Source organism: Tachyglossus aculeatus, chromosome 19, assembly GCF_015852505.1.
Source record: "Tachyglossus aculeatus isolate mTacAcu1 chromosome 19, mTacAcu1.pri, whole genome shotgun sequence".
Lineage (NCBI taxonomy): Eukaryota > Metazoa > Chordata > Mammalia > Monotremata > Tachyglossidae > Tachyglossus > Tachyglossus aculeatus.
Genome location: NC_052084.1, coordinates 35,740,495 through 35,884,673, shown reverse-complemented (window position 1 = coordinate 35,884,673; position 144,179 = coordinate 35,740,495). Strand labels below are relative to the sequence as shown.

Below are 144,179 nucleotides of genomic sequence, written 5' to 3'. Positions count from 1 at the left end.
AAAATAACAAGAGGAAAAATCAGGAGTAACCTCATAAACAAGTGCTTTTCTTCTTCTGAATGACTGGATCCTCAGTTTATCTCCCCCTTAAGGGCTGGAGCACAGAGCCCAAGATATTGCTCCGCTCGCAGTGGAAATTTAATAAATATGAATGAACGAATTAATTAATTAAATAATTAGCCCTTGGAGGAGAAACAGGGAGCAAAATAAAAGCAGCGTGGCCTAGTAGAAAAAGCACAAGCCTGGAAGTCGGAGGACCTGGGTCCTAATCCCAGCTCTGCCGTGTGTCTGCTGTGTGACCTTGGGCATGTCACTTAACTTCTCTATGCCTCAGTTATCTCATCTGTAAAATGGGGATTCAGTCCTACTCCCTCCTACTTAGACCGTGAGGTCCATGTGGGACAGGGACTGTGTCCAACCTGATTAACTTGTATCTACTGCAGGGGTTAGAATAGCGCTTTGCCCATAGTAATAGCTTGACAAGTACCATAATTATACATACCATAATTAAAGAAGGCAGGTGGGTCAGGAGATGCCTGCAAGTCTCCCTCCTCCCTCCAGTGTTTTCATGTCTCCTGCTTCAAAATGGCCACCGTGTCATTTTCTCCTAACAAAAATTATTCATTTATTCAATCATATTTATCGAGTGCTTACTGTGTGCAGAGCACTGTACTAAGTGCCAATAATCGTTGTCCCAGCCGAACAATGGGACATTCCCTATTCCCCCCAGTATTAGGGAGCTCTAGCCTTCTTTATTTCTTTTTTCAAGGTGTTGAGTTGCCTTCTGTTGCAGGCAGCTAGTTTACTAGCAGTAAATCACAGGGAGCACAGAGGGGCTTTCATTAATCTCTGAGCTTCCAAGCATCCATCTGCACATCCTTCCATCCATTGCACCCTTTGGCAATACCGTTTCCCGAAGCAGACTGCTCTCTCTCTGTACTGCAGCACAAATTTAACCTGAGCATCCGAGAAGGTTTCCTGATGAGTCTGCTGATTTTCAGGATATTTCATTCTGAACAAGGACATACACATTGGGAACCAGCAATAAGCTCCCTTAAGATTCCCTCTAGAAGTCTAGCCATTTGAGGAAACATCCCTCGAGCTGGCCTGGTACCCCCGTACTCACACAGAGATGAAGGAGGGTTAATTAGCAGCTTTGGAGGATTGAATGTATCTTTCCTAGAGAAGCAGCTGGAATCCAGTTTATCTATGACCTCCCTTGGAGCTGAAAAGACAAAAACAGAACACATCATCGAAGGGAGGGACTGTGGGGTGTTACTAGGTAAATTTAAGAGATGTCATCAATTAGATCTTAGGACAGAAGAGCATCAAACTCACAGCACATCAAAATTCTGCTCTCACACTGCAGTGGCTGTCCTTGGTCTCCCGTACTTGAAGCCACAATGTTTTAACACTCCCTCCACGGACCTACCTGCCCTTAGGAGAGAGAGAATCTGATTTGAAGAATCAACCGATCATATTTATTGAACACTTAACTGTTTGCAGAACACTGTATTGAGCACTTGGGAGAGTACAAGATAACAGAGTTGATAGATATGTTCCCTGATCACAATGAACTTACAGTCTAAAAGCATAGACAGACATCAATATAAATAAATTACAGATATTTACATAAGTGCTGCAGGGCTGAGGGAGGGGTGAATGAAGAGTGATGCTGAAGGGAATGGGAGAAGAGGAAATGAGGGTTTACAGTTTGGGAAAGCCTCTTGGAGATGTGCTTTTAAGATGGGTAGAGTGATTTTGTGTCTGGTAAGAAGAGGAAAGGTATTACAGGCCAGGGATCAGATGTGGATAAGTGGTTTGGCAGCAAGAGAGATGAGATTGAGTAGGTTTTCATTACAGGAGGGAAGGGTACATGCTCGGTAGTAGTGGAAAATCAGGGAGGTGAATTTGGAGGGGGCAAGGTGATTGAGTGCTTTAAAGCCTTTGGTAAGGAGTTTGTGAAGAAGGTCTGGAACCTTCAGTTCCCAGGCTTTAGATTTCCAAGATTCTGTTCTTCAGTGTCCTTGAGGCATAGCTAAAGGGGTCAAAATGAGACAGAGACATAAACTAAGCTCTCCTCCCCAATTCTACACACACCTCTATCTTCCTTCCCAAAGCCCTACCCTCCCTATTAAGATGGGGTTGTAAATCAATTGGAAGGAATGATTCCTTCCAGCTCCGTTTCTTGAAATGGTGGAATAAGGTAGCGAAAGAAGAGGTTGATGAATTAGAATTACTCTAGTTAGCCTGGAAAATGAGTTCTAGTCCTCACATCAGGGTCCAAAAAAATTAGGAAAGCCTAAGAGGAAATCAGTCGGAGGATGTATTGGAAATGAGGCAGCAGACCTAGAAGAAATGTCCTTTTTCTATTTAGAGAAGTCGCATTGCCTACTAGTTAGAGCGTGGGCCTGGACCTGGGTTTTAATCCTGGCTCTGCCAATTGTCTGCTGCGTGACCTTGGTCAAGTCACTTAACTTCTCTGTGACTCAGTTACCTCATCTGTAAAGTGGGGATTAAGATTGTGAGCCCCACGGGGGACATAGATTGTGTCTGACCTGATTAACTTCTTGTTACCCCAGCGCTTAGTGCATTGCCTGGCACATAGTAGGTGCTTGACAAATACCATACAAAATTATATTGCATCTGAATGGGAGGGAAATCTGAGTGACTGCAGAAGAAAGATCGCTCAGTGGTATTTATTGAGCACTTACTGTGTGCAGAGCAATGTACTAAGTGCTTGGGAGAGCACAATGCAACACAGTTGGTAGACATGTTCCTCTCTGTGGGCAGGGAATGTGTCTGTTTATTGTTCATTCATTCATTCAATCGTATTAATTGAGCGCTTGTGTGCAGAGCACTGCACTAAGCGCTTGGGACGTACAAATTGGCAACATACAAAGACGGTCCCTACCCATACTGTACTCTTCCAATCAGTTCAGGGCTCTGCACACAGTAAGCGCTCAGTAAATATGACTGACTGACTGACATGTTCCCTGTCCACGAGGAGCTTATAGTCTAGAGTACGCCTGCATTTTTCCTAGCTCAGCAGCATGGAGATTGGGAAAAGGAGGAAGGGCATCAGGTAGAATCTCACCGGTCAATGTGAGTCTAGCCAGACTGAGGTGTGTGGGCTGAATAGTATTTTGAAAATAAGGTGCTCAGCTTCTTAGGCTCCTTACCATCAGTTTAAAAGCACTGTCACCTTGCCCCTTCTACCTCGTCTTGCTACTCTCCTACTAGAATCCAGTCCGCACACTTGGCTCCTCTAATGCCAGCATACTCACTGTACCTTACTCTCATCTATCTTACTGCCAACCTCTTTTCCACATCCTGCCTCTGGCCTGGTATGCCCTCCCTCTTCATATCTGACAGACAATTTCTCTCCCCACCTTCAGAGCCTTGTTCAATCAATCTATTAATCGTGTTTATTGAGCACTTACTATGTACAGAGCACTGTACTAAGTGCTTGGGAGAGTACAATATAGCAGTATAACACATTCCCTGACCATAGTAAGCTTACAGTCCAGAGGGGTATATCTCCTGCAAGAGGCCTCCCCGTTCTAGACTGTGAGCCCACTGTTGGGTAGGGACCGTCTCTATATGTTGCCAACTTGTACTTCCCAAGCGCTTAGTACAGTGCTCTGCACACAGTAAGCGCTCAATAAATACGATTGATTGATTGATTCCCGGGCTAAACTCTCATTTCCTCTTTTCTCACTCCCTTCTGCATCGCCCTGACTTGCTCCCTTTATTCACTACTCACACCCCAATCCCCACAGAACTTTTGTGCGTATTTATAATTTATTTATTTGATGTCTGTCTCCCCCTCTGCAGCGTAAGCTCATTGTGGTCAGGGAATGTATCTGTTATAGTATTATATCGAACTCTCCTAAGTGCTTAGTACAGTGGCCTGCACACAAGCACTCGATAAACATGCTTAATTGATTGGTTGATTAGACTCTGGTAGCAGTCACTTTAAAAAATGTTTGCTCTTTTCCTTATGCTTTTCATACTGTTTTGGGGGGTTCAACACTCATATGGTTTCTAAATTATGGTCAACTGAAAGACCCCGAAGAATTATTTTGCCCCCTAAATCTTTGGCTGATGGTAGATATAAAGATGCATCCCCAATGATGGAATTTTGCTATCCACCTCCTCCAGGCTGCCTTCCTTGAGTTAGGAGACCTGGGTTCTAATCTACTGTGTGACCTAGGGTAAGTTGATTGACCTCTCTGTGCCTCAATTTCCATATTTGTATGAGGGCTAAATCTCTGTTCTCCCCCCACCTAGACTGTAAGACCCATGTAGGACAGAATCTGTGTCTGAAATGATTTTCTTGTATCGACTCCAGTGTTAAGCTCTGTGCTTGGCACATAGTGAGGGTTCAATCAGTATCAATGATGGTTTAAGTGCATAACAAGTATTACAATGATTATTTCCCAACACCCTGAGGCATATCAACCCTATGGTCACCTCTAGGACTTCATGTATTAATTCATACCCATCCTCAATTTTAATATAATATTAAATATAATATTTAATATAATACATTTAATACATTCGATAATAATTTAATTTAATACATTCAGTATTAACTCTCTAGGGAAGCATAACAGAGAAGCAGCATAGCCTAGTGGAAAGAGCCTGGGCCTAGGAGACAGAGGACCTGGGTTCTAATTCTGGCTCTGCCACTGCCTGCTGTATGACCCTGGGCAGTACAAATAACTTCTCTCTGCCTCAGTTTCCTCATCTGTGAAATGGAGTTTCAGTACCTGTTTCCCCTCCTTCTTAAATTGTGAGCCCCATGTGGGACAGGGATGGTGTCTGACCCAATTATCTTGTATCTACTCCAGCACTTACTACAGTGTTTGGCACATAGTAAGTTCTTTAACAAATACCAGAGTTATTTCTATTGCTAAAAGAGGGAGATTTAGAAATGTTTTAAAATATCCAACTGGTCACCTCCTGCCTGCCTGTCCTTGCTGATCTTCATATTGGGGATAGAGGGAGGAGAGATCCCCTGGGATTGATGGGGACTTCAATGAAATGCCAATAGAGTGCCTGGAGAACTTTGGGGAAAGAGAACACTAAAAAAGTAAAGTTGAATTTCATCACCAGTGTATACTGGGCTGTGGGGATGCAGTCATGCTTTCTGTTTTTAGCAGGTGATGTTTATTTGCAAGAGGACTATTCACTTCCTAAACTCAGGAAAGGAGAACACCTGGGTAAGCCTGAGGAGCCAGGAGGTTTACCTAAGTAAGAAAAGCCTCATTTTCAACACAGTTAGCCTAATTACACTCCCAATTTTCCTGGAGGTGATGGGTTTGCCTGTGGAAATCATATAAAATCATTCTGAGATATTGTCCTCTCTTTACTGCACAGCTAAGTGTGCAGGGATAGACCTGAATTTGAAATCATTTTGATAGCAGGGTTAAAAAAAAAATTCCTGGTACATGGAGAACTCAAATGGACACACACAAGGACTTATGTGTGTATACAGAATTTAATATCTGTCTCTCCCTCTAGACTGTAAACTCCTTGTGGGCAGGAAATGTGTCCACCAACTCTGCTGTAGTGTACTTTCCCAAGTGCTTAGTATAGTGCTCTGCATATCATCACCAGTGGTATTTATTGAGTGCTTACTATGTACAGAACACTGTACATAGTAAGGTTCAATAAATACCATTGATTGAAGGAAGGAGGGCAGAATAAAGATTTAAAAAATGTAAGGAAACACAATCATTGAATCTCGGCGTGGCACATATTTCACACAGCACATATAATGTCATTGTCATCTAGTGATAAAGCATGGGGCTGGGAATCAGAAGATTCTGGTTCTAATAAATAATCATCATCATGATAACAATAATTATAATAGTATTTGTTCAGTGCATGCTTTGTTCCAAACACTGTACTAAGCACTGGGGCAGATATAAGATAATCAGGTTGGACCCAGTCCCTTTTCTATACGGGGCTCACAGTCTAAAGTAGGAGGGCGGAGGATTTAATCCCTTTTTCACAGATGAGGAAACTGGGGCATAGAGAAGTGAAATGACTTGCCCAAGGTCACACACCGGGCAAATGGCAGAACCGGGATTAGAACCCAGGTCCCCTGACGTTCTGGCCTGTGCTCTTTTCACTAGGCCATGCTGTACTCTCAACTCAACTCTAATCCACCTCTGCCACTGGCTTGCTGTGTGACCTTGGGCAATCAATTAATCGTATTTAATGAATGCTTACTCTGTGCAGAGCACTGAATGAAGTGCTTGAGAGAGTAAAATATAGCAGAATTGGGAGGCATGTTCCTACCCACACTTAATCTCTCTGGGCCTCAGTCTCCACATCTGTAAAATGGGGATAAAACACATCCTTCTTAGTTTGTGAGGCAGGGACGGTGCCTGATCAGATTATCTTGTTTCTACCCCAGCATTTCGCACAGGTTTGGGGACATAATAAGCATTTAATCAATACCATTATTGTTATGAGAAGGATGCGAAGGGGTAAAATGGGCGAGTGAGTGATAAAGGAGAGGATTTGACTATCGTTGACTTGCGGCTTCAGGTCAGAATTTTTTCCTGGGTACATGTTCCGGCAGTTCTCCAGGCTGATAATGCCTGCCTTGCCTGAGAGGCCTTAGGATCTGGGGTCAAGTCTGAGGATAGACTTCGCTCTGCACCTGTGATTCTGGCATGGGACTCAAACAAGCTGCATTGTCTCTTTTGATTCTGCAGAACAATAGGCTAACCGAGGGCCAAATGGAGGATTTTGTTTCTTCACTTGGCCTTTCAACACTCAACCTTCACGTTGCCCTTCACATCCCCAGGAGACAAATGTGAATCTAGCCAATTGCCACAAGCCATTGCTGTCTAGTTTATTTTTTGGTTGTAGTCCCTGAGGTGTGGGGCAATAGAAGCCCATCGGGTATTGGGAAATAGGTCAATAAGCATTTTCCTACCTTTGTCCTTGGAAAACAAAGCCTGTTCTCTGCAAAGATTTTCTTGGAAATGCTATAATCCTCACTTCCTCCAAGCCAATTGAAGAACAAACCCCAAGGCAGAAGGAGCTTTACAGATGGATGTATGAATATGTGAATCACACTCGAGCATTTCAATACATTAGCATGATGAATCCTTCATGGACAGGTTTACCCTTTGAGGCGAAATGTCGGGGTGAAAAACCCGAAATGAAAATGAAATGGAAATAAAGGAATGAAATAAGAAAATTAAGAAAGGCACAGAAAATGTTTACCCAAGTCTGACCTTCTCTCTGGCCCGTCTAAAAGAGCCATGAAGCACCCTCCTTATGCCATTCATTCCCCTCCTTCCCAGCCATTAACTTTGTATGACTCCTTGCCAATTTCACACTGGGAAGCCGTGCATGACAAATGGTACAGTCTGGGCGACTCAACCACAAAAATGCTGAAAATGGCTTCTAAATCGAGCTTTGTCGACATCCCCGGAGGCATCGAGAAACTGTCTCTGAATTTGGAAGCAACCAGAAGTCCCAGGTCACATGGTCTCCCTTCCTTATCAATTCCCCTCATCCTTGGATGTTTGGATTCCTTTTCAGATGGCACAGATAGTTTCTCCTATTTTCACCTTAAGATCCCACCAGCCTTGTGTTTTAGTAGGGGGAATCGTAACAGTATTTACTGAGCACCCCCGTGGGAAAGTGCACTGTGTGAAGCATTCGGGAAGTACAAAACAGAGAAGAGTGATGTGACTTGTCCACAAAGAACTTCCACTGTAATGGAGGAGACTGACCTAAAAATATGAACCAACAGAGTAAACAAAGAAGGTCAATGAATGCACAGTTTGAATAACCTATGTGCTCAGCTGCTCAGGATGGGTGTCATTAAGTGCACGAGGGCTGGAAGTTTCTGGTCGGTTTATTCTGCTTGAGGTAAGGGATATCAGCGGGAAATTCCAGCTAGGCCCAGTGTGTTGCATTCTTCTTGAATTTGTAAGTGGAGAAGGAAGTGGGTGAGGTGGAATTCAGCATCTGTGAAATAAGAATCTTATACTTTCCCTGCCATGGGAAAGCTGCAGAACAACAATGGACATTTCTGCGAGACTAAAGGAAACACCTATCCACTTTGAACTGACAATGCCAGTCATTCCAGAACCACAACCTGCAGGTTCAGACCGTGGTCGGTAATTGTCCTACATCTTTATTCCTGATATAAGCTCTTTGGGGCCTGTCTGTGCAGTGGAGTCTCACTTCTCCCAACTCCTTTCTCAGCCAAGGGTAGGGCTGGTCCCTGTGCTGATTCCTCAGATGGTGACTGGCTGCCCTTTGACAATCCCTCTGAGGGTCAGCCTTTAACTGGTCATCTCCCAATGGTTACTCTGGCCATCATCAATAAACCAATCAATGGTATTCAGGGAGTGCTCACTTCCCCACAGCACCTGTATATATGTATGTATGTTTGTACATATTTTTTTTTACTCTATTTATTTATTTATTTATTTTATTTGTACATATCTATTCTATTTATTTCGTTTTGTTGGTATGTTTGGTTTTGTTCTCTGTCTCCCCCTTTTAGACTGTGAGCCCACTGTTGGGTAGGGACTGTCTCTCTGTGTTGCCGATTTGTACTTCCCAAGCGCTTAGTACAGTGCTCTGCACATAGTAAGCGCTCAATAAATACGATTGATGATGATGATGATGTGCAGAACTCTGTACCAAGCTCTTGGGAAAGAACCATATAAGAGAGGTTTCATCATCCTTATGGTCACCTCAGTGGTCACCCTGATTATCCCTCTGATGATCCACTTGATGATCCACTCAGTCATCCTGAAAGTCTCTCTGATGGCCATTCTAATGGAGCCACTGAAGAGACCCCAGATGGGCAACCCCCCAGTCTCCGGGCCGAGCTCTGCTGAAAGGACAACTGGAGAGAGCATTGCATCCCAGAAGAGATCTCTTCCTGCTTTAGCAACCACTAGCAACACTCTGATGCCTGGTAGCCTCTCAGAAAAGCACCTGAAGCATTACAGCAGGGGAATTGCCAGGAGGAGCCACCCGGGGGAGAGATCGGAGAGCGGGAAGAGAGAGGATTGAGCGAAAGCTGGAGAAAACTCTGATAGAGTCAGTTGGCCTTGGCCGAATCACCTCAGAAGTGGCTCTTTTCTTTTCCCATATCACTGCCAGGATTCCTTTGTGTGTCCCCTTCCTTCTATCCTCCCCTCCCCTCCTCATTGTTCTTCCCCTCACCTCCCATAGAGTCTTATTGAGAAGGCCCCAGCGGGCCGCCATTGCAGCTTCTCATGCGGGACATTGCTTCTGCATTTTGAGCAGTCCCTGGGGCCAGCTTGGCTTCCAAGTGGTCCCACCCAAGGTTGTTGGGGAAAATCAAAACTGAGGGACTGGGGGATCCTCCACCCCACTGCCCCCAGAATTCAGCCTCCCCGAGACCCGTCCATGAAAGGCACGGCTTCATCGAACCTCTCTTTTCCGAAAGACTCTTTCTTCTAATCAGTCAATGGTATCTATTGAGTGCTTACTGTGTGCAGAGGCCTATACTACGTTCTTGGGAGAGTACAAGACAACAGAGGTGGTAGGCAAGTTCTCTACCCATGACGAGCTTACAATCTAGATAATAATAGTAACAACAATATTAACAATTGCATTTATTAAGTGCTTATTGTGTGCTAAGCCCTAGGGAATGTATGAGATAGATACAAGGTTAAGAGACGGGACACGTTCCTGACCCACTCGGGGTTCACGGACTCTCTTATCCCCATTTTATAGATCATCATCATCAATCGTATTTATTGAGCGCTTACTGTGTGCAGAGCACTGTACTAAGCGCTTGGGAAGTACAAGTTGGCAACATATAGAGACCCAGCAGTGGGCTCACAGTCTAAAAGGGGGAGACAGAGAACAAAACCAAACATACTAACAAAATAAAATAGAATAGATATGTACAAGTAAAATAAATAAATAAATACATAGAGTAATAAATATGTACAAACATGTATACAGGCTATATACATAAGTGCTGTGGGGATGGGGTGAGAAGCAGCGTGGCGCAGTGGAGAGAGCTCGGGCTTTGGAGTCAGAGGTCGTGGGTTCAAATCCCGGCTCCACCAATTGTCAGCTGTGTGACCCTGGGCAAGTCACCGCATCTGTATAGATGAGGAAACTGAGGCCCAGGGAGATTAAAGCAACTCACCCGGGGTCATACAGCAGGCCAGTGGCAAAGACGGGACTAGAACCTCATTCTTTTGACTCCCAGTCCAGCGCACTTTCCACAAGGCCAAACTGCCTGCTTTTCTGATCCAGCAAATGATATAAAATACAAATCAAATCTCCCCTTTCCTTCCTTAATGGTATTAAAACAGCCCTTGGAGGATATAAGGTATATCCATCCTTGAATGACCGTTTGGTGAGGGGGGAATACTAATATAACTCTTTTGTCTAGGGGTTTTCCTCCTCCTCATCTATCTAGAAGATTAAAATCCTCCTTCTGGCCGCTTACTCTAAGAAGGGTATTCTGAGAGCAGTCCAGTAGGGGAGGGGTGGAGGGAAGTGAATTGGCCAGCGTGAAATTTAAGCATAAATTAAAATCACCTCCCATCTGATCTGGCTCCGTGTACTCGCTGAAGCCGAAAGGGGAATTTAATTCAAAAAGCGGAGAAGTCTGGAAGAGGAATGTACTCATCGATACTTGTCAGCTGCTCACTGTCAGGATTCATTGTCCACACGTTGTCTCTTTCTTTGTAGATAAAGTCGGGATTGGTGGGCTGAGCCGGAGGGGGTGTTGGGAGGGGGCGATTTGGGGTCGTCAGCTCCACAAATGATTTATCTTTTCATCCAACTTCCCTTCTTGGCTTTTCCTTCCAGCACGAACCATCCTAGGCAACAGGACTGTTTCAGTCCTGCCTGTGTGAGCAGGAGGTGGGGCAATAATAAGCACTTACTCTGTGCCAAGCCCTGTACCAAGTGCTGGAAGAGAGATATAGTTACAAGCAGGCCAGGCACAGTCCCTGTCCCGCAAGGGGCTCGTGATCTAACATGGAGAATGGGTATCTTAAATCCATTTTTCAGGGGAGGTAACTGAGGCACAAAAAGGTTAAGTGACTTGCCCAAGGTCACATAGCAGACAAGTTTTGGAGCCAGGATTAGAATAATGATTAATAATAAGGGTTGTGGTATTTGTTGAGCACTTACTGTGTTCCAAACACTGTACTCCGCTCTCTGGACCCCACCCATCTTTCGGAGCGCCTCACACCCCACCTCGCCGCCCTCTCCTCTCTACCCAGTCTTGATGATCAGATTACTGCTCTCAACTCTACCCTTTCTACTCAGCTAGACTCGCTCGCTCCCCTTTCCCTTCGCCGCTCTCGCACCACTAACCCACAGCCCTGGATCACTGCCACTGTCCGCCTCCTTCGCTCTTATGCTCGAGCTGCTGAACGCTGCTGGCGAAAGTCTAAACACCATGCCAACCTCGTTCACTTCAAGTTTATCCTTTCCTGCCTTAACTCAGCCCTCTCTTCTGCCAGACAAAACTATTTCTCCTCCCTTATTGACACCCATGCCCATCACCCCCGCCAGCTCTTCCGTACATTCAACTCCCTTCTCAGGCCCCCGGTTCCTCCCCCTCCTCCCTCCCTCACCCCCAACGATCTGGCCTCCTACTTCATTAACAAAATTAAATCCATCAGGTCCGACCTCCCCAAAGTCTCTTCCCCCCTTTCTCCAACCCCCCGGCTCTCAACACTCTCTGCTACTCTCCCATCCTTCCCAGCGGTATCCTCAGAGGAACTCTCCTCCCTCCTCTCAAGTGCTACTCCAGCCACCTGTGCTTCTGACCCCATTCCCTCTCATCTTATGAAATCTCTCGCTCCATCCCTTCTCCCCTCCTTAACTTCCATCTTCAACCGCTCACTCTCCACTGGTTCCTTCCCCTCTGCCTTCAAACATGCCCATGTCTCTCCCATCCTAAAAAAACCCTCTCTTGACCCCACCTCACCTTCTAGTTATCGTCCCATATCCCTCCTACCATTCCTTTCCAAACTCCTTGAACGAGTTGTCTACACGCGCTGCCTAGAATTCCTCAACAACAACTCTCTCCTCGACCCCCTCCAGTCTGGCTTCCGTCCCCTTCATTCCACGGAAACTGCGCTCTCAAAGGTCACCAATGACCTCCTGCTTGCCAAATCCAACGGCTCATACTCTGTCCTAATCCTCCTCGACCTCTCAGCTGCCTTTGACACTGTGGACCACCCCCTTCTCCTCAACACGTTATCTGACCTTGGCTTCACAGACTCCGTCCTCTCCTGGTTCTCCTCTTATCTCTCCGGTCGTTCTTTCTCAGTCTCTTTTGCAGGCTCCTCCTCCCCCTCCCATCCTCTTACTGTGGGGGTTCCCCAAGGTTCAGTGCTTGGTCCCCTTCTGTTCTCAATATACACTCACTCCCTTGGTGACCTCGTTCGCTCCCACGGCTTCAACTATCATCTCTACGCTGATGACACCCAGATCTACATCTCTGCCCCTGCTCTCTCCCCCTCCCTCCAGGCTCGCATCTCCTCCTGCCTTCAGGACATCTCCATCTGGATGTCCGCCCGCCACCTAAAGCTCAACATGTCGAAGACTGAGCTCCTTGTCTTCCCTCCCAAACCTTGTCCTCTCCCTGACTTTCCCATCTCTGTTGACGGCACTACCATCCTTCCCGTCTCACAAGCCCGCAACCTTGGTGTCATCCTCGACTCCGCTCTCTCATTCACCCCTCACATCCAAGCCGTCACCAAAACCTGCCGGTCTCAGCTCCGCAACATTGCCAAGATCCGCCCTTTCCTCTCCATCCAAACCGCTACCCTGCTAATTCAAGCTCTCATCCTATCCCGTCTGGACTACTGCACTAGCCTTCTCTCTGATCTCCCATCCTCGTGTCTCTCTCCACTTCAATCCATACTTCATGCTGCTGCCCGGATTATCTTTGTCCAGAAACGCTCTGGACATATTACTCCCCTCCTCAAAAACCTCCAATGGCTACCGATCAATCTGCGCATCAAGCAGAAACTCCTCACCCTGGGCTTCAAGGCTCTCCATCACCTCGCCCCCTCCTACCTCACCTCCCTTCTCTCCTTCTACTGCCCAGCCCGCACCCTCCGCTCCTCCACCACTAATCTCCTCACTGTACCTCGCTCTCGCCTGTCCCGCCATCGACCCCCGGCCCACGTCATCCCCCGGGCCTGGAATGCCCTCCCTCTGCCCATCCGCCAAGCTAGCTCTCTTCCTCCCTTCAAGGCCCTGCTGAGAGCTCACCTCCTCCAGGAGGCCTTCCCAGACTGAGCCCCTTCTTTCCTCTCCCCCTCGTCCCCCTCTCCATCCTCCCGTCTTACCTCCTTCCCTTCCCCACAGCACCTGTATATATGTATATATGGTTGTACATATTTATTACTCTATTTATCTATTTATTTATTTATTTTACTTGTACATTTCTATCCTACTTATTTTATTTTGTTGGTATGTTTGGTTCTGCTCTCTGTCTCCCCCTTTTAGACTGTGAGCCCACTGTTGGGTAGGGACTGTCTCTATGTGATGCCAATTTGTACTTCCCAAGCGCTTAGTACAGTGCTCTGCACATAGTAAGCGCTCAATAAATACGATTGATTGATTGATTGATTGATACTAGAGAAACAGCATGGCTCAGTGGAAGGAGACCGGGCTTAGGAGTCGGAGGTCATGGGTTCAAATACCGGCTCCACCACTTGTCAGCTGTGTGACTTTGGGCAAGTTACTTAACTTCTCTGGGCCTCAATTCCCTCATCTGTAAAATGGGGATGAAGACTGTGAGCCCCCCGTGGGACAACCTCATCACCTTGTAACCTCTCCAGTGCTTAGAACAGTGCTTTTGCACATAGTAAATGCTTAATAAATGCTATTATTATTACTACTAAGAGCTAAGTTAGATACAAGATAGGTTGAGCACAATCTATGTCCCACATGGGGCTCACAGTCTAAATAGGAGGGAGAACAGACATTGACTTCCTATTTTACAGGAGAGGAAACTGAGGTCCAGAGAAGTTAAGCGACTTGCTCAAAGTCGCAAAGCAGACAAGTGGGAGAGCTGGAATTAGAACCAGGTCTTCTCGCTCTCAGGCCTGAACTCTTTCCACTAGGCCATGCTACTTCTCAAGATTAAGGTAAGTAGTCTTAAGGAAGATGATTTCCCAGCCAACTAGGGCAGTTGTTTCCAAAAGCCCTACCTTCCTGTCCTGGGACCAATATTCTTTAGTCTCTTTTTGGATCAATGGCTGACAAGTGGGATTCCTTCCATGCAGCAAGGAAAATTTCCAACCTATCATTAAGTTTGAACCTCCCAGGCCTACCAGGCCATTAATAATATGCATTTACTCTAGGCCAAACTCTGTTTTCAGTACTGATGTAGGTACCACTTCTATATTTTTTACCAAGAAAACTCTATGGATATACTACCAGCATGATTGCAGATGGAGAGTTTGGTGTTCTGGGAGAGATGTGTCCATGGAGTCACTATGGGTCGGAAACGACTTGACAGCATAAGACAAGTAGATACCAAATAATCAGGTTGGACAAAGTCCCTATCCCACATGGGGCTCACAGTTTAAGATGGAGTGGACAGCTGAGATTTTGTACCCATTTTACATATGAGGACACTCAGGCCTGAAGCAGTGATGTGATTTGCCCAGTCACACAGCAAACCAGTGGTGGAGTTGGGACTGGTATTTATTAAGTGCTTACTATGTGTTAAGTGAAGGCTTTAGGTTCTAGTAGAATAGTAAGCCGCTTAATAAATACCATCATTATTCTCTGGGCCTCAGTCCTCTCATCTGTAGAATGGGGATTAAGCCTGTGAGCCCCGCATGGGACAATCTGATTACCTTGTATCCTCCCCAGCGCTTAGAGCAGTACTTTCTCCCCCTTCTAGACTGTGAGCCGACTGTTGGGTAGGGACCGTCTCTATATGTTGCCAACTTGTACTTCCCAAGCGCTTAGTACAGTGCTCTGCACACAGTAAGCGCTCAATAAATACGATTGAATGAATGAATGAATGAATAAATAGGGACAACTTTGGCTAGAATTTTGCTTCTAAATCCACATCCTTCTCTTTAGAATTTTATTCTCTATAAGTTGAGAAGTAACGTGGTCTAGTGGAAAGGAGAAGCAGCGTGGCTCAGTGGAAAGAGCTCGGGCTTGGGAGTCAGGGGTCATGGGTTCGAATCGCGGCTCTGCCACTTGTCAGCTGTGTGACTTTGGGCAAGTCACTTAACTTCTCTGTGCCTAAATTCCCTCATTTGTAAGATGGGGATGAAGACTGTGAGCCCCACGTGGGACAACCTGATCTCCTTGTAACCTCCCCAGCGCTTAGAACAGTGCTTTGCACATAGTAAGTGCTTAGTAAATGCCATAAAAAAAAAAACACAGGCCTGGGAGTAGATTGACCTGGGTTCTAACCCCAGCTCTGCTCCCCCAACTTTTTTTTAAATGGAAAAGCAGCGTGGCTCAGTGGAAAGAGCCCGGGCTTTGGAATCAGAGGTCAGGGGTTCAAATCTCGGCTCTGCCAATTGTCAGCTGCATGACTTTGGGTAAGTCACTTCACTTCTCTGGGCCTCAGTTCCCTTATCTGTAAAATGGGGATTAAGACTATGAGCCCCACATGGGGCAACCTGATCACCTTGTATCCCCCCAGGGCTTAGAACAGTGCTTTGCACGTAGTAAGCGCTTATCAAATACCATCATTATTATTATTACTAAGCACTTATTATGTGTCAACCGCTGTTCTAAGCGCTGGGATAGATACAGGTTGGAAACAGTCCTTGTCCCATGTAGGGCTCATCATCTAAGTAGGAGGGTGAACAGGAGAACTGAGGCATGGAGAAGTGAAGTGACTTGCCCAAGATCACATAGCAAGTATTTGGCAGAGTCAGGATTAGAACCCAGGTCCTCTGACCCTCAGGCCCATGCTTATTCCGCTAGTCAGCACTGCTTCTCCCCTTGTCTGCTATGTGACCTTGAGCAAGTCACTTCTCCACGCCTCAGTTACCTCATCTGTAAAATGGGCATTAAGACTGTGAGCCCCAAGTGGAACATGGACTGGGTCCCTGAAATCTCGTAATTATCTGAGTGTCCCTGGCGCATAGTAAATGTTCAACAGATACCCTTTACAAAAGTGAAGTATAAAAATAAAAAAGTTCCCAGCCCAGGGATTGTCCTTTCAGAAGACAAAGGCATCACTGAGGCGAAAATCATTTAACGTTTTAAAGTTAGTGTTTGAAGCTCCTAGCAGGGGTCCTCTGGGTTGTTGATTTGTTTGTTTTCTGATGCTAAAAACATAATTAGCTGAGCACCGTACCAGAAAAAAAGCCAACTTCTCATAAATAGAAGGTTCTCATTTCCAGTGGCTGACACGCTTGGGTCAATTAGAGTGATTTGTTTTTCTCCAGACTTTCCGCTGCCTGAATCATCTTCATAGAGCGCTCTAATATCACCTTGTATGTGTATAATCGTTTCTTTGTCCAAAGCGCTTTCACCTCGATTAACGAAGCAGCATAGCCTAGTGGAAATTATTATTATTATTATTATGATTGTATTTGTTAAGCACTTACTATGTGCAAAGCACTGTTCTAAGTGCTGGGGGGATACAAGGTGATCAGGGTGTCCTACATGGGGCTCACAGTTTTAATCCCCATTTTACAGATGAGGTACCTGAGGCCCAGAGAAGTGAAGTGACTTGCCCGAAGTCACACAGTTGACAAGCGGCGGAGCCGGGATTAGAACCCACAACCTCTGATTCCAAAGCCCATGCTCTTTCCACTGAGCGACACTTGGAAAGAGCATGGAACCAGAAGTTGAGTGCTGACTTCTCGTCCCAGCTCTTCCATCAGCCTGCTGTGTGACCTTGGGTAAGTCACTTAACCTCCCTGAGACTTAGTTTCCTCAGCTGAAAACTGGGGGTGAGGTGCCTGCTTAGCCTCCCTCTTAGATTGTGAGTCCTATGTAGGGCTGAGGCTGTGCCTGGTATGATTATCTTGTATGAACCCCAGTGCTTAGCATGTAGTCAGTGCTAAATAAATGATAAATATAATAATTATGGTCTCCTAACATCCCCGAGGGATCAGGAAGCCACAAACTGTTATCCCTATTTTACAGATGAGGAAACTGAGGCCCAGTGACTTAGGCACAGTGACACAGAAGTCAGGGCAGAACTGGGACTAGAATCCGGTTTCTCTGAGTCCCAGAGCCTTACTTGTTCTGTGATGCCGTATTTCTGTCCGTGGGGAGTTTTGGAAATGGATCAAAGCAGTAACCCCCTTTCTTTAGTGTCACATCTGTCTCAGGCACAACTCTTCACCAGGCTCATATAAATAATAAAATTCCCAATTTTGCATTTCAGGAAGGGCACTGGAATCTGGAGTTATTGGAGGCATTCTGGGCAGTGATCCGCAGGAGATGGTTCAGGAGCAAAGAACTGTACTAAGCTCTGGGGTAGGTACAAACTAATCAGGTTCGACATGGTCCCTAACCCACATAGGGCTTACGATCTGAATCCCCATTTTACAGATGAGGTGATTGAGGCACAGAGAAGTTAAGCGACTTGCCCAAGGTCACACAGCAAACAAGTGGCAGCACCGGAATTGGAACTCAGGTCCTTCTGACTCCCAGGACTATGCTCTATTTACTTAGGCCACACTGATCTGAGGCTTCTTGAGGAAGCAAGAAGAGAGAGAAGGTTGAGGGTGATTTTGATGAGCTTTCATAAAGGTGAATTCTATCATCTTCCCTTGATACCTCAAGTTGGAAAATGATCTTGAACGGAACAACAGAGGTTTCTCATTATGCTAGCTCTGGCCCTGGAAAATGATGCAATTTAGGGTCAGGAGGAGGCTGTGGTGACTGACCCAAGAACCATTTATTTTACATCCTGGCCCTGGAGGTATGGGAAAAGGTGCACACTAAAATTTCTGAGCTGCTGCTGTTCTTAGGGAAGGATGCCCCTGTTAGCGAAAGCCCTTGTTAGCCAAATCTGGTGGAGGTGTTGGATGAGGGTTTCCAGTGGCTTTCAGAGGGTGGTGGGATGTTGGATGGTTCATTTGGGGTTCAGGATACCATCTAGAAACTTTATTCTTGTTCTATAGACTAAGCTCCTTATGTTGTATTGAACTTTCCCAAGTGCTTAGTACAGGCCTCTGCACTCAGTTAGCACTCAATAAATACCATTGACTGATTGATTGGGGAAGTTTACCTAAATTTTCTACCTGCTCTGGACAACTATCTCTTCACCTCCTCTTCCTCTTTCTCCATCTCCACTTTTTCTTCCTCCTTTTTCCTCCTCCTCCTCCTCTCTTCCTCTTCTTTCTCTTCCTCCTCCTTCTGTTCCTCTTTGTTATCATTCTTCTCCTCCTACTCCTACAGTCACCATTCACCCTTTATCATACGATTTTGAATTTACCTATAATAATAATAATAATGATGGCATTTATTAAGCACTTACTATGTGCAAAGCACTGTTCTAAGCACTGGGGAGGTTACAAGGTGATCAGTTTGTCCCAAGGGGGGCTCACAGTTTTAATCTCCATTTTTACAGATGAGTTAACTGAGGCACAGAGAAGTGAAGTGACTTGCCCAAAGTCACACACCTGACAAGTGGCGGAGCTGGGATTTGAACCCATGACCTCTGACTCCAAAGCCCGGGCTCTTTCCACTGAGCCACGCTGCTTCGAATTCAGAATTTAGAACGTGTTTCAGCAAATGCAGTAAAGGGGCACAAAGAGGCAGATTTGAGGTTAAGCTCTCAATTACTGAAGTTTCATTTAATTAGTGTATTCTAAAATGTAGATAGAAAATGAATTCTTCCTGATCCCATTATCAATAGAAGCAGGTAGGGATCTACACCTGGACAGTTTTCTCTTTGAGAAGCCAATCCCAGAATCCTGAATTAATGGTGCACAGATTCACATCCAGGAGGAATCCTAGACAGGGATGCGATTTGCTTAAAATCTTTGGTGGGGGCTTTAAGGAGGGCTATGATATGCTGCTGATTTTGTTAGATTGCAGAATCCTTGAGGGTGGTAATGATGTCTACCAACTCTACTGTTCTCTCCCAAGCACGCTGTACAATGTTCCGCATACAGTAGGGGCTTAAAAAATATTACTGATTACTGGTTACTGATTATTCGTTCTGAGGGAGCTGGATTGTGTTAACACTGTTGGTTTTTTGGACTTTGCATGATTGGTGGGGAGAAGGCGCCTGGCATTGGAAAGGAATGTGCCCATGGAAATTTCACAGCATTTTTTTATGGTGTTTGTTAAGCACTTACCATGTGCCAAGCACTGTTTTAAGCCCCAGGGTAGATACAGAGTAATCAGGTTGTCCCACATGGGGTTTATAGTCTTAATCCCCTTTACAAATGTGGTAATTGAGGCACAGAGAAGTTAAGTGACTTGCCCAAAGTCACCCAGTTGACAAGTGGTGGAGCCGGGATTAGAACCCATGACCTCTGACTCCCAAGCTCGGGCTCTTTTCACTAAGCCACACTGCTTCTCTGGCCCAAGAAAGTCACACAGCTGACAAGTAGCAGAGCTGGGATTAGAACCCAGGTCCTTCTGGGGAAATGATCTTGAACGGAACAACAGAGGTTTCCCATTGTGTTAGCCCTGACCCCGGAAAATGATACAATTTAGGGTCAGGAGGAGGCTGTGGTGACTGACCCAAGAACCATTTATTTGTGCCAGGCTCTATCCATTAGGCCATGCTGTGTCTCATTGAGGAGATGGGGAATTAGAGAACGGTCCTCCAGCCACATGTCTGACTGGACCAAAGGTGATGTGATTCTGGAGGAAATGGCTGTGCTCATGTCCATGGCATCGATCAAAGCAAGAGTTCTCCTTATTGTAGGGGAAGTACAATAAAATTAGCAAACACAGTCTCTGCCCTTGAGGAGCAGGGAAACTGGAGAGGGTCTGGAGAACACTCTTAGAATGCTTAAGAATCCAAAATTGATTATGGATATCCAATCATGCAAACTCTTTGTGAGCAAAAATTCCCTGGCAAACAATTTAAAGGGAAAAGAATAATCTAGTGTCACTTGCTCTTTTAATTGGGAACAAGTGATCTCTCATCTTTGGCAATTTTTTTTCCCAGTGCTGGCCTTGAAGCTAAGAAATGGAGTGAATATTTTTAGCTCGTATTCATTCAGAAACACGTTTCAATTTTCCTGGAGGTGCTCCATAAATCAATGATATAATTAGACATTCTTAATGATTTAGGTATTTTTAGGGCACTTTAGAATTTCAATCATCGTTAAAATGAATTTCCCATCCTGTTAGCTCAAAAAGAAGTAACCAGTTACTGCTGCTGCTACTACTACTACTGTATTTATAAGTGCTTGCTATGTGCCAAACACTGTGCTTGAGCAGATTCAAGGTAATCAGATTGGACACAGTCTATACCCCACTTGGAGTTCATGGTTTAAGAGAGAGGGAGAACAGGTAGAACATGGACTGTTCTAACTCTGTTGTATGCTCCCAAACGCTTAGTACCATGCTCTGCACATAGTAAGTGTTCACTAAATACCATTGATTAATTGAGAAGTTGATCAATGGAGTCCAACAAGGAGCCATACAGATGTAGCACACACTGAAAATATACCAGATATATTATTTTTCCACAAAAAGCTGCAATACTTAAGAAAGAGAGATCTGAAGAAAATTGCTATCTACTCTATTTTAGCTTTGACTGTGTTAATTTGAATTTACTTTACAAGCCTCAGGGGGCAGATGAATAATTGGGAATGTAAAAATGCTAAACAATCAACAGAAACTAGTGTACATTTGAAATGCTTCCTTTTATTTTAAGTATATCTATTACAGTAATCTGTTAGGCATGTATAAAGCATCATTATTTACATAGACATCGTTTGCGCTTTGGGGGAATCATTCATTCCAGTGTTAGATAAATCAGCAAGGGGCTTGCATTATTGCAGGAAACAAGATTTCAAGTAGGAAAGAGATCGATCTCCCACAAAGATGTCAAAACAATGAAATCCTGGAGGTGACTGCATTTTCCCTTCACAAAAGAACTCAGTCCTCGTTGAACATTGGACATTGTATCACTAAAGGAAACTAATAGCAGCCATATCATATTTCAGCAGCTAGAGAGATTTTTCCCTAAAATAACGATAATAATCACTGTGGTAGTTTAGCACTTTCTGTGTGTCAAAAACCTTGTTTTGCACTGGGATACATCAGATACAGCCCCTGCCCCAGAGAGGGCTAACAGTCTAAGGGAAAGGGAGAACAGTTATTTAACCCCATTTGACAGATGAGTGAGTTGAGGCTTTCTCTCCTATGAACTGACAATTTATTATGGCAGGAGAGTTTACGTATGCAGATGATGCTTAGAGCTATGCCACGTAGGGAAAATAATGGAAATGTCACATAATGTAAAGGTCACAGCCAAAGCATCAAAGTCGATTCACCTGTTCCAGGGAACCAGCTGCAAGGGAAAGAGTCAAAGGCCGATGATCAAGTGGTCAAAATGTTGATCAAAGACAGAGGCAGAGACTCAAGTTTTTACTGCATGAAGGCAATGGTAAACCACTTCCATATTTTTACCAAGAAAACTCTATGGATACAAAAACCAGAACGACTTTCTGACAGAAGATGGGACATTCTGAAGAGGGGGTGTCTATGGAGTCGCTATAGGCTGGAAACAACAAGGGGCTTGCATTATTGCAGGAAACAAGATTTCAAGTAGGAAAGAGATCGATCTCCCACAAAGATGTCAAAACAATGAAATCCTGGAGGTGACTGCATTTTCCCTTCACAAAAGAACTCAGTCCTCATTGAACATTGGACATTATATCACTAAAGGAAACTAATAGCAGCCATATCATATTTCAGCAGCTAGAGAGATTTTTCCCTAAAATAATGATAATAATCACTGTGGTAGTTTAGCACTTTCTATGTGTCAAAAACCTTGTTTTGCACTGGGGTAGATACAGGATAATCACATCAGATACAGCCCCTGCCCCAGAGAGGGCTAACAGTCTAAGGGAAAGGGAGAACAGTTATTTAACCCCATTTTACAGATGAGTGAGTTGAGGCTTTCTCTCCTGTAAACTGACAATTTATTATGGCAGGAGAGTTTACGTATGCAGATGATGCTTACAGCTATGCCATGTAGGGAAAATAATGGAAATGCCACATAATGGAAAGGTCACAGCCGAAGCATCAAAGTCGATTCACCTGTTCCAGGGAGCCAGCTGCAAGGGAAAGAGTCAAAGGCGGATGATCGAGTGGTCAAAATGTTGATCAAAGACAGAGGCAGAGACTCAAGTTTTTACTGCATGAAGGCAATGGTAAACCACTTCCATATTTTTACCAAGAGAACTCTATGGATACAAAAACCAGAACGACTTTCTGACAGAAGATGGGACATTCCGGAGAGGGGGTGTCTGTGGAGTCGCTATAGGCTGGAAACAACTTGAGAGCAGTTGAAGAAGAGAAATTGTCACTTGTCTTCATCCACACAACAGGCAAGTGGCAGAGCTGGGATTAGAACCCAAGTCTCTTGACTCCAGTCCTGTGCTTTTCCCTAACGATTGGAAATTGACCCTAAGGAGAAAGGTAATCCCAACAAGATCCCATTCAGATTGAATTTAACTACAACAACTGCCTACCAATTCTGTAATAGTGTACTCTCCCAAGTTCTCAGTACAGTGCTGTGCACACAGTTTGCATTTAATAAATATGACTGATTAACTGATTGATTATTTAGAGTGGCTTTTTTCCCTAGATATCAGTGAATAGGGAATGGGTCCATATGTTTTATGATTCTTTACTTTTCACAGCATGTTCTTTTTGCTGGGCAGGCAACAGAACAGGTTTTATAAAATTTCATTTTTTTGCATGCAGATACCAGGGTGACAGTTGTCTCAGACTTCAATGCAAGAGGTAGATTGATGTCAGCTTGCTGTCTTTGCCTTCCAAGAGCCCAGTAGAACCAGGTTTCTTCATTGTTAATGGAACAACCAATTCTTCTTCACCCTGTGGGATGTTCTTCCGATTCATATATTTCAGAATCTCAACACTTTGGAGAAGCAGAATGGCCTAGTGGATAGGACATGGGCTTTAGAGTCAGAAGGGCCTGGGTTCTAATTCCGGCTCTGCCACTTGTCTGCTGTGACCTTAGGTACATCACTTCACTTCTCTGCACCTCAGTTGCCTCATCTGTAAAATGGGGATTAAAACCGTGAGCCCTATACTGTGTCCAGCCTAATAAACTTCTAACTACTCCAGTGCTTAGCACAGTCCCTGATACAAAGTAAGCACTTAATAAATACCATTAAAAACAATAAAAAACCCAACTCCCCCAATAATGATAACAATAATTGTGGTATTTGTTAAGCGCTTACTATGTGCCGGGAACTGTACTAATCGCTGGACACCTGGTACTCCAAACTTATGCATTCTCCCTATGTGCAATTCCCAACCTATATTACTACTACTATTATTACTAATTATGGTATTTGTTAAGTGCTTACTATGTGTCAAGTGCAGCTCTTAGCACTTATGTAGATAGAGCATAGTCAGGTTGGACGTAGTCCCTTCCCACAATGGGCCCACAGTCTAAGTAGGAGGAATTTTTTCGTTCATTATGGATGTTTCCCCAAGCGCAGGGGCATTTAATAGATAAACAGGTTTTGTGGATTTTGGAACACAAGTCTCCTTCCCTGTGTATTATGGCATTGATGACCTTCTGGGTTAGAAGAAGCTGTGACATTTGTGTGCACTTGTGCAGGTGTATAAAGTGGACGTATGTGCATGTTCATAAAATTCCTATTCGATACTATATGTAATGTAGAAAACCACTCAGTTCACTCATATTATGGGGACTGTGTTCTTGCAAAACCCTGTGCTCAGGAGAGCTTGCATTGTAGCACTCGTTGTGTCCTCTGATACTGGTATGTATCCAACCATTTCTTGCAAAATGTTATTATGGTTGACCCAATCAGGCTTGTGCTGTCGGTCGAATGTTCTGTAATTCTCAAAGGAGATCCAAGACAAAACATGAGTGATAAACCATGTTCTGGAAGAGTGGAATGTCTATGCTACCACCGATATATTCAGTGTAGCCACACGGCAATACTGTTTAGATTTATATGGCACGAAGGGATTTGGATTTCAGTACTTCCCTGAGATCAAACTGGCTTCATTTCATGTGGATTCCTTTTATGTGGCGTTCTCCCAAAATGCCTCACTCCCATCTCTCTCGTGGCTGACTCTTGCTCACATCTTCTCTTCTGCATGGAATCCCCTCCCGCCTTCTATCTGGCAGACCACTGTTCCTCTCATCTTCAAATTTTCTGAAAGCCCATCTCCTCCAGGAATCATCCATCTTCTCTCAATTCTCTACCCTGTTTCTTCCCTACCACCACTTTAGCACGTTCCACTCCTGTAGTATTTATGACTATATCTCTATACGGTACTTCTTTCTCGCAGCTGTAATTATTTTAGTGTCTGCCTCCCTCCTAGAGTGCAAGCTCCTTGAAGGTAGGGACCATGTCTCCCATTCAGTTGTATTTATTTGGCACTTACTGTGTGCAGAGCTTACTGTGTCTCCTCTTGTACTCTCCCACATGGTATAGTGCTCTGAACAAAGTAAATACTCAAATTATTTTGATGGATTCACAATCCAAGGAAAAGCAGGTTGTTTGCTTGAATAACGGAGATGGCTTGACTGCACTTAGATTGTGAACCCACTGAAGGACAGGGATGATGTCCAATTCCCACTTCTATATTCTCTCTCAGAGCTTAGTACAGTGATCTGCACACAGTAAGGGTTCAAGAAATATTGCTGCCTCTGCTACTACTACCACTACTATTCTACTTCAGTTCATGGGGGCGATGATTGTTTGATACTCCTCTTTGGTTTGCGTTATGGAGACCAGGCCTAGATTTATTTGCCAGTGACAGCAACAAAGCACCTGCTGATTTGAGCAAGATAGAAAGTGGCTCACTTTTTTCACTCTGGAAGAATTTGTGTTTTCCAGTGGGCTTAGTTGACATAGTCGTTACTAAGTGTTTTCTCGTGAAAACCTGCAGGAAAGGGTAACATTGGCCTGCCTAGCCTAATGGAACTCTAATGGAAACACTGAGCACAGGTTTCTACCAAAACAGCAGTACCCGTCTGCCAGCACTGTAAGTAATGGACTTCACTGTAGCAAAGCCTCAAAGTGTGCTTATGAAAGTGCTTGAACAAAGCCTGTTAATTCAAAGAGGAGACGCTGAGTCCGATTGGAATTGTGCACCGTGGCACTGCAGATATTGCTGAAATCTGGTGTATTTTCCCTCCTAAAGGAGACACATCCACACACCGTCACTGCATGCTTCAGTCCCCAATACAGCCACTTTATAATATGAATCCGCTTCTACCATAGGTACCCGAAAGGAAAAGTGACAGCTACGTAAAACAGTCATATGGTGGAAAAATACTTTGCATGAAAAGAAGTAGAAAAGTGATTTCTGATTAATGAATATGGATTTTATCTATAAAAACCAAGATATCTTAACAAGGTGCTTGAAATGTCCCTGAAAGTGCTATGACCTGGTATTACATTACAATCACAGTTTACACCATTATACAACTAACATCACAATGTCATGACACATTAAATCAGAAAAAATATTAATTTCCAAACTGTACATTTGGCATGTCAATATTGGAGATTTTTTTTTAACCCCAGAGAGTGCAAAATTATAGTGCATGAATACATCTTCCTGCAGATGTCAACAGAAATGCTTTTTGGATTGGCAGTCACCTTTCTCACCCACAGACTGGAAAGTAAGCAGCATACTGGTTGTGCAGATGGGGTGGCCTTGACCCGTGGGCTGAATGTGAGCTTTAAACCATCAAGTGTCCTCAGTTCCTTGTGGGAAATAATTCCCCAGAAAATTCCAACTCCTTCAGCTGGGACAGCCAACCTTTTTCTTCTCTAGAGCTTCCAACAGGACACCAGCAAGAATAGAAATGGGCAGATTTGGGTTGTATCTTTCCCTTCCCCATTCACCCTCTGGGGATGGGGAAAAACCACAGTGAATTTGCCCATTAGTGGGAGCGTGGGAGGCGGGGGAAGGTGATGTGAAAAGTCCTGGATAAATCCAAGCAAACAAGCGAGTACAGTTGTTGTTTCTTTCCAATCTTAATGTCACAGGGAAGGAGGTAATCTTCAGCCTTTCTATTTCTCATCAGAATACAGGAATTTCCAAAGCATCAGAACAGAACAGCAAACAATCCAAAGAGGTGGACTCATTCATCAATACTGGATGGTTCATTTAATTTTCTAGGTCACTCTGACATTGGCGATAACGACGGAGTCCCATCGATTTTGCCAGCTCTCATGTGCCCGATGCAGTGGGCTAGAACTCAGAAGCAGATTTTGCAAAGTGAAATCTGTCACTGAGATCTGACAGGGAACGCTGAAGCCTTCAGATTTCCAACTTCCTTTGCCTGGATGGAAAACATAGTCAGGTACAACCCAGTTTAGCCTGCCTTTCTCCCCCAAAGATGGCTTTTGATTTTGATAGGATGCCCAACTTGTCATGGAAAACTTAGAGTAAACTTCCCATTAGATAGATGCTAAATTCCTCCTTAGATTGTAAACTCCTTAAGGGCAGGATGGGTGTGTCATGCTTCCACTGATCTCTTTCTAGCATTTAGTACAGTGATTGGCATTCAGTAAGTGCCATTGAAAGAATAAGTAAATAAAAGAGGGCTCCCATCTGGACCCAACTCCTATTTCAATCCATGTAGGTGACTTTAGAAGGGCTTTTCGTAATGTTTCCACACCTCAGAAATTAATACAAACACACTGGCCCAATACTTATTCAGCTTCTTTTATAAAATTTTATGTCTGCCTTCCCCATTAGAATGTAAACTCTCTGTGGTTAGGGAGTGTGTTTTCTCATTCAGTTGTATCTTTTCCAAGATCTTAGGGCAGGACATTGTACTCAGTAGGTACTTAGTAAATACCATTATTAGGACTGGAATATCGCTCCACCCTTTCCTTAAGCAGCTACTTCTTAATACCTCTTACCGAGACACTTTTCACTTGACCCTTGAAAAACCTTTCATTATCCATAGATTTGATCTGACATTAGACTTAAGCAATGACTCAGTTCAGTGAATTAGTGTATTTGGAGGGTCTACCATGTAAGAATCAATCAATCAATCAATAGTATTTGCTGAACTCTCACCACATATGGCACAGTGAACTAAGCCTATGATGTGTAGTGTCACTGTGCAGAGTGATTAAAAACTGATAGTGTTTCCTGCTTACTTCGACACGATTGATCAGAAATCATTTTTCAGATTTTTTTATTTCAGTAAACTTTTAGTTGCTGAATTTCAAAATCGGAGTGCATTTTGTGCTTAGGAAGGCACTGGATTGATGGCTCTGCAAAATGAGGCCCTCATTTGGCCTAAAGGGGAAATCATCACCATCTTCTAAAGGTCGATCCTCAATCCCTCTTACATATTATTACCTATCATTTGGTATCCTCTCCCAATTACATGATAGTAAATTTGGACATGCCCTCTTAATTGAAGACCTGCCCCTCCGATTGTCGTATCTACGGGATTCAAGATGACTAATGAGGTCAAACCCCACATCAGCAATGTGCGGTGTCACAGTGTAGGGCCCTATTTGCCTTAATGAGCAGTTCTGGTTTGTAAATTTGTCCGGCCTTTATTCTCATTGCCTTAATGGACTATTGATCCTCATTAGCCAAAGTGGAATACAATGTTATTAGCAGACATTCTTGGGAAACCTTTCCTGTCTGTGAAAGATTAGGTCTCCTCCTCATTCTCCTTCACATCATCCATACACTTTTTACTTCGGCCGTCCTGTTTAGGAGCAATCCTAGTTCAGAAATTTTAACAGTGCCTCGGCTTCGGTCTGCTGGTCAACCCCAGGTAATGACTCTTCAATTGTATTATATCAGCAAAAACAACACAGTCCCGTCCTGTGGAGAAACCAGGGGTGCTTGGCACTCAGAAGCCCTCCAGCAAACCTTGCTGAATCTGGTGTGGGAACTGGAGAATCTTTTTGCAGTGGCAGTCTTCAAGTCTGACTACCGAGATCGTTTGTTTCTGTGATGCCGGTTGGAAGACTGTCTTGTAAGCAATAGGTCAGTCTATAGGAAAGCTGAAGAGACTGTAAGCTCCTAGAAGGCAACTAACTTTTACCTCTATTATTTTATCCGAGACCTTTAGTAGAAAAGAGAGAAGCAGGATGATTTACTGGAAAAAAATCATGAGTCTGGGAGTCAGAGGACCTTGGTGTAATCCCAGCTCTGCAACTAGTCCTGCTGTGTTTCCTTGGGTGAGTCACTTAGCTTTTCTGAGTCTGTTTCCTCATCTGTAAAATGGGGATTAAATGCCTGTCCTCCCTCCTACTTAGATTCTGGGAGCCTCATGTGGGACTGTGTCTAACCTCATTATTTTGTATCTACACCAGTGGTCGTCACATAGTTAGCGATTAACAAATATCAGAATTATTATGATATGCTGATGGTCAGTCCTTTTTCATTTTCACTTTGAGGTCCGTTATAACTTCTAGTTTCCTATTTCTATCCTACTAGGGCCCAATCAGTCGCCTTTCCATCTTGGGTTTTAAGAACTATACTAGACTGTAAGTTCAGTTAGTCTTATCTATTGCACTTACTATATGCACAGCACTGTACTAAGTGCTTGGGAGGGTACAGTATAACAATATAACATATACATAATATAACACATACATTCCCCGTAAGCTCGTTATGGGCAGGGAACATGTCTGCTAATTCTGTTGGTCTCTCTCAAGTGCTTAGTACAGTGCTCTGCACATAGGAAGAACTCATTAATTACCATTGATTAAGGAGGATGGAACATTGAGTCCTAGTGGGAGCGAGTGAGCAGTTGCCCTTAATGGCTCCTCCCAGTATCTCACACCTCTGACAATAGGTCAGTGGTATTTATTGAGCGTTTACTGTGTGCAGAACACTGTTAGTGTGGAAGCACCCACTAATATCCACCTCCAGTTAGATTCTAGGCTGCAAAGATGATTGTGATCTGACAACTTTGTATCCACCCCAGCACTTAGCACAGAGTTTGACACATAATAAATACCATAATAATTATTATTTCTAAAGGACCCCAAAATAATCTAATAGCAATCACATCAATTTCCATGGCAGGGAGCTGATTTGAATTCACTAAATCCCATGATTCCAGACTGCCATCTTTTAATTCACCTGCAACAGAATGCGAACTGACTCTAAAAAGACTGTGTACAGTTTTCTATTTTATGGTTACGGGGTATGTGACCGTGCAAAATGTTTGTTCCTTCAACTCAATTTCCCTGGATCAGCTATGAGCATGTAGGTAATCCATTCTACAGTTTTTCTGACACCGCATTACTTTGTTGAACACTGGATATTTTTATACTTAACAGCAGGTCAAAGTTAGAATAGCTACTTGTCTCCTCTTGCTGAGATATTTTCGTTTAAAGGGTGTCCCTTACAACATGATATATACAATGCCTCTCAACCATTATCATCTGAGAAAGACTCCTGAGGGAGAACAGACATGATTTTTGTTGGAAAAACAATTATTTAAAATTGTTCCTCCTATTAGGATAAACCATAGGGCTTCCCATGCATCTTTTTGGAGCATCTTCCAATTCCTCAAAATGGAGGAGAAGACAGGAGACAAGATGGAATGTACTTCCTAGCAGAAATCTTGAAACTTTCCATTCACTTATTTACCCTTTGAAATACGGTTGTATTTTTTTCAGTTTCTCTTGAGTACCTTCATGAAAGGTAATAAAACATTCCTGGCTTAGCTTTATTTTTTATTCTAAATACAGGATTTTTTTGACTTTATCATTCTTCCATTTAGCCTTTCTTAGGGGAAGATTTGCCTTCAGTCTGTCAAGTTTATACTCATCATATTGGCTAGCTTTCTCTGGCAGAGTTTAGTGTGGGTGGATTTGGAAGTTTCAGGGAATAATCTCCATGGTTTAAGGCCTTAGAATAGATATGAAATGAACAAGCAGTAGATCACATAAGCTACAAGTTTCATACTTCAGTACATTGAGACCATAAGTCTATATTTCTCATTTCATCCTTATATCTGAATCCATATGCTGCCTTTAACATGGTTTTCAGACTGGTAAGCAAGATAATGCCCCCAAATCAACACATTTTTTACCTGGAGAAATAGCATCAGAGGAATGTCATTGCATGTTATGTATTACTAAAATTACTGTAATCTGAACCTGAATTTAAAAAGTTTAAAAATCATATCCTTTATTATGCATTGGTGGCATTTTTTTATGTTAGAGCAAAGCTTCTAACACTGTTAACCAGAAAAACTACTAATATGGCCAGGGTTTTCTGAAGAGCTCAAATAATTTTCACATAGTTTATCTTGTGTGTCCTCACAACTGAGTCCCAAAGTCATGCAGCATATCATGGCAAAACCACTAACATTAACATTCAGTTTAGATGCATTTGAGGAATATTGAACTCCAATTGCTTTCTTTTATATAAAGAATAAAATCTTTAAAAAGTGGTCAAGGCCCCTTTCAGGGATTGCGTGAATCCTTTCATCTCCAATCTAAATATTTCCTCCTAGAAGATTTTAAAAAGGAAGAATCCAAGAGCGATCCCTGGATCACAACAAGTTTCAGATCAGAAGTAAATGACTGGGTTGATCTTTCCACATCATCTCATGATGGCAGGGTGTTGGAGTTAAAAAGAGAAAGACAGTACAAAATTTCCAACTAGAAAATTCAACTGTCGTGTTTTGTAAGAGGGATACATTAGTCACCTCGCATGAGAAAATCTGCTGTCTTGCCTGTTAGGAACTAGTTATCTAAGTCCTCATAATAAGCACATAAATCTATGAGTAGATAGTGTTCATACAATTTAATCCATTCGCATGTGAGCACCCTCGTCTACGTATCTCTCTCTCTCCCTCGCTCCCTTCCACACACTATGATACATGTCACTTGACAAACACAGACATCTCTCTTCTGGTAAACATCTTACTTCCCCACTTGGCCAAAATCCTGAGATGTTCATTCTGGTTTGGAAAAGTACTTAAGAGCTACAAATACAATATGAATGGTTCCTGGAAGGGAATTTACTTCAGATGGCTAGGTCCATCCTGAAATCTATAAATCGGGCACCTATTTTCATGCACATATTCAAAATCATAATGACAATTGGATATTTGCAACCATAGAAAATAGTGCTTTGAATGTATTCCTAGTCAATTCATTATAGTTCAAGTAGCATCCAGAATTAGGACAGATGCTGCTTTTTCTTTACTACTTCCTTTTGTAAGAACAATGCTTTAGAAAAAATAACTTTTCAGGGTGAATTCTGGCTTATATCTGGTTCAAATGTCATATGTATAACAATTCAGATTACAAAAAAAATTGTGGGTGAAACAGATGTTGCCCAATACTTTTATTTGATCTGAAAATGAGGAGAATCATGTTATACGCTTCCCGGTTGTTCGGTGTCAGAGCCCTAGCCAATAGGGTGGATATCAGGTAGGGCAATCTATTATATTGTTCTTCCAAGCATTTGTTGTGCCTCTGTTGAAGACTTGACTAGTTGGACCACTGTTCTGATCCAGCAGTGGCATTGTTAATGATCTTATACGTTATCTTAATGGAAACAAATGGAAAGACTAATAGCTTTTTCCACAGAACCCTACCCCTCTGTTTTGCTCCATTGTCTTCCTGTTCTCTACATTTAATAATTCTGTTTTCACAGTCATTTAAAATAGGTAAAATAAGAACAATTCTCGACAAGTCTGCACTCTATTCAGCTTGAGCGTCGAGAGGCTAGAATTCAGCCGTGGCATTTTCTTCTTCATCGCTTCAATGCCAATTATGAATAGAAGAGGAAAGAACCCAATTAAAACCCTTCATTATATTTTAAGCTCTGGGTCTTCATCTTTACAGCCGACCAAACAGCCAGTCAGTGAAGAAACACAACCATCACATCACCAGTTTAGGATTCAGAGACAGACAGGCTATTCCAAAACATGAAAAAATGGTTGCCTAAAAATGAGAGTAAACAATAAATTATTTTTTTTCAGTGCACATAGCTATCTACAGCATAATTTAAACTGAGTGCCGATGATCGCTGCTGTTGAACACTTAACATCTCGGACAAAATATAAATAAGGTCTCCCCGAGAGGATGAGTTGGATGAACTGTGGCATAAAACACAGAAGATTGCTTCCCTCTCTTATCCCAGCTTGGGACATTGATTCTGTCAAAACCTTCTGTAAATTGTGCAAGAGGCAGGGCCGTTTAGTTCCAAAACCATTTCTCTAGGTTGCCCACGGACTTGTATTCTTGGTGTCTTTTCACATGGTCACACGCGAAGCAGGCGTGGGACTCCCAGAATCGTGGGAGGTTGACTGTGAAGTCCTTCCGCCAGTTAAAGTAACTAAGATACAGTTTATCATTTTTGTCAAGCTCCTTGAGATACTTGGCCAGTTCTCCGGGAGAGTTGTAATCTTCCACGTGGATGAAAGAATCTGCCGGGATATAATTCTCATAGTTTTCTCTGGAAGGACCCAGCACCACGGGCACTGACCCAGCCAGGAAAGCATTGTAGAGCTTTTCGGTGATGTAGTCTTTATGGATCGAGTTCTCGAAGGAAAGGTAGAATTTGCAAGTCGATATGGTGGGAATCAAGCTTTTGTCATTCACGTACTCTCCAAAAGCTTGCCCGTAGGTGTGGATCTCAATGTTTTTGCTTAGCTCGTTGTAATATTTGACTCTAGCATGCTCTGGGTTCCAATTACTCACCACCCAGCACACGAGCTTCTCTTTGCTCGGAACTTCGAAGACAAAGGGGCTGGTGCCAACTGTCATGAAGCCATAAGGCACTTGAATGTCGGAGTCTCGTCGGTAGGTCAGCGTCAGGTTGAAGAGGCGTTCGATCCCACTCTTCTGGGGCGTGTGAGTTGGAGATTCCAAGTTCATCCAGATCCACTTCTGGAATGGCGGCCTGGCCTGCTGAGGTAAGTTGGCCAGGTCCCAGCTGATGTCACGGTGGTGGATCAGGACGGCGTGGGATTTATTGTACAGCGAACGGTCCGTGGTCAGGTGGCAGCCCTGGATGTTGAACATGGCCTGGCAGGACGTCAGATCGAAAGTCTGGCCGAATGGCCACACCCAGATCAGTATGGTCGTTTCGTTGAGGCAGTCCACCTTGGAGAAGAAGTTCTTCATTTTCAAGACAGAGCTGGCCGATTCCATGGGGCCGAAGATCCAGCTGCTGGTCGGTTTGATGTAGATGAGCAGAAATGCCATGAAACAGCCCAGGACAATGCAGGTGATTAAAAATGGGCGGAGAATCCCCTTGGACGGCGAGGTCATAATTTTTTCTGCAAAACAGAGAGCAACGGAAAGATGCATTGAGGAGGCCAGGTTTCGAAATGGTTCTCAACAGGCTTGGTCGATCTTTAAAAGAAGCAGCCCCTCAAGCCTACATTCCCCACCCTGGCGGGGACCAGTTTTATCACCGAGGCAAGCACATAATTTATTCCTCGTTAACAATATGTTAATTAGTATCTCTGTGTTAACAACTTGTTAAAACCTCTGTGTTGACAGAGCATCACTGGGTAGAGTGTGTGTGTATGCACACAGAGAAGTCCAGACTAAGTGTCTCACATTGGCTTTTTTCACACATACGCGTGCACACACATGCACGCACACCCACCCACCCACCCACCCACCCATGCAACTCTCACAATTAGTGGTGTCTTTCAGAATAATGGAAATAAAAGACAAGGTCCCTGCCCTTGAGGAACACCTAAGGGTCCATTCTGTTCCACCATATGCAGTAGGGTTAATAATGATAATTAAAAATTGTAGTATTTGTTAAGTGCTTACTATCTGCCAGGCACTGTATAAGCGTTGGGGTGGATACAAGCAAATCAGGCTGGACACAGTCCCTGTCCCACATGAGGCTCATAGTTTTAATCTCCATTTTACAGAGGAAGTAACTGAGGCACAGAGAAGTGAAGCAACTTCCCCAAGGTCACACAGCAGACAGGTGATGAAGAGGGGATTAGAACCCAGGTCTTTTGATTCCCAGGCCCATGCTGCTCTCCTTAGAGGACTTTTAGTGCATTGTTCTGCATATTATTGTTTTATGGATTGATTAGAACATTCCAGTTCTGCCACTTGCCTGTTGTGAGACCTTGGACAAGTCACTTAACTTCTTTGTGCCTTAGTTTCCTTAACTGCCAAATCAGGATTCAATACCTCTCATACATTCATTCAATCGTATTTATTGAGCACTTACTATGTGCAGAGCACTGTACTAAGTGCTTGGGAAGTACAATACCTGTTCATCTTTCTTCTTAGACTGTGAGCTCCATGCAGGACAGGAACTGAATCTGGCCTGATTAACTTGGGCCTACTCCAGTGGCTAGAACAGTGCTTGACATATAGTAAGTGCTGAGCAAATACCACTAAAAAATTCATAACATTAAAGCCAGGCCAAGAGCAGTAGAGACTAAACGTGCAGACTTTGGGAATGAAATTCCAGCCGGTTCAGTGCCAGGAAATCTGCAAAATCTGCTACTGTCTGTCTAAGGCACAGAAATGTGTCCAAAGGATTGGAGCCCCTAATCAGAGCTTTGATTAATACTTCTCCATCCTCTGGGTCACAAAGCACCTAATTGAGTTATTTGAGACAATGCCTGCTGTCCCTCTTGTCGAATAATTCTCTACCAGAGAGATGTTAATAGTAATTGTCCTTTCCCAGCTCCAAGACTCAGGTGTATTGATATTTTACATCCACTAAAAGCTTAGAAGGTGATCCTATCACATCACGGCTTGCTGAAGGTCTGAGAAGAGAGAAGTGTGAGGAATGAAGGTTCTACTTACGTGTTACAGGATTGACTCCATGAACATCACGCAAGGGCATCGTGGGAAACATTCAGGCAGGTCGACCCATTGCAGCAGGTAAGAGATAGCGGTCAGGCCATGATCCTGTTTTTCAAAATATAAAGTGGAGATTAAATCACTGTCTCGTTTGTCACAGCTCAGCAATTTAGAGGACGAAGAGCGCAAAATCTATCCATCAATCAGCATTTATTGAGAGCTGCAGTTCACAGAATACAATGCTAGATATTCGATGAGTTAGTAGACATTATCTGTTAGTCGACAAAGAGTTTGCAGTTTAGGAGGGGAGACAGACACTGAACTAATTTACAGATAGAGCAAAACAACCTCAAAGTCAACCTGAAAGTGGAGACTTCGTACTCTCACAAATTTATCACTTTAAAGCCAACAATAACCCAAACATTCTTATACAGCAAAGGCTGATCCCTGAGTTTAGTACAAAATAGATAAGAACCTATATACTACCTTTCTTTTAAACCTCCAAAGTGTGCTCTTCACCAGTGGTATTACAGGATTAATTTCTGTGAAGGGAAATGTGCTTAACTCAATTCCTCAATACGTAATCATTGTTGAAAATAATAATAATAATAATGATGGTATTCATTAAGCATTTACTAAATGCCAAGAACTGTTCTAAGTGAGGTTATCAGGTTGTCCCACATGGGGGTCACAATCTTAATCCCCATTTTACAGATGAGGTAACTCAGGCACAGAGAAGTTAAGTGACTTGCCCAAAGTTACACAGCTGACAAGTGGCGGAGCTGGGATTCAAACCCACGACCACACAATCACAACTTACTCTTTCTAAAATGGTAAAGGGGCACATTTTCACCATTTTGCACAATTGCTACAGCCCAAATCTCTGGGGAGAGAGTGCGAGAGAGAGAGAGAGAAGGAGGCAGAGAGAAGTAGGGAGAGATGAGGCAGGCAGAAGCAGAGACAGAGACAGACAAATACAGACACACACACACATAACTAGTGTCTAGTACATGAGAATGAGGTGTTTTCTTAATGGTGTCCTTCACAACTTCATTTTGTAAGGCCCAATTTACCTGGAAGAAATTCCTTTTGTTATAATTTCCTCTCAGATCATGATGTAACAATTTATCTTCTGTTTGGCATTTCTGTAAAACTTCATTAAGCCCAGATACGTTGATTCGAATAAAAAGAAAATTCAAATTTGGTTCCCCAGTTGAAAAGCTCCCCTAATCTATGCTTAATAAAATAATCAGAGAATCTGAACTCTGCTACTTCAGGCTGCTTTTTTTTTTCTATTCCTTTGTATTTTGAATAATGAGGTTTTACTGAAATAACTTTAGAAGTGAACTGAAAGTACTGAAAGAGAAACTAGTTTTGAAAGATTTTTTTAGATAAGATAGTGCCATCAGCATCAGTATTAACTGAGTACTTACTGTGTGCTGAGTAACATAAAGAAAAAACACAGATACATTGCCTGCTTCCGAGAGCTTATAGTACAATGGGGAGGACCAGGTTGACTACATTAATAAGCAAAAAGGATGCTTATTCAATAAACATTTTTATGTTAATCACCCATTTTAGAAATTAAGTGCCTTATGGACAGGGAATGTGTCAATTTAATTGTGTACTTCCCTAGTACCTATTATTATTATTGCATTTGTTAAGTGCTTTTTATGTGGCAGGCACTGTACTAAGCTCTGGGGTGGATACAAGCAAATCGGGTTGGACACAGTCCCTGTTCCATGTGGGACTCACAGTTTCAATTCCCATTTTACAGATGAGATAACAGAGACACATCATCATCATCATCATCAATCGTATTTATTGAGCGCTTACTATGTGCAGAGCACTGTACTAAGCGCTTGGGAAGTACAAATTGGCAACATATAGAGATAGTCCCTACCCAACAGTGGGCTCACAGTCTAAAAGGGGGAGACAGAGAACAAAACCAAACATACTAACAAAATTAAATAAATAGAATAGATATGTACAAATAAAATAAATAAATAAATAGAGTAAAAAATATGTACAAACATATATACATATATACAGGTGGTGTGGGGAAGGGAAGGAGACACAGAGAAGTGAAGAGACTTGCCCAAGGCCACACAGCAGACAAGCGGCAGAGTTGGGTTCACTCCACCAAGTGGGCACTCAATAAATGCTACTACCACTACTGCTACAGTATTACTATTACTACTTGTATTATTCCTACTATACAAGAGAAGCAGCATGGCTCAGTAGAAAGAGCCCGGGCTTTGGAGTCAGAGGTCATGGGTTCAAATCCCAACTCCGCCAGTTGTCAGCTGTGTGACTTTGGGCAAGTGACTTCACTTCTCTGGGCCTCAGTGACCTCATCTGTAAAATGGGGATGAAGACTGTGAGTCCCCCGTGGGACAACCTGATCACCTTGTAACCTCTCCAGCACTTAGAACAGTGCTTTGCACGTAGTAAGCGTTTTTTGTTTTTTTTAGAGAAGCAGCATGGCTCAGTGGAAAGAGCCCGGGCTTTGGAGTCAGAGGTCATGGGTTCAAATCCCGGCTCTGCCAATTGTCAGCTGTGTGACTTTGGGCAAGTCACTTCACTTCTCTGTGCCTCAGTTCCCTCATCTGTAATATGGGGATTATGACTGTGAGCCCCCCGTGGGACAATCTGATCATCTTGTAACCTCCCCAGCGCTTAGAACAGTGCTTTGCACACAGTAAGAGCTTAATAAATGCCATTATTATTATTATTACTACTACTACTACCATACCTACTAGTATTAGTAATACCTCCCCTGCCTCCTCCGCTGGCCACACTTCTCTGGACTCTTTTTGCCATTCCCCAGCTCACACAGTAATAATAATAGTGGCATTTGTTAAGCGCTTGTTATGTGCCACGCACTGTACTAAGCACGGGGGAGGATACTAGCAAATCAGGTTGAACCTGTGTAGGGCTCACAGTCTTAATTCCCCTTTTACGGATGAGGTAACTGAGGCACAGAGAAGTGAAGTGATTTGCCCAAGGCCATGCAGCATACAAGTGGCAGAGCAGGGATTAGAACCCATGACTTTCTGACTCCAAGGCCTGTGCTCTATTCATTGTGCCAAGCTGCTTCCCTATCCACAGTAGTAGCTACAATTATGTGTGTCTCTCTTCCTCTCACTTCTCTATCTTCCCCCCTCTAGACTGTAAGGTCATTGTGGGCAGGGAATGTGCCTGTCATATAGTTATACTGTACTCTCTCAAGTGCTTAGTACAGTGCTCTGCACCTAGCAAGTGGTCAATAAATACTGTTGACTGATTGATTCCCCTCTCTGGACTGTGCCCAGGGATAGATTGTAGATCAGTGAAGGATCTTCCAGGAAGGGTCAGTTCACCCTCCTCCTCTAACCAGAACTCTGCTTTATGAGACTGAATCTCTTGTCAACCCCTGATTGTATTTTATTTCTTGCCCCAATTAGGTTCCTGCTAATTCACGCTATTTTTTTTTGTCGCTTCCATTATACAAAGTAATTTTCCTGAATTTCCTTTCTGATTGAGTCCACACCCCAGTCCCGGACTCTCTTATTAAAAGGGGAAAAAAAATGAATGCCTACAAGCCCCTTTACTCTCTTTATTACCATGGAAAAGGGGTTTTAATTGATCCAGATTAATCAGTTTTAGATCTGGTGATTCTCGGATTTTAGCTAGGATGCCCCAGGTCCAATTCTCTGGTATTGCCTGACCCTTGTTCCAGAGGAGGTGAGGGTTTCATTAATGGCAGGGATACTTAATTAGGTTAATCTGAGATAACCTCACCTGGGTTAGGGGCCAGTGCATCATGGGGTTTTGGCTGATTCATTCACTCAGTCACATTTATTAAGTGCTTACTGTGTGCACAGCACTTGAACTGAGCTCTTGGGAGATTTCAGTACAACAATAAACAGATACATTCCCTGTCCACAACGACCTTACAGTCTAGCTATGCCATTCCACAATTCCCTTGGTGCCAGAGTAGACTTATATTGGGATGCCAGGCTCACTTTATTGGGGAAAGGTTCAAGATTAAGGGTCTCTGTGTATAGTCATTCAATGACACTCACTCCCATGGAGGAAGTCCATTCAGCTGCACCATACAGAGGACTCAGATATAGCTGTTGGCTGGCACATTTGTAATCCTTGTCTTTCGATGGCATTCTTCTAAGGATGTCAGCCTTGCCCTACTCTGGCCTTAACTTACCTATGAAGAGATCTCCCCTGCCCCCCTACATCCCATCATCCCAAGTGTCTACAACAGTAATTGTCAAGTGGACAAATAGATTATAAATTCCTTGTGGACAGGGAGCATGTCTACCCACTCTGTATTGTATTGTACTCTTCCAAACACTGGGCACAGTTCTCTGCCCACAGTAACCATTCAACTTGTACTTGTACTTCCCAAGCGCTTAGTACAGTGCTCTGCACACAGTAAGCTCTCAATAAATACGATTGAATGAATGAATGAATGAATTCAAAAATTTGATCGATTGTTGGACTGACCAGGTCCCATGGAGTCACTGATGAGAATGACACTCCTGACCATCAGTTTTAAGGCATCAATCAGCTTTCTCCCACCCTACTTTTTCTTATCTCCCACTATTACCCCAGCTCACAGGTTTTGCTCCTCTTAGGCCAACTTATTCACTGTGCCTTGTTCTCATCTCTTTCACCACTGACCTCTTGGTTCTACCCTCCCTCCTGCCTGGAACTATCTCCCCCGCCACATCTGGCAAACCACTATTTTCCACATATTCATTGCTTTTTTGAAATCACATTTTCTCCAGGAGGAAATTACATCTTCCTGATGAATCTCTCATCTTCCTACCCTCTTCCCCACCTATTGCCACTTCAGCACTTCCACAAAACTTAAGCATTTGGTTACTCACCCCTCCTCCCCTGCCCCTGTGTACCTATCTTTCTACTCTGTTATTTTCCCCTACCTGCAACTTACTTTAAGGTTGGTCTCCCCCTCTAGATTGTAAGCTCTTGAGGTGGGGGGATCACATCCACTATCTCTACTGCACTCTCCCAAGCACTTAATGCATTGGTCTGAACAAAATGAGCACTCAGTACAAGTATTGATTGAATGATGAAGTTCTTGGGTCCCTTTGTGGCTTGCTCACCTTTACCCAACACTATCAATTTATTTAGCACTTTTTTGTCCTGTGAAATGAAACATTTCGTAAGTCTGGGGTTGTGGACATGTAAGATGAAGGTTTGATTGGCCCAAACTCCCCTAATTTGGAAAACTCATTCCTCTGGATTTTTATGAGAAGTCTAGCTTTTTAGGAGATGCCTCCCTCAGCCCCACAGTGCTTCTGTACATAGCAATCAATTATTTATATTAATGCCTATCTTCCCTTTTAGACTGTAAGCTCATTTTGGGCAGGGAACATATCTACTATCTCTGTTATTTTGTAATCTCCCAAGTGCTTAGAGTGCCCTGCACACAGCAAGCTCTCGATAAATATGATTGATTGATTTAATAGTGAAGTTTGGAGTCAAAGTGAAAACAACTAGGCACACTAACAATCTTTACCACTTGATGGAGAGCCCCTTCCTTCCTCTCCCCCTCGTCCCCCCTCCATCCCCTCCATCTTACCTCCTTCCCTTCCCCACAGCACATGTATATATGTATATATGTTTGTACGTATTTATTACTCTATTTATTTTACTTGTACATATCTATTCTATTTATTTTATTTTGTTAGTATGTTTGGTTTTGTTCTCTGTCTCCCCCTTTTAGACTGTAAGCCCACTGTTGGGTAGGGACTGTCTCTATATGTTGCCAATTTGTACTTCCCAAGCGCTTAGTACAGTGCTCTGCACATAGTAAGCGCTCAATAAATACGATTGATGATGATGATGGAGTTAGTTTTTTTCTCCCAATTCCTCAAGTCTGGTTTGGGTTCCTGGAGTTTTTCCCAGGGCTTCCATGTTCCTTTGCTGGCTCTGCTCTTGGGAAGAAAAAGTCCCTAGTAAACCCAAGTCCTTCACAATCATCTTGGCTCTCTAACTGATGCCCCTTTTCCATCAGAGCAATCTTTGTTCAGTCTCTCCTTTGTTGCTTCCTCTGAAGCTAATTTTCTCTCTAGGCCCCTTTATCTCTGTTCAGTTATTCTTTACCTTACCGGCTAATCTCTGATGTGGAACCGTGTCAAATGTTTTTCTAAAATATTAAATATATTCCTTCCCAGAACTTCCTTTATCTAGCCAGGCTGTCATAACTTCAAAGAACACCTGCCGATTAGTTATGCAAGCCTGAATTCACGGTGGCCAGCCATTACCTAACTGCTTCAACACACTGGAAAAAGGTGATGACTTGACCCAAACCTTTGGAGTTCACCTTCGTTCAAGTACTCCTTGCAGAGCAGGGAAAAATAGGGAGAGTGGAGAAATCCAGCTTTTAGTGACTCCTGCAAGCAGGCTTTTGGAGGCAGGCCTGTTTGGAGAGCCAGATGTTTTATTTTTCCTCAGATCCTCTTAAGGTGCATTTAGGGAAGCAGCATGATCTAGTGGAAAGAACATGGGCCAGGGAATTATAGGATCTGGGTTCTAATCCCAGCTCTGTCACTTACCTACTGTGCGACCTTGGGTAAGTCAGTTCACTTCTTCATACCTCAGTTCCCTCATGTGCAAAATGGGGATTCAATACCTCTTCTTCTTCCTATTTAGACTGCGAGCCCCATGTGTGGCCTGATCATCTTGGTGCAGTGCTTGGCATTTAGTAAGTGATTAACAAATATTGCAGTAGTTATTATTTAGGGTAGGAGCCCCACCTTGTATGAGATGACAAATCTCACTCTCCTTTTCTCATTCTTCAGCTGAAGTGTCAAAATGAGGGCACCATGGAAAGAGCATGGGGCTGGGAGTCAGGACAGCTGTTTTTCTCTGGGCAAGTTATGTAAATTTTCTGAGCCTGGGTTTCTACTGTAAGCTCTTAGAGTCTACCAACTCTATTGTACTCTCTCAAGTGCTTGATAATGGGTTCTGTGCCTAGCAGCACTCAATAAATACCATCAATTGATCTGTAAAATAGGGCTTGTAATCACCTCCTCGTCCTACTTCCCAGGGATGTTGGGAGTCTGAAATGAGAACATTGCTGTGAAAGCATTCTGGAAATTGAAAGCATTACAGGAAAAACAAGATATTATTATCATTGTTTTTACTGACAATTAAAGGTAATTAGCCCACATTAGTGGACAGGACCTCTTGCTTAGTTCCACAGGGAAAAGAATGCAAGCAAGTGAGGAAGTTGGTGGGGGAAGAGTGGCTTCTCCTGTGGGGTTAGAGTTGGGGAGAGAGCCTGTCCTTTTTTCCACCCCGCTACTTCCTTTTCTTGCTTCTCTTTCCATTTTCTGCAAAGAGCCATTTCCGTGAACGCTCTCCTGATTTTTTTTTTATGAAACGAGAAGCCCCCTTGATGAAATCACAGTTGTCCACAGAGAGAGAATTTTTGGCTCCAAATTCAGTAGTGAACAAGCAGGCTTGTCCATTAGTGGTAATAAAGCCAGGCCAGTGTTGGTCTCAAGAGCATTCCCACTGGCCGCTGAATACTGCCGTTTAAACTCATTTAAATTCCAATTTTTTTCACTATTTAGTCATTCGAGTCCTGCAGCATTTGGCTCAGCCCAGGCAGAAGGAGATGAAGGTGCTGGTATAGAGTCCAGGAATTTCTGGCTCTCAGGATCGACTCCTTCCTTCAAAGAAGGGTACATTTCTCCTTTAGTTAAAATACAGCCTGATGAGACAAGCAGAAAGCCACGGACCATATAGAAAGGGGAAGAGATGATAATTTTATTTAACAATCTAGGGTAAACAGAATCTCTTGAAGGGGGAGGGTTGGAACTGGAATGGATTATTCCTCTGACTCATCTTTCTGCAGTATTTCCAGATTTCCCATCCCCTGTGCTCACATTTAAGAATCTCAGAGACACATCCCAGAGGCAGGCCTATTCCCTTGGGTCACCTTGGAATTAGTCTGCTCTGTTAAGGATCCTTCAGGCTGCAAGAACCAGGGGTCCTGATCCCCCACCACCCACTTCCAAATAAATACATCAGGCCCGGATAGAGTATCAGATGCTCTTATGCAGGGAATGTGTCGCTTTGATTTGTATTTCCCATGCACTTAATAGAGGACATTTGCACCAAGTGGGGTCTCAATAAATGCTGCTCCCACAAAAGAGTTAGTAGTAAACACAACCTTGTCCTCAAGAAGCTTATAATCTTAGAGAAGGAGGTACATAAAAGAGGAAAAGGAAAAGTGGCTATGCTAAAGAATGAGGGCTTCAGGAAGAGGGTAATGCAAGACATTATTTTAAAGTGGATAACCATCCAAATTACTCTCAGCCTCTCTTTATCAAAATTAAATTTCCAGGTGAGAAAGGGACAGGAGTGAGGGAATAGCTTCCTTCCCACTTCTTTCTGATTTCATTCCCTAGAAACGAGGCTGTTTCAATCCTATCAGTGCAAAGTCAAATAGTAAAGCTGACACAGGACACTTTGGTTGCCTATTTCAAAGGTTGAGGACAGATGCTATTTTTAGAAACTTTTGGAAAATGGCGAAATATTCTATTCTGACACTAAAGTGTTTCTAAAGCCAAGTGCTACCTTCTTAAGATGCAAATATACACAACCATTCAATTCTCTCAGTGTCTTCCTTTTTTTTAAGCAGGAGATCGGATTTGTCAGATGGGGTATCATAGGTAAGGTGCCACTACCAGCTTCCTATCTTCCACTCAAGGGATTTTCTTGAAATAAATCCTGTTTCTTCGGGAGTGCCTAATCCTAGCTAAAACTAGAGCAAGGGTTTCAGCTCACACAGGAGCCAAAGGTTGAGATGATACTAAATGAAAGCGATAGGTCTGAAAGACTCTTAATCCACTTGGCCCTTATCTTTCTCCAAGCTCAAAGATTTATGGGCCATGTTTAGAGTTTCTGTCAAGAAGGTGGACAAACTCCCTTGATATATTCCAAGAGGAAAAAAAATAACGTATCGAAATTCTCACAGTCCTCAACAAACCTTCAAGCCAGCACTTTGACAGAGGACTTAAAGTCTTGGTGGATGGCTTCTTACCAGTTGACAATCAATCAATGATATGGATTAACACCTAGTAGAGCGCATTCCACCCATCAGGTGCTCAATAAACACTGTTATCGCTACCATTTGTTGAGCATCAGCTGAAAGTAAAGCACTGCAGTAAGCTTTTGGAAGAGTAATACAGAAGAATGATTCCTGCCCTCAAGCAGCTTAGAATCTAATGGGGAGACAAACAGTGAGAACAGGAGAAAAAACAAGGATCTAACAGCCAGTAGTACAAATACAATAGGACAAAATATGTAGAATGGACATGGAAATGCCTACCATCTCTTCGGGCAGAAAAATAGATGAGCTAACATTCTTTAGGAGCCCCGTGGTACTCTGTTGAAAGGTACTGCAATGTAAGTAGAATTTGAACTGAATCTCTCTGGCAGAAGGAATTCCCGACATTATCAGGGGAAGAACGAGGATTCCTCTACCCTGAGAATGATGATAAAAATATACAGTCAGTTGTACTGAGTAATTCCATTTATGAAATAATGGATATTAGATCTTAAATATTAAATTAATTTGATCCTTTCCCACTCAGTCTCTTCCCTCTTGCAGCTAAAATAACCAAGATCTATCATGTTTTTTAATCAAATTAGGAAGCAGATTTCCTCCTTTATTACTCTTCTATAAAAATCTATTTAGCATAAAATAAGGACGCGAAGCATTTTCAGGCAAAATTTGATTATATTCAGACTTAACTACTTCAAATTTCAACCAATTATTGAAGGATGCAGCTAATTGTTTCTCTGCTTCTAATTCAGCAATCTGTTTTTCCAGTTGTTTCAATCTGGCATCTCATTCCCTTTTCCTATCAGCAGAAAAAGGAATAATAGCCGTCCACAAAACCGGTTGTTCTTTATGGATAACACTGGGTGCCTTGAACAAATCCCATTATTTGTGTGACTAATTAGAGAAGATTCACTACCCAAAAAGAGAGGTTTGAGGAAGCATCTTCCTGTAATGTTCGTTTCTGAAAAGTCAGAGCCTAATCAATCAGTAGTATTTATTGAGCACCTAATATGTGCACTGCCCTATACTAAGTAAACCATTGGGAGAATGCTATAGAGTTTGTAGGCACTATCCCTGCCCTCAGGGAGCTTACCAATTCACGGGAGAGGCAAGTCTCTAAAATAAATGACCAACAGAGGAGAAAATAAGAGTATAAAGATATATTCATGTGTCCTATTGCCTATCAATCAATCAGTCAATCGATGGAATTTATTGAGCACCTACTGTGTGTAGAGCACTGGATTAAGTGCTGGGGAGAGCACAATAGCATAAATAGTCATGATTCCTACCCTACAGATTGTGGGCTGGAAAGTCAATATTTTTAACATACTTCTTCTGAAACTGAGTTCTAACAAAGGCATTAGACAAAAGCATCCTGGAAACGAAGGTTTTCGATCTTAGTCATTGCTTTCTTTACCGGTTGTTATCAGCGTGCTGTTCTTTAGAGCACTACTGGTGATCTTCCAACTGACCAAATCAATTACTCAATCGATATACTATTTATTGAGTGATTACTCTGAGCAGAGCACTATGCTAAGCACTTGGGCTCAGGACAACTCTCATCTCTGGGGCTATCTATTTTCAAGCTAAATTCAGACTTTCACGAAAGAACCCCTACTCCCCTGAAAGGAGAAATGACTGGGACTATGACTTTCCAGGACTAGGAAAAGACTTTCTTTGGTGATTAATTAGTAGGATACATTTATGGACACTTAAAATAGAAAAAGTTTATTTTTGTGGCAATAAATGATACTGTATACTCGGATGTTGACGGGCAGACTGAAAAGCAGTAGCCTTCTCCGAACTGAAAGTTCGGTGCTGATTGTTGCAGCCGCTATTCTGAATTATTGTCAGACTACACATTGGGGTAATTTCAGCCTATTAATTGTGCATTCAACCTTACTGCTAGCCATCTGTATTAACACTTCTGACTCTCTCTCTTCATTATGATGTGTCATTGTGAATTGCACTTTTCCTGTAAAAATGAAGTGTGAAAAGGAAGAAGCCCATTGCTTCTCAGGCTTCATTACTCAAGTATATTTCTGGCACATTTATTTCTTGGGTTGTCACCGAATTTTGTTGTCAGCATTCACGATAAAGAAAAAAAAACAGAGCGGCATGTAAAAGATCACATTTCCCTCTTCTGTGGCCATTAGAATGTCCTCCCTCTAGTCTTTCAAAGACCTCTTCAAATGCCTGCTTCTTTCCACAATTCCTGGTGCAAGAGTCTTGAAGAAGCTGCTCTGTAAATATTTTATCCCAACCCATTTATTCATTATTTATCTGTTTACGAGTCTGTTTCTTGCTGCTTGCCTTTTCTGGATTTGTTGTGCCGTGTGGGCTGTCATCCCCACCTTTCGCCATTTGTTCTTCACTGCAGTGGGCTGACTTAGTCTAAGAGATCTGAGGAACTTGGAGTGTGTTAATCTTATCTCTAGACGTCATGCCCTCCTTGTGGGCTCTGGACACTTTGGAAGTTGTTCTAACCTGGCCAGGAGTAAACTGAGGCAGTAAACTGAAGGGCAGAACTTGGAATGTTTAATTTCAGGTGCAGTGGTTTTCGTGGGAAGATCTGGGGGTCAGATTCTGATGGAGACCCCCATCAGGATTGCCAGCCCTACAATTCTCTCCCAGGCTAGAAAGAACATCCACCTCGAAATCTCATTGACTAAATTGGTTTTTCTCTTGTCCAGAAACCTGGTGATAATTTTCATACTGTCAGTGTGTAGACTGCAAATACTAGGTGATAAACTCGGTGTGGGCAGGAAGAGTACAATACAGCAGAATTAGCCGTCATGTTCCCTGGCCATAACAAGCTTACAGTCTATCGGAAATTGCTCAGATGTGTCAGGATCCAAACACTTGTTAATTGTTTTCAATCATTTCAGCTTAATCAATCATAGTAGTCACTGAGTACTTTCTGTGTGCTGGGCACTGTATTACGGACTTGGTTGACTACAACAGAGTTAAAACGTGAGTCTGGCCCCCTTAGGCATTTACAATCTAGAGGGCAGAAAGATGCAAAACTAATTTACAGGTGGGAGGAAAAAGGAAGAATGGATCTGTAGATTAGTAAGTGTTTTTGAAGTACCAATCAATCAATCAATCGTATTTATTGAGCGCTTACTGTGTGCAGAGCACTGTACTAAGTGCTTGGGAACTACAAGTTGGCAACATATAGAGACAGTCCCTACCCAACAGTGGGCTCACAGTCTAAAAGGGGGAGACAGAGAACAAAACCAAACATACTAACAAAATAAAATAAATAGGATATGTACAAGTAAAATAAATAAATAAATAGAGTAATAAATATGTACAAACATATATACATATACATACATATATATACATACATATATACAGAGGGCGTTGGATGATATACAAAGGAGTGTTTTATATGACAAGTAAATAAGTGTGTAGTTGGCATAGAAGTGTTGTGGTAGTGATTAGAGGATATAACTTGAGGAAAAGAGAGATTAACCGGGAAAGGCCTTGTACATCGATATGATACTGTAGCTACGAGGCCAAGAATAATCAAAGTATTTTACCTGCCCAAGATACTAAACTTAATTTGATGAGCCACATGTATCCGTCGAAGACTGGAAAGGATCCCTCTTAGTTGTCACCCTGTTGTCTTGGTGCAGGATACAAACGATGAATGAGAAATGGAAGAGTGGACAGAAGATGATGTTTTGCCATTGGTCCTGATGGATCATTTTGACTATAACACAGAAAAGACCGAGTGAAAATTGGAACCAGATAGGCTTCCGTTAATTGGCAAATTAGTACTGCTTGGCTGCAATCCACTGCTTTTTAAATAATCTCCATTCCTGTCCAATTTTGCTTTTCCAGACCAGGCATTGAACCTGCCATCCTGGGTTGTGAGGTGGATGTGCTGCCACTGGAGTTTTTTGAGGTGGGGGTGACATGTCCTGAACGTTTTAGAAGAAAAATGATCTGGGCAGCAGAGTGAAGTATGGACTGGAGTGGGGAGAGACAGGAGGCTGGGAGATCAGCAAGGAGGCTGATGCAGTAATCCAGGCGGGATAAAATGAGAGATTGTACCAAGGTAGTGGTTTGGATAGAGAGGAAAGGGCAGATTTTAGCGATGTTGTGAAGGTGTGATTGACAGGATTTGGTGACAGACTGAATATGTGGGTTCAATGACAGAGAGGAGTCTGTCCCACATGGGGCTCACACTCGTAATCCCCATTTTACAGATGAGGTAACTGAGGCCCAGAGAAGTTAAGTGACTTGCTCAAGGTCACACAACAGACATGTGGTGGATCTGGGATTAGAACCCAGGTCCTTCTGATTTCCAGGCCCATGCTCTATCCACTAAACCATGCTGCTTCTTGTAAATCATGCTGCTTCTACAGATACCATTAATAGATATTATTACTATTATTATTATTATAAGTAGCCACTGAAAGCAAGCAGAGATATGATCTGGAAATGGAGGGGAAATCTGTGCAGAAACAGAGAGGAAGAGCGATAATATTACTGTTCAGTAGCAGTGAGTATGCTGAGATTAGGTTGGGCTCAGATTCACACTGTATGGAAGAGAAGATTACTCCCCTATTCGTCCATTCTGATCTTCCCTCATCAACTCAATTTAAAAGTCCTCCTGGCTTTTAGTACAGTGCTCTGACCATATTAAGTGTTCAATAAATACTATTGATTGACTGATTGATTAAATACGGCTGCATGATCAAATGGAAGAATCAAACCTGTCCCAGTAATGAAAGACTTTTAACTGATTTTTTTACAAATGCGGTATCAACTTTCCCTAAGCCCTCACTTCCCCTATCTTTCCTCCCATCTGTGTCACCCGTGCATTCAGATCTGTAGTCAGTCAATCGTATTTATTGAGCACTTACTGTGTGCAGAACACTGTACTAAGCAATAGGAAGAGTGCAACATAACATTAAACAGACACATTCCCTACCCACAATGAACTTACAGTCTAGAGGAGGAGACAGACATTAATATAAATAAATAAATTACAGATATCTGTACTGCTGAAGCACTTGATATTCACCTCACCTCCAGCCTCACAGCAGTTTTGTACATATCCTTTACACTCTGCCGTTTCCCCTACCGGCAATGTCTGTTTCCCCATCTAGACCGTAAGCTCCTTGTGGGCAGGGAACTTTTCTACCAATTCTATTGCAGTGTACTCTCCCTAGCTCTTAATATAATGGTCTGCACAAAATTAGTGCTCAATAAATGCTGTTGATTGATTGATTAAACCTGTTTTGATTGGGCTGCATATCGCCGAAGAGTAATCCCACAGTTTCTTTGCATTCTTTAATCAAGAATGCATGTAACACTGTGAGCCATCAAGGGAAAAAAAATAACTAGTTAATTGTGCCCAAGCCTCCTTGTTTTTCACAATACCGATGCGTCCTTTCCCTGGATTCTTCTTGCTTTTCATTTATTTAATCCCAACGCTACCCCAGACACAAACATGCTAATTCCTTTCTGGATTTTTGCTACGCTGAAAGAAAAAGCATCAGTCAGACTTCAGAGAAAACCACATTTTAAATATGCAGTTGGTTTGCCATGCACAAAATTATTTTAAGTTCAGGGACACCAGAATTTAGGCTGCTAATTGCCTTTGTAAGAACTGCCAATTTTCTGTCGAGGTGTTGCTGATGAAAAGCGCCTGAATTGTTCCCCATTTAACTCCTCTGTTCACAAAATGATTATGTTTTAGATCAAAGCTAAACTTTGGCATCACAATAAAAAGCTGTGTGCCTCGACAGTATCAACAAAATGAATGGCTCCACAGGCCAAGCTTCGGGGAGAATCATTATTAGGCGATAGGCGGATTGCGTCGACAATTATTTTTCGGCCATGGATCATTTATAACACTTTTCTGAAAACACTATTTATTTAGAGCCCCGCGTTTCCTATGCTACCCTTTGAAAACTAGTTTCCAGCAAGAGGAAAAGCAAGAAGAATTGCCAGACCTCACTAACATCCAAATCAAATGTGAATCTCACATGTGAAATGAAAATTAAAGATATTGAAGTCACAAACTTCCTAGGTCAAAGGTGTGACTCAGATTTGAAAGCCATTTTCTGCTTTTTGGCTTTTATAATTACTGTGAATAGTCACCTCTTTCTTTCACCATCGATTACTATTTTCAAAGTGTCCATTGATATTACTATGCTCGAATAGACAATCAATTGATAGATCACTCTGGGTTTATTTTTTAAAAGGCGGAGAAATATTTCTTCCTATTTCTCCAGGTTGAATATCTCTCCTCGCTAAAAGCCTCCTAAAAGTCCACCTCCCCCATGAAATATTCCCTGATTGATCCTCACATCACCATGATCATACCATGTCCCCAGCCACCTCTGCATCCATATATGCTCATCTGTTCTTGATCGATCAATCAGTGGTATTTATTGAGCGCTTACTGTGTGCAGAGCACTGTACTAAGCACTTGGGAGAGTCTAACAGATGATAGGCACGTTCCTTGCACACAAGGAGTTTACAATCTAGAGGGGGAGAAAGACATTAAAATGAATTACGGATATTGATATAAGTGCTGTGGGACTGGGGGTGGGGTGAATATCAAGTGTTTTAAGGTGCTTTAAGATCCAAGTGAATAATAATGATAATAATAATGTTGGTATTTGTTAAGTGCTTACTATGTGCCAAGCACTGTTCTAAGTGCTGGGGTAGATACAAGGTAATCAGGTTGTCCCACGTAGTGCTGACAGTCTCAATCCCCATTTTACAGATGAGGGAATTGAGGCCCAGAGAAGTTAAGTGACTTGCCTAAGGTCACACAGCTGACAAGCGGTGGAGTCGGGATTAGAACCCACGACCTCTGACTCCTAAAACCAGGCTCTTGCCACTAAGCCACGCTGCTTCTCTGTGCATGAGATCATAGGTTCATCAGATCATAGATGGTACATTTTCCACATGGGGCTCACAATCTAAAAGGAAATAATAACAGGTATTTCCCCGCCCCCTCCCCCCACCATTTTACAGATGAGGAAACTGAGGTACAGAAAACATAAGTGAATTGCACAAGTTCACAAAGGAAGCCGGAGGGGAGCAGGTTGGAACCCGGATCTGTCCTTCACTAGGTAATGCTGCCTTGAGAAAAGTTGCAAAATGAGATTTTTAGAAACCTCACAAATAAATAAAGTTACACATACAGTAACTCATCCACCCATTTGGAGTGACTAATGCTTTGTGCTGTGGGGGAAACACTGATTTCATTTGTCTACTACTTTTTTCTAACCGAGAACGGTGTGGATTTATTAAAAATAATGTGTGGGTTATTGCACATAGAGCTTAACAAATACCATCATTATTATTATTATTATTTGGTTGAATTATTATGCGGTAGATAACAACCTGCTAATCTGCATCTTTTCTGAGACCTGAACAAGTGGAAGTCATCTTAAATGACAGCAAGAGGGATTTTGGTGAATGAGGAGGAGGAAGGTTTGAACAAACAGTTCTAGTCTGTGAGCCCACTGTTGGGTAGGTACCGTCTCTATGTACTGCCAACTTGTACTTCCCAAGCGCTTAGTACAGTGCTCTGCACACAGTAAGCGCTCAGTAAATACGATTGATTGATTGACTGAACAAAGAATAAGGCGGTTCTTTATATGTGGGGTCTTGAGCCTTGAGAAATGCCCTAAGTGTTAGAGTCCTTCACACCGCAAGGAAGGCAGGTTACTGGAGGCAGAGTGGATAGACTTGAATTCTGAACTTTCGGGACCATCTACTTTAGTATCTATTTTATTCTTGATCACTCAGGCTCTTGGTCCCCAAATCTCCAAATCTCAAAAACTGGACCAAAACACATCTGCCATTTATGCCATGAGACTTCATTTCTCTAGACCCTGACCTATTCTCTGTCAAATCCCAGGAGACCTATCTGTCCTTTAATGTCTGTCTCGTCCATTGAAGTGTAAAGTGTAAGCTCCTTGTGGGCAGGGAACTTATCTCGTGCTCCTGGGACTTTTCCCAAGGGCTTAATATAGTACATTGCACCCTCTAGACTGTAAGCTTGTTGTTCATTCATTCATTCAATCGTATTTATTGAGCGCTTACTGTGTGCAGAGCACTGTACTAAGCGCTTGGGAAGTCCAAGTTGGCAGCATATAGAGACGGTCCCTACCCAACAGCGGGCTCACAGTCTAGACTCCTGAATGTACTGGGAAGCAGTGTTGCCTAGGGGATAGAGCACGGACAAGGGAGCCTGAGGACCTGGGTTCTAATCTCACTTGTCTGCTATGTACGTATCCGTAATTTATTTCTTTGTATTAATGTCCGTTTCCCCTCTAGGCTGTAAGCTCGTTGTGGGCAGGTAACCTGTCTATCAACTCTGTTGTACTGTACTCTCTCAAGTGAGAAGCAGCGTGGCTCAGTGGAAAGAGCCCGGGCTTTGGAGTCAGAGGTCACGGGTTCAAATCCTGACTCCGCCAGTTGTCAGCTGTGTGCTTTGGGCAAGTCACTTAACTTCTCTGTGCCTCAGTTACCTCATCTGTAAAATGGGGATTAAGACTGTGAGCCCCCCGTGTTGTTGGCAGGGAATGTCTCTGCCAACCATTATATAGTATTCGCCCAATCAATCAATCAATCAATCATCATATTTATTGAGCACTTACCGTGTGCAGAGCACTGTACTAAGCGCTTGGGAAGTACAAGTTGGTAACATATAGAGACAGTCCCTACCCAACAGTGGGCTCACAGTCTAGAAGGGGGAGACAGAGAACAAAACCAAGCATATTAACAAAATAAAATAAATAGAAGAGATATATACAAGTAAGATAAATACATAAATAGAGTAATAAGTATGTACAAACATATATACATATATACAGGTGCTGTGGGGAAGGAAAGGAGGTAAGACGGGGGTGTTAATTGCCCAAGCAATTAACACATTGCTCTGCCCAGAATAAGAATTCAATAAATACGATTGATTGATTGACTGATTGGTACACAACAAATACCATTATCATTGTAAAGTTTTATCTTAGTGGGCACACTTCACCTGCATCAAATAATTTTTATAATATCCTAATAACACGGTTGATAAAAAGGAGTTTCCTTTAAAGCTGGGTCTGTGATCATAAAGATATGAAGTTCAGATTTTAATAAGTGAGGCTGAGTTGTAAATTTTCTCGATATTAAAAATGTCTCAGCATTATGAGATCATTCTCCTGTACAGCGATTGTGTGACAGTTCTGATTAAGGATGCAGATATTAAAGTAGAGGATCACAAATGTCAAAATATTCATCCCTAACACAAATGAACCAATAACTTTGTCTTACCGTCCAACTTACCTAGGTGGCATTCTGTCATTTAACCAGAGAAATACATTTGGATAGAAAGTGGTTTGTCTCTTAAATTAGATTAGCAAATTTTGAACAGACACCAATGACGATTTGAATTTAAATGAAAAAATGGGTAAGAGCAGTTGTGTTAAAATAATATAAGACACAGACATCCAAAACTTGGTCTGACTGAGAGCAAAACAACTTTTTGTGAGGCCGCATGGCCTGGTGGAAAGAGCATGGGATTGGGAGCCAGGAGACCTACGTTCTAATCCCAGTTCTGCCATGGGTCTGTTGTGTAGCCTTGGACAAGTTGCTTCACCTCCCTTGGCCTCAGTTTCTTCATCTGTAAAATGGGGATAAAACAAATTGTGAACTCTATGCATCGCAGGGACTATGTCCCATCTGAGACCCTTGTATCTATTCCAGCTCTGGGCACACAGTAAGTGTTTAATACATATTATTATTATTATTGTGCATACAGTGGTGGGAGATTGTTTTCTGCCACTTGCTTGATGTTACCTTGGGTGTGCCACTTAACTTCTCGGTGCCTCAGTTCCTTTATCAGCAAAATGGGTTTGTTCTCCCTCCTATTTAAACTGGGAGCTCCACGTGAGATCTGATGATCTTGTATCTACCCCAGCTCCAAGTACAGTATTTGGCTCATAGTAAGCTCTTAACAAATACCACATTTATTATTACTGTTATTATTATTATCGTAAAGCTTAGAAGTGGCCTGCCATCCAGGTTAGGACAGATTATCCTTCTAATTATCCAGAGCAAGATCTCTAGGAGACAGTTGCGTGGGATAATAATAATAAAACTGAGTTTTTTTTAGCACTTACTATGTGCCAAGAACTGTACTCAGAGCAAGGGTAAATACAATCAGATCAGACACAGTACCTGACCCACATGGGGCTCACACTCTAAAAGGGAGAAGGTAACAGGTATTTAATCCCCATTTTACAGATGAGGAAACGAAGGCCCCGAATTTAAGTGATTTGCCAAAGGACACACAGAAGGCACCTGGCAGAGCCGGGATTAGAACTCCTGGCCCTTGTTTCTCAGTCCTGGGCTCTTTCCACTAGGCAACACTGCACAGGGAGGAGATTGTCAGGAACAGACACAATGGTGTGTTGATTTTCAAAAGGCCACTCCTGAGGTAGGTCATCTGGACACTCCACATAGGACACTGAAATCTAATCAAGCCGCTGGATTGGGAAGTGAGTAAGGCAATGGGTCTCTGGAGAAGGAATTTCTCCTGGGCCAGGGAAATTCTTCTGGGAAATGAGAAAAAGGAGAAAAGACAAAAGGAGAAATGTCATGAAAAAGACAAGCCAGGGAAATAGGGAACAGATGTTTAGGAATAGGAAAGAGAATGAAGAGAGGCATAAAAGAAATAAAGAAACAGAGGGAGGCTGAAGAGAAAAGGAAGTTTGAACACGGTAAAAGAGAGTGCCCCTTTGTAATGTAGTTTTCACTTTCAGTGCAGGCTCTCACAAGCTGCCTCTGCTTCCATGCACACAGGACTTGAATACCAACTAGAGAACTGAATTTTCCTTTCTGAGGCACTGAAAACCTAGACAAGGTCTGGTGGAGGGTAATTCAGTGACTGCCCAGTGGTCCTGCACGATAAATCTCCAATTAAATGTCCATAGCCAAAAGTGAGGTCCCTTGTCATCAAATCAGACTTTTCAAACTTCAATTGGGGATGTTCCCTGTCCTCCTGAATATTTCTTGCCAGCAATCTGATGCCCTCTGGAAAAGGCACTGGGCTTGAGATTCTGCAAGGAAGCTGATCTCAGAGCTCCCAAGAAGGCCAGCAGTGCCCTTGGCCGATCTGCTTTTATTTGTTGACTGGATCTCTCCAGGCCCAAAATTTCTTCTGGCTGCCTTATATTAATAATGATAATGGCATTTGTTAAGCGCTTAATATGTGCAAAGCACTGTTCTAAGTGCTGGGGGGGATACAGGGTGATCAGGTTGGCCCACGTGGGGCTCACAGTATTAATCCCCATTTTACAGATGAGGTAACTGTGGCTCAGAGAGGTTAAGTGACTTGCCCAATGTCACACAGCAGACATGTGGCAGAGCCAGAATTCGAACCCATGACCTCTGGCTCCAAAGCCCGTGCTCTTTCCACTGAGCCACGCTGCTTCTCTGGAAGGTTGTGTGGGTGGAACATATGTAAGAGACATTTTCACTTCACAACAGCATTAGAATGGAAGCTCCTTGTGGGCAGGGATTGTGTCTCAGGCTTCTGTTCTACTTTCTTTTGCACGCAGTAGCAGCTCAGTAAGTTCTTTACTGGTATTCCTCCTCTTCCTCCTTCTCCTCTTATTGCTATTCCTACTAAGAGCCAACTATGCTTAATCCAATATGAATTGTAAATAGTCTCGGAGAAAAAAATAATAATTAATAATGATAATAACAATGGTGATTTTTGTTAAATGCTTACTATGTGCCAATCACTGTACTAGGTGCTGGGATAGATACAGGAGAAACAGGCTCAGTCCCTGTCACATATGGGACTCACAAAGTAGAAGGAAGTGCAGGAATTTCTTCCCCATTTTACAGATAAGGAAACTGAGGCACAGAGAAATTAAGTGAAGTAAGAGAAACAATGGAACCTAGTGGAAAGAGCATGGACTTGGGAGTCAAAGGATCTGGGTTCTAATCACTGTTCCACCACTTAGCTGTTGTGTGACCTTGAGCCAGTCACTGACCCCCTCTGTCATGGCTTCTGGTGCCAAGTTCCACAGCTCATATGTAGCCCCAGAGTTCACCCGGGCCTAGGAGGGGAACACAAAGGCTCTGGAGAAAGTTCTGGGTTCAAATTCTGCCCAGAGAAACACTCTGTGACATCAGTATACTGCTGCAAAATTGTGCACGCTTCTCTGCACGCAGAAGGTGCTCAATAAATGCTATCAATTGATGATTGGATGACTCATTGGTGGCCAACTTAAACCCAATAGATAATGCCATCAAACTTCATGCTTGGACTAACTATTGGCACTAAGTTTTCTGAACAATTGCCCATATCTAATCCTATTCACGTTGACAGCCATCACTGGCCATTTACCATGAAACGGTCCTTCAGGAGAGATTGTCAGTGGATTTTTCCCTCTCTGAAATGGTCTAAGTGCCCACTAAAATCTTGGTTGGACAAAAATATTTCCCAGTCTCCCCAGTCGAGCTCACTCATCACACTATGATCATGAACATTTTCAATTTAGGGAGTTTGGGGCAGTGATTATTGTCAGTGGGAAAGAACATGAGAACATATGGTAGTCTGTTTAGATTTTTAATTGGTTTATCCAAATACCCTTGGGTTTGCATATTCTAAATCCACGATTGTGAGGGGTTTGGAGAGGGGCACTGCAGTAGAAACAGAAGTGAGAGATGAAGAGAGAGAGAGAAAGAGAGAGAGAGAGAAAATCAGAGAAGCCCATTAATGAAACATGCTGAAGGGTAGCCAACTGCAAAAGAAAGTGCCATCCTGCAAAATTAAATCTTTTTGGGTTTATGTTCTTTCCGATAGTTTTGTCGTTCAATTATGTGCAATGCAACCCAAAGCATTTCTTACTACGGATAAACTACTTAACTTTCCACAGTACCTTACCTTATATTTATAGAACTCTTCTACTTTATTTAGAAGACAAAAAAACCCTAGTTTTTAGTGCTGAATTTTTAAAAAAATCATTGCCCATCCCCGTAATACTCTCAGTGAAGTAAATAATTTAACTTCAGGCATCCTTATAGAACATAAAAAATGTGAGTATATGCTTGGTCTTGCTATCAATAACAAGAGATGAAAATCTTGTAAATGGATAAGGAGTAGGAAGTAGTTTTTGATAACAAACACAACAATAACAATAATAATATTTGAATGCCACTTTGATTTTTCCAATGCATTTTTACTTTACTCATCTCACACTGTCCATACAGCATTCTGGTGAGGTCTGGGGAGAAAATTAAATTTTATTAATTCAAATTTTCTAGTGGGGAAGCTGAGTCGAAAGTGGTGAAGTGACTTGCAAAGATTTCTTTGTAGGTCAGGAGTATGAGGATATCACCTGCTACTTCAGACCTTTTGATTTTAGTTTGTTTGGGGGGGGGGCTTCGTGGCCTATTGAAAAGAACATGGGTTTAGGAGTCAGGAAATTCCAGTTCTAATCCTGTTTCTTTTGCTCACCTGCTATGTGACCTTAGGCAAGTCACTTAACTTCTCTGAGTTCTCAGTTTCATCATCTGTAGACTGGTGATAAAATTCTTGTTTACTGTTCCTCTGTGGTACATGGACTGTGACTGTGTCTGATCTTATTATCTAGTGCCTACCCCTGTACTTGGTATAGTGTTTGGTACATATAAACACTTAAAATCCCTGATTATATCCAAATTAATATGAGTGCATTAAATATTTCTTACAAAAAATCTGTGACACTAATGAAATTCTAGGAGTGCCATGTACTCCTTTAAACTTAACTTTCTGAAAATGGTTTTTTAAGAAAAATAGCATGGCCCAGTGGAATAAGCAACAGAGCTGGGAATCAGAGGACCTGGGTTCTAGTCCCAGCCCCACCATTTGTCTTTGTGACCTTGGGCAACTTAGTTAATGTCTCTGTGCCTCAGTTACCTTATCTGTAAAATGAGAATTAAATCCTACTCCTCCCTATTCTTAGATTGTGAGCTGTATGTGGGACAGGGACTGTGTCCAACCTGATTAACTTGTATCAACCCCAGTGCTTAGAACAATGCTTGGCTCATAGTAAACACTTAATGAGTACCATGGTTATTATTATTTTTCTCTTGGAGTTTTTTTCCAGACTGCTCTCTCACTGTAGTCACACAGCTGACATCTGTATATATGTATATATGTTTGTACATATTTATTACTCTATTTTACTTGTACATGTTTATTCTATTTATTTTATTTTGTTAATATGTTTTGTTTTGTTGTCTGTCTCCCCCTTCTAGACAGTGAGCCCGCTGTTGGGTAGGGACCGTCTCTATCTGTTGCCAACTTATACTTCCCAAGCGCTTAGTACAGTGCTCTGCACACAGTAAGTGCTCAATAAATACAACTGAATGAATGAATGAATGAATGTAAGATTAAATGAGAAACATAAAGATTGGAATCTTTGGAATCCCAGGCAATGCCTTGGGAGTAGTTTTTAACATAGTAATAATTATGGTATTTGTTAAGCGCTTACTATGTGTCAAGCGCTGTTCTAAGCGCTGGGGTAGATACAAGGTAAACAGGTTGTCCCAGGTGGGGCTCACAGTCTCAATCCCCATTTTACAGATGAGGTAACTGAGGTACAGAGGAGTTAAGTGAGTTGTCCAAGGTCACACAGCAGACAAGTCATGGAGCTGGGATTAGAACCCACGACCTCTGGCTCCCAAGCCTGTGCTCTTGCCACTAGGCCATGCTGCTTCTCTAGTAATTTGGTTCCTAGTGAATCTGGAAGAGCAGTCAGGTCAAATTTACAAGGGTGATTCTGTTATCATTTACAACACCACCCAGTGAATTGAGACCCAAATTCATGGTATTAGGGCCAACTTTACAGTTTCTGGTCTCATGATAAAAATCTTTGGCTTCCTAATACATCGGTGGCACCATGACCTAGGCAAAAATGCACAGGAATTAGGGGACCTGGGTTTGAATCTTATACTGCCACTGGTCTATTGTTGGACCCCTCCGTCCCTCCCATCCCCATCTCTAGCCTGTTTGAGAAGATGCCAGATGTAGATCAGTAGGGTTTTTTTTGTTATTGGCTTTTTATGGTACTTGTTAAGTATTTACTTGGTTCCAGGCACTGTACTAAGTGCAGGGGTAGATACAAGTTAATCAGGTTGGGCACAGTCCCTGTCCCACACAAGATTCAAAGTCTTAACCCCCATGAGGTAACTGAGACACAGAGAAGGTAAGTGACTTGCCCAAGGTCACACAGCAGACAAGTGATGGAGCTGGGATTTAAACCTAGGTCCTTCTAACTCCTAGGCCCGGGCTCTATCCATCTGTCTGGCTAATGAAAGTGTTACAGTCTCCTGAATCTAAGCGTGATGCCCAAACAAGGCTGCTAAGTTCAGGGCCTCTCACCACCCAGGCAGTGACATTTCTTTTGAAGCCAGTTAATTCAAGATACTCAGAAAATGCAAGAGGCCTCAAAGATCAGGGAAACCGCAAGGGAGACAGAATCCCAGGCGCTTTAGAAAACTCGACTTGGATATCCGTCCAGGGAGCAGCATGCATATAAGGATGCTTCAGCGGCAGCAGAGGGAAAAATCATCCAAAAATACACCGCTGAGCTTAGAACCTTCTGTAGTGTGTGCTATCCGATTTGGCCAGCTCACTTGAATAAAAGGAGAGAGAAAATTCAAACTGTTTCACGGCAGCAAAGATGATTATGACATCGCATGAAGGGGCATGTAGGAAGCACAGCTCATAGAGCAACGGTAAAATTGAGTATCAATTAGTTTGTAAAGTTGAAAAATGAAGAGTTTGGTTTAGAGTTTAGTTTCTCCCTGCTCCTCTTCCTGATTTCAGAAAGAGGACTCTTACCAAAATCACCTGATGCACTTTAAGGCTGCTGACTGAAGAACAAATGATGGAAAACTGCTTTATATAGTTATTGTAAAAGAGAGTGGTATTTTCAGCTGGGGGAGTTTACCTAGAGAATATTCTCTCCATTGTTAGCACCTAGATTGGGGGTCCCACGTGGGACAATGACTGTCACATCTTTTCTGTTTGCCTCCCTCTCAGAGCTTAGCTTAATAAATGCCATAATTCACTAACTCATTTTAGACAGGGATTGCATCTTTTAACTCTGCTGTACTCTCTCAAGAACTTAGCACATGCTCTGTACACAGTAGGTGATCAATGCATACTATTGAATGATTGGGCACACATTTTGAATAGACTTGAGATATCAGAGGTGTGAATACTGGCAGTTAAATATGTCAGTACTGGAAAAGGGGATATATTTTAGGGGTCTTAATTTCCCAGAGAAAAGTTTTCCTTTTGACCGGGATCCTGTTCTTAGTCCAATTTCTCCTGAAAATGCGTAGATTTAATTGACTTTCGACAGCCCATTCTTCATTGGGGGCAAGAGCAGGGAGCAGGAGACATATATAAGATTACCGATTTATATGGTCCACCCTAAAGGCTTTCTAAACATTGAATGAAAGGTGCTCGGTAAGGATAAATGGGTATTAAAAGCTGCCAGCCTCCAAAATATGACTTTATTGCTTGTTTCAGCTGCCAAATTGATAAGTTGCCAAATTCTACGGGCAGTTTTCCAGTTCTGAACCTGTGTTCTTAGGAAGTAAATATTCATGAAAGCTAAACCTAAGTTTCTGCGTGCTTTCTTTGATCAACAAAGAAGAAATACCAATGCTGACAAAGGAGTTAATTGAACATTTTATTCAAAGGCATCTGAATTTAAGTTGAATGCATTACCCAGCATACTAAATTGGGCTTGCACCGAAAGATTTTAAAAATCAGATTTACTTATTATTCTCGGCTTCTCAACAAAACAAAACGTGTTAAAAAATATAATTCATCTCCATTTTTGCCTACCGCTATTGTATAAAACATTCCCAGAGACAGAATGATGAGTTATCTGGGTGCAAGAGTTTAAATAAATGGGATTCAGCTCAGAATCAGAACAATTTAGCAGACTCCAAAATATGTTTTAAATAAGTCCCCAAACTATTCAGTTAATGGAAATGGGAGGTACTTAAAGAGATGCTGAATCATTCCGGTTCTTCCTCCCTACATTTTTCTCTCCACCTGAATGGTCTGGGATTGTGTCTGATAACTCTATTGCATTCACTCATTCATTCATATTTATCGAGCATTTACTGTGTGCAAAGCACTGTACTAAGCGCTTGGGAGAATACAATATAACAATAAAAAGGCACATTCCCTGCCCACAACGAGCTTATAGTCTTCTGTACTAAGCCTCAAGGGCTTAGTAGAGTACCCTGCACAGAGTAAATGCTCAATAAGGATCATGGGTTGACTGATCTGTCCCAGTTAGACTACTGTATCAGCCTCCTCTGGTCCTCCTGCCTCCAGTCCCTCCCTTCTCCAGCTTATACTTCACTCTGATGCCCAGATCATTGACCCAAGACAACATTCCTCTTAAGTCTGTGTCCTCTTGAAAAACCACCAGCAAACTGAGTGGGATTTGCAAGGAGAATGAGCAACAGCAGGATATTAAAGTAGTGGGGAGACCTCAAACAAGTAAGACAGAAGACATGATCTAAAAAACCAATGAAGCAGAATCTTGAAGATTACAGCATAGCTGGAAATTTCTCGGAAGGAGAAACAGCAGGCAGAACAGTATAACAAAAAAGGAAGTCATCTAACCAGTGAATTGTAAACTGCCCTGCTCCTCCTGCCCTGTGGAAAAAGGGACTCGGAGCATACGGTAATAACCGGTAGAGAAGCAGCGTGGTTCAGTGGAAAGAGCACGGGCTTTGGAGTTAGAGGTCATGGGTTCAAATCCCAGCTCCTCCAATTGTCAGCTGTGTGACTTTGGGCAAGTCACTTCTTTGTGCCTCAGTTACCTCATCTGTAAAATGGGGATTAAGACTGTGAGCCCCCCGTGGGGCAACCTAATCACCTTGTAAGCCCCCCAGCGCTTAGAGCAGTGCTTTGCACATAGTAAGCGTTTAATAAATGCCATCATTATTATTATTATTAGACTTGAATAGTGTGGACACACGATTCTCTTTGTCCAGGTGAGAGATTCAGACTAGAAACACTCATAGCTGATGCAGATAATAAACGAGGCAAGTGGACGGACGATTTTTCTATAATTCACACCCAGAAATGGATTTGCTAATGCCATTCCAATGGCCATGACAGGAATCAACTAGGTAGCACTAGTTTTAAGAATAACTTTTCAGATGATAACTCCACTTATGCCCATTCTAATCTCCCATAATTCTGTGTGAGGAAACACTTCCTGGAATATTATTAATCGCTTCTCTTTTCTCTAGCCGAAAAAAGAAAAAAATTCCCTAAAAGTTTCAGAACAGTAGTAGTAGTAATAGTAGTAGTATTATTATTAATAAAAGCAGCATAAGCAGTAGTAGATGGTAGTAGTAGATGGTATTTGTTAAGAGTTTACTATGTGCGAAGCACTGTTCTAAGCACTTGGGGGGATACAAGGTGATCCCCACGTGGGGCTCACAGTCTTAATCCCCATTTTACAGATGAGGTCACTGAGGCACAGAGAAGTTAAGTGGCTTGCCCAAGGTCACACAACTGACAGCTGACAAGTGGCAGAGCTGGGATTCAACCCCATGACTTCTGGCTCCCAAGCCCGTGCTCTTTTCACTAAGCCACACTGCTTCTCTAGTAGTAATATTAGCAGTAGCAGCATAATGAGGATGGAGCATTAATTAAACCATCAGGAAGATAATCACTATTGGAGGAATGTAGTTTGTAACAGGAATGTCAGTGATGTCATGATTAATTCAAAAGATCTTTTCTGACTGCTTTTAATCATTTTCTCATGCGTTCTTTTACGTTCCTTATATATTTGTGGTCGGCATGGGTAAAGAGGAAGGCTATTCTTGGTCTTGACTTATTAAAGGAGTTGAATTAATTTTCACCCAACTGTGCTGTGTGCCAAAGTCAAGTAAAGAATAAGAGAGGATTTACTAGCATTTCACTGACCTTTCTTCTGTGAGGTTGCATGGAAGGCTCAAAGACTATTTTAGAGTTCAATTAATGAAGGCAGACTCCTTCCACTGAGCTTCTCAGCCCAAACTAGGGATTAATCAATCTTTCTACTTATTCATCAACAAATATTTCAGGTTTGGGGGAAAGAGAACTGGCCTATGGATTGGAACGATCAATCTCCAATCAGCAGTTAAAATTAATTCATAGGAAAAAGCAATTTGGTCATCACAGCTGCAAATTGGAGGGCCATTCAAGGGGCAAAAGAAAAGATGGTTATTCATTCAATCAGTCAATTGATTAATGATATTTATTGAGCACTTCATTTATTTGTTTGTAATAGTATTTGTTGAGCACTTGCTATGTACCAGGCATTGTACTAATCACGGGGATAGGTACAGAGTAATCAGGTTGTACACAAGTCCCTGTCCCACATGGGGTTCACAGTCTTAATCCTCATTTTACAGATGAGGGAACTGAGCCTAGAGGAAGTGATGTGACTTGCTCAAGGTCACACAGCAGACAGGTGGTGGAGCTGGGATTAGAACCCGAGTCCTTCTGATTCCCAGACCAAGCTCTATCCACTAGACCATTCTGCTTTATCTGTGCAGAGCACTGCACTAATCTCTTAGGAGAGTACACCAAAGTTGGTCAGACTTCTCTTAGGAGGTGGGTTTTCAGAAGATCTTGAAGAAGGGGAGAGCTGCAGTCTGGCGGATTAATCTCCAAAATGTGCTTCTCTGCAACTCAATCAATCCATCAAAGCTATTTATTGAGCACTTACTATGTGCAGAGCACTGCTCTAAGCATTTGGGAGAGCATAATACAACAGAATTAGTAGGACGTAACTACCTGCCAGGAGGTAATACTCTTCAAAGGAGCACCTGTTCCCAGTTCCCAGGCCAAAGATTTTTGTGAGGCCATGTGAGTAAGGTCATGGGAGTAACTCAGGAGGCTGATCTGGGAGTGGGGCACTGAAATACCCATGTCTGGGCCTTGAGGTCTTTGGCTGGGCTCCACGGGAGTAAAGAGACAGACATCCAGGTAGGTGCCCTCTCTCTAGACAACACTCGCAACTGCCTTCCTCATGGCAAGAGGCTATGGACAGGGAATGTGTCTGCTAATTCTTTTGTACTCACCCAAGTGCTTAGTACAATGCTCTGCACAGGCTTGTCTTGTGCTATCTAGTCATATCTGACCCATAGCAACTCCATGGACACACCTCTCCTAAAATGCCCCACCTCCTTCTGAAATCATTCTGGTACTGTGTCTGTACATAGTAAGTGCTCAATAAATACTGTTGATTGATTAGAGAAAGGACACCACTGTGTGAAACCTGTTCTGAGATTTGGGAGACTGTGGGGAGTGAGACTATGAGACCCTGATTCAGGATCTGCCTCATCTGGGCTACTTTGAGGGACATTGTACTGTTTGAATATAGTAATGATGATGATGACATTTGTTAAGCACTTACTATGTGCAAAGCACGTTCTAAGTGCTGGGGAGGCTACAAGGATGTCCCCTGTGGGGCTCACAGTCTTAATCCCCATTTTCCAGATGAGGTAACTGAGGCCCAGAGAAGTTAAGTGACTTGCCCAAATTTACACAATTGACAAGCGGCAGAGCCGGGTTTTGAATCCATTACCTCTGACTCCCAAACATGGGCTCTTTCCACTGAGCCACGCTGCTTCGCTATACGTGATTGTGTGGTTATGTGCAGTGTCGTTCTGGTGAGTGGGTTATCATATATTTGACATTGTTATAGTGTTATATATTATACTCTATAATGTTTATTTTCCCAAGTGCTTAGTACAGTGCTCTGCACATAGTAAGTACTCAGTAAATACCACTGACAGCTTGTTCGGTTGACTCTACTGTCCTGGTTTCTGACTAAGAACTAGACCCATTCAAGCTATGATCCGAGGAAAGGCTTCCGAGCTTGCCTGGGGTAATCAATCCATCAGAGGTATTTATTGAGCACTTACTATGTGCAGAGCACTGTACTAAGTGCTCGAGAGAACCCAATCCAATAGAGTGAGTAGACCAAATCCTTGCCCTTAAGGAGCTTACAATCTAGTGCGGAGCTTGCAGGAACCATTCTTCTCCCCAGGAGCTGAGGCAGGGATTACTCTCCCCCGCTTCAAAGTCTTAATGAAGACCCATCTCCTCCAAAATGCCTTCCCTGATTGAGCCCCCTTTTCCTCTTCTCCCACTCCCTTCTGCGTCGACCTGCCTTGCTCCCTTGATTCATCCTTTCGCCCAGCCCCACAGCACTTATGTACAGATCTGTAATTTATTTATTTATATTAATGTCTCTCTCCCCATCTAGACTGTAAGCTCATTGTGGGTGGGGAATGTGTCTGTTTATTGTTATATCTTATTCTCCCAAGCACTTAGTACAGTGCTCTCTGCAGAGTTAGGGCTCAATAAATATGATTCAATGGGTGAACCAATGACCTGATGGCTCACAGCTGCGCACCCAGACACCCTGGGGGTAAGATGGTGGCTGCTACTGCTTTTATTTGTGGCCTGTTTCACTGGTTCACAGGTGCTGACCGGGAGCTAGCAGATGAGTTTGCCTCCCAACGCAATCACTGCAGGAAACCCAGGCTCCGTGACAGCATCACGCTCTGGCCTGCCTGTTCTTCTTCACACCTGACCGCACAATTTGCCTCTTGCTCGGCAGTCAGCCTACACCGAACAGCCGGACACCGGGGAGGGCGGAGAGATGGATGGGCCCTGTCAGCATAATGTGAGATGGGCAGAAAATATGCAATTCAATAGAAAGTGGAGTTAATAGAAATAGGCTCCTGGGAAGGCAGATAAATTGGAAAGGAGGTCAGAGGCTCTGAAATCCCCATTGGCTTCCCATTTTCTGCCCTGTGCTCTAAACCCTCCCACTGTCCTTCTCTGATTAGCTCCCCGAACCAATCCGACAGCAACCCAACAGCTACTAGAGAAGCGGTGTGGCTCAGTGGAAAGAGCCCGGGTTTGGGAGTCAGAGGTCATGGGTTCTAATCCTGACTCTGCCAATTGTCAGCTGTGTGACTTTGGGCAAGCCACTTAACTTCTCTGTGCCTCAGTTACATCATCTGTAAAATGGGGATGAAGCCTGTGAGCCCCATGTGGGATGACCTGATTGTCTTGTATCCCCCCCAGTGCTTAGAACAGTGCTTGGCACATAGTAAGCGCTTAACAAAAGCCAACATTATTATTATTACTATCACTAGCACTTAGATATTTTATTTGCTCCCTTCCTCAGAGCGTATTATTTATTCCAATTACCCTTTAATAATAATAATAATAATAATAATAATAATGATGATGATGGTTTCTGTTAAGCACTTACTATGTGCCAAGCACTGTTCTAAGCGCTGGGGTAGATACAAGGTAATCAGGTTGTCCCACATGGGGCTCACTGACTTAATCCCCATTTTACAGATGAGGTCACTGAGGCACAAAAAAGTTAAAAGAACAGACAAGTAGTAAAGCCGGGATTAGACCCCACAACCTCTGATGCCCAAGCCTTTGCTCCTTCCACTAATCCATGCTGCTTTTTTGATCTGTCTCCCCTATTCATTCATTCATTCAATTGCATTTATTAAGCGCTTACTGTGTGCAGAGCACTGTACTAAGCACTTGGGAAGTACAATATTAAAGTGTAAGTTCCTAGTGGGCAGAGAAGACGTCTTAGGCTTCTGGTGACCTTTCCCCAGGTGCTTAATACCCAGAGGGCACTCTATCAATACCATAACTGCTACTTCTGGGTCTCTGAGGTGAGTTAGTAAGTTATGGTTTTTATTAAGCGTTTACTATGAGCCAAGCATGGTGTTCACTGTAGGGAGAGGACAAGGTGACAACCAGATCAGATGCTATGTAGCCCAGTTCAGAAACAATTATGAGCAACAGCATCTCCTAGGAGTTGGACACCATCTGGGGCAGCTGCTGCCTTCACTGGTCACCCTGCAAAGACCAGTCCCCCTCTTGCAGGAGGAGAATAGTCGTCAGTAGCCTTTAATTGATAGAATATAGGGAAGGCAGAACTGTTCTTAACCATGGCAAACATCATCGTGGCCTTAGTGGAAAGAACACAAGCCAGGGTGCCAGAAGACCTGAGTTTTAATCCTGACTCTGACACTTGCCTGCTGTGTGACCTTGGACAAGTCACTTAACTTCTCTGCCTCGGGTTCCTCAACTGCCAAATGGGGATGAAATATCAGCTCCTCCTACTTAGACTGTGAGCCCCATGTGGGATAGGGACTTTGCCCAACCTAATTAACCTGTATCTATCCCAGTGCTTAGAAGGATGTTTGACACCTAGTAAACACTTAACAAATACCATTTAAAAAAAAGCGCTGGGGTAGATGCAAGATAATCAGGTCCCACAGGGGGCTTACAGTCTAAGTAGAAAGGAGAAAAGCTACTAAATCCCCATTTTACAGATGAGGGAACAGAGGCACAGAAAAGTTAAGCGACTTGACCAAGATCACACAGCAGACAAGTGGTGGAGCCAGGATGAGAAGCAGCGTGGCTCAGTGGAAAGAACCTGGGCTTTGGAGTCAGAGGTCATGGGTTCAAATCCAGACTCCGTCAACTGTGTGACTTTGGGCAAGTCACAACTTCTCTGTGCCTTAGTTACCTCATCTGTAAAATGAGGATTAAAACTGTGAGCTCCCCGAAGGACAATCTGATCACCTTGTAACCTCCCCAGCGCTTAGAACAGGGTTTTGCACGTAGTGTTTAACAAATACCGTCATTATTATTATTATTATTATTAGATCCCAGGTCCTAAATGCTTATCTCTACTGCAAATGGAAGGCCACTCCCTCCTGGTGCTTTCAGAATACTTAGCTTTCCCTTAAAAGAGGTGGGAGAAATCCTTTCAGTTCATAGCACTCGAGAGAGGCTGTAAATCCCTTGAAGGCAAGGATGATTCTCAGTTAATAAATCACTTATTATATGCCACATGTGCTCGGTGCTAATCAGATCAGACAGAGTCCCTACACCCCACTGGACTCCCAGTCTTTATCATTCATTCCAAATTCCTGTGGTTGCTCAATAAATGTTTACTGATGATTAGATCTTCCTCCAGCACACCAGATGACAGTAAACTCAGGGTCGCTGGAGAATCAGAATGTTTTGGGGGCTCCCTTGGGTCTGCCCCATGTTAAACTGGGTAATTCAACTTTAAGATTCAATATATTTAGATTAATAGACAAGTGACATCTTTTTAAAATTAGCACGGAGGGGCCCAGTTCCCTTCAGCCACGGTGAGGGGGGAGAGGTCCTGATTAGGTCAGTTATCATCTGTGGCCCCAATTCTGAAATTTCTGGAGTCCAGCTGTTGGCCGCCTGGAGAGTCAGCAAAGTAAATAAGTAAATAGATAAGTAAGTGGATAAGTAAATGAATCCATTTATTGGAGACGGGAGCCCTCAGTTTTCTCACTGCTTCTCGCAAGTAGTAATTGAGAGGCAGCATAGCCTAGACCTGTGCTGTGCGAATCCTTGGCTCTTCCAATTGCTTTCTGTGTATGACATCTGCCGAGGCACTCAATTTCACTTAGCCTCAGTTTCTTCATCTGTAAAATGGGAATTAAACACCTGTTTTCCCTCCCTCTTAGACTGTGAGCTCCACGAGTGTCAGGGATTGTGTTTGATCTGATTGGATTGTATCTACCCCAGTATTTAGCACACTGTTTGTTACATATTAAGCATTTAAAAACGTTATTATTATCATTATTTGGATTTAAACTGTGAGCCCTGTTTAGGACAGGGACTAATCTGATTATCTTTCACTGACTCCTGTAATGGCCACCTTTGTACAATCTCCCAGCACTAAGTACAGTGTTCCCCGTGCAGTAAGTACTTAATAGTTGCTATTACTACTACCTCCGCATTTACTCTAGTGTTTGCCTATAGTAAGTGCTTAATAAATGCCATCATTATTATTAACCTTGAGTCACACTGCTGATCAGTGATGAAGTTGAGAATGCAGTTATTCAGCCATTCAGTCAATCAGTAGTATTCATGGACCCCAAACTGGGTGGCGAATACTATACTATGCACTCGTGAGAGTGAAAGGGAGGTTAAAAACATGATAACTTCCCTCAAAACATTCAGTGCCCTGTTTTGTACTGTTGTCCACGCTAGCCGCATACTCCAGAAGAAGCGGCATTGACTGCATTTTCCTTAAAGCCTTAGCATAACCGACTCCATTGCATGCAGGGCTCAACGGCAGGTGATGTGAGGAATGGAAGATTCTGTAATCCAGGAGGCCTGACACTGATCAAAGTGGTTACGTCCTGTCGGAGACGACCTCATCCTGAGTGGGCAATGTCTCCTTCTAACATTTCCAGTTAATAGGATGCCAAAGTTTCCCGCGCCCGGGAATTTTTTGTGTAGTTCCGATGGGGAACCAAAGAAAAGGGAAGAAGCGTCTGGGATCGGGGCAGTCCATCACTCGTAGCAGTCAGCTTTCCTACCTCTGCTGCTCTATCTGCACTCATATCTCCGAGTTATTTTTCCTATCTGTGTCACCACCTTGGGTTCCCGAATCCTGCGGCGGATTTACACCCGTTAACTAATTTTTCCCCCTACTTGTTGATAACAGTACTTAGATCCCGGAAATGTGATTTGCTAATTTATCCATCTGGACGGTGATTGTTACTATTTCAGATGCTTCCATTTTATAAATGCCACTTAATCTCTACTAATCTATTATCTCTGTCAACATCTTTTCCATTGATAAAGTTTTTACACATTCTCAAGATGTCTAGTCCCCCAAAGCAAATCTGTTAATATTATTCACTGTCTCATCTTTTTTCCTCCTCCGTCCCAAATCTCTCATCTTGACAGACTCCTGAGAAAATAATCAGTGCCAGACTTGTGAGCAAATAATCAGTTCTATGATTGTAATATGCAAATAGTCCCACATTAGCACATCTCCTTTCACCTTGACTATAGCTCTCTCCCTCTTCCGCCTTAGATGTGCCCCATCTCTTCTGTGTTCAAAGCACCTCATCCGAAACAGTCTTTCTTTCCTTCTGTTGCACCTTGAGAGTCACAGAGAAAGAAGACAGTGCCTGCTTAGAAGAGGTGTGTGAGTGTTTATGACATAAATACAACATATCTATGTTTTATATATATATATAAAGCATATATATTACAAGCTAATCATGTTGGATGCAGTCCCTGACCCACGTGGGGCTCACAGTCTTAATCCCCATTTTACGGATGAGATAACTGAGGCACAGAGAAGTTAAGTGACTTGTCTAATGTCACACAGCAGACATGTGATGGAGCCTGGATTAGAATCCAGGGCATTCTGACTCCTAGGCCTGTGCTCTATTAGGACACACTGCTTCTCACTGTATATATGTTTCCAAACAAGATTTAGTTCACACATTGTCAATGGTAGATGAGAATATTACTTCTTTACTGTATCACTTCTATCACACGTGTTTTCATTACCTTCTTTGGCTAGAGTGAAGTGGAAGAAATAGCAAATATCCTTCCCACAAAACAAAGCACATGATCCACAAGTTGGGGATAAGAGAACTGGTCTAGGAAGACACTATTCATTCACTCATTCAATTGTATTTATTGAGCGGTTACTGTGTGCAGAGCACTGTACTAAGCGCTTAGGAAGTGTAATAATAGTAATGGCATTTATTGATCGCTTACTATGTGCAAAGCCCCATTCTAAGCACTGGGGAGGTTACAAAGTGATCAGGTTGTCCCACCGGGGGTTCACAGTCTTCATCCCCATTTTCCAGATGAGGTAACTGAGGCCCAGGTAAGTTCAGTGACTTGCCCAAAGTCACACATCTGACAAGTGGGGAGGCGGGATTTGAACCCATGACCTCTGACTCCGAAGCCTGTGCTCTTTCCACTGAGCCACGCTGCTTCTCTAAGTACAAGTCGGCAACATATAGAGATGGTCCCTACCCAACAACGGGCACTATTGCCCATATACATGGTCAAGACCTTGGTCAAGGTGTGATACCGCTACGCTTCCCAGTCTCTGCGTCAGTCTAAACAGTACAGTATTTTTGTTTCTTGTAACTTTACGGTATTTCATTCAGAAAAATAGCAATGAGTTTCAAGGCTATAAAGCATTCTGTTTGCAGTGGCATAACACAAATGTAGGACTGTGTGTCAAAAATGTCAATCATGGTGGTGTCATCTAGCCATCTACACTGTAACCCTTTAATTCCCATTGAATCCATGGTTGCTATTGCATATTTCCATATCACAAGGTTATTCAGAACATTGAGAAACAGAGGGCCTCATGGTTAGAGCACGGGCCTGGTAATAGAAGGACTTGGGTTCTAATCCCGGCTCTGCCACTTGTCTGCTGTGTGACCTTGGGCGTGTCATTTAAATTCTCTGTGCCTCAGTTACCTCATCTGTAAAATGGGGAATAAGACTATAAGCCCCATGTGGGATAGGAACTTGATTTTCTTGTATCAAACCCAACACTTATTACAGTGCCTGGTACATAATAAGTGCTTAAGAAGTACCAGTAAAAAAGAAAACCCAATCCCCCATTCCATAAGAGAACTTCTTGTTGTGTTATTTATTTCTCTTAAAAACCTATATTTTGTTGTCAGGGAGTATGTACCTTGTGATTTTTGGTCTTTAACTGGTAAAAGGCCATATTCTTTGCCAACTTCATTCATTCATTCACTCAATCACATTTACTGAACACTTACTGTATGCAAAGCACAGTACTAAGCGTTTGGAAGAGTACAATATAACAATAAACAGACACATTCCCTGTCCACAATGAGCTAACAGTCTCTTGCTCTGTGGAATCCCTGGAAAAATTCTTGGCATACCTCCATTTTGAATACAATTCCTATGGATTGTGGACATTTTGTCTCAGGGATCATATGGGTTTTGTCATTTAGATTCACTAGCTATTCTAAATCCATTGCTAGACCATATGAACACCCTCAGGTAATTTTCAGAACACTGTCTCTGACAGGCTGGGAAGATATTTTAATCAAGCACATTCTTTTTCTTTCACTGGCACCCCGAGGAAGATAAAAGTCTTCTTATATCTCTGGGAGGCATTGACTTTGTATCCCAGGAGGGTGCTTTAAAGTCAAAGTCTCATCAATTCACAACCTTTATGTACAGTTTGGGCATCGATTTGATCTGTCTTGCTGTGTGGTATGGAGTGGATGGACCTGTCTGCAGCTGTAGACTGCAGACCAGCCTTCTTTTTCTTTTCTTCCACTTCCTTCTGCATTGCCCTGACTTATTCCCTTTATTCATTCCCCCACCCTGGCCCACAGCGCTTATGTCCCTATCCACAATTTACTTATTTATATTAATGCCTGTCCCCTCCTCTGGACTGTAAGATCATTGTGGGAATGTACTGTGTCTGTTATTTTGTTATACCTTACTCTCCCAAGAGGTTAGTACAGTGCTCTGCACATAGTAACCATCAGTAAATACAATTGACTGACTGACTAGTGCCATCACTGCTGCTCGGAATGGCTCAACCCAGTGCCTCAAGAGATTTATCTTGGCATTACCTCACTAAAATCATATCTCACCGAGTGGCTTTTTTAAAAAAATGATATTTGTAAAGTGCTTACTCTGTGCCAGGGATTGTACTAAAGCACGGGGGTAGAAACAAGTTAATCAGATCGGACACAATCCATGTCCCACATGGGGCTCACAGGCTTAATCCCCAGTTTACAGATGAGGCAACTGAGGCACAGAAAAGTGAAGTGACTTACCCAGGGTTACCCAGCAGAGCTGGGGTTAGAACCCAGGCCCTTCAGACTCCCAGGACCGGGCTCTACCCACTAGGTCACACTGCTTCTCTGGCAAACCCTTCATTCCCCCACCCTATCTGCCCTGCCATTTGCATTGCCTATGCACTTTTAATCACTTTGATATTCACCCCATCCCCAGCTCCCAGCACTCATGCACATATTCTTGCACTCTGTTGTTTCCCATATTTGTAATTTATTTTGCTGTCTCCCCCCACCAGCTGTGAGCTCTTTGTGGGCAGAGATCGTGTCTTCCCCACCTTACTGTGCTGAGCTCCTAAGAATTTAGTACAGTGCAAAGCCAACACTCCATCAATACAGTGCAACAGTATACCCGACACAGTCCCTGCTCAAAGTGGGTTTACAACGATCAGTACTGTTTATTGAGCGCCTACAGTGTACCAAGCACTGAATTAAGCACTGTGGAGAGTACAGTAGAGTTAGTAGACATGATTTCTGCCCCCAAGGAGTTTATAATTTATCAATCAATTGGCAGTATTTATTGAGCACTGATCATCATCATCATCAATCGTATTTATTGAGTGCTTATTATGTGCAGAGCACTGTACTAAGCGCTTGGGAAGTACAAATTGGCAACATATAGAGACAGTCCCTACCCAACAGTGGGCTCACAGTCTAAAAGATTGCATGCAGAGCACTGTGCTAAGCACTTAGAAGACTGCAGTAGTCATCAGATACAATTGCTTCCTTCTAGGAACTTACAGTCTTCTTTGTGCAGAGCACTGTACTGAGCGCTTGGGAGAGTACAACACAACAATATAACTGATACATTCCCTGCCACAACGAGCTTACCACTGATTGCGTGACATGACCAAAAGCAAGTATTTCTCCTCCCTTCCTAACCTCTGGCTCTGCCGAAAAGACTCTCATCCTTGTTTAGATTGGGCCCCGTAAATCCAAACTATTTCTGACACTAATCATTTGCCAGCCAGTCGAAGGATTGACTATCCGGTGTCACAGTGAGCTTCCAATCATTACACAGTAATTGGATTGTTTATCGTCGATAATAGCCCTGTGAAAATCTGAACAGAACAGCTTTTGAAAACTCCTCTAATGGTGTGTATGAAGTAGAGCTGGAAGACTAGAGGTTGCTGCAAAGACAGCTATTTCGGGAGAAACATGGAGTCTGGAGGAAAAAAAAAACTTGCTAGGAAACAGATGGTGGGATGAGAAGCAACATGGTCTAGAGGATAGAGAATGGGCCTGGAGTCAGAAGGACCTGGGTTTTAATCCCAACTCCCCCACCTGTCTGCTGCGTGACCTTGGGCAATTCACTTCAGTTCTCTGGGTCTCAGTTACCTCATCTGTGTAATGAGGATTAAGACTATAAATTTGATGTGGGACATGGACTGTGTCCAGCCTGATTAGCTAGTATTTACTCCAGCTCTTAGTACAGTGCCTGGCAAAGAGTAAAAGCTAAATACTATTAACAGAGAAGCAGCATGGTTCAGTGGAAAGAGCATGGGCTTGGGAGTTGGAGGTCACGGGTTCTAATCCCAGCTCCGCCACTTGTCAGCTGTGTGACTTTGGGTGAGTCACTTCGCTTCTCCATGCTTGTTACCTCATCTGTAAAATGAGGATGAAGACTGTGAGCCCCACGTGGGACAACTTGATCCTCCGCAGCGCTTAGAACAGTGCTCCACACATAGTAAGTGCTTAACAAATACCGTTATTATTAAAACAAAAAAACAGCTCTGGGAATCCATTTAAGGATCCTAAGGATCAGCCACACTTATTCACCCTTTCTAGATAATTTTAAGTGGGTCCTAGCCTAAGCACAATTCAAGGGACTGGTTCTTGGTTATATTGTCAGCCAGTCAGTCCATTATATTTGAGTTCTTACTGTGTGCAGAGCAATGTACTAAGTGCTTGGGAGAGTACAGTATAATAATATTCTGCTGATAAACTACCAATTGGATCACTTCTGGCAGCTTGTAAAGAATTTACGGAATTTCAGGGACTTCTCATTCTATAATTGGGATCTGTTCCACATTAAGAATGATTACAGGGACATCGTTGTCTATGTTTATGAAGCTGAAAACTTGCATCTACTCTTTCAAATGGAGAACCATTATGCTCGTCCAAGGAGCATGGCTCAGTGGAAAGAGCATGGGCTTTGGAGTCAAAGGTCATGGGTTCAAATCCCGGCTCTTCCAATTGTCAGCTCCAATTGTTAACTTCTCTGTACCTCAGTTAACTCTTCTGTAAAATGGGAATTAAGTCTGTGAGCCACCTGTGGGACAATCTGATCACCTTGCAACCCCCCAGCGCTTAGAACAGTGCTTTGCACATATTAAGAGCTTAATAAATGTCATCATCATCGTCAATTAGACAGTAAGCTCTTGAGAGCAGGAGCCAGGTCTTCCTTTAGTGGGCCTCCCCAAGTGGTTAGCAGAGTGCTTTTCCATCAGTACCTGCACATATCATATGATTGATTGATTGACTGACTGAAAATAAAGGGAACAGAAATAGTAGGTGGTGCAGATTTTAAATTATGTAGCCCTGGTTCTATAATTAAGAGTTCAGAAATGATTTAAGGCCAGGCCAATGAGGCTGTGCTAAAAACTAACAGGGAAATAAAAAGTGGATCCTGAAAGTTTTCCAAGATGGTTATAAAACTAGAGTGCCCTGTCTTAGCTGGGTTGAAACTGTGCTGCAATTTTTCAACTTGGTTTCCACCCTGGGCCTTGAACTGAAATGGGATTTTATAGTTTTCCTGAGACCCATTTGAGACCTGATTAGTTTACAGTCTTCTAAACTCCTGTAAACTCCTTCTATAGACTGCAAACTCTCTCTGGACAGGGAATATGCCTGTTTTATTGTTATGCTGTTCTCTCCCAAGCACTTAGTACACTGCTCTGCACACAGTGAATACTAAATAAATACAACTGACAGATAAACGTTCTTTTTACTTGACCCTTTGTTTTCCTCTTGAGGGCCGTGATTATGCCTTTATTTCTGCCAATCAATCAATCAATCAATCAATCATATTTCTTGAGTGCTTACTGTGTGCAGAACACCGTACTAAGGCTTCATAGAGTACAATATAACAGATGCATTCCCTGCCCACAACAAGCTTAGTCTAGTGATCTCTTCTGAGCATATTCTTTAATGCTTTGCACAATGTAGTCCTCATTAAACACCATTAATTGAGTTCCTCTCCTTCATCCTTTCATATAGTGTAGCACTTGACACTTTTGAAGTTGGAATTCTTGAGCTCAACCCCTTATGCAGGTAAATAGATCTCTTTGGACCCAAGCCCTGAAGGACAATTTTGGCTTCCAACACATTATGATCCTTAATTCTCTTAGAATTTGAACTTACTTCAGCCCAATTCTGATCCCTCACAAGATTGGCATTCTATGGGGCTGTTGTATTTTGTATATCCATCTTTTCTTCACATGGCTGGATCTCTCTTGCAGCCGGATAGCAAAACAGTGTGAAATCATCCCACATCCTTTCTTTGCAATGTTTACAAGTCAAAACTTTATAATTAACAAGTTGATTAATTTCTCTCTGCAGATACTTCACGTAATTTAGCCATTTAGAGCCTGAAAGAATGGTATCTTACATAATTTAGTAATTATCTAGCAGGCTTCTGTTTCCAAGAAGTTGTTTTTCCTTTGGCAAACCTGACTGCTGGTTGCTTTGATCTTTCTCAAATAATTTTGCCTCCAGTTCATAGGTATTTATTTTTTTCCCATCCTTAGTACTTGTTTCTCTTTACAGAATTCCTTGTATAGTCTACTATTTACTGTTTCCATGGTTGTATGTATTTTTTGTGTCAGTCCCCCATCTTGGAGTGTGAGCTTCTCATGGGCAGGGAATGTGGCTCTTGTTTCAGTTGTGCTTTTTAAAGAACTTATTATGGTGCACTGCACTCAATCAGTTCATCAATTATATTTATTAAGTGCTTACTGTGTGCAGAGTAATGTACCAAGTTGAGTACAGTATAACAGAATAGCTCACAGTGAGCTTACAGTCTACAGGGGGGAGACAGACATTAATATGAATAGATAAATTACAGATATGTACATAAGTCCTGAGGGGCCGAAGATGGGGTACATATCCCAGGGGAAAGGTGAAGCAGAAGGGAATGGGAGAAGAGGAAATGAGCATTTAGGTAGGGAAGGCCGCTTGGAGAAGGTGTACTTTTAATAAGGCTTTGAAGTGTAATCAACTGTCAGATATGAAGAGGGTAGGTTCCAGGCCAGAGGCAGGGTGAGGGCAAAGGTTTCATGGTAGATATTTAATAAATATCACCGCTGCTACTGCTCCAAGGGACAACTTTAGTTCACTGGTTGTAGAAAAGGTAAAGGGCCTTTCTTGGTTAATCTTCCAAATGCCCCCTTTGCCCTTTCAGGAATAGGGAATAAGGATTATTTTGATTGATTCCATCTTTCAAAGCAGGAAAATGAATCTGCCTGCATGGCACGGAGTTTGAAAGAATCCTTTAGACTTCTAGTTTCTCAGTCTAATTGTGCCAAGCTTCATCAACACATCCTTATTTATGAACACGCTCTATGTTTAATGTTTGTTCTCCACCAACAAGACAACTCGGTTTGTAATAGCTGCCTAGGCGGTGTTTTAACAACTCAGAGGACAGATGCTGTGAGTATTCTTCATATACTACAGTGTGAATAGCACTGGGCGACTGAAAATAACTACTGGAACCAAGGCTGAACTTGCTGAAAGTCAGACCTTCCTGAAGGGAAGGGTAGACCAAAGGACGGGGAAAGGATCTTTGCAATAAGGTAAGAGAAAATTGCTTGGCTCCCAGCTCTACAGCTCTACTCTCCCTGCACAAATACTAGAGCGTACTACTCCATTACCCCAATTTACTCAATTTTGGAGCCACAAAAGCCCCTATTGATTCACATTACACAAAACCTCTTCATTGATTCTGCTCTAACATCACAAAATTATTATAATAGAGAGACACTATATTAGAATGGCCTCCTCTTGAGATAATCTTATCTCTTTCAAAGGAAATCGCCTCTCCTGGCTTCTTTATTGTTATTATTTTAAAATGTAGAACCCTTTTGCACAAGGAGCATCTTGCGGCATATGGGGCAAAGTCTGCCCACCTTCTGGGTAATATGCTCATGCTCAGACCTCCGACAAACCTCTCAAAGGTTCCCCTGGTTATCCAAATGCCATTCTTCAGGCCAGCAAGCATGGTCTAAGTGAAAAGAGCATATGACCCGGGTCCTAATGCCTGCCATATCACAGGCTTGCTGTGTGACCTTGGGCAAGTCAATTAACCTCCCTGGGCCTCAATTTCTTCTGTCAAACCCCAGAGGAGACACATGTACAATCTCTACAGATCCACCTTGCCCCCTAAAGGCAACTTCACCCTCCTACTTCTCTTTCTCTTTCTTTCTCCCCACTTCTCTTTCTCTCTCTCTCTCAAAATTTACTGAGAACATTTAGAGTGAAAAGCACTACACTGAGTGTCTGAGAGAGTATAAACAAAGCAAAACACACGTTCCTGCCATCAAGGAATTTAAAAATCTAATAGAGGAGACAGACAAAAACAATTGCCAAATTGTGGGAGCCAGAGAAAGAACAAGCACACAAGCACAAGATATAACATGAAAAACAGAATCATTTGGACACCTGGGTCCATGGAAGGCTCACATTCTCTGAGGACTCACCTTTCAATCAATCAGTGATATTTATTGAGTTCTTACTGTGTGCAGAGCACTGTACTTAGTGTTTGGGAGAGTACGATATAGTAGGTAGAAATGATACCTGCCCTTTAGAAGTTTGCCATTTAGTGGACCATGCTCTATGTATCTGGTTCCCTATTGATAGTAATAATAATAATGATGGTATTTGTTAGGCACTTACTATGTGCAAAGCACTGTTCTAAGCACTGGGGGAATACAGGATGATCAGGTTGTCCCGTGTGGAGCTCACAGTCTTAATCCCCATTTTACAGACGAGGTAACTGAGGCCCAGAGAAGTCAAGTGACTTGCCCAAAGTCACACAGCTGACAAGTGATGGAGCCGGGATTAGAACCCATGACCTCTGACTCCCAAGCCCGGACTCTTTCCACTGCGCCACACTGCTTCTCTAGTAGCTTCTCCCTTCTCTCCCTTCTCTCATGTTGCTTAGTCCATTGATGGCAATGGACTAATACCACTTCAATTATAATACAGCAGTCAGTGCCATTGATTTATGTCAGGTGGTAATGAGCTAAAAAAGAGGGGCAGAAGAAATGCCTTAAGCATACTGTGAAAGCAAAACCTCAAAAGATGAACCATAACTGCAGCCCATGGAGCGGGAGCTTGGATGGAGACAAGGAGTCAGTTTGGCCCAGTTGAAAGATCATGGGGCTGGGACTCAGTAGACCTGGGTTCTAATCCCACCTCTGTTACTGGCCTGATGTGTAATCTTAGGTAGGTCCTTTTATCTCTCTCAGTCTGTTTCCTCAAATGTAAAATAGGGATAAGATGCCTACTTCTCCACACTTCTTGGACTTGGAAGCCTCATTTGGACAAGGACTGTATCCTATATAATTGTTTTGTATCTATACATGCCGTTATTATTATAGCAGCAGAAAGCAGTTCATCTTGTGGCACACAAATTAGAAGAGAAGTTTCAAGAAGATTAAGGCACACACACAAGGAAATGAAAACGACCTGAGGCATTGTGGATAAGAAGGGGCCATCTTTTCCTGTACTTAAGCTCATCCCCTAGACTGTAAACTCGTTGGGAACATGTCTATCAACTCCATTGTGTGGTCCTTTCTCAAGTACTTAGTTCAGGCCTCTGCATACAATAATCACTCAATAATACAAAGAACTGCTTGATAGACTTGAGCCCCATTGCAATGAATGAGTAGGCAGGTGCAGGTGCAATACATTGTGAAGTGGCATTTCCCATTCATGGCCAGAGTGACTTCAGCATAGGAAATGTGTCTTTTCATTGTTATATTGTCCTCTCCCAAGCGCTTAATGCAGTGCTCTGCATACAGTAAGCACTCGATAAATACGATTGATTGACTGGTACAGTGCTGGGCCTGTGCTGGACCTCTGTGACCTGGCCTTGGTAGCCAAAGTGAGCTTCACCTTCCTCCTCAGCCAGCTGCTTTTCATGATTCCTTTGGGGCCTGTCCATCTCAGGGAACACTCCGGGTAGTTTCTCGGTCAGAAAACTTCACCACTGTTGGCAAGGTCCCAGCAGACTTGATTCCACTTCTTGTACAGCTGAGGTTGGGACCCAGATCTCCTGATTGCCAGAGCTGGGCTCTTGGCACTAATTCAACAAGGGCTCCAGTGCAGAATAGGCCTCCCTGGTTGTTGCGCCATAACTGAACCTGGAGGATAGCTATACAAACAGTATTGAATTCCAGAGACAAGCTAAGCCCCACAGGGATAAGGCTATTTTGGACTGATCAATACTCCATTAATATCATCATTTTGGGTCTGGGTATTTTGCAATTTGAATTAATTTTTAGCATGAACATTAGTGCTAAGTGTCTGCACTGAATTGTAGTGAGGGGGATCTAGTGTCTACCATAGTTCAATTGTTTTTTTTAAGATCATCGCATGCTTTAATAAGGTAATAAATAATTCAGATCCTTTGGGACAAACTACTGAGGAACTCAAGAAGAACAGAATCCAGCACAGATGGAGGTTATCCAGAAAAGTAATATGTGTAGATGTTATATTTAGAGCCTGGCTTTCCCTAAGCAGTCCTGTGCCCAAGCTATTTTAAGCTCCTTTTTCTTTTAAGGAAAGTTTCTTATACTCTGCCTTCAGCCTCTGGGGTCCATTTCCAAAGTGGTAGCATGTCAGCCCAGTCAAATTCCAAGTGGAGACCAGCAGGGAGTATGGAGTGCACAGCAATGATATTTATTGAGCATCTGCTGGGTACAATGCACCTTTACTAAGCACTTGGCAACTTGCCTGGCATATTGGAATATTCTGATGCCAAAGATGAAGAGAGCCATGGGGGCAGATAACTGAATAACTGAAGGCGTTCTCAGAGATTGAGTATTTCTTTTTGTCCTAAATTCCAGCCAGGTGACAGGATATGTGTTTCTTTTGGAGCCCCATTTTCCATCCAGAACTGCTTTAGGGAATATGTTTTCTGGGACATCCTTAGGTACTGCTATGTTGCCAATGTCATGTGTTAAACCATTGCTGGGATGTCCTCACTGCCAGTGAAGTTGGAATTTCCTTTGGTTCTACAAGATAGGAAACTCACATTTTAGTTGGAAACATATAAGGTGTAGACAGTTGTGGGCGATGATGTATAAATGTATGAATTCTGTTTAAATATAAACATCTCCAGCCCTGATCGCTCTCTCCTCTGCAGTCTTTCATTTCCTTCTGCCGTTAAGACATCTCTTCTTGGATGTCCTGTAGTCACCTCTGTATCTTCCAACTCAAACCCTGTCCTACGCTTGACTTTCTTATCACTGTAGACAGCACCACCATCCTTCCTGTCTCACAAACACATAATCTTGGCATTATCCTTGACTCCTCTCTTTCATTCAACCCACATATTCAATCTATCACTAAATCCTCTCAGTTCAACCGTCACAACATTGCCAAAATCTGCCCTTTCCTCTCCATCCAAACTGCTTCCACATTAAGCCAAGAACTTATCCTATCCCACCTTGATTACTGTATCAGCCTCTTGCTTACCTCCATACCTCCTGTCTCTCCCCCTTCTAGTCCATATTTCACTCTGCTGTCCAGATTATTTTTCTACAAAAATGTTCAGTCCCTGTTTCCCCACCCCTCAAGAACCTCCAGTAGGTGCCCATCCATGTCTGCATCAACTCTTTACCATCAGCTTTAAAACACTGAAACACCTGGCCTGATCCTACCTCTCCTAGCTTCTCTCCTATTCATTGATTCATTCAATCATATTTATTGAGCGCTTACTGTGTGCAGAGCACTGTACTAAGTGCTTGGGAAATACAAGTTGGCTGCATATAGAGACAGTCCCTACCCAACAGCGGGCTCACAGTCCAGATGGGCTGTCTTAAGGCTTCCCAAGGAACAATGCTCCTGCTCTCTGAGAAATAAACCCGTTTACAAATGGATTACCCAGAACCTTTCAGGAGCCCACTTAAAGCCTGCTTTGTGCAGAGAAACTTGATGGAGTCAACACTTTATTACTTATTACAACTTTAGGGATGGAATAAAAAGCCCAGAATTCCATGTCCTATAGCGTTCTTGCTATTATTATGGTAACAGTTATTGCTAACTGCCTTGTCCCATCAATTTAAGAGCTGTTGAGGGCATACGAAGCTTTGATACTGTCAGCACCAAATGACAACATCAGGGTAATTATTTGGAAAGCTGTCTTGGTTATTAGAGAATATGAAGAGTAATAGCGAGAAGAGGGTCTAACTGTAATGATCCTCCTCTCTGCCTTCTCCCCCGCCCCTACACCCCCCCCAACCAATGATAGAAATGAAACTAAGAAGTCTGTGAAAGGAAAAATGAAATTAAAATGGAGTTCACCTGAACCTGAGAATCCAATAAAACCCACATTCAAAGTCAAGAATCTGTATACCTTTGAATAATATAGAAGAGATCATGGCTATTCAACTTCACCAATATCTGGCTGATAAAATGACAGCATCTAAATCATTGATCAGCTCAGAAGAAAGAAATAAAATTTCTCAGCCAGATCATTTGCTTGACAAATGTCTCCCACTTTGCTTCAACGTTTACTTTTGATGAATGACTAGACTTTCCCCGTGACTTTGCCTTGACATTTATCTCACAGTAGGAGACCATTATCCTGTGACAACAATCTATCCATTTGTGTTATCTTTCAGCTCATAATTGTTAAGGCACAGAGGATTTTCTAACAGCTTTGTAATTTATGACATACTGGACTAAAGTTTCAAAGAAAGTACTTTGGCACCTTAGTTTATACTTGAATGTAGAAATGAGCAGACATAGCTTATTTTTAAAAATTGTTCTTTACATACCCAGTTCACTAGGAAACAAAAAGGCTTTGAGGATCCAGTCAGAAAATCCTATCAGCTACAACTATATAACCATGTCTGATGATCAGACGTTTATTTTCTTAGGTGAAATTATCACTATTCCACTTCCAAATTCCAGGAACTGTTTATACCCCTGCTATTCCACTCAAATACATGATGATGATAATAATAATGATAACGATAGTGTTCTATTGTGTACAAAGGCTTGTACTAAGCATTGGTCAAAATACAGAATTAGACACAGTGCCTGACCCTCCAGGAGTTCACAATCAGTACAACCGTGCTCACAAAACAACTTGTATCTCATTTGCACTTGATTGGCATGTCTAAATGGACCACTCCTGGGCTGGTTGAGGAAGAGTCCAAGTGGAGCTGTGATCCTTGCGAGTCTTCTCATGGCTCCTGACCTTCTGTGGCTCTTCCTGAGACTCTTTAGTTTGAAGAGGAGAAGGTTTAAGACTGACTTAATGGAGTTCAGATTACTCTGTGGACTGTGCCGGCCTGCCTTCCAATATTGCAGAGGAGAGAACAAGTGCAGATGGACTTAGAGCCAGAAAAGTTTACATTAGTTATGATAATAAGGCATTTTCTGTCAGAAAGAGTAATTGCACCCTGGAACCGCTTACTAAAGTAGGTTGTGGAATCTACTCTCAGCAAGACCTGTGCCCTTTAGTTGATATGACAAGAGTCGGCAACAAGTTGTTGAAAAGCAAATATCAAATGGGTCAGATATCGACAAATCAGCTCCTTGTTGGCAGGGATCATGTCTACTAGCTCAGTTGTACTGTAATGATGATGATGATGGTATTTATTAAGCGCTTACTATGTGCAAAGCACTGTTCTAAGCGCTGGGGAGATTACAAGGTGATCAGGTTGTCCCACGGGGGGCTCACAGTTTTAATCCCCATTTTACACATGAGGGAACTGAGGCCCAGAGAAGTGAAGTGACTTACCCAAAGTCACCCAGCTGACAACTGGCGGAGCCGGGATTTGAACCCCTGACCTCCGACTCCAAAGCCCGGTCTTTTTCCACTGAGCCACGCTGCTTCTCAGTGTACATTCCCAAGTACTTAGTGCAGTGCTCTGCACAGAGTAAGTGCTCAATAAATACCACTGATTGATTGACAGAGTCCTAAAGCAGAAAAGAATGCCCACGTTGCCCACTGTGCTCTAATCAAAACGTCTTCCACTGTGATTAAAATAATAATTGGGTACTTGTGAAATGTGTCTTATGTACCCAACACTGCACCAAATGCTGGGGTATATATAATTCAATCAGACACAGTCCCTATCCTACATGAGGCTCACAGTCTGAGGAGGGAAGAATCGGCATTTAATCCCCATTTTACAAACTAAAAACTGAGGGAGCAAGATGTTGAGTGACTTGCCCAGGATCAAGTGGGAGGGAAATGGAGGAACGGGGATTAGACCCATTTCCTCCATTCTTAGTCCTCTGCCCTTTCCACTAGGCCATTTTAGAAACTAAAAACTGAGGCAGCAAGATGTTGAGTGACTTGCCCAGGACCAAGTGGGAGGGAAATGGAGGAACCGGGATTAGACCCCAGTTTCCTCCATTCTTAGTCCTCTGCCCTTTCCACTAGGTCATACGCCACATTTTTTTTTTATCAGTTGAGCTTCAGATACGCATCTCCTTTTTCAAAATGGACATAGATTTCCTCCTTTAGAGTGTTCCCATTCAAATACATTCAGGGTTGTGATTCTCTGCATGGGCTGTTCAACAATGCCTCATATTAGAATTCAGGATCCTTTTGGTCAGAGAATATGTTGTGCTTCTGTTGGACTTTTCTGAGTGCTGTGTACCGTGCAATTCATTCACCAAGGGCTCAATAAATGCCATTACTGCTCTTCATATCTATGTCTCCCTTAGCCCCAGGCTTGGAAACATCATTAGTGAGTTTCTTTGGTGAATAGCAGCATGGTCTACTGGAAAGAGCACGGGACTGGGAGTCTGAGGACCTGGGTTCTAATCCTGGCTCTGTCACCTGTCTGCTCTGCCACCTTGGGCGAGTCACTTAACTTCTCTGGGCCTTAGTTACCTCATCTGTAAAATGGGAATTAAGGCTGTGAAGTCAATGTGGGGCAGGGTCCATGTCCAACTTGATTATCTTGCATCTACCCAGCACTTAGTGCCTGGCACATAGTAAATGCTTAACTCAATGCTTAGTAAATGCCACTGAAAAAAGATTACATTAAAAAATTAACTGTAAAACAAAATATTTCAGCAGTTGGGCCCAATTTCTTCAGTTGTAAACATTTATGCAAAAATTGGGTTAAAACTCAGAATAAGTACAGAAAATAAAATTGATCTCCTTTTTCCAAGCTCCACACAAGCACTAAGTGGATAAACTTCTGCAATTTTGAAAAATCGAATCGCGTTCTTCCAGTAACAACACTGTCATGTTTAACACACGTTATTAAAGGAGTGCTGCTGGGTTTCCCAGCATTGAACATTTATAAATTAATTACCGAGCAGTTCAAACACTCATTCAGATTTTGTTCCTTGGAATTATGCATTTAGCTTTTTTATCCAGTTAAGAAAAGGTTCCACCGCTTTCGTTCTTCAAAGGAATTTCCGAAGTGTTCAATTACTTCTAACTGGAGCTTTTTCTGTGGTTGGAGGAGATCCAACGCTCCAGTCTTTGCACTTTTACTGTGACTCACCCTGTCTTCTTGTCGCAGAGGTTGTAAAAAGAGTTTTCTTTCATGACTGCCTCCATAGTGAGGGGGCCTTTCTTGCTTAAGAGAAACAAATACAGCTTTTTCTACCCGAAATGAAACTGGCCTTCTCATTCTGCTGCAGCTTTTGCTGAGTGAGGAATCAAACTCTCTCCACAATAGCTGCTTGTCTACAGGCTCTATTCACCACTGGGCCACCTTCTTGGGAGTGGGGAAAGCTGTATTTTTTGAGCAGTGAGAGAAGCCAGGCAGAGCAGAACTGAACACCATTTAAAAGTGCCTCGGATTTTCAGGGGGGCTTAGTTACAGTGTCTGGGCTGAGCCCATTGTTTCGCAGGGAACCCAGACTGAGCCCCCTTTCCCCTCTCTTTCCCCTCCCCACAGCACCTGTACATCTGTGTGTACAGATTTATTACTCTATTTATTTTACTTGTACATATTTACTATTGCATTAATTTTGTTAATGATGTGCATCTAGCTTCATTTTTATTTATTCTGATGACTTGACACCTGTCCACATGTTTTGTTTTGTTGTCTGTCTCCCCCTTCTAGACTGTGAGCCCGTTATTGGGTAGGGACCGTCTCTATATGTTGCCATCTTGTACTTCCCAAGCGCTTAGTACAGTGCTCTGCACAGAGTAAGCGCTCAATAAATACGATTGAATGAATGAATGAAAAGGCCAGGGAAGAGAGGAGGATGGGCGGGATCGTTCCCTTCTCAAAACCTGTTATCCAGGAGGAGCAGCAGTAGAAGTGATAGTAATAAATACGATCGATTGATTGATGAATTGAGTATCTGCCGAGTGCAATGTACCATGCTATCTACTTTTTTAATGGTATTTCTCAAGCGCTTACTATGTGCCAAGCACCATACTAAGTGCTGTTGAAGGTATAAGATAATTAAGTCAGATAGAGGCCCTGTTGCTCTTGCGACTCACACTTTAAGTAGGAGGGAGAACGGGTATTGACTCTCCATTTTACAGATGAGTAAACTGAGGCATAGAGAAGTTAAATGACTTGCTCAAGGTCAAACAGCATGCAAGTGGCACAGCCGGGATTAGAACCCAGCTCCCAACAGAAGAATGACACTTGCTCCCTGGTTGTAAGGAGCTTACGCCCTAGTGGGGGAAATAGAAGTAATAGTGGTAGTAATAATGGTATTTACTGATGCCTACTGGATGCTTTGTATTGTGATTGCACTTGTCAAAATACAATTGAAGCCTGAAATATGTTCCTTGCCCACAGAGAGCTCACACTCTAATGGTGGAGACAGTAGTAGAGTAGTAGCATTAGCAGGAGTAGTAGTATTCATTCAATCATATTGATTGAGTGCTTACCATGTGCAGAGCACTAAACTAAGCACTTGGGAGAGTACAATAAATGGAGAAACTCCCCACCCACATTGATCGTCATGGTAATAGTATTTATTGAGTGCCCAGCGGATGGACTATACTGGAGTTATCTTTCCTGCTCATCAAGAACTTACACTCTAGTAGTAATAATAATAATGATGATGGTATTTGTTAACTGCCTACTATGTGCCAAGCACTGTTCTAAGCGCTGGGGTAGATGCAAGGTAATCAGGTTGTCCCACATGTGGTTCACAGTCTTAAATCCTCATTTTACAGATGAGGCAACTGAGGCATGGAGAAGTTAAGTGACTTGCCCAAAGTCACACAGCTGATAAGTGGTGGAGCTGGGATTAGAACCCACGACCTCTGACTCCCAAGCCCGGGCTCTTTCCACTAAGCCATGCCGCTTTAGTAGTGGTGTCCATTGACTACAGTGCACAGTACTAAGTGCTTGGGGTAGTATAACAGAAGCTTAAGGCCCATTTTCTGCCTTCAAAGAGTTTACAGTCTAGCAGAAGTCTGCAAATAGCTTTGGAGAACCATGGAGGGAAAGATTTGGTGTGAAGTAGAAGGTGCTGAACTCAAGCAAGTCTGAAATGCTGACAAACATTGAAGCTTTTTAGAGGAGTCTCATTTACATAATTAGCGAAATAGTCCCTGCATGATCTACTTCTGGGTGAAAGCAATTAGAAATAAGATTTATCGGAGAGTTCCAAGAAGAATCTGAACGTTGTTAATCACTCGTCATTTCAAGCCTTTCAAAGAAGCAGAAAAAAAGTTTACCAACCCCTCCCATCAACCTTGTTGTTTAGCTACCTGGCCTCCCCAAAGGAACTGGACAAATAAATGAAACCGATAGTCTTTGCCATGTGTTCAAGGTACATGTGTTCAAGCACTAGTCACTCTGAGAAAAAGGTTTGCCGCCACTTTTTCTTGAGAAGCAAAGTAAATGCATCTGAGCCTCTTGCAAGATTATCTTATTTTCTTCAACAGATATATAGGGAAAAAGAATCAGAGGTCGTGTCTTCACTGCTTTATCATTTTTCCATTAATCTCTAACCATTTTGGCGATTGTCCCTGTATTTCTGTGTGCAAGACTCCCGAAAAACTCAGGAGAGCTAATGTCTAATGCACTGTGGGTAATATTTAGTACATAACCTAGATGTTTTGGGTTTGATTCAAGTAAAGATGCAATCCTCTCTTCTATACTCACATCATTCTATTGTGGAATTCCAAAGGTTTCATTCCCAATTTCAGGATATTCCGAGATTCCCAACAAGGCAGGAAATCAGATTCCCCCAACCCTGCACATTTCTTTGGAGATCCCCAAATGTTTGTGGAACTGCAAACCACTCCTGAATTAATGACCTGGACATTTAGTGGAGAAAAGCCCTAAGACAAATCCCAGATTTCCAAATGGTTCCCCTACAGAGCTTTACAGTGGAGAAATGATCTACTGGGGTCTTTCAGAAGGTTAGTATTCATTCATCCATGGAAGTGAATTTGTTGGCCTTTGATGAAAATAAGTATGTTATTTTTTCAGGTATTTCAGTCAATCACATTTACTGATAGTTTACTGTATGGCACTTGGGAGAGTATAATATAACAGAGTTGGTGGACAAGTTCCCTGCCCGCAATATTTCGGTTCAGGTTATATATATTTATCCCAAAATCTGGCCCAGTGATTAGCCCATAGTAAGCACCTATTATCAATCAATCAGTGGTATTTGTTCCTTTTAGACTGTGAGCCCACTGTTAAGTAGGGACTGTCTCTATATTTTGCCAACTTGTACTTTCCAAGTGCTTAGTACAGTGCTCTGCACACAGTAAGCGCTCAATAAATACGATTGATGATGATGATGATGATTTGTTGAATACTCACTGAATGCAAAACACTATGCCACATGCTTGAGAAAATACAGCAGAGACAAAACACAAGCTGAATGCCCACACGGAGCTTATGCTGTTTTGTCAGTTATTTAGAGCACTGGGAAAAGGTTGAGTCAGGGACATAGAGTAATTGATGCAAGTAAGAATTCCGGACTATCCAGGGATTTCAACTATACACTTTATCCCTCTATGTCATCCATTGCCCTGGAGAAGTAGGATTTGCTTGCATATGTATTTAATAATTTTAATTCATAGTTGAGGATGCTGCCCTTAACATAATTTCCTGTCAAATTTCCCACTGTCTCAAGGATGTAGTGTAGTGGCTCAGCTTGCATTCTAAATTTTCTCTGTCATTCATTATAAGAATGCTTTGGATTTGTCCGGCATTTTAAATTTCCTTACTGCTTTCACATCAGTGATATCATTTATAATTCATAACATCCTTGGGAAGTAGGAAGAGGAGGTGCTATTGCTATTATCCTCATTTTACAGTTGAGGAAATTGAGGCCCAGGGGGCCTTGTTCAAGGTCACAGAATGGACCAGGGATTGGAACCCATGGATGTGGACTCCCGGCTCTATGCTCTTTCCTCTACATTAAGAGAAGCAGCATGATCTAGTGGAAATAGCACAGGTCTAGGAGCCAGAAGGACCTGGTTTCTAATACCAACTTCGTCACTCGTCTGCTAGGGCAGGTCTATTCCTGCTCTCTTCCTGTTACCTCATCTGTAAAATGGGGATTAAGACTGTGAGTCCCATGTGGGACATGGACTGTGTCCAACTTGGTTAGCTGTATCTACCCCAACTGCTTAGTTCAGCGCCTGTCCCAGAGTAAGCGCTTAACAAATATCTTTAAAATAACCTCCCTAAAACCAAACTAGGCCACGACCAGCTCCTTCAAGGCCTAGCAGAGAATGAATCCAGATGGACAGCGAGGGTAAACATACAGTCTCCTTATCCTAAATCAGTTCAGTCCAGTTGTGATAGGCAAAGAATTGCTATGCATTATTATTTAAATTTTATACTGTCTACTGGAAAAACACCACCATTCATTCTGTCTTTCTGAATGCAGATTGTTATTTCAGAATCAGAGAGCAAAAAGGGTCACAGTAAAGAAGCTCATTAAAATGAGGAGGCGGTTTAAATTGACAGATTTCTGAAAATTCAGGCTTATTGCCGAAATTCTATTGCTTTTAATCTGCCTCATTCTTCTGAGATATTGCAAGATATTCTGAAGGCTGGTGGATGTTAAATGTTGTATATGCTACAGCTGATTTCCTACAGGAATAAAAAAGAATGATATTTCAGTAGGAAGTTTTGAATTCATGGTTATTCAATGTATGAGCAAAAATGGTTTTTTCCCCTTCTATCTTTTGCTAATATATAATTTTATAATGTTCATGGTGATAGATAAGCAGGTGACTTACATAGCACATATTGGTAGAATTACACCTACCACATTTAATTAAAATAGACAAATAACTGCAAGTCAGTACCTTCACATTGCATAGCTATAGTACATTTTAACATGGAAATATATTTCATATTCATGTAAGATTTTCAGTTGAGGGGAGTAAATGAAGGATAATGTCGGGAATTTCTAGTAGAATCACATTTTAAAATTGCATTTCTGGGGAAATTATGAAAGGCATGACCTGAACCCTCAAGGACTGAATCCTCATTATTGCTCAACTATTTCTTTCTTCCAGTTCTTTGGTGCTAGTCTCCCCAGCTAGATGGAAAATCATCCTCTTTAGGACTTAGGACAATGCTCTGCACAAGGTAGGACCTCAACAAATACTACTGATTTATTATACTTATTCTTCCTCCCCCTTAGACTGTGAACGCCAGGTGAGACGGGACTGTGTGTGACTTGATTGTACTGTATCTAGCCTGGTATTTAATTCAGTGCTTGGCACAGCGTAAGTGCTTAGTACATATTATTATATGTATTATTATTATAATAAAATGTAAGGTTCCTGTTAGGGATATATTAGCATGTTACGTTTTTATTTTGTGCTTCCCAAGCATGTGGGATAGTGCACTTGGCCAAGTGGGTGTTGAAGACAAACCAGAACTTCTAAAAATAGTAGTCCAAAAACTTCTGAGAAAACGTACCCTTAACTGGCCAAAAGTGAATTTTTTCCTCAGGATTTTTGACTTCAAGAGTTATTTAGATTTGATTTAATATACCCAAAGGGGATGTTTCACTCAAATTATTCCACTGTCCAGCTATTTCCTGTGTTTTATCCTTCCAAATGCCTCCACGATATTCTTTGTCATCACCTTGACACAGTAGCAGGCACCCAAAGGTCTATGGCTGGGGATGACATAGTGAAATATCTCAAAGTCACAGGATATACTTACACTGTAGGCTCTGAATGCTTTACAGATCATTCGTTAACCCACTAGAGAAACAGAGTGGCCTAGTGGAAAGAGCATGTGCCCGGGAGTCAGAGGACCTGAGTTCTAATCCAGGCTCTGCCATGTATTTGCTATATGAGCAAGTCCACTTAACTTCTCTGTGACTCAGCTCCCTCACCTGCAAAATGGGGATTCATTCATTCATTCAATCGTATTTATTGAGCACCTACTGTGTGCAGAGCACTGTACTAAGCACTTCGGAAGTACAAGTTGTCGGCAACATATAGAGACGGTCCCTTCCCAACAATGGGCTCACAGTCTAGAAGACGGGCTCACAGTCAAGAAGCAGTCTAGATTCAATGCCTGTTCTCTCTCCTACCTAAACTGTGAGCCGCATGTGGGACCTCATCATCTCGTATGTACTACAGTGCTTGGCACATAGTAACAACTTTACAAATACCGCAATTATTAGTATCATTATAAACACATTGATACAAGATGGAAATTGAAGTGGCGATTCATCTGATTTGCAAATCCTGTTTCTCATAAACTGCTATGCTCTTGCATACTATTTCCCCTTAATCATAATTTAATGCAAAGTAGTGAATTCTGTCTACACCATGGACTCTAGACATGTCCAATCACACTGCACATCTGAGTTCCAAGAAAACTGTAACATTGATCATAAATATTCAGCAGGCAATAGTTGGGTTAGCTGGCTATGGTTATTCTTTTGAACTTGCGTGTGACAAATTTATTCTTCCCAGTTCAATTGGTTTAGGCTTTTCTTCTTTTCCTCAGGTGAATAGAGATTCTCCCCCTTTTTTCTTTTCATTTATTGAGTTCTAATAGTTCTCCGGACATGAGTGTTTGCAAAGCCTCTTAAATATAGAAGTACATTCAGCAAGGGCGATCAAGCAGCTTGGGGAACAATGTACTTACTGCTTCTGTGCTTCAGAGCGGACTCTATTAAATGTTGCTTTGAGGACTACCTTTTGTAAATGCCAAAACCCGAGGTATTATTTCAGAGGATGTCTGAGATTCCGAAAAGTAAAGTCAAAATCAGCTTATGGTCAAGTGGAATTTGTTACGCATTTTAACACTTGCTGTTCAGAGCCAGGACTGGATTCCACCATTTGTCTATTCTGGGATGGGGAAAAAGTTTTCAATTATCTCCTCTCAAGCCCAATGTCGTCGCTGTGTTGTGATTTGTTCATCTGTCAGGCTAAAGCCCGTGTGAAATCTTGAACCTAATAAAAATTGTGGTATTTCTTAAGCACATGTGCCAAAGACAATGCAGGGGGCTGGGATAGAAACAATAAAACCAGATTGGACATAGCTCGTGAATCAAATAGGGCTCACTGTCTCAGCGGGAGGAAAAATGGATAGATATTTTATCCCCATTTTAACTGATGAGGAAACTAAAACATGGAGAAGTTAAATGACTTGCCCAAGTTCACATAGCAGGCAAATGGTAGAGCCCCTTACTCTCTGGACAGCCCTCTAGCCCGTAAACTCATTATGGGCAGGGAACATGACTGCTAATTCTGTTGTAGTGTACTCTCCCAAGCACTTGGTACAGTGCACTGCACATAGTAAGGGCTCAAAAAATACCATTGCTTCATTGATTCTCCGTGCCTCAGTTTCCTCAACATGCTGACAATCTGCCATCAGCAATGATGACTGGGACTTAATCCTGAGACTTCAGAAGGAGTTGATTTTAGTGCTCAATTTAATATTCAGTCCCTAACTTTTTTTATCCTTGTCCATCAAATCCATGAATGTAACCCATAGATATTTTCAGCCTGCACAACCCCCTTTTGTTTTTAATGGTATTTGTTGAGCACTTACTACATGCCAGGCACTATCCTGGGATACAAGCTAATCAGGTTGGACATAGTCCATGTCCCACATGGAGTTCACAGTCTTAATCCTAATTTTACAGTTGAGGTAACTGAGGCACGGAGAAATGAAGCAGACAAGTGATGGAGCTGGGATTAGAATCCAGGCCCTTCTGACTCTCAGCCCATGCTCTATCCACTAGGCCATGCTGCTTCTCTAACGCTTCCTTTGTTAACAAATTCCCTTTCTTTACTATTTACTCTGTGAAGAAATGCCCTTTTTATCTATTGTAATCCTACCGCTTCAGGGTTTAATGAGTGCCCCTTATTTTGGTGGCTAAAAATTAACAAACAACAATTCCATAATTACCCTGAGCAAGATTATCATGATTCTCTAAACTTCACTCCCATCTCCCTTCAGTCTTCCCTCTCTGGTCTGGAAACCTAAGCCTTTTCATCCCCTTGATCATCTTAGTTTCCCTTTATTTTTAGCACTTTTTTTCTCCTTCCTCCAGAGCCGCCTACGGAATTCCATTTGTAATAGTGCATAGAGGCAACTTTGCCTTTAATTTCAATCAATCAGTAGTATTTATTGACTGGCTATCACGTGCAGAGCACTGTATTCAGTTCTTGGGAGAGCACAATAGAAGAAAAAAACTAACTTAATGATGGTTTCCAATTTGTTTATGGCTGTATTCATGACTGCTGTTTCATATTGGGCTGATGATTTGAGGTAACATTGTCTAAGATCTTCTTCTTGATTTCTGATTGGTGGTCCTGAGTCAATAGTCAACATAAAAAAGAACCTGTCAGGTGTTTGATGGAAGATGAATGTGATCTTGGGGTTTTTTAAGGTTTTTGGTCTTAATAATAAGCTTTTTTTCTTGTATATCAGTTTTGCTTTTGCAAAGCACTTTCACAGCAATAATTGTGGTCACTGTGGTGTTTCTTACATGATTACTATGTGCTAAGCACTGTACTAAGTGCAGGGGGAGATACACCATAAGCAGACTGGACACAGTCCAGCTAACTAAACTAAGTGACTTGCCCAAGGTCCCCCAGCAGGCCAGGGGCAGAGTCAGGACTAGAACCCAGGTCTCCTGAGTCCCAGCCCTCAGCTCTTTCCATTAGGCCACATTGCCGCCCACTCACAGGTAAATCAGTTCAATTTTACTTCTCTAGTTCAGAAGAACGCCATTGCGATCACTTCCTCTATGACTTCTTTACTGAATAAAACAATTTCATGCTTGTAATTAAAAGACAATTGCTGATCCTGAGCTAGACAATTAAAGGAGAAATAGGATGTTAATGTAGTTGTTCATGCTCAGGATTGTAAAAACAAAAATTGGAATAAAGACCTGACGATAATGAAATTGGCAGTGCTATTCAAATTCACAGTAACACATGTACAGCGTATGTCGTGAAGTGTTCTGAGGACCATTTTTAAAAAGCACTTTCAAGTATTAAAGATTACTGGGAATCTTGGCAAACTAAACAATTGGCCCCATGTGAACTGTAAAAGGGATTTTACCTCAGGCATAGACATGACCAGTGATTTTGGAATCATTTGGCCCTGCCCTCCACTCTCCACCCCAGTTCTGTCCTTAGAATTGAATATTAGCCAGAAGTAGATCAATCAAACAGTAGTGTTTATTGAGCACGTGCTGCATGGTGAGCACTGTACTAAGCACTTGGGAGAGAACAAAGTCAGTAGACATGGTCCCTACCCTTAAGGATCTTACAATCTAGAGGCTATGACTGACAAATATTCCAGAGATATGAGTGGGAAAAAGGTGGATAATAGGAAGAAGTGAATGAAAAGCGATTCTTGGGAATGAGGTTCTATAATCCCCAGAGCTCAAGCTAGCTGTAAACCAGAAGGATCAGAACAATAACAATATGGTATTTGTTAAGTGCTTACTATGTGCCAGGCACTGTACTAAGTGCTGGGGTGGATACAAGCAAACAAGTTGGGACACAGTCTCTGTCCTATATGGGGTTCACAGTCTCAATCCCCATTTTGCAGATGAGATAACTAAGGTACAGAGATGTGAAGTGACTTGCCCAAGGTCACACAGCAGACAAGTGGCAGAGCCGGGATTAGAACCCATGACCTTCTGACTCCTTGGCCTGGGCTCTATCCACTATGCCACGCTGCTTCATCATCCCTTTGACTCTCTTGGAGAATCTGAGCAGGGGCTCAATAAACTCAAATAATCAATTATAAATAAGAGATAATGTTCCTTATTTCCAGCAGTCAATCAATCAATAGTACTGATTGAGCACCTACTGAGTGAGGAGCACTTTACTAAGTGTTTGGGCCAATACAGTGGAGGACATAGATATGATCCCTGCCTCAGAGAACATACAATCTATGTGGGGAAGCAGACACTGAAAAAATATGCAGGCAGGAAAGCGGAAGAAGGAAAAGGGGAAGAACGCATGGGTTCATGTCCAGCTTTCTGAATTGCTATTTCTCTGGGTTTGATTGTCTGCCATCCTTGATGAACATAGCCGTCATTCAGCACGCTCTGTAGAGACTACATTTACCCAATGAGGGAGAGTTAGAGAAAGCATTTTATTATCGGGTGTAATTACGGAGTCAGATTCAGATAGAGGACCCATCTGCTCAAAGACAATATTGAAATAGAGAGTGGGACCTAAAGTGTATTTGTTCTTTGTTTCTTTGTAAAAAATACATCCCGTTGTTTAATGCCCTGGACATTTCATTAGATAGCTAAAGTCACAAAGAAGGTCATAATAACTGTTTGCATCAACCTTCTCTCAAAGGTTAATTCATTGCTTGCTTCGATTAAAATGGATCTAGCTATGTCCAGGAGCTTAGCACATCTACTGACTCTTCAGGAATTCTTGAGAAACCTCAATTGGGATTCAGTTTCAACTCTAAAGAGAACAGAATTCCCTTTGGGCAGTATTATTATCACTGTTAAAACAATATCATTACACCATAATAATAACAACGATTATCACTGCGGTATTTATTAACAGCTTACTTATGTGCCAAGCTCTGGGGTAGATACAAGATAATTAGATCAGACAAAGTCCACATGGGGCTCAAAAGCTGAGAGATAGAGATTGTGTGGCCCCTGAGAGACAGAGACTGTGTCTAATTCCCACCTGTATTTTTTCCCTGTGCTTAGTACAGTGCTCTGCACACAGTAAGGGCTTAACAAATACTATTGCTACGAGGGAGAGGCAGATTTTGTGTCCCCATTTTACAGACAGGGAAACAGGCCCAGAGTGGGTAAGCGACTTACCCAAGGTCACACAGCCATCCAGTGGTGGAGCTGGGGGTAGAACTTGGGTCTCTTTGATTCCCAGTCACATGCTCTTCCCACTGGGCACTGAATTTAGTTGCTAAAGGAGGAGGTATTCAAGGTTACAGGTACCCTAACATGTTACAGAGTTAGCAGAACTCCCAAAGGATAAACATCTCTCCATCTGAAAATCACAGAGATGTGTCCAAAACCAAGGGCAAATGGCTTGGGTTAGTGGAAAGAGCATGGCCTTGGGAGTCAGAGGGCATGGGTTCTAATCCTGCCTCTGCCACTTGTCTGCTGTGTGACCTTGGGCAAGCTACTTAACTTCTCTGTGCCTCAGTTGCCTCATCTGCAAAATGGGGATTAAGACTGCGAGCCCCATGTGGGACAACCTGATTACCTTGTATCTACCCCAGCGCTTAGAACAGTGCCTGGCACATAGTGAGCGCTTAACAAATACCATTATTATTATTATTATTATTATTATTTCATCCCCATTTTACAGATGAAGAAACTGGGGTGCAGAGCAGTGAACTGACTTGTCCAGGATCACACAGCAGACAAGTGGCAGAGCCGGGATTAGAACCCAAGTCTTCGGACTCCAGAGCCCATGCTCTTTTCAGTAGGCCATGCCCCTCTACTACTACTAAGTCAATATCCAAGCCACCTAGAATGGAGAATCCACATTTATTTTTCTGTTCTCCACATGTCTAGCTAGTCTTTCCCAGATATTTGTGTTTGCTGTCACTAGAAAAGTTCTTCCAAACACGTATTCACATTTTCAAAGATTCTTACAATTTCTGGCAACATTTTATCAACTCTGAGTTTTGGCTCACATCGCTGTTTAGAGAATAATGACATAAAATAAGAAAATGTAGATTCCCCACCCTGGGAAAGGGAAAAGGAAAAAAGCTAGGATAATATTGTGGTGTTTATATTGCGGTATTGAGAGAAGCAGCGTGGCTTAGAGGAAAGAGTACGGGCTTGGGAGTCAGAGAACGTGTCCCGCCTCCACCACCTGTCTGCTGTGTGACCTTGGGCAAGTCACTTAACTTCTCTGTGCCTCAGTTCCCTCATCTGTAAAATGGGGATTAAGATTGTGAGCCCCACAGGGGACAACCTGATTACCTTATATCTACCTCAGCGCTTAGAACAGTATACGACTTTTAGACTGTGAGCCCACTGTTGTGTAGGGACTGTCTCTATATGTTGCCAACTTGTACTTCCCAAGTGCTTAGTACAGTGCTCTGCACACAGTAAGTGCTCAATAAATACGATTGATGATGATGATGATGATACACGATTGAATGAATGAATGAATGAATGCTTGGTAAATAATAATAATAGCAATTATGATATTTGTTAAGCGCTTACAATGTGCCAAGTGATGGGGACAATACTGCAAGACAATCAGGTCAGACATGGTCTCTCTCCCACATGAGGGAGGAGGAACAGGTATTGAATTCCCATTTTATAGATGAGGAAACTGAAGCACAGAGAAGTTAAGTGATTTGCCCAAGGTCACACAGCAGGCAAGTATTGGAGCCAGAGTACGAACACAAGTCTCCTGACTTCTATTCCTGAGCTCCTTTCCCTAGACCATGCTGGATTTTATAGCTCTCCAAATCCGTTCCCCTTAGGTGGATTGGGAACGGGGTCCCCACAGGATTGGGACTTAGAAGGGAAGGGACTTAGCTAGAAAGAGGTAGGGAAAGAGAGACGGAGAAAGATTGGGTTGGGGGGTGGGGAGAGAAAGGGACTTTCAGCCTAGAATTACATTAATTTTGGCACTTTACACTGGTTAAATTCACCAGATAATTGATCAGTCATCATCATTATCATCATTATCCACATTGATTGAGAGGCTGCTGTGTTCAGAACACTGAGAAGGGTGCTTGGTAAAATACAGCAAAGTTAAAGTCACCCCCCCCGCCCTTGAGTTATTTACAGACTAATTGGGAAGAAAAGCAAACCCAGATGAACAAATATGCAGTGGTGAAAGGAGTCGGAGTGTAGATCGAAATAAACAGAATCCTCTTTGCTTCAGTTCCACAGGTATGACTCTTGTTCTTGGTTTCATAATCTCTCCAAAGATGACATTGATTTTGAGCACTGTTCATGAAGCACTTAGAAGTAGGTAGAATATGGACCAAGTGGGTAGAATATGGACCTGGGAATCAGGAGGACCTGAGTTCTAATCCTCCCTTCTCTGCCACTTGTCTGCTGTGTGATTTTGGGCAAGTCTCTGTGCCTCATTTACCTCATCTGCAAGGCAGGATTAAGGGCGTGAGCCCCATGTAGGACCTGGACAGTGTCCAACCTGATAAGCTTGTATCTACCCCAGCGCTTAGTACATAGTAAACACTTAACAAATGTCATTTAAATAAAACAAACCAAAGCCCCCCAAACTTTGAAATCTTAGATGAAAATTGATTCGTAGACAAGCAATGATAATAATTAAAATAATAATAATTACGGTACTTGTTAAGTGTTTACTATGTGACAAGCACTGTTTTAAGCGCTGGGGTAAATACATATTAATCAGCTGAGAAAAGAAACACAACTGATAACTAATGGAAAAAGAAGCCAGCACGCCAATTTAAAAGGTTTTTTTTGTGTGTTTCCGGTAAGGCAGTGTCAACATTAATAAAATGAGGCATTCTTGCAGGGTTCTTACCACTAGTACAACAGTGAACATTTTAAAAGGAGATAATCCACCACTGTTAAATAAAAGATAGCAATTGTTGTTGAGATACATTTCAAATCTAATTTTGAGTTTGTCAGTCAATCAATCAATCAATGTTATTTACTGAGCACTTATTAAGGTGGATAACACTGTTCTAATTGCTTGGGAGAGTACAAAAGGGTTGCTAGACATGATTCCTGTCCTGAAGGAGCTTACGGTTTAGTGGGCCATGTTCCATCTGGTGCTCCACTTATGGCAGTGGGCTATGGCCTTTTCCATTATAATCAATGGACAGTGCTATTAGTCTATGATGTACCTTGGTCTCACTGTTTCCCAATCTCATTTATTCATTCATTCAATCGTATTTATTGAGCACCTACTGTGTGCAGAGCACTTATCTTACAGCCAACCCCTTTCCATGTCCTCCCCCTAGCCTGAAACTCTCTTCCCCTCCATATACATCAGACCACCACTCTCCTCACCTTCAAAGCATTATTAAGGTCACATCTCCTCCAAGAGGTCTTTCCTGATTAAATCCTCTTTCCCCCTGCTCGCTCTCCTTTCTGCATCATCTATGCACTTGGATCTGTGACCTTTGGGCATATGCTATTCTCCCCAACCCAACAGTACTTCTGTACATATATTTAACTTATGTATTACAAATTATTTATTTATATTAATGTCTGTCTGACTTCTCCAGACTGTAAAGCCTGGTACCGGAATGGACCTTATCTGCTAGTTCTAGTGTATTGTACTTTCCCAAGCGCTGAGTACAGTGTCTGCACAGAGTAAGTGCTCAATACGTATCATTGATTGATTGGTCTATGTAGTGAGCTAAGGAGAGGGAAGAATGATATACTTTAAAGATGCTCTAGATTTCAGGTTGTCATTTAGTCAGGAATGCATACCAACATGAACTACAACAAGATGTTGTGTGTTTGCACTTTGCCATATGGTAGAATACCAATATATGCCAGATAGGAGATTCAGGCAGCATTGTTTTAAAAACAGCTGCAGAAAAGTTTATTCACCATGGTTTAGCGGGCTTGAATGGGCTTTTCAGAGTTTGGATTTCTTGAAAAAGGGCACAACTTTCTATTCAGAATGACTGTTAAACACGAACGAACCCGGGGATGTGGAGACTCTCTTCTCCGTGCAGACAAAAGTATGGCAATTCAATCTAGAATTCCTCTGTCAGTGATATTTACTGGGTACAAAGTACTGTCCTAAGCATTTAGGAGAGGAGAAAGACACATGTTCTCTGTTATCAAGCAGCTTACACTCTAATAGGGAAGACAGACAGATTAAAATTACCTACACTTGGTATGACTAGGAGGAATAATAAGGATAGAACAAGTAGTATGAAGAGCTGAATAAATAAGTGATTATGCACCATATAAATATGCAAATAAAATATAGAGATACATAAATGCTAAAGATAGAATACGGTACGAGTAAAGTAATGGGTTAACTGGTAGCTTGGCAGAGTGGAAAAACACGGACTCAGAGTGCCTGCTGTGTGAACCGGGGTAAGTCGCTTCTCTAGTGTCAGTTTCCCCATCTACAAAATGGTGATAAAACACTTACCCTTCCTCCCACTTAGACTGTGGGCCCCAGGTTAAGCAGGTATTGCGTTTGATATGATTATCTTGTATACCTATCCCATTGCTAAGTACAGTGCCTGCCACTTAGTAAGTGCTTAATAAATGCCATCATTAATTAATTAGGGGGACTTTAGGAAGATGAGGAAAGTGATAGTTTGGCACCAGGCACGATGGGAAATTACTGGGGCTGATTTTCTGTAATCTGTATCAAATTTGAGCCAGGCTTTCAATTAGAACTAGACTGAAAGAACCCAGAAGGGAAAGAAAATAACAAGCAACCGTGTCTCATATTTCTAGTTATCTGCATCACTTTTCTTTCTGATGGTTTCAGTGATAATGTTTAAAGGGTTTTCTGGGAAGTTCTTTGAGAAACCAGAAACTTGGATTTATTTTCCCCAAACCCAGTAAATAAAGGCATTGTTGCTGCTAAACACTGAAGTAATGACCAGACCCTACTCTTGACTACTTTGCATCAGAATTTGAATCGAGATCAGGGCTATAGAAATGAAAGAAAGTCAAAGGCCAAGAAAATTTCTTTTTGGTGGAGCGAAACAAGTGAGATTGCCTGTAGTTTGGGGGTTCTGAAAATGAAAGACCGAAGATAGTAGTTCAGTGGCAGGATTTTCAGTGTGAAAGATAACAACTCTCCTTCTCTTGCCAGCCAATGACACAAACTTCCCAGTTCTTTCTTTCAGTCTCCCAGAAAATGTTGAGGAATCGGAGCATGAAATGATCCTGGCCTGAGGTAAGGATCATGGAAGATCCTGTCAAACCTACTGGGCCTTGAGAGGAAGTAAGGACCCACTAGTATATTAGGGGAAAATCTGATCAACTCAGTTAATGTTGGAGAAATCATTAAAACCTCTTTCAAGATGGCACTGAAGAAGGCTAATGTATGCTAATTTTGACCTTAGAAATTCATAATAAAATATAGTCATTGGCACTCCTTACAGATCAAGTAAAAGGTAAAACTACAAGATCCTTTCATAAATACTTATTTTTGGGTACTTTGGACAGGATGTGAGGCAGGACAAAAATCAGACTGAAAAATACTGCAAATTTAAGATTTATATGCCACACCCCTCGGAGTGGTTTCCAAAAGAAAGGAAAATAAAACAAACAAGAAAAACACAAGTGTACCCAGGAAAGTCTACAATGAAAATTCACATCAAAATCAGTTCATCTTTAAAATGGAAAGGTGCCCGCTTATGTTGGATGAAGATTAACCAGATAATATTTAATTTTGAAATATTTATATGGGGCATATGTAATTTACATTTATATTACAAATCACACATTATGCCCTGCACAATAAGGAAGAATTAAGTACGTTGTGGAATCTTGCAGAGGTTTCCTTGACTTGAGGTGTTTTAAATAGAAAATTTCTCTAAATATAATGCATATGCATGCACAATTATCAGTATACATAGATAATGATATTGAGAGGCACAATGTACATTGTTGCAATTCATTTTCAAGATTGAGTGTATCAACATAGGACTGAATTTTAAATAATAAAGTGTAAGTAATGCATTTTTTTCAGTAGCAGCTAGGCCTACTGGAAAGAGCACAGGCCTGAGAGTTAGAGGACCTATCCTGTCTCTTCCACTTGCCTGCGGGGTGACTTTGGGCAGGTCACTTAACTACTCTGCGCCTCAGTTTCCTCACTTGTAAAGTGCAGATTCAATACCCGTTTTCCTGCCTATTTAGACTGAAAGCTCTGTGTGGCACAGGGACTGTGTTCAACCTGATTATCTCGTAGCTACCCCAGCGCTTAGTCATTGCTTAGCAAATAGTAAGCACTTAAATATTACAATTACAATAATAACTGTGGTATTTGTAAGCACTTATTATGTGCCAAGCACTGTACTAGGCACTGGGCTAGACAGAAGACAATCAGGTCCCAGATGAAGCTCCAAAGTAGGAATAGTAGCTTACCAGTCTGTAAGCTTCTTGAGGGCAGGCATCCTGTTTAAATTCTACTGTATTGCATTTAACCCGCACTTAGAACAGTGGTCTGCACACAGTAAATGCTCAGTATATACCACTGACTGATTAGAATCTGCTACATTGTAGGGATTGTGTACAACCCCATTATACTCTCTGAACCGCTTAGTAAAATGCCCTGTACACAACAGGCACTCAATCAGTACTATTGATTGATTGACTGGGAAAAAAATTGATTAGTTGCTGGACTTGCTGCTTTTTAAAATCACAAACAACCCATGACCCATGATGGTGGCATTTATTAAGCTGGACTCCTGCAGTGATGGACAGGAGGAGATGGTTTTAACTCTGGACTTTCGGAAGTGGGAGTTATTATTATTATGATATTTGTTCAGCACTTACTATGTGCCCAACACTGTTCTAAGCGATGGGGTAGATATGAGGTAATCAGGTTGTCCCACGTGGGGCTCACAGTCTTAATCCCATTTTACAGATGAGGTAACTGAGGCACAGAGAAGTTAAGCGGCTTGTCCAAGGTCACATAGCAGACAAGTGGTGGAGTCTGGATTAGAACCCACATCCTCTGAATCCCAAGCCCAGGCTCTTTCCACTAAGCCATGCTGCTTCTCTATTGCAGCAGGGAGCGGCGGGGAGGAGAGTAAGATTTTAGGGGCCATCTTGTTTAATACAGACTGAAGTCTTCAATAAAAAAAGATTGAGTGCTCTGGGGATAGACCTTAGTCACATGCATTCCACTTATAAATATTGCATGCATTGTGTATATGTGTGGGTGTGTTTGTGTGTCTATGTGCGTGTGACCTTTGGGACTTGGCCTTCCATTTGGATAACAGTTGTTATATTTGAAATCTGATCCTTGGTTATTTTTGTTTTCTTTGCAGTCCCTAAGGAGTCCCTTCTAGAAGTCCTTGTCCATGTTTCACTTCCTTGCATACCTCTTTTCCCTTGTATTACCTATTCCTTGCAGACTGTGGTCAATAATAATTCAGGAGTGGAAAGTGGGGTGAGGAGTTGGGTGGGTAGCTATTTTTCTTTAGCAAGAGCTTGATTTTAACTGTGATTTTTATCAATAGTAACATGAGACAAAAACTCCAATTTCCTTTTCCCTATCTATATGGCTTCCCTGGAGAGTTATAGGTTCAGAAGATTAGGATACAACCTATTCCTGGGGCTCAGGTGGTGAGGCAGTGGAGAAAAGTATCCTCATGCACTGGTGTATATCTTTATTTCTAATGACTTTCCAAGGGATCCATGAGGTGGAGATAGTAGCAGCAGCATGGCTCAGTGGATAGAGCACGAGCCTGGGCGTCAGAAGGTCATGGGTTCGAATTCTTACTCCAGAACTTGTCTGCTGCGTGACCTTGAGAAAGTTACTTCTCTGTGTCTCCGTTACATCATCTGTCAAATGGGGATTGAGACTGTGAGCCCCACATGGGAGAGGGACTGTGTCCACCCCGATTTATTTGTATTCACCCCAGCTCTTAGTACAGTGCCTGGCACATAATAATAATAATAATAATGGCATTTATTAAGTGCTTACTATGTGCAAAGCACTTTTCTAAGCACTGAGGAGGTTACAAGGTGATCAGGTTGTCCCACAGGGGGCTCACAGTCTTCATCCTCATTGTACAGATGAGGTAACTGAGGCACAGAGAAGTTGTGACTTGCCCACTTACCTTGCACTTAATGAATGCCACAGTTATTATTAATTACTATTATTAGCAGCAGTAGTAATAATGATATTTACTGAGCACCTCCAGAAAACAGTACTGTATACTAAGTGCTTAGGAAATACGATGATGATTAAGATATCTATTGAGTTCTTACTATGTGCCAAGCATTGTACTAAAGTGCTGGGGTAGATACAAGATAATCAGGTTGGACACAGTCCCGTCCCACATGGGGCTCACAAACTAAGTAGGACGGAGTAGGATTTAATCTCATTTTATAGATGAGGAAATTGAGGCACAGAGTAGTTAAGTGACATGCCTGAGGTCACACAGCAGATGAGGGGCAGAGCTGGGATGAGAACCAAGGTCCTCTGACTCCCAGGACTGGGCTTTTTCCATTAGGGCTCATGGCTTCTCTAAATATATTAGAGAAGTATGTTTCCTGACCACATGGAGATTTGGATCAAATAATGATGATGAGAGTATTTATTAAGTGCTTACTATGTGCCAAGCATTGTACTAAGTGTTGGGGGGTAGATACATGATAATCAGGCTGGACACAGCCCCAGTCCCATAATGTGCTCATAATCTAAGTAGGAGGCAGTAGGATCCCCATTTTTCAGATGAGGAAATGAGGCAGACAGCAGTGAAGTGCCCAAAGTCACAGAGCAGACAAGTGGCAGAGCTGGGATTAGAACCCAGGTCTTCTGAATCCCAGGCCCATGCTCTTTCCACTAGGCCACGGTGTTTAAGTTGGACTAGCATCCTGAGCAACTCTGGGGGATGAAGGAGTGATCCTGAGACACATTTCCCCCTAGAGTCACCCTCATGGTGTCATTAAGAAGGAACATTTAATCACTGTGATAATCCCTGACCATCTCTAACTATTCAACGGTTGTTGACATCCTACCCAAGCAATTAAGCCTCCATCAATTAAGTGAACGAGATTTCAAAGTAGACTTCTCTTTAGCTTAAAGCCCAAATCACCAAAAACATACTTTGGATCATCAGTTTTACAACTATTTTTCATCCAAATCCAGTGCTGTGCCCACATTGAGTGCTCAATAAATACCGCTGTTTGATGTTTTTCATGGTATTTGTTAGGCACTTTTCCAGGCACTGTATTAAGGACTGGGGTAATAATAATAATAATAACAATAATAATGATGGCATTTGTTAAGCACTTACTATGTGCCAAGCACTGTTCTAAGCACTAGAGTAGATACAAGGTAATCAGGTTGTCCCATGCGGGGCTCACAGTCTTAATCCCCATTCTACAGATGAGGTAACTGAGGCACAGAGAAGTTAAGTGACTTGCCTAAGGTCAAAGATCAGACAGGTGTTGGAGCCAGGATTGGAAACCAGGTCCTTCTGACTCTGAGGCCCATGCTCTATCCATTAGGCCATGCTGCCAACTGAAAGCCCTGTATTGGGCACTTGGGAAACACCAAGAAAACATCTAGAAGGCAATCCTTGCCCTCAGGAATGAGGAATGGAAATGAGAAAGGGCCGCAAATGGATGAAGGCATCATCATCATCAACCGTGGCAGGCAACTAGGTAGACAAGCAACCCTGTACCGACATCACTCCAAAGCAGCAGAGAGCCAGAAAGACAAAAAAAAAAAGCCCAGGGGCAACATAGTAGCATTACTGTACAGGCAGTGAATTTGTCAAAAGAAGAAGACAGCAGTAGAAGTGTGCAGTAAGTCAGCCCTACTACTAATGGCTTCTCTTTAGACAGGGTCATTTTCCAAAATATTCACTCATTAAATCATATCAGTTTTAAGGCGAACCTTTGTGTTGAGGATTAAAAAAATAAAATAAAACGTTTGCCTTAGTTTCAGGGCAATACAACGTTTTTTCAGCTGAACTGCAAGAAGTTCACTCAAGAGATATTCTACACTGGAAAGTAATTCTCAGTGTGTCTAGCTCCTATGCCAGAAAGGTTAGCCACTCAAGGTTTATCATGCTAGGAATAAGACATCAGTGGGAGGTGTGGGTCATAATACCTGCCCTAGTCCCATAACCTGGTTTTATAAAGAGTTTATTGCAATCTCTGGTCAATTCGCAGGCATTGCTAACCACCCTGAGCTCCCTCAATGCACATGAGACAAAGAAGCCATTCTAAAGAGTGTTTCATCATCATCCTTGAAACCACAGTATCTAGATATTTTTCAAAGACCTTTGGGACAAGGTGACCTCTCCAGTCCTTTACAAACGATCCCAAATTTGATATTGCTTTTTCTAGCCTTGTAGGGCTGCCAGTTCATTGACGGAACTAAAAACCGCAGTGTGATGCAACCCTAATCTTCATGAAATGAAGATTCCTCCTCTTAATTTTTTCCTTCCTTTTGATTGTCATGTAAAAGAAGGACCTTTTCAAATGACAGCAGTGAAAACTAGTAATGAGTCAGATTATTCCCACAGTGCTTAAGGTGATAGACCTGAGGATCTTTCAGGCTGAAAAGATGAAAACAGAGAAGGAACAAAATTAAATCTACAAAAGCATGAAGTGTATGCAGAACAAGCATGGAATTGCTGTTCAGCCAATCCCAAAACAGGAAGAGGGCTACCCTTTGCAGCTTGAAGGTGGTAGGATCAATGCAAAGGAAACAAAATGGAAAGTGTTACCACAGGAATTTGTGTCAGCAGGTTCAAGAGGAGTTTGTAGAAATTCAAGGGACCACCCCGAGCTACTAGAAGGAAGCAAGAGTTGTTAGATTTTCCTTCCCTAGATACTAGGATGACTACAGCATCAGCCTCCAGGATGATGACTTGTCTCCTACTTCTCCCTTCTCCAGTCCAAACTACACTCTACTGCCGACATCATTTTTCCACACATATCTCCCCACTCCTCAAAAGTCCTCCAGTGGTTGCCTATTCCTCTCTGTGTCGAGCAGGCATTTATGACCAACGATTTTAAGACACTCAATCAGCACTCTTCCCCCTACTTATCCTCACTCTTCTCTTACTCTCAGTAACCATGCTTCTCTCCTCTAATATCAACGTACTAATCGTATCTCCTTCCCTTCTCTCTCCTCCTCCATCCTACCTGGAACTCTCTCTCCTTTTCCTTCTGGCACACCACTGTTCTCCCCATCTTGAAAGCTCTTCTGAAATCACGTCTCTTCCAAGCGGCCTTCCCACACTAATCTCTCATCTTCCCACCTACTATCACTTCAACACTTCTGTATCACCTATGCACTTGGGTCCTCACTTTGTAAGCGTTTGGCAATTCACTTCACCATTTCCCCACTCACAGCATTGATATATAATATATATATTTAAAATACAAATGCATATATCTTTAATCTCTGTTGCTACCTCTACCAGCAGTTTATTTTAGTGTCTGTCTCCCCTACTAGATTGTAAGTTTCTTGAGGGCAGGGATCTTAAGTTCCTTGAGGGCAGGGGAATGCTCTTCCAAGCATTTAATACAGTGCTCTACACAGAGTAAAAGCTCTGTATGAACTATTAATTAATATCAAGAAGGGGAACCATCACATTCATGGCCTATTGCTCACAGCCTCTAGACTGTGAGGTCATCTTTAGACCGTGGTCATTGTGGCCAGGGAATGTGTCTATTGTTATAATGTACTCTCCCAAGTGCTTAGTCCAGTGCTTTGCACAGAGTAAATGCTCAGAAAATTTTGACAGAATGATTAAATGAATATTACCATATTGGAGATAGAACACTGATCTGGGATTAGACCCAGAAATGGCCTTTCTAATGCCCACTGACCACCTTTTTATGGGCATTATTAAGCACTTACTATGTGGCAAGCACTAGGCTTAGGTGCTGAAGTAGCTGTAAACACAGAAGGTCTCTTTTTATGGCTTCTATTTAAAAAGATAAATTGCAATCCGGTGTCCAAAGGTGCTTAACATGCTCTAAAAGAGCTTGGGCACTGAGAGAATTTGGCTCAATACTTCTTAAACCAGAGCTTAACTTTAAAAGGGTAAACACTTTATTGAATTTTCAAATTCTAGAACATGCCTTTTCCCACCCGAAAATCACTTCTTGATCGATAGCATTGCTTGGGGTTGGGAAAGGGATATTTAAAATTTCAGCTCTGGGTCACTGATTCTTATTGACTGAGATCAGTATTTTCAGAATCCTGTTGTACGACGTGACTATTGAATCCTGGGTGTAACCAACTTTTGGTACACAAAACAAATGCCCAAGTAATACCACCTCTACTTCCCCCCAACACACACACACACACACACACACAATGACAATGACTAGGATTGACTTGATTTACAAAAATCTCAAGTTGGAACTGTAACCCAGTAGGGGTTACCCTGTAGTGTTCATGAAAACCAAAAAAAAAAAACCCAGAAAAGACCCTCTATACTGAAAGCTCATTGTGGGAAAGGAATGTCTGTTTATTGTTATACGTACTCTCCCAAGTGCTTGGTATAGTGCTCTGCACACAGTAAGTGCTAAATAAATATGGCTGAATGAATGAATGAACTGTTCAAAGAAAAGAATTTTCATATTTTAAAAGGGAAAGTGATTGCAATTCTCCATGAAAATATGATCTCTAAGCAGGTGTTCTCTAACCACAAGAGTGCTGCATTCATATGAGAAAGGAGTAACGAAACACTGCATACTTTAGCTGGATTGTCATAACAAACTGTTTCAAAAATCAGTTTCCTCAGAAACACTGGCACTGTTCAACAACAATCTCAGTTACTTGTGTCCGTTAGGGTTTTCGAGACTGGTCTGTAGAGAATGTCTTCTACATTGCCTTTATCCAAACCTATTTCTCTTCACCAGAGAGCCATCTCTTCTGCCCAATGTTTAGCAGGTTTTTCCCTTAATGGATACTGAGAGTATCATCTCTCTGTGTCCTTCCTCCCAGGAGAGGAAAATCTACTCTTCACCGAACAGTAAGGAATAAATTATGGAAATTAAATTAATCTGATTTGTGCTCGGCTACGTATATGTGCCTTCTACCCACTTGGCATCTCTTCTTAAAACTGTCCATTTGTCATGTAGCTGCTCAGGTGGGCTGGAGTTGATTCTGTGAGTTTAGCAATTTGGGTGCTCCTAGGTGTTCTGGGGGAAACATTACTTTTGAAGTATGCTGGGACATGCTTTGCTCTTCTAGGAAGAATGGTTTTTATTTAGTCCTCCAGACTGTAAGCTTGTCATGGGCAGGGAACTTATCTAACAACTCTGTCAAATTGTCATTTCTCAAGTGTTTAGTACAGTGCTGTGCACACAGTAAACTCAATAAATACTATTGATTGATTGACCCCCACACAGTAAGCACTCAATAAATATGACTGATTGATGGATTGGTTTTGCCCTCTTCCCAGATAATGAGAACAGAATAGGATAATGAAAGGGGGGCATACACGTTTACTACAAATGAAAGTGTCTCATCTGTAAAGGTAATGTGAGCAGGGAGAGAGGCATGGTCTTTTTGAGGGCCAAAAGACTTAAAGCATCAGAGGCATTTCATGTTATGCAGCATCGTTTATGCGATTCTCCGTTTGTGAACTTGTAATAAAAATGCAAATATCCATTCAAACGTCAAATGAAATAATCTACTAATGCAAATAGAAAAGGGAGAAGTACGTATAGTGATGAGACAATCTATTAAGCGGTTATAATGGTCTTGAATCATCATCCCTTATGAGCCTGAAGCTCAGAAATGTTTAGGTTTCTTAATCCTCTTGGATTTTCCTCTGGGTCTGCAATCTTAGGGCAGTTGGTTTGGTGAAGAAGCTTTAGAAATGTACTTCTCCTAAGGTCTGCTTTTTATATTTGTTCCAAATTCATTTTATTTGACTGGAAATCAGTTCCCACAAAAAGTAGGATTGAACCATCGATCAATAGTATTTACTGAGCATCTACTGTGTGCAAAGCATTTATGAGAGGGCAATTAGAGGTAGAAGATGAAATCCCTGCCCTCGAGGAACTTACAATCTAGCGGGTTTTAATGTCCAGTCTCCCAAAGGCAGCTGTCCCAACAGGCTCCTTGAGAAGGGAAAGGCTGAGCTCCCCTCGAAGAAATGGACTTATTTCCCCCCAGCAATTCCTCAAACCAGAGTTGGGAAAAACTGCCATTTGTTTCCTGATGAATTTAATTCCTCGGGTTTGCCTTTTCAGGAGTGACCACCAAACAGTGTCACTCTGGTGAGTTCTGTCCTTGCCAAGGAAAGGGAACTATCTGGGTAATTCCAGCCAACAAATGCATTTGCCTGAAATGCCCAGGTAATTCTTGCCAAAGTGACTTGTTGGCCTGAATTCCCTGAGGAATTGCTCCATATTCTCTACTTCTTGTTGCTGGAGTAAGTCACTGTTCAGGGTCAGACAGGTGGCTGTGAGCTACTGTACAATTCGATCTTGGGGGGTTTGAAAAATTCAACTCTCTCCCAAAAGTTCTTGGCTTTTGCCCCATTTACAATAGTCTATTACTGTGCATAATTGAACACGCTTGCAGCCCTGGCAGTGAGTAAAAACGCAACCACATGAAACAAAGGAAATCATCCTGTGTCTCAATTAAGCAAGGATGCAAACAGCATGTCTTCTGTTAAAGAGGTCGGAGATTATGATGAAACCAGTGCAATCCCACCCCCAAAAACATTTTGGGAAACCACAAGCCTTGGCTATTTAAAGTCAAAAGATTTTCAGAAATTCTTTTCACTGAAGCAATCACTCTTCTGGAGCATAATTTTTAACAAATACTAGAGACAATGAAGTAGCATCCTGAGTTTACCACTTCACCCAACAATTTGATGTAATTTTTACGTTGTTTTTTTTCCCCCATTGGTGGGACATGTAGCTTATTTTACAAAACTGCTCCTTGTGCTAAATGTCTCCTAAAGAATAACAGAATCATTGAAGACTTATCCAGTGAATGTGAGCATCATATCGATTCAAATATTTCTTGGGAATTACCAGTTTAGGAAATGGAAAGCAAAACAACCCATGTTTATGATCATCTGAACCCCAAACAGGAAACGTAATTGTCCCCTAGGTTTCTTTATTTAAAATTCATAAAAATTATTAGTCACAGTGTCCCTTCAGATTTTTAGTCGCAGCGGCGGTTCACATTTACATTGAACCACCCCTTACTGACTCACACTTTTATCTCCATAACAACCATAAGCCTTAGTCAAAGCGGAGTGGAGAGCTGAAGCAGTAATCTGGAGAACTGAGCTAAAATATATATATTTGTTCCTTAGGAAATAGGCAGGCTTGGGGATGCCTCTCTGTAGTGGATTTTCTGTGAACACTGTTCCTGTGTCTGGTAGTTTCTGCCTTGGTGTACCTACCCATCTTCCAAACCGCCTCACCCGCTGACACCAAAATGATCAAAACTTAGGTGATAATCCCCTCTTCCTTTTTCCTCCCCAGACCAACAGCATATTCAATGGAAAAATCTGTGCTGCCCATCCACCCGATTTACTACTAATGCAATTTATAAGGTGTTTTGAAAGTGCGTACGGCATCCCAAGTATGGAGATTTTAGTTCGGAACGCATGGATGCACGGCTAAGGAGTCACTTTAGTAGAGAGCGGGTTTTAGACACTCTTCAGCACTAGGCCGACACCCCCCGAGCTAAAGCATAAATGAAACAGAAGCTGATACTTTGGTCTTTAAGAAATCTCAACCCCAATCCAGAGGAAGGAGAGACCCTTCTTCCCCGCAACATGTTTTGTTCTGAGAACGCTGGTTTATGAAATTAAAACAACAACAACAACAACAGCGTGTTTATATCTATTCCTTCATGCGCAGACCCCAGAAATAGACGAGCAGCCCCCAGCTTCGGGGCCGCTGCCATAACAACCCTTCCACCGCCAGTACGACCGGGTTGTTGAGTGACTTGTGCCATCCATCAGGAGGGAACCCTGAGTTCCCACACTGTGCAAAGCCTTTTCTCTTTCTTTCTAGGCACTGGACCTCAGGGAACCTCAAGGCTTTGGCTCCTTTAGGGATGCGGAAGATGTCCAAGTGCGTTTTGGTCCTGTCCCAAACCAGAGCTCCCTCCTTGGCTTCCCTGCTGATGTTGCCTGCCTTCGCATCCCTGTGTGAGGGGGAGGTGGGGAGGAGGAGAAGGGTTGGTGGGAGTTCCCAGAGAGGGATCCTCAGCTTCTCCAGACCCCAGATCCAAGACCAGAGACCACCGTCTGTCCCTGGAAGGAATAATCCCACAGAAACTCCTGCACCACCTAGAAGACAGGGGGGGAGAATATCTCCAGGAAAAGGAGGGAGCCAGGGTTGGGGGTTTGGGTCGGGTTTAGAAGGGGAGGGAGAAAGTTGAGAGAGAAAAGCAATGTTTTCCTCGTGTTTGGGGGAAAAAACCCTAGATTGGGTGTGGGGAGGAGAGGCCGACTCCCACCCCGGCTCCCAAGGATTGCAGGGATTTGGGGTAGGGGGCACCGGCTGCAGCGTCTTGGACAGCTGATGATGATGATGATGATGGTATTAAGCGTTTACTATGTGCCAAGCACTGTTCCAAGCGCTGGAATGCGGGGGGGTGGGGGGGCAGAGTCTGCTTCAGGAAGGATGGATCTGGGGGTGGGAAAAGAGGCGGTGGGATGCGGGAAGGAGGGTCAAGCCTGGATCCCTTTTAGGGGGGCTCGGATGCGGGGAGGGAGAGGGAAGCCGGGGGGAAGGGGGGCGTCCAGTTGGCCCTGGCCTGGGCAGCAGGTGGTTGGGGGCGCCTAGGGGAGCCCCTTCCCCCCGCCTTTTCCCCTCCAGATGGTTGGGCAGCAGCCCCCACCCCCCGGTGGCCCGCCAGCCGGGCCGGGGAGGACTCACCGGGCCCGGGGGCAGCGCCATGGCCCGGCCGGGGGCGCGGGGACCTGCGGACGAGGAGCAGGAGGAGGAGGAGCAGGAGGAGCAGGAGGAGGAGGAGGAGGAGGAGGCCCCGAGGATGCTGCTGCTCCGGCTGTCTTTGCCCATCGCCGCTGCCGCGGCCGCTGGTCCAGCCCGGGGGGAAGGGGCGGGGAGGGGCGGGGATGCTGGGGGTGGCGGGGAGGCGGCGGGGGGGGGGGGGGGCTCTCCTCCCTGAGCTTCCCCCCCGCCCCCGCACCCCGCTCCTGCGGGGGCCGGGGTCTCCCGGAGGCGGGTGGCGGGGCCGCGGGCCCCTCCGGGCAGACACTCAGGCGCCCCCGGGCATCCCGCCCCTTCGGGCGCCCAAGCTCCCCCGGACCCTGGTGCACGCCCACGCACCGACCCCCAATCCGCAGCCCCCGCGGTTCAACCCCCTTGCCCTGGCACCCCCTCTTGCCCTGGCACCTCCTTGCCCTGCACCCCCCCCCCCCCCTTGCCCAGGCATCCCCTTGCCCTGGCTTCCACCTTGCCCTGGCATCCCTCTTGCCCTGCCCCTCTTCCCTTGCCCTGGCACCCCCTTGCTCTGGCATCCCCCTGCCCTGCCCTCCCTTGCCCTGGCACCCCATTGCCCTGCCCCTCTTCCCTTGCCATGGCACCCCCTTGCCCTGGCATCGCCCTGCCCTGCCCCCCTGCTCTGGCACCCCCTTGCCCTGACATCCCCTTGCCCTGCCCCTCTTCCCTTGCGCTGGCATCCCCCTGCCCTGCCCCCCTTGCCCTGACATCCCCTTGCCCTACCCCCCGCCTTACCCTGGCATCCCCTTGCCCCGGCATCCCCCTTGCCCTGGCACCCCCTTGCCCTGCCCCTCTTCCCTTGCCCTGGCACCCCCTTGCCCTGGAATCCCCCTGCCCTGCCCCGGCACCCCCTTGCCCCGGCACCCCCTTGCCCTGGCATCCCCTTGCCCTGCCCCTCTTCCCTTGCCCTGGCATCCCCCTGCCCTGCCCCCCTTGCCCTGACATCCCCTTGCCCTGCCCCTCTCCCGTTGCCCTGGCACCCCCTTGCCCTGGCATCCCTTTGCCCTGCCCCCGCCCTACCCTGGCATCCCCTTGCCCTGCCCCGCCTTGCCCTGGCATCCCCCGGCCGGTCCTCCTCGTTTCCGCAGTCCAGTCATGCCCCCCCTGGTCCAGCCCACCCCTGACCCTCCACCGAGGAACGCCGGGCAGTGCCAAGGGACGCAGGAGGGGGCAGGGGGCATCGCTGGGGGGTCCCCGGGGAGCATCTCCCCTTCCCCGCATTGGTGCCTTCGCCCGGCCCATTGCGGAATCTCCCCCTGCCCCCCGCCCCCCGTCGCCCGCACGCAAACAGGGTGGGTTGGCCCGCCGGCTGCCCTGGGTACCACCTGCGCACACACAACAAACCCGGCCCGCAGCCTCACAGACACAGGTACACGCAGCAGCAGCCCCTGCACACGCACTCACATCCATCCATCCATCCATCCATTCATGCATTCAATCACATTGCTGGAGCGCTCACTGTGTGCACAGCACTGGACTGAGCGCTTGGGAAAGTACAATGCAGCAATAAAGAGAGACAATCACTGCCCACAATCAGCTCACAGTCTACCATCATAATAATGACAATCATTATCATCATCATTATTATTAGAATAATGGCAATTATTATTATTATTAGAAATAAACGAATGACACGGGGGGATGGGGACAGACTTGGGACAAGGACCTTGCCCAACCCGATTTGTTGCATCCAAACCTCCAGTGACAGGCTTCACCGACACAGATACAGGTGCACAATACCAAACACACGCACCCAGATCGTGGCCGGGGCTACACACACCAGCACAACGAAGCGCACACAATCACACACCGATTCACAAAGCAAGCAAGGACACACAAACGCCCACTTAGGCACCTATTACGCCTGAACAGCTGCACACAGGCACAGACACACGCCACACACATTGTACACAATCGCCTCCCCAGACTCAGACACAAACAACAGACACGTTTATGTGTCACGGTGTAACTCTGTTATCTTGGACTCTCCCAAGCGCTCGGTACAATGCTCTGCACAGTGAGAGCTCAATTTATGCCACTGATTGATGGACTCATCGATGGATCTGTGAAATCCCAAATGGGAAAGCATCGAATGAGGACAATTTTCGGTGAGCCACAATTTGGTATTCCACTATCAGCACGTGTTTCCTCTCTGGAGAGCGGGGAGAAAGAGAAAAGCAGAGGGAGGGAGAGAGACAGAGACAGAGATGGAGACAGAGACACAGAGAGAGACAGAGGTGGAACAAGCCACCACGCGGGAGATTGATGTTCCAAGACATAAAAAAAATTTATAGGATTAAAAACTGAGCAAATAGCTGCATCCAGGACCCGGAGCAACCTCGAGAAATTATAATAATGATGGTATTTGTTGAGCGCTTACTATGTGCAAAGCAATCAATCAATCAATCAATCAATCGTATTTATTGAGCGCTTACTATGTGCAGAGCACTGTACTAAGCGCCTGGGAAGTACAAATTGGCAACACATAGAGACAGTCCCTACCCAACAGTGGGCTCACAGTCTAAAAGGGGGAGACAGAGAACAGAACCAAACATACCAACAAAATAAAATAAATAGGATAGAAATGTACAAGTAAAATAAATAAATAAATAAATAAATAGAGTAATAAACATGTACAACCATATATACATATATACAGGTGCTGTGGCAATACCAGGACCAGATATTTTATCCCTTAAAAAGACTCGGAGAGGCGGCCATCAAAGCCTCTTTTAAAACAAAGCGCCTCCGTGATTCTGAACACATCCCGGCCGAGCCTGTAGGTATCACCCAACAACAGGCAGGCGAATGGACCAAAAGCTCTAAATTCCCTTTAACCCGCGCACCACACGGACACCTTTACAAAGACAAACTCCAAACACTTATAAAAACGATTCCACCTCACCCGTTTACCCGGGAAAAAAAAATAAAAATAAAAGCATGAAGGGGGAAAGACATTATTACCTGATCCTCCTGAAAACCTGTCCCGATTTAACGTGGCTGGTGAGTAGGCACTGGCTCTGCATGATGCTCGCTAGTCTTCCATGCACTTCTCTCTGTCTGCAAGGCAACAGTAACTTCCCCAATAAGCAGCCCAGGAAACTGATTCCTACCGCACTCGAAATTGCCGAAGTCTTGCGGTTGCAGAGCGGTTGATTCACCTTCTCAGGCTCTCACCCTCCGACTACTTGGACTGACAGCCTCTAGGAGCGAGATTAAAGAAGGGTTTAGGGTCCTGTAACCGCTACAGTGAAGTTCCTTTTGAGTTTTAACTTGTGTCAGCCTTCAAAAGTGCAGAATCCAGAATTCTTTAATGAGTCCGGAGCCTTTAATGACCAAAGGCGGGGACAGCAACCCAAACACATGCGACGGTTTTGTAAACGCCTGCTATTATTGCAGGGGGGGAGCGACAGAAAACGGAGGGCTGGATCTCGCCCCTCAGCAGATTGTAGCTGCAGTTTGGACACGATGGTGATTTTTTTTGCAAGAGAAGGAGGGTCTCTTCAGAATTCATCGAATTTCCCCAGCTGAGATGAAGAGGGGAAACAGGTAGATAGGAGACAGGCAGAGACACAGAAATTACAGAGACAAGAGTGATTCTTGTCCACTGTTGGGTAGGGACTGTCTCTATATGTTACCAATTTGTACTTCCCAAGCGCTTAGTACAGTGCTCTGCATATAGTAAGCGCTCAATAAACACGATTGATGATGATGATGATTCAGGGACAGAGACAGAGAGTTACAGGGACAGAGAGATGCACAAAATCTGTCCCCCTGCAAGACTGTAAAGCACCTGAGGGCAGAGGTCACCTCTACTAATTCTGTTGTATTCTCCCAAGTGCTTAGTGGTGTTTCTGACAGAGTAAGTGCTCAGTAGAGACAAGAGTGATTCAGGGACAGAGACAGAGAGTTACAGGGACAGAGAGATGCACAAAATCTGCCTCCTTGCAAGACTGTAAAGCACCTGAAGGCAGAGGTCACCTCGACTAATTCTATTGTATTCTCCCAAGTGCTTAGTGGTGTTTCTGACAGAGTAAGTGCTCAGTAGAGACAAGAGTGATTCAGGGACAGAGACAGAGAGTTACAGGGACAGAGAGATGCACAAAATCTGTCCCCCTGCAAGACTGTAAAGCACCTGAGGGCAGAGGTCACCTCTACTAATTCTATTGTATTCTCCCAAGTGCTTAGTGGTGTTTCTGACAGAGTAAGTGCTCAGTAGAGACAAGAGTGATTCAGGGACAGAGACAGAGAGTTACAGGGACAGAGAGATGCACAAAATCTGTCCCCCTGCAAGACTGTAAAGCACCTGAGGGCAGAGGTCACCTCTACTAATTCTATTGTATTCTCCCAAGTGCATAGTGGTGTTTCTGACAGAGTAAGTGCTCAGTATGTGCTGCTGATTGCTGAAGAGAGTTTTTATACTTCCTCTCTGTCCCCAAGAGATTTACAATCCAAGTGGGGGGAGAGACAGATTCAAAGAATAATAACTGGGAGTCAAGAACAATAAGTAGCAACCCAAGAATTTAGGACACGGCTCTACCCAGAGTGGATGCTCAAAACATGCTATTAATTAATTTATTACTTTAATTCATTTAATTTCTTGATTAATCAAGAAGCAGCTTGTCTAGTGGATAGGATACAGGCCTGGGGACAGAGGGACCTGAGGTAATAATAATGATACTAATAATAATATTTGTTAATCGCTTGCTATGTGCCAAGCACCGTTCTAAGCACTAGGGGAGATACAAGGTATTCAAGTTGTCCCACGTGGGGCTCACAGTCTTAATCCCCATTTTACAGATGAGGTCACTGAGGCACAGAGAAGTGAAGTGACTTGCCCACAGTCACACAGAACAGTACCCAGTTCCTTTGGTTAAAATTAATATCTTAGATTATTAGTTCAGTAATTTATTGTTGTTTGCTGTGCCAATGTTATTGTTTTACATTGTGAGTCCTTACATGAATTCCTGTGAGAAACTCTACAGTGTGTAGCTTGTTTCCCATAACACTTTTGTTCATAGAACCTATTATAAATCCTAACTGGGGTAGAGTATTTCCTAAATAGGAAGTAATTGACTATACTTGTACTAGGTTGACTTAGACTAAAAATGCATAGGAGGATGCGTCCTGAGCACATATTAAAATGCACACACACACACACACACACACACACACACACACACGACCTTGAATGTATTGTAATTCTTTTCATTAAATGTGAACCAAAAGCCATTTTCAATGCACACAAGAGGAACTTGGGAGGTTTTAAGAAGTGGGGTTAATTTGAGGATGAAGGTTTGACATGCTACTTCTTGAAATAACCACAGGAGTTCAAGGGAAACTTTAAGGTTGCAACTTTTGCATGCCAGTGCTCTTTTCACTAGGCCACAATGCTTCCTTAATTTCAAACCCATGTTATAAATTAGGAAACTGAGATTATACTGATCCCAGTGGGGTTAATTGCACAAATGAGGTGCACAACTCAACAGAATGAATAGTAGTAGCTTCATATTCAACGCATCATCCTTTTTTTCTATCTCTGTTGGCTGCAAAATCATAGGTTGCTTAGATTGCCCCAGGTGGGACTGGCACTGTGCCTAATCTGATTATCCTCTAACTGCCCCTGAATTTAGCACAGTGCTTAGCACATAGTAGAATGCCTGGCACAGAATGAATGCTCAGTGGATAGCATGGACAGATTCCCTGATCATTTTCCCTAGTTCTGTCAATTGGAAATAGCGGAAGGGGCTCTGTGGGAAAGATAACGGATCTTTTTGTTTGCAGAAAGCCCAACAGCATATGATTGGTGTGGATATGGAACAGGGGCCAAATCATTTCAGGGACCCTGGACCTTCTCTTTGATTCCCACTCCACCTGCCCTACTTAGCCTTTAGTGGAAGCCTCTGGAAATTCTGAATGTGTGAACCTCAATCTCAGCATAATATCAATCAATCAATCAATCGTATTTATTGAATGCTTTCTCAATGCTGAGCACTGTACTAAGCTCGTAAAGTACAATACAACAGAGTTGGTTGACGTTCTCTGCCCACAATGAGCTTGCGGTCTAGCATAGGGTCTTGGCATGGGCTGTTAAGTATAGTCACATAGTTTTGCTTATTGGAAAGGAAAGTAATATTGGGTCTACTGACACGTCGATGCATTGCCAACACTGTGATGAATTTAGAACATGAAAAAGTCATGGCTTTGGGTTTTTTTTTAATTTAAATGATCAAGATATGATGGATTTTTAAACTGAAAGACGGTACCAGGTGGACTAGGGGATAGAGCACAGGCCTGGGAATCAGAAGGACTTGGATTCTAATCCCAACCCTGCCACTTGTCTGCTGTGTGACCTTGGGCAAGTCAGTTAATTTCTCTGTGCTTCAGTTACTTTACCTGTAAAATGGGGGTTAAGACGGTGAGCCCCTTATGGGACATGAGCTGTGTCCAACCTGATTAGCTTGTATCTACCCAGTGCTTAGAACGGTGCCTGGAATATATAAGAGTTTAACAAATGTCATTAAAAAAATGGCAGAATTACAATAGAGAGAATCCAGTCATTTGACACTTTGGAACTACTTCATTGTTACTCTGTTTTCTTCTTGAGATCAAATGCCATAATTTTCTCATCTGTAAAACGGGAATAATAATCCTTACATTACAGAGATGCTGTGGAGGTAAATGAGTGCTTAGGAAAATAAAATGATATGAAAATATAAGGCTTTAAAAGACAATAATTTGTTTAATTCATCCACAGAATGGTAATATTTTTCTCTTTGCTAGTTGAGGAGATTCATTCTGTCATATTTATTGAGCGCTTACCCTGTGCTAAGCGCTGTACTAAGCGCTTGGAAAGTACAATTCAGCAATAGACAGAGACAACCCCTACTCAACAACGGGCTCACAGTCTAGAAGATAAAGGAGATAAAAAAGAAGAGATCATACTTAATACCTGCTCCTTTGGTATTTCTTCTTCCCTTCACTACATGCCAGTTCCTTTTTTCAGCTTTTTAAATTTTTTTGTAGGTTGTTCACACTTGTGATAGGCTAGGTAGCAATTGCTCATTGCCTGTCTAAATGGTAATGGCGAATCCTTAAATACATATTTTAATGGGTTTTTTCCTTTTCCCTTGTGTGGAGTCTTTATTAACATATTTAAGCAAAGTGACATTTCTGACTAGGCTTTTTATTTTGACACATGTTTACAATGCAGTTTTTGAAAGCTCCGCTAACTAGAGCCTCTGAAATTTTCTATACGTAAAGTTTCGATCCAGGCTTCAAATACCAACACCCTAGTGCAAAAGAAGTCAAATTAATTCCTTTGGGCTGTAAGCCCCTTGTGGGCAGGTTAACCTGCCTGTCAACTCTTTTATATTGTACTCTTCCCAGCATCTAGAACAATGCTCTGCACACAGTAAGTGCTCAATGAATATGATTTATTGATTGAATTGCTTAGTACAGTGCATTGCACACAAAATGCTCAATAGTTATCATTGGTTGATGATCTGCTAGACATTCTATAACCCTCTTAAAGCTAAGTTTCCTAAACAATTCCAAGTATTTGTGAGATGTATATAACTTAGTCTTGACAAATTGTACCAAAGCGTCTCCCCGAGATTAATCACAAAAGAGAAAAATGATCTATCATGGAGAGGAATTCTGTACATCACTGAACCGACAGCATTTCGACAGAAAGTTGAATTTCCTTCTGAGTTTAATGATTTATTTTTGGCTGAACCCCTGGAGGGGCCCTGGGGCTGTTTTACTGATTCTGGGTTCAGTGCTATGGTTTGAGCTGAGGTTAAGAGAAAGATACCAAGATGCAAGAGAATCCTAGGAAGATTTCAGCTTAGCCTCTCTCTCTCTCTCTAAAATGACAGATTCTCCACTCCTATGCCTGATTGTAGTCACTTAGCTCATGCATAATCATGGTGCTGTCAAAGGGGATGAGGTGGGAGGGTCCTGAGAGGCAGTGTGGTCTAGTAGACAGACAGAAGACTACAAGAAGACCCATGTTCTAAATCCCAGAACTGCGAGGCTGTATGACCTGGGGCAAGTCGCTTAACCTCTCTGAGCATCAGTTTCCTCGTCAGAAAAATCGGACTAGTGAGACCTGCCTCATAGGGATCAATCGATCAATCAATGGTGTTTATTGAATGCTTACTGTGTGCAGGGCACTAAACTAAGCACTTGAGAGAGGATAATAATACAATATAATACAATATTGGGAGAGGATATAATACAATAGGGTTGGTGGGCATGATCCTTGCTCTCAAGAAGCTTAAAATCTAGTGGGTTTACAATCTAGTGGGAGGAGAACATGAGTTAATGTGAAAGTGCTTTGAGAATATGAAAATGTGCTCCTAATTTAGGATGGGAAGGGCTGGTGATGTTCTAGGGGTTGCTATGGCTACTGCTTGGGTCTCCATCAGGGAACACCATTTTGAACACTTTCTGCTAGTTCTGAGGGAATGATCCAGGTGATGGAAAGTATCAAGAAAAGATTAGACTGTAAACTCCTTATTCATTAATTATTAGCAGTCACATCAATTCTCACCCCATGGAGGCTCTCTGGCATTAATTGGGGAAGGGGAGCTGGTGGGGTGGATGAAGAATAGGTGCTCATATCCTTTTCAACTTAACAGGGCCAGGACCAGAGGACTTCAAAAATTCAGAGCCAAGCAATTGTGCCTTCAAGAGGAGACAGCGGAGCAGAAGGTGTTGGAACTCAGGTCCTCGTACTCCCAGGCCAATGTTCTTTCCATCAGGCCACACTGCCTCTCGATGATTAAATGAACCTCTCTGTGCATTGGGCAACAGATACCAAATTGAGGCTACTATAATTTTTTGATTTAAGAAAAAAATCAAAGGGCTTATTGGAATTCAGGCTTGGAGCATATGAAGGATTATATTCCTCCTCACTAGCAAACCCCAGCTTGGGTTTTATGGTCAGTTAGGTATAAAACACAATTACCAGAAAGCTTCCTGCAACAGAAGCTCATAGGCATGGATGAGTGCAACTATGACCCTTTGTGAAATCACACCTGTTCACAAGTAAAATATCCAAAGCAAGTAATAAATCCTAAGATCGCTCAAACTCTAGAAAAGTAATGATGCAGCTAGGAAAGATTAATCAAAGTAAGAATCCTTGTCACCCAAACTGTATTAGTCTCTTTTAGCATATGACTTTTAGAGAAGCAAGTATAACCTAGTGGATAGGGCATGGGCCCTGGAGTCTGAAGGACTTGGGCTCTAGACCCACCTATGCTACTTGTCTGCTGTGTGACCTTGGGCAAGTTACTTCACTTCTCTGGGCCTGTTACCTCATCTGTAAAATGGGAACTAATCAATCAATCAATCAATCAATACTATTTATTGAGTGCTTACTGTGTGCAGAGCACTGTACTAAGCGCTTGGGAAGTACAAGTTGGCAACATATAGAGACAGTCCCTTCCCAACAGTGGGCTCACAGTCTAAAAGGGGGAGACAGAGAACAAAACCAATCATACTAACAAAATAAAATAAATAGAATTGATATGTACAAGTAAAATAAATAAGTAAATAAATAGAGTAATAAATATGTACAAACATATATACAGGTGCTGTGGGGAAGGGAAGGAGGTAAGATGAGGGGGATGGAGAGGGGGATCCCATGTTGGTTAGCTTGTAACTGTCTCAAAGCTTACTACAGTTCCTGGGACGTAGTAACCACTTAAATGTCATTAAAAAATCAAGTGTGTGGAAGTTTCTATGCTTTCCACTGAAATTTAGAGAGTGAAGGTGACTGATCAATCAATCAATCAATTAATTGTACTTATTGCCTGATGTTCTACAGAAAAGGCCAACTTGAGTCACCCTCTGTTTCTTCATTTTCTGCAAACATTTAGAGTTAAGTCATGAGTTTGATTTTAAAGGAAAAAATTAGGATTGTAATTTTTAATAATGATAATAACAGTAATAGTATTTGTTAAGCACTTATGTGCCAAGCACTGTTCTAAGCACTGGGGTAGATACAAGGTAGTCAGGTTGTCCCTCTTGGGGCTCACAGTTTTAATCCCCATTTTACAGATGAGATAACTGAGGCCCAGAGAAGTGAAGTGACCTGCCCAAGGTCACACAGCAGACAAGTGGTGGAGCTGGGATTAGAACCCATAACCTTCTGACTCTCAGTCCCGTGCTCTGTCCACAATGCCATGCGTCGCACACGCAACTGAAATAAAATGGCACACATTTAGGAACAGATAGACACCAACCCTGCAAAATACCCCAGTGAAGTTTTTAAGGAACCCTGAATCCCCACACACCTTGAGTTGGAGTTGAGCAGTACAATCATCAGGGCAGGCTGTTAATCTGGATGGTGCAGGCTAAGGGCTCAGTTTTTGCATTGGCAAATTTTAGGATTTGGGTGATATAGACCTGTCAATTGAACAGTGGTATTTATTGAGTGCTTACTTAGTGCAGATTTGCTATGAAGAGCTTGGCAATTGCCACAGAAATACAAACTGTCAATTCTATGGTGTTACCAGTGACAATGTATGAATCCGAAAGCTGGGCAGTGAAAAAACAGGATAGAGAAAGCACTGATTCTTTTGAAACGTGGTGCTGGAGAAGGCTTTTTGTGAATACTGTGGACTGCCTGAAAAACAAACTAATGGGTTTTTGGAGCAAATTAAGCCAAAGTGGTCTTTGGAAGACCAAATGACTCAACATAGATGAGCATAATTTGGACACATCATCAGGAGGATTCATTCTCTGGAGAAGACACTGATGCTAGGAAAAGTCCTGGGAAAATGTGGAAGAGGCATACCAGCAGCTACATGGTTAGAAAGCATAACAATAATAACGGCAGAACCATTAGCAAGGTTACGGAATATAGCAGAAGACAGTACGTTCTGGTGACAATATATCCATAGAGTCACTGTGAATCGGAAATGACTTGACATCACTTGATTATAATAATAATAATAATAATTACTTTGCGCAGAGCATTGTAGCAGCTCCTGGGAGAGTCTATACAGCTTGTAGACACAATCTCTGTCCACAAGGAACTTATATTTTAGCATCAGTGGGACATGGTAATGGGCTTTTGTACAATCAATCCATCAGTGGTGTTCAGTCTGAGGAACTCAGACTCTCTCACCTCTAACTCTCTAATATCTTGGCCTGAGCTTTTCACGGCTCAGATTCTTTCACCCCCATAGGAATCTCAACTGAGTTTTCTAAATGGATTCTTGAAATGAATGCTTTTCCCCAATAATACACTACCACAGAGCCCAGAGGAGTTCTAAGTAAGTGTGGAATGATGATCTGACCATAGACCAACATCTAATGTCTGCGTTAAGTGATGGGTTTGATGAAAGTAAATGTGACAGTTTAAGAAGGGCTTGGAGATCTTTTTCAGGAGTTTGGAAAATGAAATCTATTCAGCCCATGTTGCCCAACACATCCAGAGATAGGCAATTAGCACATTTCAGTAAAAATTAGAACTAGAGCTCACTGATCTTTGGCAGATGCTCTTTGCCCACCGGTCATCAATCAAGGCTATCTGAGGTCTCAGGGCATAAATGAGAATTGCAGCCCTGGTAATTACAAGCTCGATCTCAATTTATTTGTGTTTCTGGAATCATCTTTACTGTATTGCTCGTTTATTAACTGCAGCAATAAGATTGCCAGAAGAGAAGCATACAGGGGAAAATTTCAGTATTTCACCACCAGTGGTATTTGCTGAACACCTCCCGAGAGCGACGAATTGTGCGGAGGTCTTGGGAGAACACAGAAACAATCATTCAATCTTTAATACTGTGTGCATGGGAGAGTCCATGTTCCTTGCCCACAAGGAGTTTACGAACTAGAGGGGGAGACAGACATTAAAACAAATTTGGAGCATAAGTGCTGAAGGGCTGAGAGTGGGGTGAATACCAAATGTCCCAGGAGAACAGATCTAAGTGCATAGATAATGCAGAAGGGATCGGGAGTTGGGGAAATGAAGACCTAGTTGGGGGAGCTTCTTTTAGGTCATATGATAAGGTTTTGAGTTTGAGGAGAGTGATGGCCTGTTGAATATGAAAGGGGAAGGAGTTTCAGGTCAGGGATGGGATGTGGGTGAGTGGTCAGCAGTGAGATGGCCAAATTTGAGGTACAGTAAGTTGAAGTGAGAGGAACAAAGTGTGTGGGCTGGGTTGCAGCGGGAAATCAGTGAGGTAGGATAGGAGGGGGGAAAGTGATTGCGTGCTTTAAAGCAAGTGGTAAGGAGTTTCTGCTTGATGTGGAGGTGGATGGTCAACCATTGGAGGTTTTTGAGGTGTGAAAGAACAGGGACTGAAGGGTTTTTTAGGACAATGATCTATGATCTGGGCTGCTCTCCAGGACCTTACAATCTAAAAGAGAGGACAAACTGACCAAAAAAAAAAAAAATAGACAGGTAGTAGAAGCGTTTAAAGACCAAAAGAGTTATAATTCCTGTCAGGTTATTCCAGTAGAGCTTGCCCTTTACAAACAAAGTATGCATTGCAACATTTTCCACATCAAATTTTCTTATAGCTTCTTGTAAGAGTGCCTTAAGTTCAGAAAAATCTTCTTTAAATGAGGCCTTTTTTTCACAATGCAATTAACATCAAACAGATTCATTCTCTCTGGAAATTTCAATTGGTACACCATTACACTGAAACAAATTGGTCTTCAGTTCCGCTCGGTTCATTGTGCTGGACTTCAGTCTAAGCACAGCTCAGAGAGTGAAATCTTATTGATTCTATCATCCAGCTGTGAAAAGTGAAGAATATATCTGTCACCGTCGCTGTTGTCCATTCATTCGTTCAATTCATTCAATCGTATTTATTGAGTGCTTACTGAGCGCAGAGCACTGTACTAAGCATGTGGAAATTACAATTTGGCCACAAATAGAGACAATCCCTACCCAACGGGCTCACAGTCAGAAGGGGGGATACAGACAACAAAACAAAACAAGTGGACAGGCCCTTAATAAAATCCAACTCTTAATACAATAGCCCCGCTTGTGAGCCCAAGCCAGAAGAAACAGGCTCCTCCACATGGACCTAAATCTTAGCGAGACACCCCAGGCCCCACCGTTAGAGCTATTAGCTGGTCTCCCAGATGGGCTCGCTGTGACCGCTGCCCTGAATTGTGCTTGTCACTGATGAATTGGAAAGCCGCCTTGGTCATCTAGAAATCAAAAGCTCTGCCGTTATTCCAAGTCAGCTCCATTAACCCAGGCCGCCAATGGACTGGCTGCCGTTCTAACCCTTGGGTACAATTGCTTATGTGCTCAATAGCGGCAAATGCTGCTACTGCTTTGAACGAAGAATAACCTCTTTAAGTGCCAAACAGCGGGATGCATAAAAATAGAAATATGGACGTCTCTTCTGGACTTCAGGGAGCCGTTTAAGACTAGATAGCAACCACCACACAAGACTGTGTTCTAGAGGGTCACAGCCCTGAAGTGGAACTGCTACAAAGATCACATCTGCAACGCAGTGATTATCATCCCAGCTTCGCACCCCAAAATAGCCTGTGCCGTATTTGGTGCTGTGGTCATTTTATTGCTCAGTGGGCATTGATACGACCAGAGCAGGGATAGAGCCTCATGTCTGTCCAATGGAACAGATGGGGATTGTGGCTTTTTGCTTTGCTCCAGAATGTGTGGGAGAATGAATTACAATCATCTTCCTGCGGGCTGTACCAAATGACCCAACTCTTTGCTTCTCAATTTTTTGATTGCATGCTTTGGCTTGGTCAAGCTCTCTGCTCGTGTTGGGTTAAAGAAACACTTGGAAATGCAAAGTCCAGTGAAAGCTCTTTCTATCAACATCGGGGTTGCCTCTCCCTTGGTATATGTGGCTTTCCCTGATGAACTGTATAGGTGCTCTCTTTAAGGAGAGCACAGCAACACCATTGTTACTATACACACTCACACACACATACACACACACTCATGTACATATATGTGTATAGATATACATATCTATACACATATATATGTGTACACACATACCCTTCTGCTCATACTTACTACCTGACTATATGACTGCATACCATGTATCCTCATAATATCCCTTGGAGGAAAAGACATTGGTTGGTGTTCACTTTCCTGTTTTGTTAATTAAACGGAAAGAGCATCAGATCATAACACAAGACCATCTGCAGTGCCACTCTGGGACAGACCAATCAGCCACTTGGCCAGGTATTCTGTCTGCAATGGTACCAGCCAATATTTGGGTGGTGGAGGTGAAAGCAAACTAGAAATAAAACATGTCTTTAGAAAGACATCCAAACGGGACGGTGCTGCATATTTTTAAAAATGGTATTTGTTAAGCGTTTATTATGTGTCAAACACTGTTCTAAACTCTGGAGTAGTTACAAGATAATCAGGTTAGACACAGTACCTGTCCTGTAGGGACTCACAGTCGAAGTAGGAGTAGAACACGAACATTTTGCGAAGCAGCATGGTCTAGTGGTTAGAGCATGGGTTTGGGAGTCAGAAGGGCCTGGGTTCTAATCCCTGCTGTGTGACCCTGCGTAAGTCATTTCACTTCTTAAAATGGGGATTAAGACTGTGATCCCCACATAGTTTATGAACTGTGTCCAACCTTTTATTTTAGGGGAAGCAGCATGGCTCAGTGGAAAGAGCATGGGCTTGGGAATCAGAGGTCATGGGTTTGAATCCCGGCTCTGCCATTTGTCAGCTGTGTGACCTAGGGCAAGCCACTTAACTTTTCTGTGCTTCAGTTACCTCATCTGTAAAATGGGGATTAAGACTGTGAGCCCCACGTGGGACAACCTGATCACCTTGTATCCCCCCCAGTGCTTAGAACAGTGCTCTGCACATAGTAAGCACTTAACAAATACCACCATTATTATTATTTATCTACCCCAGTGCTCATTAGAGTACCTGGCACCAAGTAAACGCTTAACAAATACCATAAAAAAAACTGTAAAAAATTTTTTACAGTTGAGGAGATTGAGGCACAGAGAATTTAAGTGATTTGTCCAAGGTCACCCAGCAGGCATGTGGCAGAAAAGGGATTAGAACCCAGGTCCTCTGACTCCCAAGATTGTGCTCTTTCCACTAGGTCATGCTACTTCTCAGACTGCATTTCATTCTCTCTCTCTCTTTCTCTCTTTCTCTCTTTCTCTCTCTCTCTCTCTCTCTCTCTCTCTCTCTCTCTCACACACACACACACACACACACGGACACACACACACATCAGGGCTTGCAGCACAGATCCCGTTTGACTAGACTGATTTCTGAGGAAGCATGACCTGGCTTTCTGTCCGCACCGTGAATTTGCTCCTTCAAAAATATCCCGGGATCCAGGGGAGGCTTCGAACTCTGATCGGACTTCTGGAGCTTTTCTGACCATCCCCTCCGACTACACCGGCATCCTGCACAAGAAGGGAGGACCAAAGCCGGTGCTCTGGGAGCTCCTTGACTCAGACGAGGCCCCTCTGTTGCCTTCAAAGGTAAGCTTCTTCAGGGCAAGGGATGGGCCTTTTCTGCTCTACCTAGTGCACCTAGTAGACACCCATTCACTCATTCATTCAGTCGTATTTATTGAGTGCTTACTGTGTGCAAAGCACTGTATTTAGTGCAAGGGAGAATACAATATAACAGAAAGTAGACATTCCCTGCCCACAATGAGTTAACAGCATTCTGCCTACAGTCAGCACCCAGAAAGCACTCGGCACCCAGAACAGTCCTCACAGTAAGTGCTCAGCAAGTACTGTTCATTACTTGAGTGATCCTTCCCCACTGCAGCGCTTAGTACAGTGCTCTGCACACAGTAAGCGCTCAATAAATATGATTGATTGATTACATAGGGGCAAGTCTTGCAGCTCAGAAATCAGCAGGAGCCTGATTATTGAACTTCGGATGAAAAGTGTACTTGTTTCAAGACTAGATGAGAATAGGAGGCTTCATATCTAAAAAAGCAAATTTTGCATTGGTTGTGGCAATATGTTTGACTCGCTGATTATTTCTGTGTGCTGGCAACTATTCTCCCAAACCAGGAGAGAGCAAATTTCCATAACAATTTGCTGCAGTGAATAGAATTGAATTCCATTTTTCTTTTCCACGTGCACTGGAAACTCAGTTAGCTCGGGGTGTTACAAAATATGAAGAAACTACATTCTCTTTCATTGGCATTCTAGACATCAAAACTTTAAACGATTATTCAGCTCCTATATTGCCAATTTTGATGAAACCAGAATTGTAAATCAATTAGCACAAAATCTTCTCAGGACCAATTAGTCCATAAGCAAACTAACGGACCAGGCTGTGTTTCCTCTTTGCTTGGCTCAGAGAGCAAAGAAATCGAACTAGGACATCTGGTAAATAGGCAAACGCAAAACACACTGGCACGCCTAAATTTCTTTGTTGTTGATGAAAGAGATGACTTCAGTTGCATGCACATTTTACTAAAGGTTTAAGTGAACAAAGGAATACTACACTGTTAAGATTAAAAGAGCACAATAAAAATTGGAGAAAAACATTTGGGAGGATGTAGCTACATTCAAATTGAAATTGTTTCAAAGCTATTGAGTGTGGTCGAGTTTCTCAAGTGCCTCAGAAAGCACAAATGGTAGAGCATTTCGTTCTGATGGTCAATAAGATGTTTTGCATTTCATACCCATTCTTCTGATGAGGAAACCGAAGCACAGGTAAGGTTAAGCAATTTGCCCAAAGACACGCAGCAGGTTAGCATGCTTGCCTCTTGCCATTGATCTCACATTTGTTTTTGTCTGTGGCCTCCACACTCTATAAAATTCCTGGACAGAGAGGATGACTAAGAGGAGCAAAATAAAACTCACAGCACCTAAGCTGAATACAGGATCATTTTACCATTTAATTGTTTTATTGGAGCAGTTGTCTCCTGTGGAAAGCTGTACATTAGACCGTGTAAGCTCCTTGTTGGTAGAGATCGTCTGCCAACTCTCCTGTGTTGTACATTTTCCAAGCGCTTAGTACAATACTCTATAATCAGTAAGCACTCAGTTGATCAAATTGATTGCAAAAACTGTAAGCATTTCTGTTGAAGTGAGAGATTTTTCTTATTCTGCATCTAGAGTTGACATGAGTGATTCACCCCAGTGGAAAATATCTGTTCATATCTGTAATTTATTTTTTTATATTAATGTCTGTCTCTCCCCCGCTGCCCCCCGCCCCCCGCAGACTGTAAACTCATTTTGGGAGGGAATGTGCTGGTTACATTGTTGTATAGTACTCTCCCAAGTGCTCAGTACAGTGCTCCACACACAGGAAGCACTCAGTAAATATTATTGAATGACTGACTGACTGGAGAGCAGAAAAGAAAGAATGAAATGTGAAAAAGGTGCTTAATGGAAATCAATCAGCATCTATATTCCACTTTAAAATCATTCAGCTTCTCTTACTTCCTCAGGGATTCCTTCTTCTGTCTCACTTGGACAGTCGCATTAGGATGTAAACCTGTCCCAGGTTTACTTCTCTTAATTTATGTAGCACTTTCAAGAGGAGGGGTTCAAAGTTCACATGCAACATGATTTCCTGATCACTCACAAATGGAAATGAGGGTAAGAGATCAAGTACCTCTGGAGCAGGTTCCCCTTTGCATTTCCATGGAAGGGGTCCATGTTGGTCACATTTTCGGATCAGAGTAATGTCCCAGATTTAGTGGTCATAGAGCCTGCAGGTTAGCCTTGGACTCTGGATCACGAGGTGCCTCGAATTATACTCCTCTAGCCACAGCTTCCCAATGATTTTCATTTTTATTGTGTGCATTTGTCTTTGTATTTTATGATGCTTTACTTCTGATGTCCCCTCTCAGGGTCGCACCTGGAGAGTTTCCAGTACTCTACCGGTCTTGACTACGGGAGGGAGAGTCAAGCAGATGCGTGCCCATTCCATTCCTAGCCTGGGCAGTGGCTAGCGAGTGGAAGGCAATCTGCTACAAGTCAAAACTCACCTGTGCTGGGCAGCAGCAGCATGGGAGAGATTCGAGGGTGGAGACTCAAGTTTACTGCACGGAAGGCGGCAATGGTAAACCACTTCCATACTTTTAACAAGAAAACTCTGTGGTTACACCAATAATAATAATAATGATAATAATAATAATGGCATTTATTAACTGCTTACTATGTGCAAAGCACTGTTCTAAGCGCTGGGAAGGTTACAAGGGAATCAGATTGTCCCACAGGGGGCTCACAGTCTTAATCCCCATTTTTACAGATGAGGTAACTGAGGCCCAGAGAAGTTAAGTGACTTGCCCAAAGTCACGCAGCCGACAATTGGCGGAGCCGGGATTTGAGCCCATGACCTCTGACTCCAAAGCCCATGCTCTTTCCACTGAGCCACGCTGCTTCTCCACTAGCAGAATGACTGTGGAGGGATGTGGGGCGTTCTGGAAGAGATGTGTCTATGGTGTCACTATAGGTCGGAAATGACTCGACAGCATAAGACAAGTACTGATGCACCTGCTCCCAATCACCTCTCCCTTATTATTATTACTATTGTTATTTTTGTATTTGCTAAGTTCTTACTCTGTATCAAACACTGTTCTAAGCTCTGGGGTAGATGTAAGCACATCAGCTAGGGCATAGTCCCTGCCCCACATGGGGCTTACTTTCTTAGTAGGGGACAGATTGTGAGCATCCCAAGGGACAGAGTCCACGTCTAATTCCCACTGTTGGATTCTTTCCCAGTGCTTCATGTAGTGCTCTGTATTCAGTAAGTGCTTGATACATGCCATTATTTACATCATTTTAGGATGTAAGCTGCTTCTTGCGTGTCCTGCTTCTGTTGGGTTTTTGGAGTCAGAGGACCTGGGTCCTAATTCTGGCTCCACCCCTTCCCTGCTGTGGGACCTTGGGCAAGTCACTTAACTTCAGTCTGCCTCAGTTCCCTTATCTGCAAAACGGGGATTCACTGTCTGTTCTCCCTTTTACTTCATTCATTCATTCCTTCAATCATATTTACTGAGCACTTACTATGTGCAGAACACTGTACTAAGAGCTTGGGGTTTATAAGTCAGCAACAAATAGAGACAACCCCTGCCCACAACAGGCTCAGAAGTGGGGAGACAGACAACAAAACAAGTAAACTTACATCTAGGAGCCCTATGTGGGACCTGACTGTCTTGAATCTATCCTAATGCTTACTACAGTGTTTAGTATAAAGTAAATGCTTAACAAATACCATTTTTTATCACCATCATCATCATTACCACAATGTTATCCCAACACCAATGAGGTAGGATGTCATTCTTAAAAGCCACATTCTTTGGAAGATGCCCCTGCGGTCAGAGAGGGTCTGGGTACCTTCTTTCACAGCTGATCTACTATTAAGACACCCAATCTGTTACCAAAACCTCATTTTTGGAATTGTGACCAGTAGCGCCTTGGTCTTTATTTCATACTCACTGTTGGAATAATTGCTTTAATTTGCACATTTTCAATAGAGACTCGATGTGCATAATCAGAATATTTGGTTATTAAAAGTTATCCCACCCTCATTTAGTAAGACTGTGACATTACTTACCCAATTAGGCATTCACATTTCAGGACTACATTACTAAATTGTTATCTGTGCAACTTTTAATAACGATTCTGCCCTTTTCCTTTTCAACAGTATCTCCCAAATCACCATTTTTAATCTTTATAGGTAGGTTATGCTCACTTGAATTTTAGATCACTAGAGCAAGTTGAACAATGTAATAACAAATACCTTCGCTATAGAGTTAAAATGTTTACTGCCCTCAATTTCATAGCAGATGGCTTTGTTGTACATTTTGTATACCCACACAACCATGTTTGTGTACACAGACACATGCTCACAAATCTTTTCCCTTCAGGTTGAGGTGGAGGGATGTCTGTAAGAGAGGCTGAGTGATATTCCTGAGCTGTAAAACGTCAAAATGCTCATTATGTTCAGGAAACGTGTCTGCTAACTCTGTTGTACTGTACTCTCCCAAGCACTTGGTACAGTGCTCTACACACATGCAATAAATACCACTGATGATGAAATAGAACGAGGTCTCATGGTTCACCAAAGAGCCATTGACAGGGGAATCACACTTAACAAAAGTAGCCCCTAGTCTGGGCCAGGTCAGTGGAAATAGGGGGAAATTCAAGATATATGAAATATAAACACAGATCTGGTTCATGCCATTATTTGGTAGGGAAGCCCACTGATGTTACTCACATACCCTGGACGCCCCTTTGCAGAGATGAAATTTCAATATCTAATTTATCACCATTTATGACATGGCTTTGAAATAGTTAAAATGGGACCAAGAAAATAAAATCTTTCTAGCAGATTATAGAAAAGCTCCGAGGTGTTGACGAATAGAACCCATATCAGGAATCCACTCATTACCCCTTTACACAATTCATTATTTTGTTAATGGGCCATTTATAGGTGGTGGGTTTCCATCCTTGAAGTAATGGTGAAGTGAGTGTATCTGGCATTTCTGATTTTCATCTGATAATCAGTCTACTACCTAACATTGACTAGACCTGAACACGGACATGAAGTTAAGACCAGATTTTTTTCCACTATTATAGTTTGTCCAGTGTATTGGGAATTTTGCCATTCAGGTCAGAGCCTCTGAAGTAGGAGATGAAACTCTTTCCCTTGATTAGGTTATGTATAATGGGTGTGGATGACATTAATTGGAAAGTGATATGCAGAGCCCGAGAGAGCAGGATATTTGAACAGTGGGTGCTTTACATTGGATGTGCCCACTGGTTTTTCAGCAAATGTGAAAATGAACTCTATTTATAGTTCATTAACTTGATTGTTTCAGCCTATCTAAAGAGAACCTTTATTTCCGAGCCTTCGTTTCTGATAATAAACCATGCAAGGGAGCCTTGTGTCGGGAGGAATTCACTACGGCCATATGCCTGACTGACACCATGGAAAAATACCAGTGGACTTTGAAGACTTCAAATGGAAAGGATGTGAAATCAGATGGGAACCAGGAAAAGGACACCTCGAGATGTGGAAAGGTTTTTCAAGTTTTTTTTTTTTTTAAGTGGAGAAGATATATTTTGGAGCTTTCCATTGTTATGCTGTTTTGTACATTTGCAGAGACCACAGAATGGGGCTTCAAAGGTAAAAATGATCTTTTGGGAAGAACAGTGTAGTTTTGAAGTAATGAAAAGTTTCATACAAGTTCCTTGGTATAACTTTTCAATGACAATACCACTATAATAAATAGGGTGAGTTGGCAAAAAATGAAGGGAAAAAGCTAGAGAAAGAAGGGAAAGGAAGCAGGTCAGAAGAGTTGTGCATTGTGGAGTGCTGAACTGGATCCTAGTTTGGATCCTAAATCTAGAGCTCTGGTCAATTTTCAGGATAGTGATAGCGACGGTGTTTTTTTAAATACTATGTGCCAAATTACTAAACTCTGAGGTAGATATAAGATAATCAGGGTGGACACAATCCCTATCCCACACGGGGATCAAAGCTTAAGAGGGAGAAAAGTTATTGAATCTTCATTTTGCAGATGTGGAAACTGAGGCACAGAGAAGTTAAATGACTTGCCCAAGGTCCCATAGCTGGCAAGTGATGAGGTCGGAATTAGAACCCAGGACCTCTGTCCTCTAGGCCTGTAGATTCAGTACTACTCAGGTTGTGATACTACCTTGAATCAAACCATCTAAAGGAAAAACAGTTTGATTTGCTTATTATTAAGAACAGAACAAGGAACCAGTTTGGCTTAGTGGTAAGAGCCCAGGCTTGGGAGTCAGAGGTCATGGGTTCTAATTCCGCTCCGCCACTTACCAGCTGTGTGATTTTGGGCAAGTCATTTAACTTCTCTGTGCCTCAGTTACCTCATCTGTAAAATGGGGATTAAGGCTGTGAGCCCCACTTGGGACAAACTGATTACCTTGTAGCAACCCCAGTGCTTAGAACATGGCTGCGCACATAGTAACCGCTTAACAAATACCACCATTAATTAATTAATTAACAAAATGTTTCATTAAGCAAGGCTATTTTTAGAACCACATTTACAGATAGAAGGCTTCTGTGTTGCTTGGAAATGGTGATTAGGGAGAAATTGGTTATGACCTGTATAGTTATGGTCTATATGGTAGAAGTGCTGTATTTTCAGATCAATAATGCAGTGGGAGATATCTTCTGGAACTGAAAGAGAGAGAAAATGTAAAATATAAGAAGGTGAGAGCAAAGCAAAGCCCAAACCAAGCTAGATTTGTTGAACCGGAAGACCTTTTCCTGCTATGAAAATGTCTTAAAATTTTATATGACCTTTAACCAAAAGGATAGAATTGAATTAGATGAACACAGTTCAGAGAGCAGCAAAAAAGCTGTTGGAATATTTCCTCTTTGTCTCTCAGGTTAAGATAATGCCAGCAAGTAACGCTTACCCTGCTCTTTGGACAGACTGGGGGAGTTTAAGAACTGCATATCTTCTCTGAGTTTTCTGGAAGAAAATCATTCAATCCATTTCCCTTGGAGAAATCTCTCCATGGAGATTCATGGACATGATTGTAAAATGGCTCTTAAATCCTTTAAAGGGAGAGACATTATCCTTTCTTCCATGGATATTGTTTCTTCTTTCAAATGATCATTCTCACCGACATCCGTGTGGTTTTTCACCTTTTTTAAATAGTATTTGTTAAGTGCTTACTATGTGCCAGGCACTATACTAAACACAGAGATAGATACAAGATAATCTGGTTAGACACAGTCTCTGTCCCACATGGAGCTCACAGTCTTAATCCCCATTTTACAGATGAGGTAATTGAGGCACTGAGAAATGAGGTGACTTGCCCAAGGTCACACAGCAGAAAAATGGCAGCGCCAGGATTAGAATCCAGGTCATCTGACTCCCATCATCATCATCATCAATCGTATTTATTGAGCGCTTACTATGTGCAGAGCACTGTACTCAGCGCTTGGGAAGTACAAATTGGCAACATATAGAGACAGTCCCTACCCAACAGTGGGCTCACAGTCTAAAATGGGTACATGCTCTTTCCGCTAGGCCATGTCGCTTCATTTCCGAAGGGTTGAAGATCTCAAAGTGTCTTCTCTTCGACCAATATTGCAAATGGGCTGAGGTCCTTCAGAATTGATCCAAAATTCACAGAGCCCTCCAGATTATCAGACTGGGAAATTATGTGAGTGGAATTCAGTTGCCTCGGGAATCTGGCCAGATTGACAGTTCAGGTGAAACCGAAGTGCTCTAGGGAGGCTACAGTGCTTTATTCATTGATAACATTCACTTTCTTCACAGCAAATGGCTTCTCTGTTCCTTGACTCTCACTCTGTTTTTTCCTGTGCTTCTGATCCTGGAAGCCTGACTTATCTCTGTTTACATTTTCACTTTGACCCATCATTCCAAAAATAATAAAAATAATTTGCCTGAAACCATTCAATTCCTTGGCTTGAGTGTTTCTGCCACACTGCTGAGGTTATTAGGAGAGGAAATTATTATTGAACACTCTGTACTTAGGAACATATGCCCAAACTCATATATAGATGTAGATATATTCTCGCTCACATACACACACTCACAAAAACACATGAACACACACACACACACTCATTTTATACGCTTTCTTCCCCTCTGCTCCCACATCCTTGCCCTTTTCATGAGAAGACGACAAATACAGACAGAGAAATCTTACCCGTATGTGCAGTCCTGAGTGTAAAGACCTATTGGTGAGTGACACTTTATTCCATGTGGTTTGTTTGGGAAGATGGTTCTTTGCTGCCCTGATGCGTTTTTCAGTTGTAGTGACTTTCACCATTTTCAGTTCAACCCCTGGGATCCCAATCTTCCTGGAGAACCTGCACAGAACCCAGCAGAGTCTGATTTCGTAGCTAGGCTACAAGAGAGTTCAAAGCAACGATCTGCATTTCTCAAAGCATGAGTGGGTCAACACAGAACGTAATGGGAAGTGGAAGGTTGGCAATTCGATTGGTTAGCCAATCTGAGCCGTTTTTCTTCATTATTATTACCATTATCATTATCATCATCATTATCAACAACCATTTAGCATCCTAAAGAATCCAGAGTACTGTATGAGGTGCAAGGGAAAATATAAAATGGATAAAACCTGTGATCTTTGCTCAAGTAGCTTATGATGTAATGGAAAGACAGACATTCACAAATTGCCAAATATATAGTGCGGAAAAGACTAGAAGTGCAGCCCAAATTCATTCATTCATTCAGTCGTATTTATTGAGCGCTTACTGTGTGCAGAGCACTGTACTAAGCACTTGGGAAGTACGAGCTGGCAACATATAGAGCCCAAATGGTAAAAAACAAAAGTAAGTAAGTGGAAAAATTGAATTTTTTTTGGTCCTGAATTGTCCATACTGGTGGTCTGCTAAAACCTAATCCCCAGTTAATTCCCAAATCTTCATTACCCTTTGGGTATGTTGACTTTGTCTGAAGGTAATAAGAGTTTATTGTTACATATGACAAAGTCAGTTTCATTATTAAAGAAAAAAAGCCACAATCCTTACACAGACACTCATGTGCCATTCTGTTAATCAGCTTTTGACCACTCAACTTCCATTTTTAACTGATTTAAATTTGGTGGCATAAAATATAGCAAGAAACCAATTCATACCAGACAGAAAGAAATTTATAAATTTAGTGTGTCAGGTAGGAAATAAATATGTCTTAGTAGAGGTAAATGTTGACTATGAAATGTATTAGCAAATCCTATGAGTCCTGTGAAGAAAGTGCACTGATGCATTCTGATCAGGAGATGAGGGGAAATCACAAGGAACTAAAGTGATTATTAAGTAATTATTATTATTATGGTATTTGTTAAGTGCTTACTATGTGCCAGGCACTGTTCTAAGCGCTGGGGTGGGAACAAGCAAATTGGTTTGGTGACAGTCCCTGTCCCACATGGGGCTCACAGTCTCAATCCCCATTTAACAGATGAGGTAACTGAGGTCCAGAGAAGCAAAGTGACTTGCCCAAGGTCACACAGCGGACAAGTGGAGGAGCTGGAATTAGAACCCATGACCTTCTGATTCGCAGGCCTGTGCTGTATCCACTCACCATGTTGTGGAATACTTGCTAAGTGCTAGCATCGGTTCAAATAAATGGATCAGAAAGCCAAAATGAATAATAATAACAACAATAATGACAGCAATTATAATAATGGTATTTTTTAAGTGCTTAAAGTGTGTCAAGCACTGTACTAAGCCCAGGAGTAGATATAAGATATAAGAAATAGATACAAGAAGATATACCCCTGCCTCACATGGGATTTATTATCATCTTTGGGGGAGGGAACACGGTTATTTTGTATGCATTTTTACAGATGAGAAGCAGCGTGGCTCAGTTGAAAGAGCACGGGCTTTGGAGTCATAGGTCATGGGTTCAAATTCCGCTTCCACCAAATGTCAGCTGTGTGACTTTGGGCAAGTCACTTCACTTCTCTGGGCCTCAGTTCCCTCATCTGTAAAATTTGGATGAAGACTGTGAGCCCCCCCGTGGGACAACCTGATCACCTTCTAACCTCCCCAGTGCTTAGAACAGTGCTTTGCACATAGTAAGCACTTAATAAATGCCACCATTATTATTATTATTAGATGAGGAAACTGAGGCCCAGTGACTTGTCCAAGGTCACACAGCAGACAAGTGGCAGAGCTGGGATTTAAACCAAAGGTCTCCTGATTCCTAGAACTGTCCTCTTCCAAATAGGCCCCTCTGGTTACAGAGGAAAGGCATTTTAGGGAGCAAAAGGTATTCCCAGTCCTTCCTCAGAAGGGTTGTAAATGTTGGAATGGGACTGCACTATCAAACCTTTCCTTCAACTCCTTTCAGTAGTGGAAACTCAGAAAAGACAGTGCTCTGCACACAGTAAGTGCTCAATAAATACGATTAATGAATGACACCATTTCTAACTGATCCAAGATGCTAGTCAAAGTCATAAGCAATAACTACTGCATCAAACATCCATAATTTCTTCTACATCTGCTTGTACCTCTCCGGGCTGTAAACTCATTTAGGGAAGGGAACGTGTCTGCTAATTCTGTTGTACTTTCCCAAGTATAGTGCCCTACACATAGTAAGCACTCAGTAAATACCATCCATTTATTGATCTTCAGCATCTCTACTTCTAGCTACCCAACACAAACCTCTTGTCTCTGGATTTATCTGAATTCCTCTTGAGCCTAAAATGGTGTTTGGCTGGCAGGGTGACTAAGTCGAAGGAAGAAAACACAGGACTCTTTCCCTGCCGGGTCATTGTTCCTTCTTAGTAGGAAGCTAAGAAAACCATTGTGACCTAGTGGAAGGAACACGCGTCTGGGAGTAAGAAGGATCTGGGTTCTAATCCCAGCTCTGCCACTTGTCTGCTGGATGACCTTGGGCAAGTTACTTCTCTGTTTCTCATTTTCCTCGAATACAAAATGGAGAATAAATCCGACTCCTTTTTACTTAGACTATGAGCCCCAGGTGGGACAGAGATTGTGTCCAACCCGACTATACTGTATCTACACCAGCACTTAGTACAGTGCTTGGCTCAAAGTAAGCACTTAGCAAGTACCCTAAAAAAAAGACAAAACAAAAATCCAAAATAAAAAACAATTGACTTGGCCAATGTGGCCCCAGTTAGAGAAATTATATCCCTAAGCAACGAAGCAAGGATTCAAGATTGGATCAATTTAATGTCTTTTCAAACTTCCATTTCTTCCCTTATTTTAAGGATGGAGATTAGAGGGAGGGTTGAGTGTCAGAGAGAACCTAGATAATAAGGTCCCTACTGTTTTGCATTTGAAATACTGATTATTCTTGCCTCAAAGTAAGGGGAAGAGATTTTTTTCAGAAAATTCTGCTTACTAATGATACAATCACTGAGACGGATCCACAAGAAATCAGGGTAATGATTCCAAGACCCAGAGTTGTATATCAGGGGAAATTACAAAAAGGAAATTGAATGGATAAAAGTTTTAGGCCATCTTTGAGAAAACCTATTTACAACTGCTGGGATCATAGAGACGAGAGATTGTGATCAAACTTTAGATAGTACGGAGTAAGAAAACAATTAAAGAGGCTTTTGTTTCCCACAAAGGATGCGATAAAAAAAATGGAATAAATTGTGAGGATAGCCCTATAAAGCACTGATGTACTCAGTCAAGGGAAAATTTGATCAGTTTCCAAACAATTAGAAGATGGAGGTAGGAGGAGGAGGCAAAGTGGTCCCTTTGCTTTAGCCTTATTCTTTTTCCTAATTTTGCATTATGCACATTGAAAGTAGATTAAGGATTGGTATACATATTCCAAACACAATATAGTTCCATGCTAATGGCTGATTCAGTATATGGCAATATCATTAGGCCCATACTGAAGGATTTGCAATATCCATTATGCATTTTATTAGCTTTCAAGTTTCAATTCCAAATGACTCTCTGAAATTTGGTTTCAGTTTGAGGAACCTGAATTGCATAACATAGTCAGCTAAGATCTTTACATTAATAAGTATTATAAAATAAATAGAGTGATTCACAACAGCTGGTTCTTTTAGGAAACTTAATGTGAACATATATGCATTTTCCCAACACTTCGTGTACATATTTTGGAGATGGTCAGGTGTAGTTATCAATTGCCTCTAAACAACATCCAAACTAAGCAGGTTTAAAGAAAAATCTATTGGCTTTTCACCGGCCTTTATCGATCCTGTTTTTTATTTCATGTGAGACACCATCTCTGAACTTGTCTGCTTGGGGTTTTTGCCATCATCCCATTCCTAACCTGGCCCATGAATTCTTTCATTTTCAGGCCTTGATTTTGTTGTTTTGAGTCATAAATTAAAACGAGTAGATGCAACAACTTGGCCAAACCTACGTGTGATAAGCTACTGTATCCTTTTGGCCCCAACTCCTTCCCCACTGATCAAAGTTGCCTGTCTACACTTCAGCATGCTAAAGCTGTGAATCCATCAGGATTACATTACCCGGAAGAAGCCACCCTCCTGCCTTCTGATAAGATTTAAGACCCCCCCCCCCCCGCCCAAATTTCACACTCCCAAAGGTAATATGGGTCATCCATTGACTTTAGCGTTTCAGTTTTTCAGTAACTGAAGCAGTTTTCCATCATTGCACTGAGCTCCCACTGCTGATCAGTTAATGAAGAAGAGAAATTTTACTTTTTTTGAATTTCCCCTAAAAATATGGAGTTTTGAGGTAGTGCTAAGTGCTTTAGTACAATGTCCTGCGCACAGTAAGCACTCGATAAATACCATGGATTGACTGACTGAGGCATGTGGGGTAGGTTTGAAAAATAATATATCAATCCAAACCTACGTGAGGATTGTAAGATCCTTAAGTGTAGGGACCATGCCTTTTCTTTCTATTTTATTCTCCCAAATGGTTAGTTCAGTTTTTGCACACAGTAGTTGCTAGATGAATGCCAGTAGGGAGGATGATACTGATGGGGCATCTTCAAAATCCAAGTCCAGGTTTATTTGGGCCTACATCAAATACCAAATACTGAGAAATACCGAAGCCAGGGCTGGGGTTGCAGTGTCTGTTTACAGAGAGAAGGACCACTGACATTTGTCTGTACCTAGAGTTTTCTGTTGTCCTACACAAATATGGGGCAAAAATGAATACATTTACCTGGAAATAGCTTCTAGAAAAATACACACCCAAGCTTTCCACAACTTTGTCTAAGGCTCTCATCTTATAAGAATAGAGTTCTGTGCCATAAAAATTAAAATCAAAAACAGACTCATTTTTCAAATCTTCTCGTATGATTACTTTAAAATTATGCTGATTGTACTGCATATTTTTTTCTCAAACTAGATTTGTAGGCAAAACCATATGGTTTGAGAAAATGATGAAACAGTCTGTGAACATTTTTTTAAGGATATCAGCTTTAACTCTGTAACATCTGTTGTAAAGTGAAAGCAAAAGAAAACATTCCGATATAAATAATTTGGTCTCTCAAATTTGCTGATGGAAGTGAATTCCCGTCTCAGGTTCCTGCATAAATTTGCAGGTTCAGTAGTAACAGAATAATCGTGTAGGGTTCGTTTTTACCTGAGAGAAGTGTAAAAATGTTTTCTTCCAGGAGAAAAGAAACAGTTCAGGAAAATCCTAGTCAATGGAGAGAAATCAATCGATCAATGTGCTTTTACATGGGCTTTTTATGGCATTTGTTAAGCACTTACTGTGTGCCAGGCACTGTACTAAGAGCTGGGGTATATACAAGATCATCAGGTTGGACACGGTCCCTGTCCCACATTGGGCGCACAGTCTTAATCCCCATTTTACAGATGAGGGAACTGAGGCACAAAGCAGTGAAGTGACTTGCCTAAGGTCACAAAACAGATAAATGGTGGAGCTGGGATTAGAACCCATGATCCTCAGCAAGACACCTTGTTGTTCTCCCTCAGGTGGAAAGGAAGAATCAATCAGTGGTATTTACTGAATGCTTACTGAGTGCAGAGCACTTTATTAAGTACATGAGCTGGCATCTTGCCCACTGAGACATGGCTGCCTCCCCAGCGGAACAACCCACTCATGTAGAAATAACAACAATAACTGTGGTATTTGTTAACTTTTTCACTGTGTGCCAAGCCCTGTAATAAACCCTGGGGCATATGCGAGACAATCAGGTCAGACACAGCCCCTGTCCCACAAGGGACTCACAGTTTAATTAGGAGGGAGAGTGGATATTGACTTTCCATTTTACAGATGAGGAATCAGAGGCACAGAGGAGTTAAGTGACTTGCTCAAGATGACACAGCAGGCAAGTGGAAGAGTTGGGATTCATTGAGTAGTCATTAGCTCCTACTGAGTGCGGTGTTAGCACTTCAGAAAGTAAAATGGAATCTCATGTTCCCTGTCCATGAGGAGCTTACAACTCAAACAAATATTTTATTAGGGGAGGATTCCATATCCCTTCTAAAAAATCATCCTTATTAAGGGGGTAGGTATATCAGTGCCGTGGAAGTATTTCAGTGATTAGTCCAAATGCCTAAGGTCCAATTGTCAGAAAACTCTGATCACTGATATTTTGAGAAATAAAATTCAGTCCTTCCACAGCTTCAGTTATTGAAATCCGATTTAGACTGTTGTACAGAATTGGTATAATAGAGGCAGGTGCTGACAAAGACCGCACTTAAGGTGATTGATTGATTTTCAATCATTGGTTTAATATCAGGAAATATGTTTACTTGTCTATAGTCATTCCCTTAATGTGCATGTCTGAATTAGGGAGTCTTCTTGGCAGTGGTATTTATTAAGCACTTACTAGTGCCAAGCACTGAGTAGATGTAAGGTGATCAGATCAGACACAGCTCCTGCCCCACATGGGGCATTTAGTCTAATTGGGTGGGAAAGCAGGTATTTTATCCCTATTTTACAGCTGAGGATACTGAGCCCCAGAGATATTAAGTGATTTACCCGAGGTCACACAGCAGGTAAGTGGTGGGAGGTGACTGCAGTGTCCTGATTCTCAGTCCTGTGTTTTTTTCACCAGGCAGTGCTGTTTCCTTCTTATGTCTGGCACAATGTTGAGATTGTCAGAGAGTTCCTAGCCTTCGAAGAGGCAGAACACAGTACAGTCTGGCCTCTTAAATATTTTAGAAGTCTTTGATTTCATTGCCTAATTCCCCCTGTTTTATCAGTTGTAACAACAAATCATACCTCCAAAAAATGCTTACTTTTCACGATATATTTTAAATGGAGTTCCAAAGGGGGAGGGTGGGGGAACAAAATCACCCCACTGAGGATTTTAGCAGTCTGGAACAAAGGTGGTGAATTTATAGATCCCATTATCTGTGAGACCCAAACACATGCTTACCAGAGGAAGATGGACTGTTCCATGGCATTTTCCGCTTCTACTTGAATTCTCTTACCTTTGTCGGTCTAAGCCTGACTCTTACCTTTGGGGTGTAATTTATCTAGGAAATAGAGAAACATAAAATGGATCTCAATGGAAAAGTTGAAGCCCATTCAGTGATAAAAAGCATTTACACTGTGCTGGAGTCCTTACCCCACCTTAGGTAGGCTGGGAAAATATTTAATGTGTTATGAAAGGGAACTGAAAGCCTCAAAAATAATGCTGCAGGAAAAAGCCAGAGAAGTAAGCAAATCGAAGAGT

The 144,179-nt window shown here is 42.6% G+C and overlaps 1 protein-coding gene, 1 long non-coding RNA gene and 1 other non-coding gene across 5 annotated transcripts; 1 reads left to right on the top strand and 2 right to left on the bottom strand.

Moving 5' to 3' along the window:
- Nucleotides 1–28,840: 28,840 nt before the first annotated feature.
- Nucleotides 28,841–116,287, bottom strand: FUT9 (fucosyltransferase 9). 3 transcript variants are annotated; one of them, XM_038761135.1, is made up of 4 exons: nucleotides 116,244–116,287; nucleotides 116,047–116,142; nucleotides 34,965–35,069; nucleotides 28,841–33,454 (listed from the first exon to the last, which is right to left on the bottom strand). In XM_038761135.1, exons 3-4 carry the CDS (start codon nucleotides 35,014–35,016, stop codon nucleotides 32,370–32,372), a joined length of 1,137 nt encoding a protein of 378 aa, XP_038617063.1. In that variant the 5' UTR covers nucleotides 35,017–35,069; nucleotides 116,047–116,142; nucleotides 116,244–116,287; the 3' UTR covers nucleotides 28,841–32,369. The 3 variants fall into 3 exon arrangements, with proteins under 3 accessions (XP_038617063.1, XP_038617066.1, XP_038617064.1); XM_038761138.1 differs by lacking the exons at nucleotides 116,047–116,142; nucleotides 116,244–116,287 and adding an exon at nucleotides 112,996–113,044; XM_038761136.1 differs by lacking the exons at nucleotides 116,047–116,142; nucleotides 116,244–116,287 and adding an exon at nucleotides 47,613–47,771.
- Nucleotides 116,288–130,891: 14,604 nt separating this feature from the next.
- On the top strand, nucleotides 130,892–131,029 carry LOC119941163. Its single transcript, XR_005455184.1, has one exon. It is a non-coding gene; the product is annotated as a small nucleolar RNA SNORA7 (small nucleolar RNA).
- Nucleotides 131,030–135,071: 4,042 nt separating this feature from the next.
- LOC119940586 lies at nucleotides 135,072–139,282 on the bottom strand. Its single transcript, XR_005455025.1, has 3 exons — nucleotides 139,208–139,282; nucleotides 136,729–136,891; nucleotides 135,072–135,220 (listed from the first exon to the last, which is right to left on the bottom strand). It is a non-coding gene; the product is annotated as an uncharacterized LOC119940586 (long non-coding RNA).
- Between the last annotated feature and the right edge of the window lie 4,897 nt (nucleotides 139,283–144,179).

Excerpts from the sequence above, each read along its gene's own strand:
- FUT9 (XM_038761135.1), bottom strand. The coding sequence starts at position 35,016 with ATGTTTCCCACGATGCCCTTGCGTGATGTTCATGGAGTCAATCCTGTA. Across the intron at positions 33,455-34,964 it reads TGGAGTCAATCCTGTAACAC|AAAAAATTATGACCTCGCCG; the intron begins GTAAGTAGAACC and ends TCTGTTTTGCAG.